At 38.6% G+C, this 137735-nt stretch overlaps 1 protein-coding gene across 1 annotated transcript; it reads right to left on the bottom strand.

The window, feature by feature from the left end:
* Window positions 1-39359: 39359 nt before the first annotated feature.
* Window positions 39360-110639, bottom strand: LOC134213141 (uncharacterized). Its single transcript, XM_062691782.1, has 10 exons — window positions 110472-110639; window positions 105641-106179; window positions 68145-68354; window positions 65711-66937; window positions 56947-57061; window positions 49521-49687; window positions 49133-49252; window positions 41121-41312; window positions 40919-41054; window positions 39360-40228 (listed from the first exon to the last, which is right to left on the bottom strand). Exons 2-10 carry the CDS (start codon window positions 105714-105716, stop codon window positions 40177-40179), a joined length of 2295 nt encoding a protein of 764 aa, XP_062547766.1. The 5' UTR covers window positions 105717-106179; window positions 110472-110639; the 3' UTR covers window positions 39360-40176.
* Between the last annotated feature and the right edge of the window lie 27096 nt (window positions 110640-137735).

Below are 137735 nucleotides of genomic sequence, written 5' to 3'. Positions count from 1 at the left end.
GCGTTGTGTTGGAGGTTAGTATGGTTTAAAAATCAGCCACTTGGCGGCGCTTAGTTTACATGAAATGAGATTTTGGAAGTGGTAACACATAACAAAGTTGTTCGGAAGATCGATAACGTTGTGTTGGAGATTAGTATGGTTTGGTAACCAGCCACTTGGCGGCGCTAGTTTACATGGAAATACCATTTGGGTAAAATATCTTGCAATTTATGACATTTTGAAAGTTAACATTTATAATCGATCGAATGTGGATCAATTTAAAGAAAAACCAAATTTAAAGCAAGTTGCTACATCTCCGGTGCTTTCTACATGCGAGTGAAAGTGTATTCCGGGTGGATCAGTTGAAAGTAAACCCAATCTTCGAGTAGGTTGGTACGATGCGGAACAATTGAAAACAAACCCAACTTTCGAGCGAGTTGGTACGTCCTCGGTGTTTTCTACATGCGAGCAGACGTTTGATCCGGTGGATCAGTTGAAAGTAAATCCAATCTTCGAGTGGGTTGGTACGTCTCTGATGTCTTCTACATGCGAGCAGACGTTTGATCCGGGTGGATCAGTTGAAAGTAAATCCAATCTTCGAGTGGGTTGGTACGTCTCTGATGTCTTCTACATTTGAGTAGACGTTCGATCCGGATGGATCAGTTGGAAGTAAACCCAATCTTCGAGTGGGTTGGTACGATGCGAAATAATTGAAAGCAAGCCCAACTTTCTAGCGAGTTGGTACGTCCTCGGTGTTTTCTACATGCGAGCAGACGTTTGATCCGGGTGGATCAGATGATAGTAAATCCAATCCTCGAGTGGGTTGGTACGTCTCTGATGTCTTCTACATGTGAGCAGACGTTTGATCCGGGTGGATCAGTTGATAGTAAATTCAATCCTCGAGTGGGTTGGTACGTCTCTAATGTCTTCTACATGCGAGCAGACGTTTGATTCGGGTGGATCAGTTGAAAGTAAATCCAATCTTCGAGTGGGTTGGTACGTCTCTGATGTCTTCTACATGCGAGCAGACGTTTGATCCGGGTGGATCAGTTGAAAGTAAATCCAATCTTCGAATGGGTTGGTACGATGCGAAACAATTGAAAGCAAACCCAACGTTCGAGCGAGTTGGTTCATCCTCGGTGTCTTCTACATGCGAGCAGACGTTTGATCTGGGTGAATCAGTTGGAAGTAAATCCAATCTTCGGGTAGGTTGGTACGATTCGGAACAATTAAAAACAAACACAACTTTCGAGCGACTTAGTACGTCCTCGGTGTGTATCAATTAAAAGTAAATTCAATCTTCGAGTGGGTTGGTATGTCTCTGATGTCTTATACATCTGTGTAGACCTTCGATCCAGTTGATTGCATGACAAAGATCAGTGGTTGTTTTAAGTTTAGAGTTAGAACATGTAAACCAGAGATGCGAAAAAGTTTGTTGATATTTTTTTTTAATTTTGATACAAGATTGATTTTTGAGAGCCTGGTAAGCACCATCCATGATTGCATAACAAAGATCAGTGGTTGTCTTGAGCACAGAGTTAGAACATGTAAACAAGAGATGCGGAGATGTTTGTAGATATTTTTCTGATTTTGATGCAAGATTGATTTTTCAGAGCCTGGTAAGCTCTATCCATGATTGCATGACAAAGATCAGTGGATGTCTTGAGCACAGAGTTAGAACATGTAAACAACAGATACGAAGATGTTTGTTGATATTTTTCTGATTTTGATGCAAGATTGATTTTTCAGAGCCTAGTAAGCTCTATCCATGATTGCATGACAAAGATCAGTAGCTGTCTTAAGTAAAGAGTTAGAACTTGTAAACAAAAGATGCGGAGAGTTTTTGTTAATATTTTTCTGATTTTAATGCAGGATTGATATTCTAGAGCCTGGTAAGCTCTATCCATGATTGCATGACAAAGATCAGCGGAAGTTTTGAGTATAGAATTAGAACTTGTAAACAAAAGATGCGGAGATGTTTGTTGATATTTTTCTGATTTTAATGCAGGATTGATTTTTTCAGAGCCTGGTAAGCTCTATCCATGATTGCATGACAAAGATCAGTGGTTGTCTTAAGTATAGAGTTAGAACATGTAAACAAGAGATGCGGAGATGTTTGTTGATATTTTTCTGATTTTGATGCAAGATTGATTTTTCAGAGCCTAGTAAGCTCTATCCATGATTGCATGGCAAAGATTAGTGGATGTCTTAATCTTAATCTTAGAACATGTAAACAAGAGATGCGGAGATGTTTGTTGATATTTTCCTGATTAGGATGCAAGATTGATTTTTCAGAGCCTGGTAAGCTCTATCCATGATTGCATGACAAAGATCAGTGGTTGTCTTAAGTATAGAGTTAGAACATGTAAACAAGAGATGCGGAGATGTTTGTTGATATTTTTTTGATTTTGATGCAAGATTGATTTTTCAGAGCCTAGTAAGCTCTATCCATGATTGCATGACAAAGATCAGTGGATGTTTTAATCTTAATCTTAGAACATGTAAACAAGAGATGCGGAGATGTTTGTTGATACTTTTTCTGATATTGATGCAGGATTGATTTTTCAGAGCCTGGTAAGCTCTATCCATGATTGCATAACAAAGATCAGTAGCTGTCTTAAGTAAAGAGTTAGAACATGTAAGCAAACGATGCGGAGATGTTTGATGATATTTTTCTAATTTTGATGCAAGATTGATTTTTTCAGAGCCTGGTAAGCTCTATCCATGATTGCATGACAAAGATCAGTGGTTGTCTTAAGTATAGAGTTAGAACATGTAAACCAGAGATGCAGAGATGTTTGTTGATATTTTTCTGATTTTGATGCAAGATTGATTTTTCAGAACCTGGTAAGCTCCATCCATTATTGCATGACAAAGATCAGTAGCTGTCTTAAGTAAAGAGTTAAAACATGTAAACAAGAGATACGAAGATGTTTGTTGATGTTTTTCTGATTTTGATGCAAGATTGATTTTCAGAGCCTGGTAAGCTCTATCCATGATTGCATGACAAAGATCAGTAGCTGTCTTAAGTAAAGAGTTAGAACATGTAAGCAAACGATGCGGAGATGTTTGATGATATTTTTCTGATTTTGATGCAAGATTGATTTTTTCAGAGCCTGGTAAGCTCTATCCATGATTGCATGACAAAGATCAGTGGTTGTCTTAAGTATAGAGTTAGAACATGTAAACAAGAGATTCGGAGATGTTTGTTGATATTTTTCTGATTTTGATGCAGGATTGATTTTTCAGAGTGTGGTAAGCTCTATCCATGATTGCATGACAAAGATCAGTAGCTGTCTTAAGTAAAGAGTTAGAACATGTAAACAAGAGATACGAAGATGTTTGTTGATGTTTTTCTGATTTTGATGCAAGATTGATTTTCAGAGCCTGGTAAGCTCTATCCATGATTGCATGACAAAGATCAGTAGCTGTCTTAAGTAAAGAGTTAGAACATGTAAACAAAAGATGCGGAGATGTTTGTTGATATTTTTCTGATTTTTATGCAGGATTGATATTCTAGAGCCTGGTAAGCTCTATCCATGATTGCATGACAAAGATCAGCGGAAGTTTTGAGTATAGAATTAGAACTTGTAAACAAAAGATGCGGAGATGTTTGTTGATATTTTTCTGATTTTTATGCAGGATTGATATTCTAGAGCCTGGTAAGCTCTATCCATGATTGCATGACAAAGATCAGTGGTTGTCTTGAGCACAGAGTTAGAAAATGTAAAGAATAGATACGAAGATGTTTGTTGATATTTTCCTGATTAGGATGCAAGATTGATTTTTCAGAGCCTGGTAAGCTCTATCCATGATTGCATAACAAAGATCAGTGGTTGTCTTAAGTATAGAGTTAGAACATGTAAACCAGAGATGCAGAGATGTTTGTTGATATTTTTCTGATTTTGATGCAAGATTGATTTTTCAGAACCTGGTAAGCTCCATCCATTATTGCATGACAAAGATCAGTAGCTGTCTTAAGTAAAGAGTTAGAACATGTAAACAAGAGATACGAAGATGTTTGTTGATGTTTTTCTGATTTTGATGCAAGATTGATTTTCAGAGCCTGGTAAGCTCTATCCATGATTGCATGACAAAGATCAGTAGCTGTCTTAAGTAAAGAGTTAGAACATGTAAACCAGAGATGCAGAGATGTTTGTTGATATTTTTCTGATTTTGATGCAAGATTGATTTTTCAGAACCTGGTAAGCTCCATCCATTATTGCATGACAAAGATCAGTAGCTGTCTTAAGTAAAGAGTTAGAACATGTAAACAAGAGATACGAAGATGTTTGTTGATGTTTTTCTGATTTTGATGCAAGATTGATTTTCAGAGCCTGGTAAGCTCTATCCATGATTGCATGACAAAGATCAGTAGCTGTCTTAAGTAAAGAGTTAGAACATGTAAGCAAACGATGCGGAGATGTTTGATGATATTTTTCTGATTTTGATGCAAGATTGATTTTTTCAGAGCCTGGTAAGCTCTATCCATGATTGCATGACAAAGATCAGTGGTTGTCTTAAGTATAGAGTTAGAACATGTAAACAAGAGATGCAGAGATGTTTGTTGATATTTTTCTGATTTTGATGCAAGATTGATTATTCAGAGCCTGGTAAGCTCTATCCATTATTGCATGACAAAGATCAGTAGCTGTCTTAAGTAAAGAGTTAGAACATGTAAACAAGAGATACGAAGATGTTTGTTGATATTTTTGTGATGTTGATGCAAGATTGATTTGCAGAGCCTGGAAAGCTCTATCCATGATTGCATGACAAAGATCAGTGGTTGTCTTAAGTATAGAATTAGAACATGTAAGCAAAAGATGTGAAGATGTTTGTTGATATTTTTTTCTGATATTGATGCAGGATTGATTTTTTCAGAGCCTGGTAAGCCTTATACATGATTACATAACGAAGATCAGTGGTTGACTTGAGCGCAGAGTTAGAACATGTAAACAAGAGATGCGGAGATGTTTGTTGATATTTTTCTGATTTTGATGCAAATGTGGAGATATTTGTTGACATTTTTCTGATTTTGAAGCAAGATTGATTTTTTCAGAGCATGGTAAGCTCTATCTATGATTGCATGACAAAGATCAGTGGTTGTCCTAATTATAGAATTAGAACATGTAAGCAAAAGATGTGAAGATGTTTGTTGATATTTTTTTTTCTGATATTGATGCAGGATTGATTTTTTCAGAGCCTGGTAAGCTCTATACATGATTACATAACGAAGAACAGTGGTTGTTTTGAGCGCAGAGTTGAAACATGTAAACAAGAGATGCGGAGATGTTTGTTGATATTTTTCTGATTTTGATGCAGGATCGATTTTTCAGAGACTGGTAAGCTCTTTCCATGATTGCATAACAAAGGTCAGTGGTTGTCTTGAGCACAGAATTAGAACATGTAAACAAGAGATACGAAGTTGTAAGTAAGATGTAAGTTGAATTGTTCTTGTCGTTGATGTTCAAATTGGTTGGTAAGTTACGTTTCAAATTACTATTGTTATAAGTGGGATATTAACCTTTTTATCTTTTCAGGGTTTCAAGTCCCATTGGCGTTTCATTGGAAATCCTAAACGGCAGAATCCAACATTTGATATTATTTTCATGATAAAAATCTAATAATTAGGAGTAGGAGAGAAGAAGGATGTAGGGTACAGCATAATTGTACAGAGATAAATATTAACTATTGGTTTTAATACATCCAGAAAAAAATATAAAGAATAACTTGTCGTAGCATGCGATTCAATTAGTATATTATATATAAAAATTGTTTGACAATTCGTTAGCGTGTCTAACTCCGAGAGGCATCATGTGAGAAAGAAAAATTATTGGATGAGAGAGCGGAGACTGGTGGAGAGACAGTAGAAGGTATTCAGTTTTGTGACAGAAGTGCTAGTGATCGGTTGAGAAAGTGTAAAAAGAAAAAAAAATAAGAAAAACAATTTGAAAAAAAATATAAGTATTTGAATGAAACATTGTTTGTATTTTAGTGACTTTGTAAGAAAACCCGACATTCTGGATTCCGGTTGGAGTACTTCGATGATTCTGAAAGGACTTCTTCAGAGATGCCAATCAAAATTCTTCACGGATTCTGATGAGAATCCTTCTCGGATGCTTATGGCGATTGCGGAGATGGTCATGCTGCTAGGCAAGCGGAAGTCTGCTGGAAAACTGTCACTCCAGCCCGTGATGCATGACTACATGACTTTGACTGCTGGCGAAGTACCACGATTGCTTTGATTGACATTTTGTGGACTCTCCGTTTTTGTTCATATGAAGGTTACTTCGATGCTTCCAAATCAATTGAATATTTGGCCTTTTCATAATTAACACCAGGTGCAATTTTCGTGCCACACAGGAATCTTCCTCGGAAATGAGAAACAAGCTAATTTTTCTTCCACTCATTTCATCATGATATGGTGAATATGGGAGATAACACTTTTGTCTTCAAACTTTTTCAATAATTTATTATGCTATATATTGAAAACTGATATGCAGCTATTTTTCTTATACAGTGACCGTCATAATAAAAAGCCCACTAGCCGTTTTTCATACAAAATGGCCAAGTTTGGAGATCTAGATCTCGATTGCGTGTGAACCAATTTTGCTGGAAATTTGACCAGAGCTCAGATATAACTTGAATTTTATCACACCTGATTTTCTACCATATTAAAAAATGGTAAAGAAAGGGTAAAACATTATTGCGTTAATACCAAAATGAGTTTTTGGGCAAAACATTATTTTTTTAATATTTTGAATTCTTTAGGTTGTAAACTGATGACTTATTCAGCAAAAACGCGTATTTTAGCAATACAAACAAGTTTGCGGAATATACTTGTACACTAAGAGTTGTAGTTTTCAAGTTATAATAAAATCAATTTTTTGCCAAAAAAATCGTTTTGGTATTACCGCGATAATTTTTTACCCTATGAATCAACTCAAGGTAGGGGGGTCTCGTGGCGTAGTTGGTCACACGTTCGCCTTATAAGCGGATGGTCATGCGTTCGATTCCCAACCCCCCCACCACAACCTTTCGTCATGCCGCTGGACGATGCGGTGGACGACGCTTTGGGGATCGCTCGTTCATCATGATCATCTAACGGCGACATTGACATTTGTATTTCTCTGAGGCATTCCTCTAACCAACCACGGATTAATGGCAACCAACCATGACACGACCAGGGCTGTCAGATGATTTTTTCGTAAATCTGTACTGGCATGCGTAAAAAATCTGTATTGTCTGTATTTTGGGGAAAATAGATTTTTTTTATAAACTATGCAAAATAGCGATTCTAATGATTTTAATGTGATGTACTTAGATAACATTTCCAATGAATTCTTCAAAACCAGTTGAGCAAAGTTGGAGATCCCAGAAATCCGTTGGAATCTATTAAGGGGACTGCTTGAAATCATGTAGAAGCATCTCATCACTTAAATTTTCTCGGTTGTTATGATTCACATTAAAAGTTCAATGTTTTCCAAAATTTATATTGTTTTTTGAATACCGCAGCTCATCTCAATTACTATTCTATTTCAGCAAAAAAAATTATTATGATTCTATAAGTGATGTTTTTCAGATATTTTGGCTAGCTTCTTCAATATTCTACCGAAATTCGGAAACAATGATTTTTGTCAAAGTCTATCTTAATTTACTTGGGTTGTTTAATAATTCTATAATTATTTATCAAAAATACTGAAATTGGTATATTGGTAGTCAATTCGATATACATGGTATGGTGGCAGAATATACTAAAGAAACATTTAACTAGCTTGAAAGCTTAAATATTCGAAATTCTTTAACACATAACACGTGTTTTTTTTGAGGCACAATCAATTTCATTAGAAATAACAGTACTTTATCTGAAACTCAACTGAGTTTGTCAAGTACGCAGAAAGCAGTCACAACTCAATTTATTAATATTATTATTAATTTATTAGTCTTGAGTATGGTTTATGTGTGATAGTGAAATGGTACTTGGTTTGAATTGTGGAAAGGCAATATCCAATAGATTTGAAAGCATCGGAGTAGATGGAGAGCCACCAAAATATTAATCAAAGCAATCGTGGCAATTCGCCGTCAGTCAAATACCTGTGGTGAACCATCGCAGACAATAAATATGATAGTTTTCCAGCGAACCTTGCTTGCCTATTCTCACAATAAGTTCCACAGTTTAGACTTTAGTATTTTATTTAGAATTAAAAAATATTTAATTAGATCTTGTATATGTGATTTTTATAGGGACGGTAACATTTAAAATAACAAAAAATCTGTACGAATCTGTACTCTATTTGAAAAATCTGTATAAAATCTGTAATCTGTATCATGTCTGTATTGACGTTTAAAAATCTGTAAAATACAGATAAATCTGTATATATGGCAGCCCTGGACACGACACACGGACTGAACTGGATGAAGGGATAGAAACCACACTACAAAAACAAACAACATACCATCACATGCTCATCGCTGCTACATCGATAATGCAGTAGCGGAAGCAGCAAAAAAAATACCAATAGGAACAATAAGGTAGAAAATCTAATTAGATAGATTGACTCTGTACAGTAAGTTAGACGGTTATAGATGTCACATGTAATACGCCTACGTTGTGCCTAATTGGACGAAAGAGCTGATAAAATAAGCAAAAAAAAAAAAAATGAATTTGAATTAACATATAATCAATTCAAGGTAAAATTCGAGTTATTTCTAAGCTCTGGTCAAATTTTCAGCAAAATTGGTTCACACGCAATCGAGATCTAGATCTCCAAAGTTGACCATTTTGTATGAAAAACGGCAAGTGGGCTTTTTAATTATGTAGGTCACTGTATATAGTCACGTGGTGAAATTAAGGTGCCTTAACTGCGTCTTGTTCAAGGTAGTTGTGAAATCAAATTAAATAATTTGTTAAGATCGAGAAAACATTAACGTATTGTGAAACAATAACGTAACAATGAGAAAACAGAACTGTGCAATAAAAATCCTATTCGACTAAATGCTGATGTCATATTAGAAATTTGGAGACAGTACTCGTCGATAGCAAATCCCTTCCGCACGCGATGGCATATGAGCAAGTCAAACCACCTTCCTTTTGCCAGTGGAGATATATCAGCTTCCACACTGATATTCTTCCCTCCCCCTTCATACGGGAGCTTGGCAGAAGGAAGGTCGTGCGATATGTGCCATCACAAATATTGCCCTCCGCTCGCTTTCAAATCGACTTCTATAAAACATTCTTCATGCCTGCCGTATCCTAACGGAACTATCAATTCTATACTTTCGCCTCTAATGCTATCATGAACATGTACGTCCAAGTTTGAAAGATGATATTAGCATTTCCATATCATTAACGTATTGGTTAGTATTTCTGTTACAAAGCATTGGAATATCTAATTAAGTGTTTGTTAAATCAGTTAGGTTAAAAGGGATAAGCCCCAATCGAAAAACACAAAAAGGAAAACCCCAATCGAAAAACACGGAAAAGGATCAAATTATAAAAAAGGTGTACGGTGAGAGATAACGGAAAGTGGTGTACTAATAACCTGATTAGGTCCAAATCGGGTCTTTTCTTTTACAACCCTCGTGCGAGGGACATCTTTCCTCCGCAGGGGTCCCTAGAGCCCGATCCAAGAGTCGAAAGTGGGCGACAGGGAACGCCGTGGGCACAGCAAGCCATCTACGCGGCCATTTTGGAATCAACTAAACCATTCTTCGGCGAAGACGAGCGCCATCTTCCTAAAAACGTGTACCTAAAAATAAAACGTGCATATTGGAGTTTCGCATTCCTGACATCCACTCCGCCGTTCGAATCGGCCTCGCTACGTCCATCGCCACCTCAGGGCGGAACTGCGCCGTTCGATTCGGCCTCGCTACGTGCATCGCCACCTCAGTGCGGCACTCCGCCGTTCGAATCGGCCTCGCTACGCCCCTCGCCACAGCAGTGCGACACTCCGCCGTTCGAATCGGCCTCGCTATTCCCATAGCCATCTTAGTGCGACACTCCATCGTTCGAATCAGCCTCGCTACTGCCATCGCCACCGCAGTGCGACACTCCGCCGTTCGAATCGGCCTCGTAACGCCCATAGCCATCTCAGAGCGACACTCCGCCGTTCGAATTGGCCTTGCTACGTCCATCGCCACCGCAGTGTGGCTCTCCGCCGTTCGAATCGGCTTTGATACGTCCATCGCCACCTCAGGGCGGAATTGCGCCGTTCGATTCGGCCCACTACGTCCCTCGCCACCACACAGTGCGAATCGGCCTCGCTAGGCCCCTCACCATCGCCACACTCCGCCGTTCGATTCGGCCCTGGTACATTTATCGCCCATCCCGGGCGGCCCTCCTTCGTCCGAATCGGCACAGTAACGACCGTCGTCCGCCCAGTGCCCACCACCATCGAAAAAAATCCAGCCAATCAACAATGCTAGCCAACGAGTCAACTAGTCTCCATAGAAAACGTATGTACACTCTTTAAAACTATTTCTCTCATTAGCCCTAACAGGGGCAAATAAAACAAACATGTAAAATGGTTCGTAAAGCTAAATTATTTGAACAGACGTATTCCTTAAGGTTTTTTAAATTCTCGCTTAACTTTTCAAAAGGTCCTAAGTAACATTTTTTCATGAATTAATTTGAATACTGCAATCAATAGCTCTCATGTTGTTCTGTTGATTGCGCGACTCAAATTATTTAATGAAAAAAATGTTACTTAGGTCGTTTTGAAAAGTTAAGCGAGAATTCACCTAATTCTTTTTGTGCTGCAGTTTCCACTTTGTCGAGTCCGCTGCTGTAAGAGTTGTCGTTTACCGTGGATAAGATACTGCTAGATGGTAGAAATTAGGTGGTATTACGCATTGCAAGAAAAAATTGGAATCCTGGAAAATTGAAAGCGCCTCTAATGAATATTTTCCTGCCTAGTGATCAAAGGCAGCGTATGCCAAATTTGCAATGTTTTGTTTTTATTCACATTCATGACATTTCTATATAAGGTTCTTACTGAAGAATCACTGCATTAGTGGGGATATTGAGACTTGAATTTTGAATAATGAAGATGAAGAGAAACAATAAATGAATTTATTGAACCGGAAAACTCATCCTTCCTCAAAGAATAAAATGGCAACCGAATTTCAAGGGAGGGGAAACAGAAGTTGAAATTAATATTTTCTCCGTTCCTAATCATGGCGGGGGAGTGAATGAAAAGTTCTGAATTGAAAACGTTCCGTTACAGTATGAAAGAAAAGATGCCTTAGCGTACAAAAATACACATTATATGAATTTCAAAGTTTTTGAGTTTTAGGGAGCGGCATGGACTATTTCAAAGAGCTTGCAGAGCTTTCACTTAGCTACTGCAAGTTTTGTGGTTTGCTTAGGACGTGATGTGGTTTCACAATGAGCTCTTTAGAACTTACATAAAAACTGCATGCATAAAACTCCAATAAGCATTATGTAGGTAAGACAAATATTTTCGAACAACATAAGAATTTTATGACAGAATTACCAAATTATACGGCACACGAGACGGCACATTCCTCTTAATCTAATTATGAAACATTTCTCGCTTAACTTTTCAAAAGGACCTAAGTAACATTTTTTTCATGAATTAATTGGAGTACTGCAATCGAAAGCTTCCATGTTTTTCTATTAATTGCGCTATTCAAATTAATTCATGAAAAAAATGTTACTTAGGTCCTTTTGAAAAGTTAAGCGAGATTTCCATGTCTACGTCGGTATGTACATGCCATTCAAATTAGTGTACTAGTGACATTTCATTTGTGTTAATGTTTGAACTCAATTCAACGCACACTATGCATGATTTGTTCTATGCGGGGATCTACCTCTGCGCGTTATTTCCGCGTAGCCATCCAAATTTTTCTTTTTCTCCGTAATACCTACCTCTAACGGTAAGTTTTTCAAAAATATGAGGCTCCCACTGATCATATCATATGCTGGCCCATGATGTGCACAACAAATGTGGTTCTTCCGATGATGTTGTGCTTTTTTACAATGGTTCAGTTAGTTTGAATTAAATTATCTGTGTACGTTCGATTTTATTTTGCTCTAATTTCCATTTCTCGTTTTTGTTGAGTGTTGGACAGTATTTATTTATTATTTATTCAGACTAAGGCCGAAGTGGCATGTGCGGTATATAAGAGTCTTCTCCATTCGGCTCGGTCCATGGCTACACGTCGCCAACCACGCAGTCTACGGAGGGTCCGCAAGTCATCTTCCACCTGATCGATCCACCTTGCCCGCTGCGCACCTCGCCTTCTTGTGCCCGTCGGATCGTTGTCGAGAACCATTTTCACCGGGTTACTGTCCGACATTCTGGCTACGTGCCCGGCCCATCGCAGTCGTCCGATTTTCGCGGTGTGAACGATGGATGGTTCTCCCAACAGCTGATGCAATTCGTGGTTCATTCGCCTCCTCCACGTACCGTCCGCCATCTGCACCCCACCATAGATGGTACGCAGCACTTTCCTTTCGAAAACTCCAAGTGCGCGTTGGTCCTCCACGAGCATCGTCCAGGTCTCGTGTCCGTAGAGGACTACCGGTCTAATTAGCGTTTTGTAGATTGTCAGTTTGGTACGGCGACGAACTCTATTCCATCGGAGCCGAGTCCAAAGTACGTACGATTTCCAGCCACTATGCGTCTCCGAATTTCTCTGCTGGTGTCATTTTCGGCAGTCACCAGTGAGCCCAAGTACACAAATTCTTCTACCACCTCGATTTCGTCACCACCGATGCAAACTCGCGGTGGGTGGCTCACATTGTCTTCTCTTGAACCTCTTCCTATCATGTACTTCGTCTTCGACGTGTTGATGACTAGTCCGATCCGCTTAGCTTCCCTCTTCAGTCTGATGTAGGCTTCCTCCATCTTCTCAAAGTTACGTGCCATAATATCTATGTCGTCGGCGAAACCAAATAGCTGGACGGACTTATTGAAAATTGTACCACTCGTGTTAATCCCTGCTCTTCGTATTACACCTTCCAAAGCGATGTTGAATAGCAAACACGAAAGACCATCACCTTGCCGTAACCCTCTGCGGGTTTCGAAGGGACTCGAGAATGCCCCTGAAACTCGAACTACGCACATCACCCGATCCATCGTCGCTTTGATCAACCGTGTCAGTTTATCCGGAAAACCGTGTTCGTGCATTAGCTGCCATAGCAGGTCCCGATCGATTGTATCGTATGCGGCTTTGAAGTCGATGAATAGATGATGTGTGGGCACGTTGTATTCGCGGCATTTCTGCAGTACTTGGCGAATGGCAAACACCTGGTCCGTGGTAGAGCGTTCGCTCATAAAACCCGCCTGGTACTGCCCCACGAACTCCCTTGCAGTTGGTGCTAGTCGACGGCATAAAATTTGGGAGAGTACCTTGTAGGCGGCGTTCAGCAATGTGATTGCGCGGTAGTTGCTACAATCCAGCTTATCGCCCTTTTTGTAGATGGGACACACGACACCTTCCATCAACTCCTACGGCAAAACTTCCTCCTCCCAAATCTTGGTAATGACCCAGTGCAGCGCTCTAGCCAGTGCCTCACCACCGTGTTTAAATAGCTCTCCTGGTAGTTGGTCAACCCCAGGGGCTTTGTTGTTCTTGAGCCGGCCAATCTTCTCCTGAATTTCCTGGAGATCCGGAGCCGGTAGAATTATGTCCTGCGCGCGTTCTCCCAGGTCCATCACCATACCGCCATCTTCGTCTGCCACATCGCCATTCAGGTGTTCTTCGTAGTGCTGCCGCCACCTTTGGATCACCTCACGCTCGTTCGTAAGAAGGTTCCGTTTATGTCCTTACACATATCGGGCTGTGGCACGTGGCCCTTACGTGAACGGTTTAACTTCTCATAGAACTTTCGTGTGTTATTAGCGCGGTACAGTTGCTCCGTTTCTTCACGGTCTCGATCTTCCTGCTGGCGCTTTTTCCTCCGGAAAATCGAGTTTTGTCTGTTCCGCGCCTGTTTATATCGTGCCTCGTTCGCCCTCGTGTGGTGTTGCAGCAATCTCGCCCATGCTGCATTCTTCTCTTCCACTAACTGCTCACATTCGCCGTCATACCAGTCGTTTCTCTGATCCGGGGACACCGTGCCAAGTGCAGCGGTTGCGGTGCTACCAATGGCGGATCGAATATCTCTCCAGCCATCTTCAAGAGATGCTGCGCCTAGCTGCTCTTCCGTTGGAAGTGCCACTTCCAGCTGCTGCGCGTATTCTTGGGCTAGTCTACCGTCTTGTAGCCGCCCAATGTTAAGCCGCGGCGTCCGAATTCGACGCGTGTTGTACACCGTCGAGAGTTTTGAGCGCAGGCATACTGCAACGAGGTAGTGGTCGGATTCAATATTCGCACTGCGGTAAGTGCGGACGTTCGTGATGTCGGAGAAGAATTTACCGTCGATTAGAACGTGGTCGATTTGGTTTTCCGTTTCTTGGTTAGGTGATCTCCATGTGGCCTTGTGGATATTTTTGCGGGGAAAGAAGGTGCTTCGGACTACCATTCCGCGGGAGGCTGCGAAGTTTATGCATCGTTGGCCGTTGTCATTCGATACGGTGTGCAGACTATCCGGTCCGATGACCGGTCTATACATTTCCTCCTTCCTACCTGTGCGTTCATGTCACCGATGACGATTTTAACGTCCCGCAGTGGGCATCCATCGTATGTCTGCTCCAGCTGTGCGTAGAACGCTTCTTTCTCGTCGTCGGGTCTCCCTTCGTGTGGGCAGTGCACGTTGATGATGCTATAGTTGAAGAAACGGCCTTTAATCCTCAGCTTGCACATCCTTGCGTTGATTGGCTGCCACCCAATCACGCGTTGGCGCATCTTACCCAGCACTATGAAGCCGGTTCCCAGCTCGTTGGTGGTGCCACAGCTTTGGTAGAAGGTAGCCGCTCGATGCCCGCTTTTCCACACTTTCTGTCCTGTCCAGCAAATCTCCTGCAGCGCCACGACGTCGAAGTTGCGGGGATGTAATTCATCGTAGATCATCCTGTCGCAACCTGCGAAACCTAGCGACTTGCAATTCCATGTTCCAAGCTTCCAATCGTGATCCTGTATTCGTCGCCTAGGTCTTTGCCGATTGTATCGAGTCGCATTATCTCTTATATTGTTCGTAATGATTGGTTTTCTAGGCGGCTTATTGGGCCTGCGCAAACCTCCTGTCTCGTCGGAGGGCCGTCGTGTCAGGGCTGTTTAGCGTCCCACCTAACACCAGGACTTGGGCTTGTGCGCTTTGAGCGGCACACGGTCGCTTTGGTGGAGCCTACTTGCGGATACATGCAGCTTTTTATAGAGGTTTAACAGGGCCCACTGTCAAACCCCACCACATCCTAGGCAAGCCCCACAACTCGCAGATGGCCTGGGGAGGGATCGTCAAGCCCTTGGACATAGTCCCTGCTGCCCGCAATGGACAGTAATGTAGACGAAATCAATAGAATTTATGCAGTTTAGTTTTCCGCGATTCCTAGGAAACATTTAAAAAATAGGCAACAGTTTCTTATATAAATTATTCAATATTGGAATGAAAAACAATCTCCCTTACTTCATTCTAATATTGTACCGCTCATAAAAAATGTACACCTCCGCCACAAAAATGTGCGCCAGACAATCGCCTGAAAGACATAAAGACATATGTACTGCATGTTGTATATGCATGTTGTACTCATAATTTGAAACAAGCAATAGGATCCACTTGATTGAGTGCCAAATTTGTAACGAGTTAGCTCAAACGGGACCCTGGTCCGTTTTACCCGTACCCTGTCCATTTTACCCCCACCTAATACTTCAACCTAAAGAGATTGGGCAAACAGAAGTGTTTTTTTTATGATTCTTCAACGATCTCAGGGCCTTCTTCGCCGGGATACGGAAGAACATCTTGAAACAAACAATTGAAATATCTTCAGTATCCTACAAAATTATCTAAAAGGATATTTTTTATACAGCTAACTATCATTGCACCCGCTCCAGATGCTGTGGAACTTGGTTTCTCCGAGTTACTCACCTCTCTAATTCATTACAATCTTTCTGTTAGCATTGAGCAATTCGCACAAATTCGTAGGTGGTACAAGCCAAGACTATTGTATGATAGTAGCATCACTTTCATCCGTTACCACAGATATTGATTTGGGACTAATCACTATTTCTTAGATGGAAGCAATGCATTCTCCAATAGTCGAGATCTGTCCTGGCCACGTCCTTGCGAATGCTGAGGATAGGGAAGGATAGTTAGTTGGACATCTACTTAAGAAAGATGCAGAGAACTTTACGACCGCTCATAGGTGCCACGGAAGGTTTGGGATCGTGTGGAAGGTTATAATAGTAGGAATCGTTTTGGTAGAACGTGAAACACAGAAATAACTAAGATAGAAATACAAAGTAGGAAATGGACGAGCCTGGAATTGATCCCTCGACCTCCTGCTTATAAGGCAGAAGCGGTAGCCATTAGACCACCGAGCTCGTCTTTCATTACAATCTTTCTGTTTGGCACAAAATCGCGATTTTGTCAATTTATGCGCATAATATTTGTCACAAATCTGTGTCTTTCGTGCAATAACACTCGTTCGAATTTCAAATTCAGGATTGTCGGAAACGATTACTCCAGTGAACATTTTATTTTCGAATAAAACTTGCTTCCGGACGGCGGCCATATTAGCTACCATTTTGATTTCTCACCTTTGAAACAAAATTGAGATTATAGAGCACAACTTAATGGACATTTTGCAAATAATTTAGATCTCTGACATCTATCAGGTCCGTAAAATAAAAATCCAAAATTGGGACAATGCTACCGGAACCTCTCCTCAAATGAAAATAAGATGTGTGAACTTTTTTCAATACTTACTCTGTACCGTGTTCGATATCATATCCATCGAGCTAGTACGCTGTCGCTCCGATGCAATAAATTAAGAGTCAAGCAGCAGTTTTCTTCATTCGTCGCCCGGAATCTAAAACAGTGAAACACAATGTAGTGTCGTCCCACCCTGGGCGAAACATTGAACAGGTTATTAGGTATTCAGACCTCAGAAACCTCTTCATCAAAAATACGATAAATTCAAAAGTGAATGCTGTTAAGCGTCAGGCACTGCTGTCGGTCGAATCGATTGGGATGGTATTACGCGGTTATCATCTTAATAAGGAAGCACTAATAGCCTATTTAGACATTAAGCTTTATTAATTGTTGAATAGTTTCATAATGTTTATACAACTATTTTTGTGTGAATACTTTAAAACACTTTTTTTTTCAAAATAGTTATAAAGTTCAAAGTCTATATAGAGTATAGGGAAGGTTTCGAAGGAATATTTCTTTCAGATCAAAGATTTTTCATTGTAGAGAAAATCAAGCTTTATTAATTATTTTATAACAATATTTGAAAATAGAGTGCTTTCAAGTTTTATTACTTATAGCTCATAGTTTAATTTTAGATGTGTTTTTAATTATCTACTGCTATAACATTTTTACGTCTGCCAATCTCGTTATGGCAACTTCGAGTAAGGTCCAATGCTATCAATTATGTTTTTTTTGGTTTATACAAAGTTGTTTAATTATGTTAAAAACCAGAGGCGTAAAAAAACTTGATGAATAAAAAAAGTTATTGTTTCTCATTTTTTTTTCAATAATACAAAATTAATAGAAGCTTATGATTTCATTAACTGCAAAAACTTACCTGTTCTTAAAATTAGTGTGGTCTTTAGAAGTGATTTATTGATATAAATTATTTCTGAGGAAACGTGCTCTATGTTTTGATGAATTAATGTTCAGTAGAAACATTCGAAACGAAATTGTTCTTAAATTATAAATTTCTAAGCAGATGGACGAAATTAATACAAACCCGCTCAATATTGGAAAGCCTTATGAATTTCATATATTTCGTAAATCGTTTAAAACGCCTGGCGGCAGCCAATCAAATCTTCTAGGGGTTGGGTCAGCGGTTGCGACAAGCCATTGCTGTGATTGACTTTAAGCTAGATCAAAATGCGAGACATATTTTCAAATAAAATCAATGTAAGGGATTTGTTGCTATACATCTGATTGTTGTCAGTTCACCGATTGGTACATGGAAACATGTGCGGGATAAATGGCAAACGAATTGAAGATGTGGAGTTTCATTTCATCAAGGCTAGCCGCAGAACGTGTTCGACATGCTTGTTTCGAATGTTGGCGTTTTGAATTGTTCATACTCTATTTACAAACGTGATGGCGCTGGATGTGGTTGGAGAGGATCACTTCTTCAGCTTTTCCCTGTAAAATAAATTGAAAAGTAAAGGTTAGTTTTAGTTTTTAGTTTAAGTAAGTTTAACTTAGTTAGCACTAGCTTAATAAGTTTAATAACGTTTGAGGTAATGATTTTCAGTCTATTGGGATTAAATACGATTTTTATTTTTCTTCCGACATTTCGACGTTTGAAGGGATTACCTTTCCCTTCTAATGATCATATTTACCATTAACGTATAGTAGTTAATCCGAGCGGAAAGGAAGTTTATAATTATAACATTATTTTAGTGTTGTCACTAGCTGTTAGTAGGTATCCGGCTTCGTTCAAGATTGAAGAGAAGATTTTGCAATTCAAATTTTCCATGCTGGACAAAGTTAGATAATCGATGTATCTCGGTGTGTTCTAAAACTATTTGTGAATTTGGCGACTGTTGGCTTTACGTCCTTTTGTGTTACTTTACCAAAGTTGCGATCGAAATACCAAAGTCACGAATGAATAACTAAGAAATTGGCATGCTGCAATTAAATTAAAATTTTATCTCTTTAACTAGATAAATATCCCCTCTTATTCAACACACTTAAAATAAATCGCCGAATTCGGTAAAATTTAACCGAAATCTCAACAGCAGAACTGCTCGGTAAATAATTTTACTGGTTTTCGGTGATTTTGACAGTTGAACAATGGAAAAAATTTCAAAAAAACTGTAAAATATTTACTAAACAGTTCTGCTGTTGAAATTTCGGTAAAATTTACCGAATACTGTGAAGTGAGTTAAGTGTGAACTATCTATTGAATATAGAGTAAAGGAAATTATTATTATTGTTTTTTTACAGACTTGCAGCCAAGCTGGCTCATCTATTTAGTAAGCAAAAGTTCACTACAAATAGAAGATTAGATCGATAGTTATAAGAAAGAAACAAATAAGAAAGAAGAAGAAAAAGAGGAAAGATATGAATGGAAGGTACCATAACGCGTATTTTTTTTTTTCAAAATAATAAAGATAGAAGAAGGAAGGAAGAAGAAGTAAGATGGAAGAAGCGAGAAGAAAGATGAAAGAAGAAAGAAGGAAGAAAGAACAAGGTAGAAGGGAGGAGGAAGAAGATAGATGGAAAAAGGAAGGAGGAAGAAGCAAGAAGGAAGGAAAAAGAACAAGGAAGGAAGACAGAAGAACTTTTAATCACTCACTTTTTGCTTCTTATTCAAATTCGGCCTAGTGACAATGACCTGATACCAAAAGTATTCAAAATACTTTTGTCATGAAATCCAGACAACAAAATAACATGAACAAAGGTTCCAACAAAATTGGACTTGTGGCTTAAATTAGTTAGCGAACATGCATACATAAACATATAAAAATTTAAATATAATCTACATAAAAGATATGATACAAATACCGGAAAAGACGTACTTATTATTATCTCAATAGACTGAAAGCCATAAACTCAAATGGAAATCTGGAGCTTAAAGAATCATACATATTTTAAATCAACTGTTCACTTTTTATTGGTCAAACATTATACATAATAACAATATCTGTCGTTTCTCATTTCCTCTTCTCAGCGTTTCATTTAAATATTCTATGATTTCTTACTTTCCCTTTGTCTTCTCTGAAGTTTAACTAATGTTTACGCCGCTTCGCTATCGGGTTCCATTTTTTCTGTTTACTTTGTATTGTTTATATTTTTGTTTTCCTTTTTGCATCGTTTTCTGGATAATTCTAGTTCGCCAAACACAAAAAAGAAGTCGAATTAACAACTGCATGAGTGTGTAATCAAACGACGCCGTCTCATAATGTACAATCACGCAGTGCAATTTAGACTTAAATTTAATGTAGGTATATCAATGTATAATGAACTGGTTGTTTTCTTTTTTAATTTTATTTTAAATTCGCAATAATGAAATTATGCAACGTTGGTGTTTTTTATTTCCAAACCAAGGAATTGAGGGATAGAAGAAGTGAATGTTTGCATGACAAAATTTGCATCTGCGTTGGCATTAACTATCAAGTCATATGATATCAATTATAATAAGTTAACAACTCTGGATTTACATTCAATAACTATCAAACAATCGGACCAAATAATCAATTTTTCTTTGTTAGTTTAATTTTATCTTTTTATTTCTGTTTTCTTGTTTGCTGCGGCAGCTACTGTTTTTTACTTGCATCGGCCTTTGCTGTGCACGTGTTTAGGTGATTGCTCATTTTTTCTTTAGTTTTTGTTAATAATCCATATTCGTTTGCTGTTTTTTAATTAGTCATCAACGGCGTGCTTCTAAAAAGGTGTGTTCTGGTTGCTTACGCTTGTCTTTTGTTTGTTGCTGTGGCTTTACAATTTGTGTATTAAACTATTTTTTATGCTACTTATGTTTGTGTTTTTGGAAAGTGAATTATTTTGTTTGTTATTTTTTGTATTGCAAATTTCTTTGCAACTTTTCGAATGTTGTATGTGTAGGGAGGGGGGAGGGTGGTGGGTTCGGGTAATTAGAATAAAATCTAGAGTACTTCGCAATGTGAACGTAATCAAATCGTGGAATGCACTTTCTAAGGAATTTAAGGAATTTCAGTATTAGATAGTGACCGAAAAAAATGTTTACATTCTTGGAAATCGTAAAAAAAACAAATGCGCAAAACGCCAAGTACTCCAGAAATATGAATTTCACATGTGATGCATTTTTGAGTATGAGTTTTTATCGTAGCGATGAAGTAAATGAAGTGATGGAAGTAAAACAATGCATCAACGTGGTGTGAAATGTTATAATTGATTATTTACATTTTTTTTATCAAGCGGTAGTTCTCGCACCAGTTTCCTATAGATGACCATTGATTTAGAAAAAAGATTCTATCAGTTTTTAAATGTATACAAAGGTTGACGAACATACAGAAAATTGTATCATTGAATTCAATACGTTTGGTACACATAGAGCAGAAACATTGATTTTATTTCCTTTAGTTTTCCTTAATTTATGAATGGCTCATGCTCAATTAACGTTTTTGAATTCTTCCCAATGTACGAATTGGTGTGTTTTATTAAGCCTTTTGTAAATGCAAACCTGAGTTTCGAAATACTGCCTATGATCGCATATTTGCTATCATCAACAAGAACAGGCATTGGGGGGAATGGATTCTTAGAAAAGAAAGTAAGAATCTCAAGTTTGTTCGAAATTTTAAGATCAAATTATGCTAGTGTCAAGTTAAATTCAGAAAAATAAATGAATTCAGATATACTTTTTTAAATTTAAATCTAGTGTAGTAACACTTACCTTAATTGGTGTTTGTATGCAGATTGATTGCGTAAAGTTATGCGTGAGTGTGACTGAGTTATCCGACCACATTTCGCAGTAATGCAATCAACTGGACAGCTTTTCCGAGTTTTGTAGAATAAAATTGCCCATTTTACTTGATGAGTAGTGAATAGTAAAGATTTGGAAACGATTCACAAACTTTACTCAAAATTGACAAACAAAATACAATTGTTGCAAATACATGATCTAGGCAGTAGATTAGTTCGAAAAACGACCGCATATGTTTTCGTCGATATAAGTTGTGAATATCTAGTTGAATTTAAATTTGATTGATTTAATGGAATTGAAAGTAAAGTAGTGAAAATAAAAAGAATATTCAAAACTTTTGAGTCCATTTTTTGAGTTTTTTAAATATCCATGCAATTTGTATCAAACAATATTCAAAACTGTTAAAGCCCGTTTTCTCGATACTAACACCACCTCGATGCTAGCACCGCTTTGCTCTCAACCTGCTAATTTTTTGCTAGAAGTCGTGGTTTCATTGATGGAAATAAGCAAAAAACAAAACAGGTAACATCTTTCGGACTAAAAACTATCAAGAACTTTGCTGAGAATTGTCTTAGCTTCGGCTGACAGTAGGCAGAAGATTTGTCAAATATTTGTGTGAAAATCTGTTCAGTACTACATTTGAAATTGAAAAATTTGAATTCTTTTGTGTTTGTTCTTAGTTAAAACCTACCGTTTAGTTATTCAATTATATTATAACTGTTTTGCGCTATTTTATTATTGAAAAGTGCCTTTTAAGTCCATTTAATGGAGACAGGCCATGAACTAAACTTTTAATAATAATTTTGAATACTCATTTGGCATTGTAATAAGAAAATGAAATGTTAAATTACAATATTTCAGGTGCATCCCTCGAAGAGCACGCCAGGTGCATTTCGGTGCAATATGGTCAAACTCGTCATTTGCAGTTCCTTGCATCATTACATCACTGAGAATGAATATCCGAGCATAAAAAAAAAATTCCAGAAGATATATAAAAATTCAGTACATTTAAGAATAAATTTTTTAATTTATTCGTCAAGTAGTGCCTTCCAAACCGATCGAAGCAAAACTCATAGTTAGCTATTTGACAACATTCTGCGTAGTACACTTCTAGAAAAACTACATGAAAAAGTGGCAAATGTTTTAGAATATACTAGATCTGTTCAATTTTCAAAAAAGGATTTGGAAATTCAACTGCCATAATCTTCATTCTTATCTGAGGGCGGTATGGTGATGTATCTGAGGGGCACACTGGCAGGAAATAAGATTTTCTGCTCCAGATATTCAGAAAATGGAGGAGCAGCTAGACCTTTTGAAAATCTACGAAGCTTCTGGCGTTGAGCAGCTATCATGCGAGCTGTGGTGTGGCGAGATTTGAGTGAAGCAGATTCTGTCAGAGGAGTGGATGTAAGGTTTCATGTGTCCTATCTTCAAAAAGAGCGATAAGCTTGATTAACGGCGCGATAACGTTTCTGATAGCCACTCACAAGGTAGAGTAACCAACTTGATTTGGACCACTACATATTTTGGACCCTACTGGTGACATTTTCTTGATTTCTGGACTTAAACCGATTTTACATTCTCAAAAATAAGTTTGTTTTGCATTTGTTTGACTAGTGTCAATGTTGATGCATGTCAAATGAAAGATAAGCTCAATTGACCAGCGTAAAAAGAAATTTTGGCTTTGGACAGACCAAATTATGGGTGCCCAAAACGTGCACATTTGAGGGTCCAAAACGAAGAATATTTCCATTTCAGATGCAATTCTCAGCGATTTGTCAACAACTTATGCACATGATGTATCATTTCACAGGTTTTCATATATAAAATGGTGTGATTTCCGCTTTTATCAAACGTGCTATTTGATAGATATAAGCAGATAATGGCGAGCACTTGCTCTAGAGGTCCAAAATCGGAAATTTACCATATCCTTTGTGGGCATACCAAACAAATTATAGTTTCTCTATTGTATTTTTTTGTTTCTGGGCAACCCGTTTGTGGGTACAAAACAAACGAAATAAATCGTTTCGGTTAGAATCCTCATGGCCTTTTTCATCCACTGATTTGACTTTGAAAAGTATTGAGAAAGCCATCTGGAGTTTAAAACACCTCTAGCTAACATTCGCATTCGAAACGGGAAGAGATCTCGGCCGTTGTTTTAAAGTTCATACCTAGAAAGACAATCAAAGGTGTGTACGTGTAGGTGTTCGTGGTCATTAACATTAAAATATCATCTATAGAAAGCGTACTTTTAGTTTACGTAACTTTTTTTGGTTGTTTCTCCACTTTTTCGCTTTTTTTCTTACGTTTTGAACGTAATCGTTTTGTTTAATTCCTAATTTTATCCTTAATCAATAATTTTACTTTAACTACCATCTTTTTCTTTTCCCTCAACTACTGATGTAACAATCAGTTATCAAATTTGACTGCATGAAGTCTATTTGGAACAAAATTTTCGCTATATGCTATTACTATAATCACTACAAGTTTGGATAAGTGACTCGGAAGCGAAAACAACCGAAGAACGATAAAAATACACAGAGAAAATTAAAACGCAAACGGCTTCAATCTGTCGCACTGTATACTATCCGATTTTTTTTAGTGAATTACTTATTATCTTACAATTATTTACAATTGCAGAGGATTTATTGAAATCTTCAGCGTGTACTACTGTTCCTTGTTTTTCTTATAGTTTTTCTTCGATCCGATCGATCATGAAACGGGTAGGTAAAATACCAAATTCATCATTTTCCTTTTACAGAAAAAATAACTCGTTTCAAGGTGACGTGTATTGTGTTCCAATAATTCAGATGTTGGTTATTAGACAAATCCAAATATTTTTTTCGGAAATAACACTGCGATCTCTACATCATTTTATCCGAAAACCCATTACCTAAGTAGTAGTTTCATAATTTTTTATTCAAACAGTTCCTAATTATAGCAAATCGAGTGCGGATTTAAATATTTGAAAGCAAACGGAAGGTATCGTCCTTTGTCCAGTTCCAAATATTTAAAACCGACTGGTGGTGGTTATCTTAATCTATCAACTTTTATTTTGTGTTAGTCCAGCGTGGAGCTCATTGCAAATATCTCCACACTCGTAGTTATCAGTAATATCTCTCGTAGGCTAGTATTCGCGTTTGTTGTATTTTATATGTAATATTTTGGTTAGTCTTTTTTCGCCTAGTTGCTTGAACTAGTTTTCTTCGCACGGTTGTTCTCAATATGATTTTATATAAAAGATTTTGTTGTGACGAATATCTGCACTTGTATGCTTCTCTAAGTGCGTCGTTAAGCAACTACTTAGGTTGTGAATCATGTTGCCGCTTTATTAGCACTAGATGATGACATATTCTTTATTCTATGCCGAGAGAATCGAAAATAATTGTTTTTTTTTTTGAAACAATAAATCAAATGATTCGAGCTCGATCGATCCCAGTCACCATTGATACCGGAGCGCCCAACACTGTGCCTGATTCTTAATTTCTTCACCTTCTATCATGGAGGATGAGTACTGTTTTGGAAGTTCATACTTTCCTCAAGCAATCGATGTTGATCACAGGAAGCGTGACTTAAATTATTTAAAGCTTTCAATTGTTTCGAACATCCAACCAGGCCATGAGCCACACGCGGTCACAATTAGTGATGGTTACGGGTTGAATCAGTCAAAAGTTGATTCAAAGTTGCATCTCTTTTCCGAGTGTTTAGCCATTTTTTTTTTCTGCAGATGAGAGATGCTGCGTGGTTTGTAACGTTTAGGTAATTTTATTTTTTCAAAAGGGGTTCTTTTTTGCTTATTTTTCCTGCTTCTTCCGGCGCGCTGTATGGCTAAGTTTGTTGAATGTGTGTCTGGGTGCGAGTGTAAATTGTCAAACAATCGATGAGGTTTACTATTGGAACCTGGAATCTCGTCGGTTCTCAATATTAAGGAGAGAAGTCTTAACGTTCTTTTTTATTAGGATTAATTCTCTGGTGGGCTGTAGTGGTTGTTTGACTGAATTTTTCTCGCCAGAAATTGTTTGTATTTCAATTTTATGTCACCGTATCCGAATCGTTTTATTTTTGTTTTTATCTTTTGAAACAGGGCTTGTTGTTATGATCAATTTTTTTCTCCTGTTTATTGGATAGCTTCTATTTCTTTGTTACCGGCATGTTCCATCGTATCCTAGGTTTAATAATAATCTCTGGTTTTGTTTTTTTCACTAACACTAGCATATAACTAATCTATTATTTAACAATTTCTTAAGAAGTGTTTCTTTAGCAGTACGGTAGAATTTATTATTAATTATAGTTTCGAGAACTTTTTCTCCGTCGCCTGTTTTGGGAGTGATGTAACAGAGAAAAGCGCAGCATAGTTAAAGAGAAGAGATAGAGAAAATTTATTGATGAGTGGTATTAAACATGTTTCTAAAAACCATTATGTTTAACTGATAAAAACTAAACTGAAACTATTTGAAAGCCTGTATTTCTTCACGATTATTATGGTTTTGAATCTAATGCAAGCAAAACTGTGATACTGTTTGCTTTGAGCAATAAATGGGTACGAAATGTTTGACCAACAAAATTTTTGTGGAATTGATTTGCGTTGCGAAACTTAAAATTTAAAATCTAATCTAATGATTATTTGAGTTAAATGGAATTCGAATGAATTTGTGTAATGATTGTTGTCATTTTATATTATTTCAATGTTTTTGATTGCTGTTCCTAAACCAATCAATCATACTCAATTTTATTGAGAGATGGAGCGCGATATTTCTACAAAGGTCTTGCTTACTTACTCTAACAACATAAGAAACTTTCATCGATTTATGCAACACGAAAGTGCATGAAAGTGTAATTTGGAAATCTGGGGACAATTTGATCACTTTATTGACAGTCATCGTTGTTTCCTCAAATCCCTTCAAATAATGTAGACAGTTTAGATTTCTAAATAAGCACAGATTCCAATCACGAGTACTTGTCATGCGATAAGGACCTTATCATGCGATGAAGCCCATGGCATTTTCGTTTGAAAATTGAATGACGATCACGACAATTACCAGAACAAGGGAGGCCATTTCATTCAATCATGAATCAAACGACAGAATCAACACAAATAGTATGATTCGTGAAGAATCACAAATAAAAATTATGCATTGGTATATTACCGGTTTATGTTAAAAACAAACAAATTTTTTTGGCAGAACAATTGATTCAATACAGTGTTGTGATAATAATTTAAGGAAAATTTCAAAGTTCTTAGTCAATAATCCTTTAATAATGTTGCTCTTATTACCCAGTAATCCGAAGACCTCTAACCCCCGTCTGCAGCAAAGCAAGGAACATCAGATGGACGTGGTCAGGTGACTAGGGACTAGGTGGTCATAACCTTTCTCGTTCCCCAGATCCTCAATTAAAACGCTTGTTCAATCCAAAACAAAACCATTGAACCGATCGATTTTCCAAATCAAAACGACATCGATATCGCAACCATCGCCGTGATACTACTCCTGAAGTGAGTGTCTACAATTTCAACAAATGAGGCTTGATTGATTCGGCCCTGTGGAAGGCATGTCCAACGCCCTGCGTCGAATCGTCGGTTGCTGTTTCAGCTGGATATAGTCGAAACCGTATTGATATTACTACTACTGTCGCTCCGATCTCCATATTCTTGGTGTACTACTTCGAACAAGAAAACCTGTGGGAGGGATTGGTTGTGGGCCTGAGACTAGACATAATGACGACACGATCGGTACGTCATAGCTTGTGTGACCTCAACGCGAACCATCAAGGCTGGGGGAACAATCGGCAGAATGGCTACATCCTTCAACGAGACCTGAGCAATGCTTTGACTGTTGATACACTAACCAAAGCACCGGTCTACCTTCTTTGAAGACGGACGCATGACCAAAATTATCAAGGCCAGAATGATGGACAGGACATTGGGCTTGGGCAGAACATTAACAGTCCGCATGAAGCAGCTGTCAACCAACATGCAAACAAACAATCGCCATCAGCTTCCTAACGATGATAACTGCTGACCCACTGTTCGAATGTCGAATCGAAAGTCCAACAACACCTGTAACTTGGAACTCCAGCACACGAATGAGTCATTTTTGTCAATTTTGCCATGATGTTCAATTAGCCCGGCTTAGCTAAACTCATTCTAATCAAGAAACGTGGGAAAGCTCCAACATCAAGCTTGCCATCTTCACTCGGAATTATCCAAAATTTTCAAAAAGGCTACTGAACAAAGCAACTTCTTGCTAGGAGATTAGTTGCTCGCTGTGGTAGATAAACAATCCAGAAAGTGAACCGGATTAAAAACGTCTTACGTCGGAACGAGTCTTTGTCCAAAATATCCGCCATGGTTCTGTTCGACGTAGAAAAAGCCTTTGAAAATGTTCGGCAGACAAGCGCCACAGGTAAAAATTTTCTAGTTTCCTGGTGAAAATCATAGAAAATTATATGACGTCTGTTGTGGACATTCTGAATCTGCATCGTTTGCAGGCGTCCCCGAGAGAGGTATCCACTGGTGCCTGCTATAAAATTTGTTCACCTCCGTCAAGGTGATATACGACAGAGCCACATATTGGTTTACATGGAAACCACGTGCTTTTGCAGCAGTTTTTCTACAGCACGAGTTGAGAGAACGTGCATATAGGGTGAAACAATGGCAAATCATCTGTCCACCTATGATGAACAATCGACCTCAATTTCAACGCTGTATGAAAACTATGACGGTAGATTGAAAGTGAATTTCCCCACGAGATCCTTTGTATAATCACCTCGAGGTAGCGCTTTCTCTGTTAACAGACAAAATTTGCAAAGACAGAGTGAACAGACCACTCACATGGAAGGCAGTTAATGTCCTAACATAATAGGTACTGAACCATCTGCATCGCTACGAAAACCCGTACCATTCTCTTTCTTTACTCACGATCCCCCCAGCTTGTTTGGGGTTGTAAAATTATTCCAAACGGAATACCTGAAAACTTTTCTGGAACGTTTTGGTGAGTCCCTGAAAAAAATATATGGCACCAAAATGAACGCGATTTGATAAACTACGTTTTTTAAATTCATGTTAAGTTAGTTTAATATTATACTAGCAGAACCGTCGAACTTCGTCTCGCCCAAAATTGATTAGTTAGCAGAAACATTTGTTTTCTATGCACAATTTAAACACTTCAGTTTTAATGTTTGTTCTGCGGTTCGATTTGATTTGGCAGAGCAAAAACCCTTTTTAATATTGGATTTCATTTGCTTGATTAGTTGCTGAATTATTTAGTAATTTGTGTTTCATTTGTTTCATTTTCAGAGGGGGAGGAGTCTTGAACCATCTTAAGAACCTTCCCCGGCACGAAAAACCTTTGTATACAAAATTTCACGCCTATCGGTTCAGTACTTTCCGAGTCTATAAGGGTCAGACAGCAATAAGGCTGCGGGGAAGGACCAGCTCCCGGCTGAACTTCTCAAACATGGCAGTGAGCAGCTTTATGAAGTTCTGCACCATATTATGTCGAAAATATGGGAAGACGAGGAAATGCCTGCTAGCTGGTTGGACGTCCTCATTTGCCCTCTCTTTAAGAAAGGGCACAGACTGGAGTGCGCCAATTACCGAGGAATAACCCTCCTTGATTCGGCGTACAAAATTATGTCCCGTATTCTGTTCAACAGATTGAGACCGCTTGAAGAGTCCTTCGTCGGCGAATACCAAGCAGGTTTTCGTGAGGGCCGATCAACGACGGATCAAATGTTTACCCTGAGACAAATCCTTGATAAATTCCGGGAGTACAACTTGCAGACACATCATCTGTTTATTGATTTCAAGGCGGCGTACGATTCAGTGAAACGGAATGAATTATGGCAAATTAGGCTTGAACATGGTTTTCCGGCGAAACTGATACGGCTGATTCGTATAACGTTGGACGGATCGAAATCAAGTGTAAGGGTTGCGGATGAAATATCGACGTCATTCGTTACCTTAGATGGATTAAAGCAGGGTGATGCACTCTCGAATCTACTGTTCAATATAGCGCTCGAGGGAGCGATTAGGAGAGCTGGTGTGCAAAGAAGCGGTACCATTATCACAAAATCGCATATGCTCCTGGGATTTGCGGACGATATTGATATTATCGGAATTGATCGCCGTGCCGTGGAAGAGGCTTTTGTGCCTTTTAAGAGGGAGACAGCGAGGATTGGACTCACGATCAATACCAGCAAAACGAAGTACATGGTCGCTGGCAATCAACGTGGGTTCATTAGTGGTGGTGGTAGCGAAATGGTGCTGGATGGTGAAAAATTTGAAGTGGTAGAAGAATTTGTGTATCTTGGAACATTAGTGACGTGCGATAATGATACTACCCGCGAGGTGAAAAGGCAGCAGCAGCTGCAAATAGGGCTTATTACGGACTTCGTAACCAGCTTAAGTTCCGTAGTCTGCAAACGAAAACAAAACTCGCGCTTTATACTACTCTGATTCTTCCGGTGGCTTTATACGGCCATGAGACATGGACGTTAAAGAGGCTGATCGGAGAGCTCTCGGAGTGTTTGAGCGTAAGGTGCTGCGGACAATACTCGGCGGTAAACAGGAGAACGATATCTGGCGGCGTCGCATGAATCACGAATTGTACCAGGTATATAAAGGGCTGGATATTATTAAGCTTATACAACACGACAGACTACGGTGGGCTGGTCACGTTGTTCGTATGCCGGAAGAACGTCAAGCGAAGATAATATTTAGTAGAGAACCCGGAAGAGGGCGCAGGTTTCGTGGAAGGCCGCGTACACGATGGCTTTTTGCAGTTGAAGAGGACCTGAGGGCGCTCAATGTTCAGGGCGACTGGAAGCGATTGGCCCAGGATCGAGTCCAGTGGAGAAGGATACTCCATTCGGCGTAGGTTTTTCGAAGAGCTATAGCCCATCAATTATCAAGTTAATAAGGGTCAGACAGACAGAAATTCATTTTTATGTATATAAGAAGATATAAGATACTAGCAGACCCGACGAACCTCGTTTCGCTTAAGCTTGATCGATAGCCCGTAGTTGCTACTCCATTATGACCAGATCAGCTGTTCTTGCACAGAGAACCAACAGATGTTTGCTTGGGACTAGCACCCATCTTCAATGTACAAGTACTGGTGATCTCATTTGTTAGGTCATACTGGCGCCTGCCACGTCAGAATGCAAGTCAATGTATGGAAGGGGAGGAAATGATGATGCAATCACTCGCCCCCTGCTTGTCGAATATACCTCTGCACTTGCCACGAGCTCATGCGGAATTTGTTGGAATATGTGGGTTAGGTTCGAGGGGCAGAGATTCGTCTTGGTTAACGAACTGCTATTGTGACAGATAGGAAAAAGCAACTGAAAGAATTTCTTATTGGATGTATGAAACGAGATTTTTCGTTCATTTCCAATTCTAGCAGTTACTAATAGAATAGTCAAGTTAAAGATATTACATAGAAATGGAAACGATATGAAGGCCATTTCCAGTTCTAGCGATTGCTAGAACATGAGAAATATAGAAATGAGAAAGATACAAAGTAGAAGAATAGAACGAATCTAAGATTGAACCCACGACCTCCTGTGTATGAGGCAGAAGCAGTAGCCATATGACTACCAAGCCCGTTCCCGACGAACCTCGTTTCGCTTAAATTGATTTATTCTCTGATTAGTTCTCGAGTTATGCAGCAGGGGGAGGGGTTTTGACCACCACTGAAACATATCTTCCCTTCCAAAACCTCCACATGCAAGATTCGGTTCCATTTGCTTTAATAATTCTCGAGTTATGAAGACATAGGTGTTTTTTTATGGGAGCTTTCTAAAAGGGGAAGCCCGGGCAGAAGCAATGAACAGAATAACAAAACATGATATGGACTGAGATAAAAGAACAGGCAACAAAATAAAAAATTTGCACCGAAATATCGTTTGAATATCAAGATATTATTATTATTATTTCCATCATGTCCATATCTCATTTTGCTATCTAATCAACATTTGATATTATTGAGCTATTTTCGTCTACTCGGGAGGGGTCTCGAACCATCTTAAAAACCTTCCCTGGTCTTAAAAACCTTTACACATAAATTTTCACGCCGATTGGTTCAGAAGTTTCCGAGTCTATAAGGTTCAGACAGACAGAAATTCATTTTTATGTATATAGAAGAAATTATTTATTATTAAAGTAGGAAATGACAAATAGGACAATGGATGAAAACGTTGTGAATACTTCTTATTGGCATTACATCCCCACACTGGGACAGAGCCGCCTCGTAGCTTAGTGTTCATTGAGCACTTCCACAGTTATTAACCGCGAGGTTTCTAAGCCAAGTTACCATTTCTGCATTCGTATATCATGAGGCTAACACGATGATACTTTTATGCCCAGGGAAGTCGAGACAATTTCCAATCCGAAAATTGTCTAGACCGGCACCGGGAATCGAACCCAGCCACCCTCAGCATGGTCTTGCTTTGTAACCGCGCGTTTTACCGCACGGCTAAGGAGGGCCCCTGGGGTTGTGAATACTATTCGCTTTCAATTTCCAGCAGCTAGATTGGGAACTTTTCAAAACAGTTGGACACCAACAAGACGGACATGGAAGTGTCTTGTTCGGTTTTCATAAAGTTCTTCTTTCTGGAAACAATGAGAAGGATTCGCTCATTACTCCAGCAGGGAATCAACGTAGGTATGGATGTCAATCGCAAGTAGCAATATGAGCTACATCCCTGTCTTCGACCGGCCACCTGAGACAAGCGATAAAAGCTTATCAATGGCACGTGGACGATATGGGACTGTTTGATAAGAGAAAAATACCGTGGCTTGGGTGTATTTTCTTTGTCGGGCTGCAGGTCATTGGAAGGATTTTTCACAACAACCCTTTGGAATTCGTAGGAAGGACAAACCTAAAGACAAATTCCATCCGAGTTAATATGCTTGGGTTGTATTTGGAATTGTTTTAGTTTGATAAAGGCTCAGAATGAGCGGATGAAGGCATTCCGATGGAAGAAAACTTTCTGGAACCAATGAATAATGCTGCTACGGAACACTTGAGCTCGGTCATCGGAAGAGAAGATCTTCAAAACGAAGCGAGCGAAGTGGAAGAAGAAGCAAAACGGGTATCGTTCGACTGACTCGGAAAATTATAAAGATGTGATTGGTTTTGTTCGGAATTTGTATGAGGGCCAGCCACTGTGCAGTGCTACTAGTGGAAGTGGGCTGTTCCCACAGTACTGTGTGTAGTTTCGAAGAGTGTCATCGTGGCAGAGCAGCTACAGGGTCTATGGGCTACGATCACCAGATCACCGATCACACACTACGATCATGGATGGCGAGATGCCAGCTTGGTGATCGAAAGGTTATGGCAGGCATTCTCACTGCATAGGTGCACCTACGTGGGCTAGTGTTGGGTCTGCCCAAAGCGCAACGCTCAATAGTTACCCCCTGATATATTGCCTAATTGCGTGCCGGAAAGATATGTCGTTGGAGAAGAAAGAGCTGGTTTTAGGGTGTTGGCCTTGTTGAACTATTGAAATCGCCTCTTCCAAGTATTTTTGTTGTTGCAAATTTCCTTCATCATCTATAATAAAAAAAAAAAAAACAACAAGGTACTGCCCTATGATTGGTTGTACGAGCTGTAGAAGCTGTAGAAGAACACAAAGCTACTACTATTTGTTGTCGAATTTGATAGAATATCTAAAGTGTTCGTACCTTCAAATGTTTGGAAGCATGTAACTGTTGCAACCTCGAGTCTTTCGGATCGGATCACCAAAACTAACATTTTTGTATAACAGCCAGTGAATGTAAAACTACAACATTGCCAATGACAACAACATTGTCCTCTCTGGTAAAAGTTGGGACAAACTCAACTTGGAACAAGCGTTTGTCCCAAACTGCAACAGAATAGTACAATGATCGTCCATTTAGAAAACTTGTCGGTTTTTCGATGATGTTTTTGGTTAAAAAAGTATCAGTTATCAATGTTCAGACATAAACGTAAAGTTAGAAAATAAAGTTAGAATCGCCATCAGAGGTAACAAAGGGTCAAAGGAGTCGAACAATTTATCTACTTGGAACGCCAGTTCAAAATTCTTAAGAATAAGTGTACCTCCAGGCTAATTCATGAACAGAATCCATTCTCACCCCCAGACCCAACCTCACTTCTGATTTCAGCAGTTCTAAGATTTATACATGCACTAGGAATGCAGAAAATCCATTCAGCCATTTTCGAGTTATGCGGATACAAACACAGACCATTTCATTTTTATTCTATAGATAATTTGGAAAATATTTAACATTATAAGGGAAATCTACTAATCTGATTGTTAAAATGTTTTATAAACACATCAAAGTGACATCATTTCAGATTGGCCATGAAACATTTCCTTAATTAGATACGTAGATACGTGACCTCTAGCACAGGGGCGAAAAGACGGACAAAACCTCAGAATTTTGTTCGTGATTTTCGTGAAGCCCGGGCGTCCATGAGTTAAGTAGAAATTTTAAACCATTCGGTGGAATTGGTAATTTCGTGGTATGTCAATCGGCATGAAACCATTTGGCAAAATCAGGGATTGAATCCAAAAGAGAATGAAAAAGTCTCTCACTTATCACCTCTGTATACATATACGATGTGTAGCGTACCGTGAGAGACTTTTTCCGCTAGCTGCCATGATTAAGCACTGATTCGGGAGGCTACCTCATGATAAATTTCTTTTAAACAGCTCCAAACGCGGGAAGCACTGCTTGTTCTACACAGCTGTGCACAACCTAAGCTAGAATCAAATTTTCTGTGAGAGCTGCCTATCAGATTTTGTCTTTTCGCATTTGTATACAAATTTGATAAATTTGTTATCATGGCTGCTTAAGATTCAGAACATTTTTTGCCTTTCTTTTATCGTAGTTCGTTATCTACTGAGAGCGATTTCTGCAAGCCCTGGGCATAATACATTTTGGCATAAAAGTTGTTTGTCTTAATGTCGTTAAAAAAACGACTGTTTGGTATAATGTTCGTTTGGCAGCTAAAGCAAAATATGCTCATTTCTCAATGATGGAAACGCGATTAGCATAAATGTAAGTAGCAAGAGTAAAAGCTTTTTATATCCTATGAAAAAGGCAATCAAATTCCATGAGAGTGGTTCTGTAGAGTCTGCATTGTCTCCCAAGTCAAGAGAGTATACATTTCTCGCTTAACTTTTCAAAAGGTCCTAAGTAACATTTTGTTCATGAATTAATTTGAAAAGCGTAATCAACAGAACAACATGAAAGCTTTTGATTGCAGTACTCAAATTAATTCATGAAAAAAATGTTACTTAGGACCTTTTGAAAAGTTAAGCGAGATTTCCTTCCTTCATTAAATGCTTTTGCTCCGCTTAGACAACCCTAGCAGCATCGATCGGTTGCAGCAACTCAAACGTGACTGGATTTGGTCGCATATGAGTCACAGTGAATGATATGTGACAAGTGTGCTACTGGGGAAAGGATATGATTCCTCTTTCGAAGAATGCAATTTACCGACATAAGATACATAAAATAGGATGTAGGGGAACTGTTTCGTTTTCCATCTCACTGAACATATATTCATCTCATCGCAAATCAGAAAAATACAGTACCAATCTCGAAGTTTCTTTTTGCTAACATGCGTGCTCAATGCTGAAAAAATCCCAAAAATAAAAAAAAATCCTTTTCATTGTTTTGTTTTGGATGGGATGGAAATAGGAGCTATGAGATGAAGTGCCGAACAGCTCCCTTAGTTACTGCTTTTAATTCATGCATGTGCACGGTATTAGGCAAAGAAAGATTTGATTCCTTCTTCTAAATGATGCATTTACTCGGGAGAAGGCATGAGCTGATGTGGTCCCTTCTTTCGATTCATGCATTTGATCGGTTTAAGGTAGGTGAAGTTCAAATTTCTTCTTTTTCTAAGATAAAAAGTTAGGGAGGGGTTAACTCTGCAGGAGAAATGACAATCTTTTTGAAAGCATGCTTTGTCCAGTGTAAGTAAAGAAAGTATACGCTTCCTTCTTTAATTAATGATATTGCTCGGTTAAGGCTAGGAAAGAAAATATTGTCCCTTTCAATGGATGTATTTGTCCCGTATAAGATAAGGATATGGTTCTTTCGTTCAATTCATACATTTGCTCTGTTTAGCAGAACAGAAGATATGATTTCTTCTTGCAAAGGATGTTTTTTCTCGGCCTAAGGCAAAAGCTGATATGTTTCATTTATTAAATTCGTGCATCTCTTCGGCACACAGCATGAGGGGAAACTATTTCCCTCTCTTGGATTCTTTAGTTCAAACAAATCCAAGTAACAATCTCAATGCTTCGAAGATTTATGCTAGTTTAATAGAGGTTTTATTACGGCATATAAAAATGCTTAAAGTTTTATTTTGGTTTTATTCAGTTGTCATTTAATTAGATCCGCAAGAGTACTTGAGAACTACGTTTTGAATTCCAATATAAAACCACAGCTCTTTAGGTTTTATAATGCTCCTGTGTTCCTCCTCAGAGCTAAAAATGGAACTGACATAAAGCCAGCAGTTAAGTTACAGGTTTTGATCAAGACTTATAAAAGCTGCCAAGCTTCGTAGAGTCCTGTATAAAACCCACATAAAACCTTTACTCCTGCAGAAGAAGACCTGCATAGGAATACGAAGCTTGAAACTACACAGCAAATAATTTTGAAAATTCAACGACGTGTAAAATTGCAGCTTATCCCATCAAACGAATTAAAATTCGATATTCAATAAAATTTAATTGAATTTTACAAGTAACCACCGATTAAATTTATTCTGATTTAAAAGAATAGTGATATCGATTGAATGTTACGTTTATTTGCATGCTCCAAATATGTGCATTAAAATACATTTAAAATCACAACATATTTTTATCTGTGTACTACTATGGATAGAAACCAAATTTTAAGCACAAATTGTTTGAACCACGGAAGTTTTTTCATTTCGCTTTTAGTCAAAAATGAAAAAAAAAAACATTAGCAGTTTTTTTTCTTCTTCTTCTTATTGGCATTACATCCCCACACTGGGACACAGCCGCCTCGCAGCTTAGTGTTCATTAAGCACTTCCCCAGTTATTAACTGCGAGGTTTCTTAGCCAGGTTACCATTTTTGCATTCGTATATCATGAGGCTAGCACGATGATACTTGTATGCCCAGGGAAGTCGAGACAATTTCCAATCCGAAAATTGCCTAGACCGGCACCGGGAATCGAACCCAGCCACCCTCAGCATGGTCTTGCTTTGTAGCCGCGCGTCTTACCGCACAGCTAAGGGGTCGTACACTTATTACGTAAGCAATTTTTCTGGGTTTTTCGATACCCCCTCCCCCCTTGTAAGATTTTTTCCATACAAAAGATTTTTTATTTATATGGAGCGTAAGATATTGACAGACCCCCCTCCCCCCATAAGTGCTTACGTAATATGTGTACGGCCCCTAAGGAGGGACCTTTTTTTCTATGTCATGAATAATGTAGGGGAACTGTCCCGATCTCCATCTCACTCACTGAAAATACATTCATCTTATCGGGAAGCAAAGAAATACGGCACCAATTTCTTCGCTTCTTTTTGTCAACATACGAACACCTGCTGAAAAAAGTCACAAATCACATACCTTTCCATTGCTCTGCTTTCAATGGGATGAACATCGGAGCCATGAGTTGAAATCCAGGAGCAGTTCCCTAATATATTCAAGTCGTTGCAAAAACTGTTCAAACAGCATACCCCTCATGTATGAAAATATGTATTTAATCCATACATGCTTTGCCAATTTAACACGAGTAAAACACTTTTATTGTACAAAATATACCATTTAACAATTGCCACTATATGCTTTTTAATTGAAATACAAATTTTTAAAAGTACTTGCATTCGATGCTGAGGGCAGAAAAAGTTTGTTTATGATTTTTTTATATCTGTCTACATTGTCATGTTGTCATTATATATATAACTACCAAGCTTTAGGTTTGGCCAAGATAAAACTTGCTAGTCGTAACATGGTCTTGAAAAAGGCCAAGATAAAACTTTTTTGAAATGCCCAGATAGGACCAGTTCAGGAGTGATGGTTATATAGAGGCATTTTTTATGCAATCAAAGTTTTATTCGAAAAATGTCGCCGATATGAAAAAATAATGAATTTCATAATCAAAATATCATGCAAATTTCTGTTTCACTTTTCATACGGTAAAATTGGATATTCTATTAAGTTTTAGGAACAATGCTTTGATTATTTGATTAACCAAAGTGGTTATTCATTGAAATTATTTTTAAAGTAATTAACTAAGGCAATAAATTAAACTTGAAAAATCATAAATAATAACAAATTATCGAAGCGCATTGTTAAAATACTGATTATTTATCATGGTTTCACCATAAAAAATCCCTGGCATGCCTTCAAACATGCATAGAACACTCAAAGCCAGATATGAACTTTTATTGAACTGGCTGATAATAATTCTTTTGTTTTTGTTGTTGACATGTAATCCATGTAATTGCAGGAAGACAAGAATATTTTTTTCGAGTACAAACAATAAACAAATAATCAACTTGAGAGTTGACAACTGTTTCATTATCGGCTTATTTGTTGTTGTATCATAGTCATGAAGTGGTTGTATCATGGTTATATAGTGGTTCTCAAAACCACCAAGTCTAGAGGAGGTTTTATGTTGCATGTTTTATGTGAGACTTGAAGTATATTATAAAACCGTTGGTTCTGAACTGGAACGCATATTAGGTTTTAATGATTGCAATAAAACTGGGCCAACTGGCTGTAACATGGTTTTATAGAAATCTACAGGAGATTGTGGAAACTGCGAGGACTGCATGGAAGGTTTTGAGATTAGGTTTTGAAGAACGCTATAAAACTCTGATACAACCTTAATTGTTACTTGGGAAGCAAACATCAGTGCTGTCAAAGAAGGGACCTAAATGCTACAAATTCAATGCAAAGTATTAACGTCTTTGAAGAGCGCTACAATATGTAGATAAGTTACTTTCCATAACGCATGGTATAAAAAGATTTTTTTTACTACAAAAGCAAAAGCCAATCGCCGAAAGATTTGCGCTTACTTGAGTATATTTATGGTTGTGCATTGAGCAAGTTTCCCTTAAATGGAAATTAAAACTAGCCACCAACAATAAAACTATTCAAATTAACTCAATGCTGATTTGCCTTTCTTAGGCCCTCCTTAGCCGTGCGGTAAAACGCGCGGCTGCAAAGCAAAACCATGCTGAGGGTGGCTGGGTTCGATTCCCGGTGCCGGCCTAGGCAATTTTCGGATTAGAAATTGTCTCGACTTCCTTGGGCATTAAAGTATCATCGTGTTAGCCTTATGATATACAAATGCAAAAATGGTACCCTGGCTTAGAAACCTCGCAGTTAATAACTGTGGAAGTGCTTAATGAACACTAAGCTGCGAGGCGGCTCTGTCCCAGTGTGGGGATGTTATGCCAATAAAAAGAAGAAGAAGAAGATGATTTGCCTTTCTAGTAGCTGGGTTAATATTTGAAATGTTCCATTTTTTGCTGGAACCCAAAATCAAGCCGTATCAGAGTTCATTCGATTTTTGTCTATTGAACTCTCAATAACTAGAATGAATTGTCAAATGAATATTACTGTACTGAAACACAATATCCAATATTTCGAAGTAATCTGTGCAACTTTATAACTTTGTAGCATTTGCATTTTAATAAAATTTGTTTGTTATACAGTAACAATAGAAAATCAGTGTAATTAGTCAATATTGAAAATCAGTTCTCCATTATATCTAAATTATTAACAAAATGAACGATATTTATTATTTTGTTTTTTTTTTCTGTATCTATTAGTGGGCCAGTAGTCTGGTGATGAGGAGGTTGCCAAATGAAGTACAAGGAAAAATAAAAACATGCAGAAATAAAACAAGGATTATTTTATTCACCTACATAACGCTTACCAATTGTTCAAAAGTTTATTAGTAACGAAATTTTAAACACTTATACATTATATCGGACTGTTATCAACTGAATTGAGAAATCTGGAACACGCGTATGCTAAACTGACCTTTCATAATACCTTGATGTATGCAGGATGAAATTTAAGTGACATTGGCTTACGTTTCTACACTGTCAGTTGGCAGTTGCTGGATTCTGTTACAAATGAGTGGATGTCCGGGTTTGGTTTCAATAATTTATTAGTTGACATTGTATCAACACTATAATTTCCTTGTTTTTAAATTGTAAAATAATCTTAATTGAGTATCAGAACATTTGCGATCAACAACTTCCAGCTCCAACAGAATTGTTCATCATGCATACGACTCCAAACCTATTCGACTAAATGTGCTGATGTTCAACAAGATACAGATTCTTTCCAATGTCTGTTAAGATGGTACCTGAAGGCACACGTTTCGTGTATGTAACACAATCTAGCTAAGCTAAGTTCTAATCAATTGATATTAGAATTAGAATTTTGAAAAGTCGCAAATTACTACAACATGTCCACCAATTACTCAATGGTCGTGGTAGTCATATCTACGAGTTGTAATTCATGGTAAAATATCCTTAGTATTTTTATTATCTGGGGATTAGTACAGGCTGTTCTGATTAATCGTAAGATTAGTTTAAGAAAAAAGACTGCTCCTAGCATCCTAATCAAATGTGTGTCTTTGATTTGCACGAGTGAATAAACTACATGGACAGGGGGACGTGAGGACAAGTGGCAACCCCATCGTATTAGTTTTTTCTATGGCGTAACTCGGAGTTTCCGTTGTGACCATTCTTGTGTCTGAAAAGTGAGAAACGAAGAGAGAAAAAAAAATCCTTCGGTAAAATTTCTTGAAGTTGACAGATGAGGTGGTACATTGGGGTCCTGAACACGAGCACTACACAAAGAGGGTGTAAAAATTGTGAAAGCGTGCTCTCCAGTGTCTAGTAGTTTACATGGCCGAGCTCGAGTAGGTGTTAGAGTATTTAAGTTAGTTGGCTCAAACTTTTATTTTGTTAGAAATGCCTTGTAACATACAAACATGCACGTTAGTAATTCGCTCGTTAGTGTATTGTTATTTTTCCCCATTGACGTAATAACCACAATGTCGATTAGGATGGCAACCTCAGTTGTATTATGACAGTGTCTGTTAGCAAGCTACAATATAGTACACGAGGAATCGTTGAAACATACAGAAGAGGTCGATGCCCAAAACAGAGATTCAAGTCCAGAGTAGGCAAAAGCAAACGGTAAGTATTGGCTGTATGGAGACTGCTTCTGAAGTCTCTCTGTTTAACTGAATGCCAACTTGGGCAAATGACAGAATTAAGTATGTGTGTATTGTGTATGTCATGGTGGGCGATTGTTGATAGCAAAATGGAACTGCACATGATAGAACGGAACATGGATCGAGCGAATGTTTGAATGTAACTCATCACAGCAATGTTGGATTGAAAAAAAAAAACACATTAACCACAATGAAATACTTACTGATCTGGACTCTGGTCGGTATCGCTTTCATCGATTTCTGTCTTGTTGCGTCGTTTCTCACATATTAAAATAATCGCACATAATACTACAACTTCGACGATGATACCCAAGAAAACGTAAAGCGCAGCATATTTTCCTAAAATGATAGAAACAATTGTTTGAAGGCGGTTTGAGCTCATCTGCACATGGACCTGTGGCATACCTCTAATCCTAACGGTTATCGTGACCTGTGCTGGTTTACCCGTGATATCTGTGGCGTTGTTGCGAGCCTCGCAGGTGTAGTCAGTGTAGTCACTGAGCAGGACGCTCTTGATCGTAAGTCGGGCATTCTCTACGCCTTTGTCGTCTTCTTGCAGCACGACATGGTCTGTACTCGTGCTGTAGGTAGTGTTTCCTAGATAATAATTAGGGAAAAAACGATAATGAGAACAATTTAACATTTTCAAATGGACGTGTTTGATTTTGATTTTGAATTTTTAGCGGTCCTGAAAAAATACATATTTGAACAGATATAAAATGAAATTTTGCTTCTATACAAGCTCTGTCAGATGCAATCGATATATTGATCTAAGGATTGAAATCGCTGTTCCAATAATTGAGGGAGTAACGGCTGTATTCGATAAAAATGCGACACACTTCTTAAAGTGTGGGTAAAAAAAGATGAAATTTTGACTGAAATTAGGTAAGAGTGTAATCTTTACATTGGCAGAAGATTATTACAATCTGTCAAGCGATCGTAGTGAAACACATGGGAATCCATCATTAGACGGTGTCACGATTGGTGAAATCATTCAAGGAGACCTAAATGACACAGCGTGCAGTGGTGGCCAGGCAGCGCCAATAAACCGAAGACAACTAATCCGGGAAAGTCATGGTATTGAATCTGTTTAAGTGTCGATCGAATCTTTCGATCCGCGATGTGGCGAAAAAAGCGGAGGTTTCAGTTCAGGAAGGCATCAAACCGGAACGACAAAAAAAGTTCTGTTCAAACTCATGAGATACGTGTGAAACAGAATGCAAATATGGCTGTGAATCTGTTGTAAATCTTACGGGGAAAAGTGGCATTATACGCTTTTCACTTAGTTTTTATAAAAAATGGAACTAGGGTATATGGCTCAAACCTTAGTCTATTATGCTAATGGGTACATTTATTGTATTATAAATTGTGTTAAAGCTCCAAGCAAAATTATGCCAATCTCTACATTCAGAAAACTACTTTATTTGCTTGTCATAAGACGAGTTTGTACAATCCCATTGAATTCCATCACTTAATTGTATCTTGACAGATATATATTTCGACCTCAACAGTAAGGCCGTCTTCAGTGTCTCGTACTTGACTCGACTTGGCAAACTTGACTTTATTTGGCAAAAGAAAAAACTCTTGCACAGCCTGCCTGCCTGAGTGGCTGCTATAAAACAGAGTCAATGTGATTTTTCACGCAGGTTAATTGCGTTCAAATTATGTGGAAACTTCTAGTCTTCCAACGATTTTTTTTTTGAATTCTAACTCTTGGAGGGCTGAGTGGACTTTTACATTCTGGTGGAATTTCATCAGTTCTAGAAAAATTGTATGAATGAGATTAACTTTTGGATTCCTCCTGCAACGTTTGAGATTGTTTAAAGCTTTGTTTAGGTTTTTTTTTTAAATTAAGTTCAACACCGAAACGTTTGAGATACAAATTGAAATTTCCAGAATTATGTCGTTATTAACTCGGTCTTCTTTCTTAGAAATGTAGAGCTCCATTGATATCATTTTTTTTTTCTATTCAGTTGATTGATATTTTCTGGTTTTTTTTCTGAACAAGCATTCATATTTAACAGTGACATCATTGGCATAACTAGCCCCGATGCCTAGGCGGGGCTATGGCCTATTCAGCTATTTTATTTATTTTGAGCTTACTTTCAAAAATTCTCGAACATTTATTAACCTCATTAAGTTATTAGGGTAATGTGATAAATACGGTCTAGCCACCTAAAACAATTGCTACTCAATCACACTTTTCTTATTATTCTTCTTCATTGGTATTAAATCCCCCACTGATACATTGCCGCCTAGTAGCTTGGTGTTTATTAAGCACTTCCATATTTATTAGCTGCGGGGTTTCTAAGCTAAGTTACTACTATTTCTGCACAAGATGATACTTTTATCATCATCAGGAAAGTCGAGAACCAAACCAAAAATTGCCGAGATCGGCACCGGGAATCGAACCCATCCACCCTCAGCATGGTCTTGTTTTGTAGCCGCGCATCTTACAGCATGGCTATGAAGGGCACCACAATTAATCACACTCATTCATATTTATTCGCTTTTATCAAGCACGTGCTTTCTGTTGTAGCCCACAGTATCGAAGTGTGTTTGTTTACCAACCGATAATTGCTACAACGACTCAAATTGATAACGTATGGCTATTGCGTCTAAGTGTAGTAGCGCTCGGCTTTGTCCCGCACTCTGAAAGGACAATATTTGACGGATCTCCGTCAATTTCCGGTAGGCTGTGAATATTTCATAAATATTCTATCTATCTCAAATGAAAAAAAAAATGCAACATTCCTCCAAGGATTCCAATGAGAATCCTTTAGTGATTCCGACGGAAATGTTCCAGGGATTCCGACGAGAATCTCCAGAGATTTCGACGGGAATCCTCCAAGCATACCGAAGGGGACCTCTAGGGATGCTGAAGAATCCAGGGATTCCGACAGGAATGTTTCAGGAAGTCCGAAGGAAATGTTCCAGGGATTCCAAATCCTCCCGGGATATCGACGCAAATCTTCCAGGGATTCCGACACTAATATGAAAAGAATTGCAACGGGAATACTGCAGGAATCCTAATGAGAATATTCCAGGAATTTGAACAGGAATGTTCTAGAGATTCCGACAATAATGTACCAGAAAATCCGATAGAAATGTTTCAGGGATTCCAAAGAGAATCTTCTAGAGATTCCGAATGGAATCTTCCAGGAATTCCGACGGGAATGTTCCAGGAGTTCCAACGGGAATGTTCCAGAGATTCCGTCGGAAATCCTCCATGAATTTCAACGAGAATGGTTCAGGGATTTCGTAGGAAATGTTCCAGGGATGTAGAAGCAGAATCGTAGAAGCCAAATCCAAAGCAATATGTTGAGCGATCTCGAAGCAATATGTCGAGCGATCCGAAGCAAATCATCGGGAGGGTCTTCCAATTAATCCTCCAGGGATTCCGAAAAGAATCATCCAGCGATTCCGAAGGGAATCCTCTAGGGATGTTGAAGCAATTCGCTGAGGGATTCCGAAGCAAACCATAGAAGGAATTCCGAAGCAAATCGTCGAATGATTCCGAAGCAATTCGTCGTGGGATTCCGAAGTTAATAGTCAAGGAATTCTGAAGCAAACCGTCGATGTATTCCGAAGCAATTCGCTGAGGAATTCCAAAGCAAATCGTCGAAGTATTCTGAAACAAATCGTCAAAGAATTCTGAACCAAATCACTGAACGATTCCGAAACAAATCTTCGAACTATTCTGGAGGAATTCTGAGGCAAATCAACGAGAGATTCTAAAGCAAATCCTCCATTGATTATGGATTATGGATCCCCCACAAATTCCCAAGGGTATCCCTCAACGAAATCGAAAGGATTCTTGGATTCTAGTTGGAATGCTACGATGATTCTGAAAGGAATTCTTCAGAGATTCCAATGAGAATTCTTCTTGGATTCTGTTGGGAATTCCTCTCGGATTTTGATGAGAATCCTCGGAAGCTGATGGCAATTGTGGTGACTATCATTCTGCTAGGCAAGTGGAAGTCTGCTGGATAACTGTCACTCCAGTTAGTGATGGATGACCACATGTCTTTGACTGCTGGCGAAGTACCATATCAAGCTTACTCTGATGCTTCCAAATCAATTAGATATTGTCTTTTATTAACAACAAGTACAATTTACACTGACATACACGAATCTTTCTCAGAAGTGAAAAACAAGCTAATTTGTCTTCCACTTATTATAAGGTGAATATGGGAGATAACACTTTTGTCTTCAATATTTTTAAGTAATTCAATATTCTATATGTTAAAAATTGATATCACTGCTTAGTAATTTTTCAGATCCTAGGAGGGGCTAATTTGTTCCTAGTGAGGGCTAAGCCCCCCCCCATCGCCCTCATCCTTATTTACGCCAATAAGTGACATTCGATAATATTATGAAAAAAATGACCATTACAGATTCTAGACAGAAAACAATGATAATTCGAATGGGACTGATATACGATTATAGACAGTTTAGGTGATTGGAAAAAATGGGAGTTCAAAAAACGATCGGAAAAGCTAAATAGGTATAATGTGAAAAATTTTGCAACCCATTCAACTATCAATTCACTCAAAGAGGTTTTTCCATCTTTCAAATTTTTTAGTTACAATACAAAGTTAAATTTTTTAGTTAAAATAAACAAAGCAATCCAACTATCATTTAATTGCCAAATATGTATCATTATAAAAATGATCCGTACACGTAAAGAAAAAACCTCATAAGTTATGGCAAAAACCTATTCCAAAATACTAATACACTTCATTATGCCACCTAATGGATGATCCCATACCAAAAAGCTAGTAATATTCAAAAGTTAATGAGAAGTATAATTTTTGGAATGTATGTGGCCAATGCAATGTATGAGTTTGTTCTGATACATATCATTGAGCGCCTATTTTGGCAAAAAAGTATTGGAAATCTTAATAATAAATAACATTAATTTTTTTTACGTATTGGTTTGTTGTAACAGCATTTAAAGAAGGAATAGAATTATTGCATAAATTCTATTCTAAACTGCTGTACTTCATGATACTGAAGCATAGTGAATCTTTCATGGTTTCTGAAAAACTAATCGATAGAAATTTCTTAACATCTTAATTTAGTCAAATTCATTCTCAATCTCTTATCTTCGTTTCCATTACGTTGTATTTTGAAACTTTTGAATTGGCAAACTGGAGGTTCAATTCAAGAATGTAAAGGATGACGAAGTCACAATTTTAAAGAAAGTTTGATATGGATAGTATGTTGAAAGTAACTCTTAATTTATGAAAAAAAGCCCCGTTCTACGGTAGTACCCTTTCCTATTGATCAGGAGATCGAGGCGGTCAATCACGAGTGACGAGTATCATTTATTTATCACTAGCAGACCCGACGAACTTCGTTTCGCTTAAAATTTATTTATTATCTGATTAATTTAAGAGTTATGAAAACATTGATGTTTCATTTATATGGGAGCCCCCCTTTCCAAAGGGGGGAGGGGTCTCGAAACATCCTAAGAACCTTCCCCGGCCCCAAGAACCTCTGCATACACATTTTCACGCCGATCGGTTCAGTATTTTCGGAGTCTATAAGGTTCAGACAGACAGAAATTCATTTTTATGTATATAGATTTTTGAGGTACAACTTCTGTCATAAGCTCATTTCATAAGGCAGGGCTACCCAACGTACGGCCCGCGGGCCGGATGCGGCCCTAGGCTCCAATTTGTGTGGCCCGCGCACCGTGGTAGAAAATTCTTCATAACCGGACCACCAGCTTATCTGTGTGACTCGAGGAAATTATTTTTTTTAATGTTAATAAATACTGTAGGATATAACTAAAAAAAAAAATAGTTTGGTAAACGAACCCTTCACATTATGTGTTCCAATATTTTTTTTTATTCGTATTTGGCTGCATTGGCTACATTGAGTTTGTTCGGAAAGTATTGCTGCTTTGAAGGAATACGATCTGAAACGACATTTCGATGACCGAAAACAAGCATCCTATACAAAATACGATATTTACACTGTGCTAGGAAGATAACAAATGTTAAGAGAGCTTCAAAGATAAGGTGCTCTTTCAATTTAAATTTCCATTTTTATTCAAATCATTGGTGGAACAGCAACAAACTCTCTTCGCTGTGACAAACATGAAGTCGGAAAATGCAGTGCGGGCCAGTTTTGCTGTTAGTGAAATTCTGGCAAAACGAATGAAACTGTTCTAGGACAAAGAACTTGTTAAGGAATGCGCATCGGCTATTGTCGGCATCATGTGGCCTAAGGAAAAAGCCTCCTTCAGTAGCATTAGTTTACCACCAGTTAGTTTGCAGAAGATTCTAAAACTACTTTACGAGGAAAATCCGCCCGCTTTAAATTATACGCTCTCGCAATCAATGACAATACTGATGTTGAAAACATGGTGCAGGTAGCTGTCTTCATAAGGGGAGTTGATGACCAGCTTTAAATAACAGACGAATCGGCAGCTCAGATCCCAATGAGTGGAACGACTACCGGAAAAGACCTGAGAGTAGCTGTTAAGACCTGTATAAAGGGGCTTGAACACTCCTCTAAAAAAATAAGTGGCCTTACACTGAAGGAGCCGGCAATGGTAATGACGGGAATGAACCCTGGCATTGTGACACTTCTATGAAAGTAAAAGCAATCACAGTGGTATGGTTATGCTTTCCCGCACATTGCATTATTCACCATGAGAATCTAAGAGCGAAAACTATTAATATTCTTGAAGTACGTGACGCAGAATACGGAAATTTTTGACTAAACCGTTGAATCAGGCCTGATAGATAGTATTCTCTTCGAAACGAAATCGCACTATTTTTACAAGATAAAGAAAACCCAATCCTCGAACTGAGTGATCCTAAATGGGCGAGTTACTTAGCTTTACTGGTAGATATTAGTTGAGTTGAACATAAAGCGGCAAGGTACAGATCAACTAGTCATCTTTTATCTTTTATCTTATAGTCAACTTTTATTATCCAACATCAAAGATTTTAAAACGAATTTGGCACGAAACATTTTGGCACAGTTTGTTGCTGAAAACTGGTACAATTTTAAACAAACAAAAATCGGTTACGTAAAAAAATTATTTTTGAACGAAATTCAATCGAGTTTAATTTTTCTCTGAGGATTTTTTTTGCGCTTCTGGAAATATAATGTTTGAATAATTTTAAAAATATTTTTTAAAAAAATTGCCGAATATTTGTTGGTTCGTCAGCAGATGTTAATTCTTTAAATTGGCCCGTGTCTTGAAAAGGTTGGGCAGGCCTGTCATAAGTTAATCAGTTTGTAAGCCGAGATAAAATAAAACCCAAAAGATTCTCTAAGCCGGACCGGGTGTACCGACTAGGCTATTTGAGATCTCAATATAATTATTATTACCGACGAACCGTCAAATCTCACTGTCGCGTCGCATCGCATGGTCGCGTTTATTCTACATATTCCTTATGAAGTCTTAGGAACAGTTTAAAATGGAAATGTATCGTTAGCATATGGAATATTTCTAATACACCTTTCTTCAATAATGAACGTTCCTTGCTTTCACTAATATTTGGCCTGGGAGTCGATCGGCTGGTAAAAAATCTGCTTGTGAATATTCTTTCCCAATATGTCAGATTTACTTAGCACTGCGTACCAATGTTCACTAATTGCTGTTCCAAAAACCATCGTTTGGACGTATTAATTGTGTTTAGTGCTGTCCAATGAGAGCTTGAAGTAGCTCCAAGTTTCCCCCAGTCTGCTCATGCCCATTTGTTGACAAAAAAGAACGAGCAGAACGGGAACAACTTCGAGCTACTTCGAGCTGCTCATTGGACAGCACTTTTGTGTGCACATAATCGTAACCATGATGGACCTAAAAATGCATGTCAAAATTGGTGTCCCAAGACTAATTGACTAATATTTATGATCTTAGTACTTTTACTTATAATACGATACTTATCGTCACGTAGAATTGGATAATCAAACATTAAGTACCGATCCAGTGCGGATGGACTAAGCACTAGAAAATTTAATTACAATTTCCCACTAGACATATGACGTATGAGGTTGGTCGCTGCTCAACATGTGCCCACCGCCACGGAATAAGCGGCATGACCTAAAAAATAGGATGGTAAAAACAGGTAAAAACCACCAAAAACCAGACGACCAGCCAGTCTTCTTCAAATGTGCGATTTGGCGCATAATTCTATTTTTGTAAATGGCATTAAATTTTGTTTGGTTTGCCGTAGACTACTGAGACGTAGTCTGTCCTAAAGCGTGCTATTTTCAAGTTTAATTTCCCCGATGTTATTACTTTATCGACAGATACTGAGTTATCATTGGGCACCATTCATCGACCGTTTCAGTCGATGGCAACGAAAAAAAAAGTCCTTGAAGGAGTTGATTAATTCGTGAACAAGATGAAACAAATCATAACTAATGGACTGGTGCTACCCAGTACTTACCAATCGTCCAGGTAATTTTGGGATTCGTTCCGAACGCTATACAGTGCAGGTTAAGTGGTTCGCCTTCCACCATGTTCGTTTTTCCTATTTCTGTGCTTTCAAATTTAACAATAACATTTGCTGTAATTAGGATGAGAGAGTTTGAGAAGACGGTAAAAATCGATTAGTCCAACTGTAAGTAAATAAAAGGTAAGTGAAGAAGCACAGACAAATAGCAGTTCGTTTATTTTTTTATGAATGGCTAAGTATTTACATTTCAAATATATTCCCACTGAAATAAATTTAGTGTCATCGTCTTTCACGTGTTTCAATGGGATTTTCCTCAGTATCGCTTCCATTCGTCTGTGTCTATCAGTAGTGGGGTGAACGATTTTCCTTGGACACTTACCTATTACATTAAATGTTTTAGCCTCATTCAGCTCCCGCACGCTACACGTGTACGAGCCGGCATCGGATTCGAGTGCCCTGCTGATGACGAACTTGCGTTCTGCCTTGATTATTTTGAAGCGATCCCGAAGCGACTCGATTTCGCTCACGTTTTGGCCGTCTTTTGACCTGGAAGAGAACAAGAATGGAAAGTCGTTGAAAATTATGTGTGTTTTTTTTCTATCCTGCTAAAGTATACGATGGACAGCGAAATAGGGAAACCAGCATAGTGTCGTTGGCCGGTTGACCTGGTTGAGCCTTGGCGAAGTGGGTGTGATGAAATGAAACAAAGGATAGGACTACTATTGAATGTCTAAAATTAGAACCATCATAGGAAGACTTAGGTTTTGGAACGATGATTATGGGTGACCTCACTATTGTTAGGTGGTTAGAAAACTTTTTCTGTTCTATGTGTTATTTGTGCTTAACGAGTAACTTTACGATTAGAATTTCAAAGTCAATAAAGAAATAGTATTGGTAAACATGATTTGGGGACAGATCGATGTCCTTCCTTCAATCTTCTCTGCACACATTCGTTGACACGCAATCAATTTCATTCTCTGGCTGGACCAATGACCTGGAAGGAAGATGCTACGTTGTCATATCGGCATGACAAAGAGTGCCCATGTGTTAATGAGATGCTAATTTTCCAAAGGAGGTGAAAATTATGCAAAGTTTGTTCGGTCACATCATGCATATGTCAGAAGCAATCAATGTGATTGAGAAGTTGCTCTCTTAGGAGCTTTCGCTTATTTAAATCATTAGTTTATGACGCTAATGTATCGAGCAAAATATTTTGGGTAAGAACATTTTCCCGTTGGGGATGTTTTTTATGCCTGCCTTTTCGTAGGTAAAGTAATTAGTGTTGTTAAAATCTAGGTTAAAATAGTATACATCTGACCTAGAAACAACCACAATGACGTTTGACCGCATTGGCACTTTTCAGAAATAAGCATGTTTTCGTATTACAAAAACTACATCTCTAGTGACCAAAAATGATGCAACAATGGGTCTGAACCTGATATTTTTTTGGATATTTCGGTGCAACTTTTTGTTATTTTCGCTTGTTATTTTTACTCTTATTTTAAACAAGTTTATATATCATGTTTTGTTATCAATATCACGACTTCTACCCGAGCAAAGTTTGAAATCAAAATTTGCTGTCATGATGTCAATTGAGGGGTCAAACCTAAAGGGGTGTAAGTGACAAAAAGTTAGTTTTGAGACAAATGGGTGCAAAGTGTTTCAATATTTTTTAGCTCCATACAAATTGTATGGAAGTTCAAAAAACTACTAATTATCTGTGAATTTTTACATTTTTTCTAGAATACGTACAAGCTATACCAACATATTGCCGCAAAGCGTTAAAACCAAAGCATTTTTTGCTGTAGTCAACTCAATTTTGACGAAAATGTTACTTATACCCCTCTGCTTCTGACCCCCTCAATTATTTGATTACTCCAGTTGATCTCATTTTGTATGGATTAACGGTTAACACAGCAGAAATGAGAGCATATTTTTACACTGTGAAATCATACTGAAAACAAATTTTGCTGTTAATGAAATCCACATGATTACTAAATTTGATATCATAAGATTTTTAATTTGATAACAAAATGAGTATTCAATTAGATTATTTTTATGAGCATTCATAACAACAACAGCATATTTTGTTTGCAGATTGCTTTTAATCTTGGTAAAACACACTTTAGATAATCGACAGCATAATTTGATGTAAACAAGGATGTAAAGCTTTTTTTTTTGTGTCTTTATTAAGGAGACTTTTAGCCCGAGGCTGGCTCGTCTACGAATAGGATGTAAAGCTCATTATGATAACTGAGGAATGCATATCGAAAACATGTTGCGATATCAATTTGTATTAACTAACAATTGACATCAAATTTTGCTTTCAATATAATCTCAACAGCAGAGCTTAATATTAATTTGCTCTCATTTTGTTACCCGCCTTTGCTCGCGTACCCGGGTCACCACATTTTTTTGTAAAACTGTAGATTTCTATATTGCAAGCTATGTTTTTTTCCACCTTGCTCGCTGCGCATCTCGCCTTCTTGTTACCATCGGATCGTTGTCGAGGACTATTTCCACCGAATTACTGTTCGACATACAGGCTACGTACCCGGCCCACCGCAGTCGTCCGATTTTCTCGGTGTGAACGATGGATTATTATTAATATTATTTATTCAGACTAAGGCCGAAGTGGCCTGTGCGGTATATAAGAGTCTCCTCCATTCGGCTCGGTCCATGGCTACACGTCGCCAACCACGCAGTCTACGGAGGGTCCGCAAGTCATCTTCCACCTGATCGATCCACCTTGCCCGCTGCGCACCTCGCCTTCTTGTGCCCGTCGGATCGTTGTCGAGAACCATTTTCACCGGGTTACTGTCCGACATTCTGGCTACGTACCCGGCCCACCGCAGTCGTCCGATTTTCTCGGTGTGAACGATGGATGCTTCTCCCAACAACTGATGCGACTCGCGGTTCATTCGCCTCCAAAGATGATACGCAACACTTTTTCGTTTCGAAAACTCCAAGTGTGCGTTGCGATCCACGGGGATCGTCCAGGTTTCGTGTCCGTCGAGAACTGCCGGTCTTATCAGCGTTTTGTAAATAGTCATTTTGGTATGGTGCCGAACTCTATTTATTCGGAGCGTCTTGCGGAGTCTAAAGTACGTACGATTTCCTGCCACGATGCGTATTCGAATTTCTCTGCTGGTATTGTTATCGGAGGTTCCCAGTGAGCCCGGAGATTTCCGTTAGGATACAGTAGGTATGAAGATTTTTGCGTAGAAGTGGACTGCAAAGCGAGCGGAGGGCAATTTTTGTGACGATATAATTTGCACAATCATGCGAAAGGGTATTTCTTAGTAAATCCGAAGTTTTATTTCAGTTGTGTTATTACGACTGGTGCTATCTGGCTTGCGTGAGTGTTGATCCAACCAGTGGATTTCCAAGATGTTTCTGCGGCAGCAAGATGTTGAAAAAACGAAAATTTTATGGAAAGGAATAAAAAACATGGGACAAGCCGATCCGAATAAAAACTCAGTTTGTATGTCGTGTTCATACGATTTTTTTACTGAATTTATTGAAATTGGATATACATAATAGAACTATCAAGCTTTCACCGTTCAATTTAACGTCAAGTTGAAGCTCAGAATTCAAAAGAGATATCGGGAATCAAATAAGCTATCAGCAATCGATGATTGTCATGAAAGGTATCTTTTCCTGCTGCACCCTTCGGAAACTTTCAGGATCCTTCCATCACTTGTTTGATATTTCCTGATTTGTGGTGGCGTTTCCTATAAACCCGTGATTCGAATAAAACGCGCTGGGAAAACCTCTGTTGGTAATATATACACGGACAGTAAGTCTAACAAAGACAACGAGAGTGAGTAATTTAGAAATAAGGTGTCATGAAAGGGGTTTGCGGCGATACGTTTTAAATTATATAAATTGTTCTGTTTTTTTCTCGTTTCAGAGCGAGTAATGAAACCAGGGTACAGTAAACTTGATATTCTGTATCTCTATGTTTTATCTTTTTCGATGAAATTCAAAGTCCTGGTATCTAGCATACTGCGTTCCCACCGTAAGTCGATACCTGCCTAATTCTACATTCTCTAACTCGGAATAATTTTCCAATGCATTTCCATCACGCTAACTTGATGCTGTCAGAAACAGTTCACATTCACGATATACACGATTGTAGGCCCATTTGGCCGAATGGCGATTGACCGAATAGTTGAAAAAAAAAAAAACTTAGATTGCCAGTAGTGAAAAGTAATGCGAAGTGAATATTGAAAAAGTAGTGATAAAGTGAAAAATGAGAAGTGAGTAGTGCAAAGTGAGAAACTAGAATTGAGAAGTGGAAAGTAATTAAGTAAGAAATGGAAAGCGAAAAGTGAGAAGTGAGAAAAGAAAGATGAGAAGTAAAAAATGAGTAGTGATAAGTGAAAAGTATGAAGTGAGTAATGAGCAATGAAAAATGGGAAGTGAGAAGTGAAAAGCAAAAAATGAAAAGCGAAAAGTGAGAAGCGAAAAGTTAAAAGTGGAAAGTTAGAAGTAAGAAGTGAGAAGTGAGAAATGAAGCATAAGAAATGGGAAGTAAGGAGAAATGAAGAGTGAAAAGTGAGGACAGAGGAGTGAGAAGTGAGAGTGAGATGTAAGAAATGAAAATTGTGAATGTATCCATATTTAATCCAACTTCCTTGATCCTTCTTTTTCTCTCTTCCTTTTTTTATTCTTGATTCTTCTTACTTTTATTTTTTTCCTTCTTTCTTCTTTCCTCTTCCTTCCTTCCTTTTTCCTTTTCCTTTACCTTTCCCATATTTCTTCTTCTTTCTCCATTGCTTCTACTTTCTTCTGCCTTCGTTCTTCTTTCTCCTTTTTTCTTACTTATTATGTACTTCTTACTAAACTTCCTTATTCTTTTTTTTTCTTCCTTCTTCTTTCTTTTGTATTCATTCTTCTATTTTCCCAGAGGCGTCGCGTGGATTAATTCAATAATCAAATAAAATTCTTATTAACCTTTCAGCACGTGCGCGGTTCTGAAACGCTCATGTAGGCTCGTTCGTACTGTGTACCGCGAGCGAGGTTTTTTCTTTAGTGTTGTACACTAATAGTGTTGTGGTTTAAGAGGTTGGGCACCACTCGTCGCAAGCCCTACCAAATAACTATGACTGGCGCCACCAGTAACCATCGGAAAACATCTTTTTAATGCTCACATTTCGTTGTTGTATGTAAAGGAAAAAGCATCATGCGACCAAGAAAGCATGATGATAATGAATAACGAGTTGATAATGATGAAGGAGTTGCAACAAAATGTGAGAAGGCGTCGATAGTATGCTCAGCAAGGATTGGTTCATAAGCAAAATTGAAGGTAAATGTTGCAAAAACTCTGTTTTCTGCCAACCAGTGCAACTTTGTTTTTGAACACAAATATAATCTTCATTAGTTTGCCTACATGTGCAACGAACAGATTGAAAAGGCCGACCAGACGCCACTGGATAGGTTGCCTGTAAGAGCTGGTGTTCCCCAAGGCCTATATTATATAACATTTTGACTTCTGACTTACCTGATTTACCACCAGGGTGTCAAAAATCTTTGTTTGCAGATGACACGGGCCCTCAGCCAAAGGGTGAAACATTCGTGTCATTTGTAGTAGATTGCAAACAAGTTAAGATATTTTCTCCACTTACTTACAAAAATGGAAATTTTCGCCGAATGCTTCCAGAACTCAGCTTATAATTTTCCCACATAAGCCGAGAGCTTCTTATTTGAAACCTTCTAGCAGACATATTGTCGCTATGAATGGCATTCCAATTAATTGGTCTTGCAAAGTCAAATATTGAGCGGAAGATTTTTTTGACACGACATGTTCTATTCTGCTGTAATCTGAAAACGAGACGCATACGCCATTTTCCAAAAATAGTGTTAACGAGTAGTAGTCGAAAAGCAGCTCTTTAACAGAAAAACGGAAAATATGCATATGCAACTCGGCGCTTACGTCACTTTCTCAGATAACGTCAGTATTGTCAATCACGTCATGTATGCAAGCTGACCTGTTAAGGTTGAATTACTATGACCATGAAACAGTTTATTAGGTATGATTCAGTGGACCTTGAAAGGTTTGTCCTCTTAAAATCATAAAGCTGATCTCATTTCTGATTTCATAAATTGTCCCATACTCCTCATTTCTGAATCGAATACTTTTTGTTCGATCATTACTTGTAATTCAGGTGTCATGTTCCATTTGGCCGTTTGGCCGAATGCCGATTGGCTGAACGGGTCGTTTGGCCGAATAGTTTAAAAAAATTGACTTCAGATTAATACGAGTAGTGATGAGTGAGAATTGATAAGTGAATAATGAGAAGTGAGAAGTAAAGTCCCTTCTTTCTTATTTCTTATTTTCTCCTTCTCCCTTCCTCCATCTTCTTTCTTCCTTCATCCTTCTTCCTTTCTTTATCTTGCTTCTTCCTTCTTTATTCTTCTTTCTTCCTTATTCCTTCTTTATTCTTCTTTCATTCTATTTCTTTCATCCTTCTTTCTTCTTCCTTCTTCTTACTTCTTTCTTTCTTCATCCGACTTTCTTTTTCCTTCTACCCTTTTCTTTCTTCCTTCTTCTTGCTTCCCTCTTCGTTCTTCCTTCTTTCTTCTTCATTTCTTGCTTCCCACTACACACTTCTAACTTCTAGCTACTCATCACTTACTTCGAACATCTAGTTTTTTACTTCTCCTTATTTCTAATTTTCGCTACTCTCTACTCACTGCTCACTTCACATAAGGAAATGTATTTCAACTATTCGGCCAAACTGCATTCAACCAAATGATCCTTAACCGTAATTCATTGTACTGTTTATTGAAGGTATGTGCTAGCTTAAAACCATAGTTATGTTAGAAACCGCATGGGATAAAAATGATGAGTAACTTGTGGTTGAGTTCCTCTTATTGGTAGGTATACTAGTGGAATAATTTAATTTACAGTCGAGTAACTAAGTAACATTTTTTCATGAATTAATTTGAGTACTGCAATCAAAAGCTTTTATGTTGTGCTGTTGATTGCGCTATTCAAATTAATTCATGGAAAAAATGTTACTTAGGTCCTTTTGAAAAGTTAAGCGAGATTTGGGCTTTCTACACCTCGATAACCTTCCTATCTGGATATCTCTCTATCTCGATGTGCTCTTGTCATATTTTGTTCAGGATTCTTTCTTCCTATGTCGATATATTTAAATTTCTGGGCTACTTGACCAACTTTGGACAATAACAAATACATCACTAACAAGAGATGACATTTGTTTTGTTGTCGTTTTTCATAGCAACAAGCTTTTTACGGTCTAGTACTCATTTAAATTTTCCTTCCATTCCTCGATCTCTCCTTATCTAGACCAACATTTGAAGAGGGCGTAACAGCCAAAATTTATTCTTTCTGTTTCTTCGTCCAGGAATAAATTTTCCCTTTTCAAATGTTCGTCTAGTTATCTCGACTGTATTTGAATAGTAGGGGAACTGTTCCGTTTTCCATCTCACTGAACATATATTCATCTCATCGCAAAACAAAGAAATACAGCACCAATCTCGTCGCTTCTTTTTGCTAACACGCGTGCTTACTGGTGAAAAAAATCACAAAAATAAGAAACAAACCAAATTCCTTTTCATTGATTTGTTTGGGATGGAAATAGGAGCTATGGGATAAAGTTCCGTATCGTTCTCCTATTTGTTGGATATTTGTATTTAATGCATCTTTTTTCTCAGGCGCAGATGGATGTTAACGATTCCTATGTGTTACGTCCAGGCAAAAACTATGTTATTCCGTAAAATGGAAGACGAATATGAACTTTAAAATGCATCTGGAAATATCGAACAATACTTACCAACTTAATTCATAATCTCCGTCTTTCGTAATATTACAACCGAGCGTCAGTGCTTTCGCGATGTCGTAATATTTTAATCTAGAGCTGGGGTCATCGTAATTGGGATGCAGAACATCTGAAATTCAAGAAAGAAAAGAAAAAAAAAACAATAAGTTTTTGTCCTTTTATTGGTTAAAGGTAATTGAAAATCAACTGTAACTTCGAATTTCATTAAACTAGCGTTAAAATCTAACGACGGTAACTAGTAAGAACTATCAAAGGTGGCGAATAAATTGTACAAGAAAAAGCATCCTTAGTAGGATTCAACGGCGAAATCAATTTCAAGCTATTGGTGGCTGAAAATAAGTATCGCTAACTGCACATTGGACAGACCTCGACGGCATGTGTCATCGATGTAACGAAGGACGTAGCGATTGAGCATGCGATAAATGATGAGAACCGGATAAATATTTGCATTGCGTGTAATCACATGGCCCCTGGTGATCATCTCGAAGTTATATCCAAGCCGCTATTTGTCATCCAACACATGTTCTATATGCCGTCATCGTTTGCGTTGAATCGCTATTCAATAACTTATTGGCATCGCATTAGCACATCAAAGTGAAGCGTGCGTAATTGAATTAATGCTTCGCGTACATGCGGTTGCAACCAGTGTTGTAAAATGTCATTTGCATTTATTTGCTAACTTTTTCTGTAACTTTGTATGAGTTGCTTGGAAGACTGAAATGTTTCTACAACCTTACGTCGCGATAAATCTGTTATCCGAGACCAGAGAGTCAATATTCATATCAAATGACATGTGACATTTTGGTGACATTCGATTGGTGGACAACCATATAGGACCGTAAAAACATTATTTGTTCATTTTAAATTATGTATGGAGCTATTCTTCGGGAGAAAGTATTCAACAAATTAGTCAAAAAGCATGCAAATAACGCTTTACAACATTAGTGACAACTATTGTGGTTGAATTGGGTGGATTATTATTTGCTAGTAATAGGAATATTTAATATACAGAAAAATCAGAACAAAGCTTCTACTATGCATAGTAGTATTTTTCGAAAAAAAATAAGTAGATGCATTTTCGATCTTTCGATCATGTCTTGCATAAAATAGAAATAAGACTCGGAAATAAATCATAGCACACTGATTTACTGATCCGTTTCGAATATCCATTAGATTGCCAAGCGACCACTTTTTAGGAAAATGAAACTGAAATTTTAAATTAAACAATTGGGGCTTTAAAATTTTCTGATGATCTTTTTAGAAGCATAGAAGATGAATAATGGTTGTAACAATACGTGGGGATCAGCCACAGAATTCGTTTTATTGACCAACACCAACACGATGCGCATCTTTAGATGAACATGTTTGGCGCTCACTCATTTTAAATCAAGGACACGCGTTGAGGGAGATAAGAGGATTGTTTCCAGTAAGAATTTTCTCAATATCACATAGATATGTGCCAACATAATGTAATATTTGTTCAGTTGCAATGCTACTACTTGTCTTACTCATCAGTTATTGTACTTTTTTTTAATTATGGTTTGCTTGAGTCGCGCGTTTATCATTCGTATCAAGCGTTTGAGTCACAAGCTTTAGGTGAAATAAGTAGAACGAAATTAAAATTTGTACGCCGAACTATGGTAAAGAAAAGTCAAAAAGGATTCAAAAATGTGAACTTTATTTCCGCAAAAATATACCATTACAATATACATATTGAATAAGCAATACATTCGATCTTACTGGCTAACGAAGGACATTTAGGACTGACCCAATTACTAGCAGCTTCGAGCAGCGAGCGATTTACATTTGTGTCAATATTAAATAAAAACGGATTTGTTAAACAAAATTAAAAAGAATTCGAATAATGAATTAACGAAGAGCGCATAGAAGCTAGCCGTTTGTTATTTTGCAACCATTTATCTGCGTAATTAAGCGTTTTCTTTGGCGTATGAGCATTGAACTTATTGTTTGAAAATTATTTTTGATCAACATTGAATAGATGCTCTTAAGAATGTTCAAAGCCGTGATACGTTAGTATGATGGGTATTTAGTAGAAGCTTCGCAAGCATGAAACAGAGATAGAAAAGTGATTGAAGAAAAAAACAAGAAATGTAGTAACAGTATATTAGATGGATGCCATAATATTCTCACCAAAGATTATTTCCAGTCTCGAATCAGATTTAGTTGTTTTTGCTCACTTGTACACAAACCTATTTTTTACTATTTCTGGACACAAAAAAAGCTCAACTGATTAAATACCTGATACAACAAATCAACAAACTATATACCTGCAATCAACATCTTGAACTATCTTTTTTTTTCCCTGAATTCCCTACTTTTGCGAGAAAATTAAATGTTACCGAGCTGTCGAGTATCGAACGTTAACCAATTTAAAAGACCTTTTTGATCACTTACAAATTTTGATAACTAAAGATGACAGACCAAATTTAAATTCAACTAACCTTAATTTTTGAACTATTTCGAGCGCAGTTTTGTTCAGCGTACATTATTTTTGAAGAAAACTAACAAACACACCTTTTCAATTGATTTGATTGGTTGCCTTCGTATTCCATTCTACCATTGGAATGAAATCAAGGACACAAACTGGAACGTGAAATGTTTTACCTGGGACTGCCTCCGTGGATAAAGTTTCGAAGTGTGACATCAAAATTTACATAGCGATTTCAATGCGAAGATTGGCTCCGGCAACAAGAGCTTTGAGCGTGTCATGAAGCGTCACGATCTTGGAGAAATAAGCTCTACGGCGAGCTGTTTGCAGAATTCTGTGGAAACAACGATATGCAGGGTGGTCTCCAGTAGCTTTGCGAGCAAAGGCGAAGCATTGCCAATCTGGAGATGGCGAGTTCAATTCTCGGTCCGGAAAATGGAAAACATTCTTGACTGCTTGGACATAGTGTATTCATTGTACTTGCCAAGCAAGATACATACTTATGCAATGGCGGGCGTAGAAAAGCTTTCTATTAGTAAGTGAGGAAATGCTGATTGAATACTAACTTGAAAAGCAGGTCAAGTTCCAATTGGACTGCAGTATCATTGATAAAGAAGACGAAATGAAAATCAAAGGATCGCTCTTTCCGCATCAACTAGTGCACTAAGTTATATGAATCGCTCGTCATAGATATACTGAAAATCAAATCGACCACATTCTTCTTCTTATTGGCATTACATCCCCCACTGGGACATTGCCTCCTCGCTAGACCGGCACCGGAAATCGAACCTAGCCACCCTCAGCATGGTCTTGCTTTACAGCCGCGCGTCTTATCACTAGGCTAAGGAGGGACCACATTTGCATCAGCTGATAATGGAGACGGAGTCTTCTTGATGTCCGGAATTAACACAGCGCTGACATCGTGACTGACCATCATCTTCTAATTGGCGAGATCCGATTATGTATTGTTCGGATTCAGCGGCGGAAGAACCTCGAACTCAGGCAGCGGAAATAGCCAAATACAAGTCCAGTGAATGATATTCGGATAAGTCCATCTATTTGGTATTCATTGACTTTCGATCGTCTGGACCACGAAGAACGGTGGAACTGTAAGGAAGTTCGGGACAAAACCGTCGAACTCTTCAAAGTGCCAAACAAAGATTTTACATGCAGAGTCCTGCACAACAGATCTTTATCTGACCCATCAGGGTGGTCGCAGAACTGAGGCATGAACGTATTCTATTTCCGCTGCTGTTCATTAATCAAGTTCAAAGCCGTAGGCTTGGATTTTGTTGATGATGTGGCTCTTCTAGCGCAATGGCGCTCTGATATGTAAAGAAAGCTGAACGAACTAGCCAAACGCTCATCTATAATCGATAGCATGTCACGCCATGTCAACGCCAATAAGCCCAAATCGTTCGTTGGATGTCAACACGGACAACCTCTTTTACTAAACAGTAGCCGGGTAAGAAGTGGAGAAGGTAGAACACTACCAATATCTTGGCAGACAGTTAACGTCGCATGGCGGACTCATGATTGACGTAGGAGTACATATCAACAAAGAAAGTAAAGTACAAGATAGCCCACTCTTGGGAATCCCATACGAGTCATTAGCGAATTATTTTTCCTGACTGTAGCGCTAACTAGTGAGAAAAAGTCTAACTATTTTAATAAAAACGATCAAGGTTACATTGCTTTTTCATTGGATAATGTCACAACAAACAAATTTTCAATTCAAAAACAATTCGGTATCATCATATGCTGCTCGTGATGTGTTCATTTCTGGTGGCGACACCGGTCCACAGCTGAGGCAGAGTGCAAGACTGAGTGTTTCAGTTCTTGGCTCCAGGCCAAGCATCAAACACCTGGAACCTTTCAAAAAATGGTAGGCTATTCCACAAGTGAAAGTTTTAAGCAGTTTCCCTGACGAATCGTTGAATCTGCGCCATTTACTAGGAACCGACATTATAACCCCACCGAGATACCACCGAGAGCTGTTCAAACTCAAATCCATGGAGCACGATGAGCAGCTTCCAACTGGATTACGCAGTCGTTGACTGCAATAGCACACACTAGGCCAGCTAGTTTAACCACTCACGCCAACGACATTTCCGGTGCATTGTCTTCCCAAAGACGGTACCAGTCGGGAGGTATCCTGTACATGCTGCTCCGAACGCCCCATTTTTTTTCTGTCTACGATATGTTTCTTCAAATAATACATTCAAAATGAATTTGACTACGTTTTTCATTATTTGGGGAATAAACTTCAGTCACAGCAGTGATTGTTCATGTATGGGGCTCTACGTTAAAACTTAATAGTATTTCTATCCGAAATTTTAAGTCAAATAAAATTGGAAATTCGTCATAAAGGTAACACTAAAGGTAACACAGGTATGACGTTTTGCATTTAATTTTGTTTTCATTGTTTTCTAAGCAACGATGAGCTTATACGCGTTGATATGGAAGCGACGATGTAACTCAACGCATCGATATGAAGGCAACGATGCGTTGCCACGCGTTGCTATGGTACAATAGATCGACCGCCATCCGTTGTAGCGCTCGAGTCGTGTTCGCCTGTTCTGAGCAAGAGTGGACTATATTGTTAATATATAGTATTTGATATCAAGAAAACTATGGCTGTTTTGCGAACGCTAGGAATATCGAATATTCAGTTCTAACGTGAATTCTGTTTTCATATAAGCCAGTGAGATTTTGTGTGTATCAGCAGAGTTCACTGAAGTCCACGTTAAATAATTCGAGCCTGGCGACCTCACAACTAGATCTCGAATGCTGCACTTTATCGACAATGCCATCAAAAACCGATATTAACCGATATTCGAGAGCGTAAATGAAGGTGTGGTGTTGGTCCTGAGGTAGTGCTTGGTGGGGATGTGTTTGAAGTTGTTGAAGGATTTGTTTACCTTGGAACGATTGTGACATGTGATAATGTTGTTTCCCGTGAAGTGAAAAGACGTATTTCTGCTGCGAATGGTGTCTTCTACGGATTACGTATCCTGCTTAGGTCCCGCGCAACATGCAGACGGAAACGAAATATGCTCTGTATATAACTCTGATTCTACCGGCAAGGATGTTAACGATCATTCAGTAATTTGCGTTCGATCATTTAGTAGTTTGTCAATAACACATTCCAGAAGCTGAATTTCAAAATATGTTGTATGGTGGACTTCTAGTGCGAAGGTTTTTCTACAACTTTGCCTAATGGTTCGTTATTAGAATTCAACTAATAACGGAGTTAGAGCGCTAGTTGCAGTAACTTAAACTAAATGATTGGAATTTTGTTATCATTTAGTCTAAGTTACTGAAACTATAGCTATAACTCCGTTACTAGTGGAATTCAAACAACGAACCATTAAGAAAAGTTGTAGAAAAACCTTCGCACTAGAAGTCCACCATACAACATAATTTGAAATTCAGCTTCTGGAATGTGTTATTGACAAACTACTAAATGATCGAACGCAAATTACTGAACGATCGTTAACATCCTTGTCTACCGGTGGCCCTTTACGGACATGAAGCGTAGACGTTAAAAAAGGCGGTCCGGAGGACTTTCGGAGTTTTCAAGGGAAAAGTGCTGCTTACAATACTCGGAGGAAAACTAAAAAATGGTAAGTGGCGCAGACGCAGAATAACAAGCTTCATCAAGTGCACAAAGAAAACAGTATTGTGAATCGTCTGTCATGAGACGAGTTTAGTACTATCTCATTTAATTCCATTATATTTTACAATCATTACAAATACGTATTTCGACCTCAATTGTGAAGCCGTCTTCAGCTGAATCTTATAATCTGAATCTTTATACTGAATCGTATGAAATACGGCAGACTTCAGTGGGCTGGTCACTTAGTGCGAATGTTGGAAGAAAGAATATCGAAAAAAATATGCAACAGAGAATCGGATGGAGGCCGCGACTTAGTGGAAGGCCACGAACACGCTGGCTGCACGCGGTGGAATCGGACCTGGAGAAACCGGAGGAACATCACCCAAGACCGACGATTGTGGAGCTCTGTATCGACGCTGTAGCCAACCAGGTATCGAGGTAGGTAAATGAAGGTGGGTCGGCCACACATTACGAAAGAGCAGAGACAGACCCAGGGGGTGACGAAGCAGCAACAAAAAAAAAAATAAAAGAAGCCGATAGGAATCTGCCCTGGGTAAATGTCAAAGCTAAAGCAAACAGCCACACAGGATGGAGATCTTTTACGTTAGGCGTATGGGACCAAGACGAGTCCCCAATGGTTAACTAACGCATTGCGTCCACGCCTACTGATAAATTTTAGCCTCCGGATGCATCGAAATAGGCCATTTTTTAAATGTCACAAACTATGGCAATATGAATATCAAACCTCAGCATTTTGCGAGACAAGTAGGATTATGACATCCGGCTATGTTTCTAGGGATATTGGCCATCCCGATGTCAGTTCCAAGGCCCTTATGCGAGCTTCCGGAAGTATCAAAATCGGCCATTTTCGAAGTGTCACAAACTATTGCAGTATGGGTATCAAACTTCAGAATTTTGGAAGACAAAAAGGATTATGACATCCGGATATGATTCTGGGGACATTGGCCACTGACATCCGAATATGATCATGGGGTCAGTTCCAAGACCCCTGGGTGAGCGTCCGGAGGCATCAAAACTAACTATTTTCAATATGTCACAAACTATGGCAATATGATTAAACTTCAGCATTTTGCAAGACAAGTAGAACAATGACATCCAGACATGCTCAGGTCCTCAGGTCAGTAGCGAGGTCCTTGAGGCATTCGGAAGCATAAAAATAAGCCATTTTCAAAATACCTCAAATTATTGCAATATGGGTATCAAACTTCGGCATTTTGCAAGACAATGTTATCCGGATATGATTCTGGGGATATTGACTAACATGAAGGCAGCTCCGTGGCCTTCGGGGAGATTCCGGAGGCATCAAAATTGGACATTTTCAAAATACTACAAACTTTAGCAGTATAGGTATCAAGCATCAGCGTTTTGCGAGATAAGTAGGATTGTAACATCCAAATATGTTTCTGAGGTTATTGGCCACACTAAGAGAGTCCGAAATGGGTATCAATCTGCCCACAGTGTGATATTTTGAAAATGGCCGATTTTGATGCTTCCTGAAGCGCCTTTTAAAGCCTCGGAACTGACTTCCGGATGGCCAGTATCTCCAGAAACATATCCGGATGTCATAACTCCACCTGTCTTGCAAAATGCTGAAGTTTGATACCCATATTGCTAATATGGAGCGAAAATATTGAACTGGCCATTTTGGGGCCGGTTCCCAAAGGGTCACTTCAAAGAAACCTGTTGTTGGCCATTTCTGGAACAGGTGTCACCATGATTTTTGGTTCTGATATAATCCCTAATAAATTTTCTTTGACTTCTATCGCCTGTGGTCTAATTTACTACATCTGATCCAGTGACCCACCGAAATAACTCCGGATATGAGGACCACATCACAAGTCCCAACATGTATTCTGAATTCTGGGATCCGTACAAGCAGAACAGTTATAACACCAGGCTAATACGGCAGCAATTTGAATTTGTTTCCTTCACTCAGGCCGACACTGGTCAAATATCATGATAAAGCGTAACTTGCCAATTTCCATTCATTAAAATTTCTTTCTCATATTTAACACAATAATTATAATAAATGGCGTACTCTGAATAGGCCATAAGCCTCCTCTAAAACAGTTCAGTTAAGTTTTTACTAACTGCACCATCAATTTTAGATTAAGCATAAAAGATCACGGTTTGGTATTTTGGGCTTTTTCGCTTCCTATTCTAAGCAATATTAATTTTCTCAATTTGTTACGGGTGTTTGAACTATTCTAAAAAGGATAACAACACTCACACACATGATGCATTCTAATCTGCTAAACAGAAGCAAATGATGATTTTTTGTTATTGACAGAAATGATAAGGAAACGCTGTTAAAGCTCCGTTCAGATGGTTGTTGCATTTGCTTTACACGCATAAGCTCGGTAATGGTTTTGTTTCAGGTGAATCAGCAGATGTTTAGATAAAAATGATTTAATGTAAAAAGCGGTACCAGAATGACTTTAAAAAATTTAATTTTTGTTTTTGCCAATCATTTTAGAAAGGTGATCTTACTACGAACAAAAATATTATTATAAATACTGAATTTGAAATTAAATCGAAAGAAATGCAACTGCGCTCGACGTTAACGCCTTTGGTTCGAGCTCTAGCTAGCTAGTAATGTAGTAGGTAAAATAATCGGTAGGTACGTGTTTGTGAACGGAACCAAAGATTTGCTTTTAAACGATCCTCACCCGCGACTGTCGCGTGTTGCTGCTCGTTATCACGGTGATGATGATGGTGATGTCCTTCGGCACCGTGCCCGTGTTGTTTGCTGGTCGTCTTTGTTGCGGCGGTGGTGGAGATTGTAGTTGAAGGAAAGACGATAGTGCTTATGGCAAAGACAGTGGTAGGAACAACCATCAGGGCCGTACTTGAGCTGGTCGGGATAGTATCCAGCGGAGCATGGATTAGCGCGTTTTCATTTCGCATACGATCCAACTTTCGATGTGTGTGATGCTTGGGTGGATCTTCGTCGCTGTCAACCCGAATAATGCCATCAATTTCACTTTTGTTTACTATTAATTTGTCGATACCATCTTCGATGGATACATCTTTTTCTATTACAATGGAATCTAGTTCTTGAGAGCTGGCATCTTCGGAAACGGTAGCGCCATCGTTTCCGGGCTTCATTTGGGGATTATCAACACTTGTGATTAACTCTTCGTCTACATCCGCGCCAGCATCGAGAGGACTGGTTACTCCCGACGGCGTATATCTGTCTTCACCGAGAACAACAATGCCATTACCAGAATTGTCCTCTTTATCGGAAATATCTTCATTACTGTTACCGTTTGTTCCCGTGGTATCTGTGTATTCATCGTCTTTGATGTCCTTATTAACGTTGCCTCCCAGCAGCGGGTCACTCATGTCATACCGTCTTTCGTCTGGCAGAGTTTGAATATCCTTTGGGGCAGATTGTTCTTCGTTTTTGTTTATGATTCGCTCAGAGTTTGTCTTGAAAGTGTGTTGAACCTGTTGTTTGCCATCTGGTTTACCAGATTTATCGTTCATACCGTGGTGGTGATGCGATTGCTGCTGATGATGGTGCGGCTGAGAATGTTGAGACTGCTGTTGTTGGTCGGATTCGATGGGAATGGGATGAGCATTGAGAGAAACCAACGTTCCTGGCGTTGTCAGTTGGTGATAGGAGCTAGCGATTGAGGTAATCAATGTTGGTTTAATCGTTGTCAGGAGAAGCGGTCCAACCAGGGGCTCATCTAGTTTGGCCAGAGACTGGTCACTGGAACGGTGACCTGAAGTTCTTTCGTGACTGCTAGCTCCACTGCCGCTGGATGAAACATTTCGATGAACATACAGCATGTGATAGTTTTTGTACAAAGAATTGCATTGATAGCGACCTTGGTGTTTCGGTAGGGCACGTTGTACGCTAATCGAGGCTTCGATTTTATCTCGCATGCCTTGGGATAGAAAGGGGATACATTTGCATCAGTATAGCACAATTGCCATTAAGATTGAACGTGCACCAACTATATATGAAAGCGCCTATTGGTGAGATTCGGATGCTATTTGATGCGAACCATTGACGTTTTCGGGAAATGGGACCACATAGGTTCTGGCGATCGGAATTCAGTGCCAATAGATTGGGGATTGCATTTTTATAATCGGTTGGCGGTCAATGGTTCTCTACTGTGGCACGCAAAAACGTAAACAAATGATGATTCATCTAATAAAGTGAATGTTTACTTGCTTCGGTGGTCGGTTTTTTGCGAAACGAAAAATTTTAAGCAAATAATATCGGGGAGAAAACTTAATTTCGAATAACATGCGTGTTGAATTTGCTGTTTCCAATCCAATATTTAGTCAATTACTCATCCATGGTACCAGTCTTAGAAAACCGAATTTTAATGCAGGAGGTCCATTATCTTCGTTCTTAGTATTCTCATATAGTGGCGGTTTGTTTTCCACTGAAGAATGATGTCTAATTTGGATTATCGGACGTGCAGGCATTTGTTATATAAAATAAAATAAACCAGTTTACAAAACTAAATGAAACTCATAAAATACTTGATTGATGAAATTTTCACAAAGCATTGTGTTCCGATTCCAGAAATGTGATAAATCTTTTTTGCACTTGAATATAACTTGTTTTTAACTTGTTTGTTTTATTTTCCACGATTATTCAGGCTTCTGTGGGAGTTCAAGTTTTGTGCGATAACACAAATCGGAAATTACATATCATTATTATCTGTTTGATGTGTTTATTATTAAAACTTTTCTATTTTTTTCCAATAAGAAATATTATAAACTCCAGTGCTACATTTATAAACAATAAATTATCAACATCAATACTTCAGTTCATATTGCTGGAATCAGTACACGTTCTGGCTTTCATAGTGAGTATCAGTTGAATATTATTTTGTAAACTAATCAAATTTTATTCTTCACCAACAGGTAATATCCTCTGTTTGGTTGGTCTCCTCGTTGATACCTTGCTGCCTTTTTCCAGGGTTAACTCAAAAAATGGACGTAATCAATAAGCAAGCGTTCCTATATACTCTGATAATATTATGCGCCTCTTCAGTGAGTTTTTCTAGCGTTTCTACGATGGTCTTTTTTTGTAGCAAGTGGTATGGATGATGCGTTACGTTGCCCCCAGTTCGTTACCTGCGATTCCCATCTCGCTTTCGATGTACGAGTGTTCGTCCTTGCCGTGCCGTATCTGGCTGTGCTTCCGGATCGGTTCGCCGTCCTTGAGCCACTCGATCGGATCGGTGATCGAGGCAATGCACGATATCAGAAATGGTTTCCCGACCTCGACCTGGGAGTCACCGTAGTAGATCACTTGGTAGAGATTGTTTATGTCGCGTTTGCGACCTGAAGTTCCCACAGCCCATACGGAAATCAGAATGTAGAATGTAAAATGATTAGTTTCAGCTTTTGGCGTTTGCAATGACGGCATATATGGATATCAGTAGATTCAATGTTATGTTGAGATCACAAGAATTATTTATAAATTAGTGCACATTGACCTATAACTTAAGAACACTTTTTTTATCTGAAAATTGTAACATTCATCCATTTGTAAACGCATACAATTGTTTTCAAACGTGTTAAATTTATCAACACAATTGAAATGGTATGACCGAGTCTTTTTCAACTGGTGTGAGGTGACGATGACGCACTAATTGTTTGTTGCATAGTTATCCATTGAAAACGTCTTTCAACAAATTATGTGATCAGGAGCTTTTTAATTAATTTGGAATGAGCACAACTTAGGTAAAATGTTATATCAAAGAATAAATCAATTTTTGTATGAAACATAAATACAAATTTTCCAAGAAGCATTGCTTTGCACAAAATATTCTCGGTTGCCACTGTCGTTTGCCTTAGTAATGACGGAGGAATGCACAATCGATTAACATCATGGCATATACAAGCAAGAAATGCACACCAACAAACGTACAGGTTGAATTGAGTCAATGAACGAACATAAACTGTCAATATAAGGTGATTCATAAAATATTCATAAGTTCATCGACGCCCTAATTATCGCATTTGAAACATCATACGCTAACGCCTTCCAATTGCGGTTGCCTAAAGGGGCCGTACACATATTACGTAAGCACTTATGGGGGAAGGGGGGGTCGATCAATATCTTACGCTCCATATAAATAAAAAATCATTTGTATGAAAAAAATCTTACATGGGGGAAGGGAGGGTCGAAAAACCCAGAAAAAGTGCTTACGTAATAAGTGTACGGCCCCAAATGTTTCCCATTCATTGAGAGCTTAGATTTGTTTCTGGGGGTGTCGAAAAGAAACGTCACTCCGCAAATTAATGCCATTCCGATTGATTTTATGTATTGATGTGGTATATACTAGGCTACATTGGCGTGCGTTCTTAGAAAGCAAGGAAATAATTATGCTGAGTGGCGGATGGTTGCGGGCGAACCGACGATGATATTCTTATGCTTATGTAAGCGGAATGATATCAGGAAGGGGAATATACGTTTTTTTTTGGATTAGATGAAGCATATATGAAACTGGATATTATGGAAATGTTTTTGCATTATATATCGAATGTTCATGATTCTACAAAGTTAAATATTTCACATGAGATCTAAGTAACTAGAGACTTATTGCACTCATAGATTGAGACGGAACCTAACAGAGTTGTCCTGTTAATTTATGCGCTGAACAAAGTTTGGGCCAAATGGGACTGAGAATGTCCACTATTTTAACAGCTTAGAATGTTTTTCATTACAACTAATGTGTCTAAGGACATGAAAACCAAAACTTAAGATCTTTTGGATTGATTTTGTTATCCGACCTACAGACTGTTAATGAGAGTGGTGGCAAAATCTTATCAACTAGGCCAATTGTCACCCTCGTTGGCGGCATTTAAAATTGAATGAATTCAAACTATGTACGCTTGAGCTGGAAACATTTCAACTTTATTTATTTAAATATAAATTGTTTGTATTCAAAAGAAAAGTCATCGCGTTTTTTATCGGCCACGTCTAATTTGAGGTCTTTAATGGAGAATTTTTGCCCAATCGAAAAAAAAAACCAGATTAATCCACCCAGCGGCGATGATACCTTTCTCGTGCATCGTAAAATGTACTGAAAAATCACATAAAAATGGTAAAAAAGCACTTTAGGGGAATGATATCGTATTTTTTCTATCATTTCGCATGTTTTTGCATTAATTACGAAATGCAATGTCTAATCGGGCCAATTTTCAATATCAAACAATGGGACCGCATTTTCCGTCGAATGCAACTTGTTGCAAGTAAATCGGGTAATGCTAAGTTCCAAAAAGTGTGACTACAAAATTTGTACACATACACACATACAGACATCACCTCGCTCGTCGAACTATCACAAATTGTTTTTTGAGTAATCCTATAGCCTTTCGGTACAACTTTGTTGTACGAGAAAGGCAAAACAACCAAATGTCAAAATGTGATGACATAGCCGCGTTGACGTTTTATATTAAGAGATGGACGAAAACCTTTGCAGACGATTTAACAACGCTGTTACTTTTGTAAACAAGCGCTGCCAGCTCTTACCGCAGTGCAAAATGTTGGAGCTCGTACATGACTTTGCATTTGATTCCTCCTTCTTCTTATTCTTCAATGGCTCTACATTCCAACTGGAACTTGGACCTTTTGTCTCTCTTTTATCGTTGTTCGTTATCTATTGAGAGCGATGTCTGCAAACCCTGGTTGTTAGTGTTGGTACGACGATGAATTTGATGAGTGAATGTTCAATGTGTTATGTCGGTTTGTCTGTGCTTTTCGATTATGTTGTCCCCTTTCCCTACATTGACTTGCATTCTGACGTGGCAGGCGCCAGTATGACCTAACAAATGAGATCACCAGTACTTGTACATTGAAGATGTGTGCTAGTCCCAAGCAAACATCTGTTGGTTCCCTGTGCAAGAACAGCTGATCTGGTCATAATGGAGTAGCAACTACGAGCAGTCAATCAAGCTCAAGCTCAAGCTTTTCGATTATGTTGTCTATCCTCCAGCAGTGCATTATCACCAGGGACAGAAAAAGTCATTTCAACTACACTCAAACAGCTGACATCCAACACACAATCAAGTTGCTAGTCCTTCCCGAATTTGAATGTGCGAATGAATAGGACGGCATGTGTACGAACAGCAGCAAGCGTCGACTCTCGGTATCAGCGTTGTTTTGTGCGGTGTCAAAATGAATCTTCAGCTTGGCACATTGATATTCAATTTGAAATCTCAAAATATGAATATCATTTCATACTGCGGTGCATGGATTCAATCTTTTGAAGTCAGATTCCTAAAATATATGCATCTGTTTAGTATATAAAGTAAAATAATCATCATTTATCGGTGCAAATCAACCGCAATTCAAAATATTCATTTCAGCCCCGCTAGATATTCATTTTTTACGCTCGATTATCAATCGGCTATTGAGGATCGGGCGGTAAATTTGGTATGGAAGTTTGACAGCATACTGCGAGATGTTCAGCCCGCATTGCCGAGCGGCTGATCAAAACAAACACGAATTAATGACGAAGCTGCCTACTGAGCATCGATGCAACTGATAGTAAAACGAAGATTTCCGTCCTTGATTATCACCAAAATAAAAGAACAATACAAATTAACAAAACACAATGCATAAACTGGCCACTTCTACTTGAAAAACTAAAACAATTGGGTTATTTGATAAAACTTTTCGTAAAATCTTTTTCATTAAAATCGCAATGCCTTTCAATCTGCAACAATAACAGATTTTGACAGTTCTCAATGCTCGATTGGCTCAAGATGGCTGCATTCGCATATCTCTGAATGTAGGATCCCTACTTTTAGCGGGATTGGTTAATTTTGACGCGTGACTGTTCAATGCAGAATTTAAACTATATTCACGATTGTTAAAACACCCCATTTAGCAAATAGCATTCGTTAATCGGGGAGAGGACGTGACCCAATTAACGAACGATCACTGTATTGAATTGGCTGCTTAACGAGCGCCTTTTGTCGACATAGTTGTACTTAACTTTATTTCTTTAAATTGCACGTGCGATGGTGGCAGAGCAATTGACTAAGGGTATGCGATACTTTATCTTGGCGAAACGAACCGAAACGATATTTGAAATGTTCATATTGCTTCCAAACAAAATATAAATTATTTCCATGAATTCGAAACGAAACGAAATTAAGGTCCAATTCGTTACAAAATTTGACAAAACAAAATTGCCACGGAATTTTTATTGGCTTTCCATTTTTAATATATATACAAATTTGATTTAATATTTTAAAGTCAAATGACTGTTTCCCGACGAATAGCATTATAGTAACAAGTGAATCAGACTACAGTGACCTGCATAATGAAAGGCCCACTTGCCCACTAGATATTTAAAAAATAAATTTTTGCCAAAAAAATCATTTTGGTATTACCGCAATAATTTTTTACCCTATGAATCACTATGGTCGAAATTCAGGTGTGGTAAAATTCAAGTTATATCTGAGCTCTGGTCAAATTTTCAGCTAAATTGGTTCACACGCAATCGAGATCTAGATCTCCAAAGTTGACAATTTTGTATGAAAAACGGCTAGCGGGCTTTTTATTATGCCGGTCACTGTATATAAAAAACTGATGAGTTTTATTAGTTCTTATATTATTTGTTTTTAACTTAATTCATTTGGACACTTTTTAATATGATATATAATCATAGCAATTCAAAGACCCAAATTAGATATATTAACATTCATATGTTTCAGTTTTTCCAAGAATTTCCTGGAGCTTGGGCTTTCAGGCTTTGTCGGCCTATTCGATAAATATTCTTAGCGATTCATGAATCAAATTGGACATGCCTTAAACATGTGATTAATTCCAGGTAATCCAAGCATTCCCTGGAGTATAGGCCTTAAGGTCAATACGCGCAACGAAAGATCTATTTGCTCCTTTCAGAAACGAAACATACTCTTAGTGATCATCAGTGTTGTCCTACACGCTGTGGGCAAAAATCTGCTCTTCGATTTTACTCCATCTAAACGATTTCATAATCTTTACTAAGTAAGTGCAACGAATAGAGGGATATTTGATTTTTTTAATGTCACCAGTGTTGATAATTTAATTCGGTTTAGAAACTTCGCAGCAAATAACTGTGGAAATGCATAATGAACACTGCGAGGCGGCAATATCCCTCAATTTATGAAATAATGAGTATAATTGGACTAAATTTTCACTAGTTTCGTCTTCCTGTGTAATTAGATTTTTGATTTTGTAGATTTGTTTTGGACATAAATGAGAATATATTAATAGAAGACGAGCTTGGTAGTCATATGGCTATCGCTTCTGCCTCATACGCAGGAGGTCGTGGGTTCAATCCTAGGCTCGTCCCATTCTTCCTACTTTGTATCTTTCTCTATATTTCTCATGTTCTAGCAATCGCTAGAACAGGAAATGGACTTCCATGCCGTTTCCACTTTCAATCCTATATCTTCAAATTGACATTCTAGCATAACTGCTAGAATTTGGAAATGAACGGAAAGGCTCGTTTCCTATATCCAATTAGAATTCCATCAATTGCTTTCTCCTATCACATTGGCAACTCGTTAAGGTCACTCCTTACGGAATCCAAGTTTCAAAGTGCTCGCATTTTCGGGGGCACAACACTCGATACGGAAGCAACGGACAACTGTCATTTTGATTATTTCACGCATGCTGCGACGCAGCAAAGCTAAATCAACAAAAATGACAGTTGTATGCCGCCTCCATATCGTGTGGTGTACCCCCGAAAACTCGAGCACTTTGAAACTTGGATTCCGTGAGGAGTGTCCTTAGCCAAGACGAACCTCTGCCCGTCAACCTCGATAACATTCCGCATAAACTTGTGGCAAGTGCAGAGGTATATTCGGCTTGCAGTGGGTGAAAGATTGCATCATCATTTCCTCCCATTCCCTACATTGACTTACGTTCTGTCGTGGCAGGCGCCAGTGTGACCTATCAAATGAGATCACCAGTACTTGTACATTGAAGATGAGTGCTAGTCCCAAGCAAACATCTGTTGGTTCTCTTCTCTGTGCAAGAACAGCTGATCTGGTCATAATGGAGTAGCAACTACGAACAGTCAATCGAGCTCAAGTTCAAGTTCAATAAATGAGAATATATGAATAGATTAGTTGTTTCCATTCAGAAGCAAAAAGAAAAGACAGATCTTTCAGATTAGCGTTGGTGACCATCAAAGCAGTGCAAATTGTGTGGATGACCCATAGTATTATATATCATCAAACTGATCAAATATCTGCACAATATAATTTTAAATCAACAAAAGCGTATTTCGTTTTTGCTTCAACCTTCAACAAAACACTGAAGAGGTTTTTAGAAGAAAACTAACCTACGTATCATTGATTCAGAATGGGATTCCGAGTGAAGGTGGATCGAGAATTTGTATATCATATAATCTTGAATACAAGCTATTAGGTTTTGTTCAGTGCCACAGCCGAATTTTTCTGGTTAGATGAAGTTTACAATTTGCTTCGTAATTCCACGGTATTCCGTTTCTATTCGTCAAAGATAGTTTCTGCAGGCGAAACTTTTTGAATTTGACGAAACGACACGAAATGAAAAAAATAGATTTCGGCATGCTCAAATTTCGCGAAGTTCAGCGAACGAAATTTTTCGAAATACCGCATATCCTTACAATTGACTGATATTTTTTCACTATTATTTTTGCTGTTACATTTGTTTGTCTGTGACAGTTACATCGGTCAAGACAAAAATTCTTCAATTGCAGAAGTGAATTTAACAGCTGCTCGAGTATGAGAGTAATGTCACTTTTTATTGCAAAATAATGGGAAGGAATATTTTTTCGGGAAGGAAAAGTAACAGCTCCATTTTGATTACATAACAGGTATTAGGAGCCATCCTTAGCCGGTCTAGGAAATTTTCTGGTTGGAAATTTTCTCGACCTTACTATCATCTTGTTAGCCTCATGATATACAAATAACAAATGCAAAAATGGAAACTTGGGCTAGAAACCGCGCATTTAATAACTGTGGAAGAGTTTAATAAACATTTTAGTTGCGAGGCGGCAATGTCCCAGTGAGGGATGAAATGCCAATGAAGAAGAAAAAGAAGAAGCAGAAAAAGAAGAACTATTTTTATCGGAAAAATGTAATATTCGATGGAATGTCATTTTTTGGGAAATATTATTTTTAGGATAATTTTTCTATTCGAGGAATTGATTTTCAGAGGATTGTACAATCTCAAAGAACCTCGAATGAACTAAAGAATGGGAAACTTAAATTATGCCTAACATATATCATGTGTAACGTCCTATCATTCTTATGCATAACCTTGCACTCTTACCTATCCCTTTACCAAATGACTACTCCGTTTATAATCGTCTGCTTAGCACAAAGAATGTGTGTTCCAAATTTGGTTGAAACTGACTTATGGGTTAAAAAGTTATGCAAAACTCAACTGTCCTAAGACGAGTGTATTACTTTCCATTTAATTCCACCACGTTTTGTAATCTTTGCAGAGCTTGAGCTTGAGCTTGATTGACTGCTCGTAGTTGCTACTCCATTATGACCAGATCAGCTGTTCTTGCACAGGGAACCAACAGATATTTGCTTGGGACTAGCACACATCTTCAATGTACAAGTACTGGTGATCTCATTTGTTAGGTCATACTGGCGCCTGCCACGTCAGAATGCAAGTCAATGTAGGGAAGGGGGAGGAAATGATGATGCAATCACTCGCCCACTGCAAGCCGAATATACATTTGCACTTGCCACGAGTTCATGCAGAATTTGATTGGAATTTTTGGGTTAGGTTCGAGAGGCAGAGGTCCGTCTTGGTTAACGAGCTGTTAATGTGATAGATAGGAGAAGGTAACTGATGGAATTTCTAATTGCATGTAGGAAACGAACTCTATAGTTCATTTCCAATTCTAGCAGATTACTGTTAGAATACTCAAGTTGAAGGTATAGGAATAGTAATGGAAACGGTATGGAAGTCCATTTCCAGTTCTAGTGATTGCTAGAACATGAGAAATAAAGAGAAAGATACAAAGTAGGAGAATGGAACGGACCTGGGATTGAACTCACGACCTCCTGCGTATGAGGCAGAAGCAGTAGCCATAAGACTACCAAGCCCGCCACCACGTTTTGTAATCTTTGCAGATACGTTTTTCGAACTCAACTGTGAGGCCATTTTCAGTGTTTCGTACTTGACTCGAGTCAAGTACTAGACACTAAAGACGGCCTCACAGTTGAGGTCGAAATACGTATCTGCAAAGGATACAACACGTGATGGAAATAAATTGAAAGTACATACTATACTCATCTTATGACAGTTGACGACATACCACTAACAGATCCTAAATAATTTTTCTATGGAAAACTGTTCGCTTCATAAAATGTCCTTTACCTTTCCCCTATGACCCTACCACCATTCTATAATCGTCTTCTTGGGACAGAGAATATGTGTTTCAAATTTGCTTGATTTGGTCAAGGGGTTCAGCAGTTACACTGAATTCATCAAAAACTAAACAATCCCCCTTTCTCCACACCCTCTTCATTTTCCAATGACCCTCCCACACTCAATTTTGATAAGAATCGGTCAAAGGGTTCAGAAGTTACACTGAATTGATCGATAACGCAACAATATTCCTCCTCCTTTTACAATGTCCCTCTCACCCGCTGTAATGTTTGTATGTATGTTCCAGTATAACTTCTCAACTGTATTGACCGATTCACACCAAAATTGGCATAAGGATAATAAGTACAGAGGTGCATGGGTGGAGTAAGGTGAGTGAGGTTAAGCATAAGTACGTCAGGCATAAAAACGTTGGCATACCAGCATCATTTAAATGTTCCATTCTTTAATAAGCTTCTTTGATGTTTTACAATTTCCTGGAAATCAATTTCCCAAAAATAACATTTCTCCAAAAGTATCATTTCCTCGAATAAAAAAAATGTATAATTTATGATCATCAATTTACTATTTCAGGTAGAGTTATCAAAAATAACATTTTTACAGGTTTTATTCACATTTACTGGTAAAGGGACCATACGGATATGATCCGCATACATTTTAATAGCAATTCTCCTCGCTATGCTTAAGCATGCAGCTCCCGATGAAGGCGCAACTAAATAAATTTTAGTTAGGAGATAATAAATTTAATTTCACTGTTGGGAGCCATCTGGTTTTCTCCAAAAAAGAAAAACCTGCTAATCCGCTTTGCACACTTTGCATGACTCGAGCTATCGTTCAGATGTTTTCGATTAACTGCTCCCGTCGTCGCGTGTGGTTCAGGTGTTCTTGCTTCGGTATGGCGGTTGGTTTTAAATTTTCCACCAACCGTGCTGGTTGGTTTGTTTGTTTGTTTTTCCCTGCATTGCTCTCGTCGGGGAACAGTAAATGCTAATCTCCAAGCTAATTTAGAGATTGGATCGATTGGCTGCCAATAAGTTCGTTCACGTTCGGTGCTACGATCTACCACGCTCGCACTCAATCAATTTCAAATTTGATGCCCCCAGAATAGTATTCAATATTTTAGCTCGCTTGCCATCCAGACTTGGCAGCTCAAAATGGAATTCAGCCGAAGCCCTTCGGAGAATGGCAAATTTAGGTTTGCTGCTGGGTTAAAAATAGCACTTGGTTGCACAATGAGCGGCGTTATGGCATTATTTTTAGCATCGTTTTTGTCACCGAGGTGGTCGTCGTCCTCGATGGGGTGACTGGTATTCAATGCTGGTCGCACCAACTGGATAAGTGACCAATTAATAATTCGTCAGCGGATGAGCTCGTGCTCGTATCTCTGGGAATATGCAGTACATATGTGCTTTTAATGATAATGCTGAATTAGGGGAAATGGAGGATTTGACAGGTTTTGTTCTATTATTGTCAGGTATTTTTTCTGCAGATAAATGAAATTTCGTTACAAGATGTTTTTATATGCATAGAATGGTGCGGTCTGATTTGAGCAGATTCGGCCACAAATAAAACCCTAACCGTAAAAGAACAAACCGCGGTATTGTTGACGATTAATTAGATCAATAAGATCTAATATTTTGTCAGTTTTCAAATTCATTTTCAAAAGTATTCGGTCAACATCAACAACATCAGCTTTAAAACAAATTTGTACAATTATTTTTTTAAACAAAAAGCGGTTGAATTACATCATGGCTAAATGCTACAGTCGTTCTTTGCACAGAACATCAACATCACACAAAACATCAAAAATATCGCTTTGAAAACTAAACTAATCAACCATCACTTGACCCTTATTAGACTAACAAAAATTCATTTTTCTACCAATTCATATTTCAGCAGATTTTTCAAATAAATGGCTCCATAAGGAACGATTTTCATTTCACATTTCAACGAAGCCGGATTTTCTTGCACCATAACCAAGCGCCCCTGCTTGTCTCACGCCAAGCAACTTCTATGTGGTCGGGCGGTGGGAAAATATATGGCAATACAGATGAAAACCCTGATGTGTGTAAATAAATTTTATTATCATTTTACGTTGTTTGCGCGCCATTTGCGATAATGTTCTTCTGTCGAATCACATCAGCCTAGCGCTAGACGGGCATCGTGCTCCAAGTGCGTGTACCAAATTTTGATCCGGTCAATAGATAGATACATGAACTATTTTTGCCTAAATGAATGGCTGGAATGTTTATTAAAATATACATGGGGAAATGTGAGGATAGAATATCTATAAAAGGATATTATGGAAATTCATTTTGAACTAAAATAGAGCTCGACGTCTATAAACCTAGTTTTCATTTATGTTTCCAGATCACAAGTAAAACCAGCCAACACGATGAACCATGGTGCCGTCTGAAGAAATCCGGATTTATTAATAACTGATATACCTAACAGATTAAGGACGTTTCCTGATATTCACAATGATGATTAGCTATTATCACAGTCTAGCAACGGGGCGAAACATGTCTGAGCAATAGAGCAGTATAAGAAAAGCGTTACCCTGTTGTCATGTTTATAAATAAAATCAAAGAAAATGTGCCAGCCACCGTGTAGTTTTGCGACAGCAGTTATTCAATGAATATTCTTGGAACCAGTCTATCGTCTGTCTAATGCACTGCCTCGACAGAACGACAGCGTCAATAGTACACCATATGACGATGGGGGAACGACATCAGCGTTTGGTCGGTTTGCTACGTAGCAGATACGTCTGATGTTTCCACTCTAGCTACTCCTGCGGTCACATGAAAGATAAATCTACCGAAAAAAAACATCTAGTTAGGGGAGGATAGTCCAAAATCACTCCCCTTAAGCTTTTTCGATATTTTAACCAATATAAACCGAGATATCGAATGATTTTAACGAGTAGACACAAAATTTACAAAACTAGCTCCCACATTAAAACAAAATGTTTTCTAGATTTTCTAAGACATTTAAAATTTGTATAAAAATATGCCTGGGTTAAAACGTGGTGAAAATGGCACACTTCCATCGCATGAGAAATAAAGAGTGAACGAAAATCTTACGCGTTAGTTGAACGAACCACATATTGTTGATTCTCGATAAAAATAAAAAAAAACAAAAATTCTTAATCTTTGCGCTACATTACTAGAATGAATATCTAATATTGGATTGTAAGGGTACCAATCACTCACAAATATAATGCAAAAGATAAATGAGTGATTTTACGAGGTAGGTTGTTTTGCCCCATGGGTGTGTTTTGCACTGTTCTCCCCTATATGCAAAAGCGCGATTAGAACGAGTCGATCGGTAATTGACACGTTTCCGCGCTAGTCAACCTTCGCCGTTCCGATAACAGAAACTATCCGGATGAAGTTCCAGAGATGTCCGTCATAACTGTTCGAACTGTTCGTCATAACTTCGAATTGCTACTTAATTGATGGACTTGAATGTCTTTAATTCGAATTGTGATTCACGGAACCAAGGGGGAGATGAATAAAGATTTTTTTTAGAGTAGAACACGCTTGGTTCTCACGGACTGTGAGCAGGATGAATACAGATGCACGATATGGTAAATAAATAAAACAATCCTGATGGGGACACGGTTAGAGGAGCACGATGAACGACAACAGGACTTGGAAACTGATTGAAGTCGAGTTCACTGGTATGGTGGTGTGATAGAAGGCTTGATTGTTTATCCCCTCGGTACGTATGATTTTCCCTACTATTACATCACAACATTCTTGGGGCCTCTCAGTTGGGTTTTCCACGGATGGGTACCCAGCTGGTGTTGGTGTACTGCGAGCAAGAGTGCTATCGTTTGCCTGCGCTTGCGTTTTTTGAAGATCTCAACTCAGGATTTGTTATTGCAGGTTGTGAGCACCGGTGTTGAGTGTCCCGCGAAGCGTGACATAGATACTGGATGCTTGGTAAATGACGTCACTGTTGTACACACAACCCTGAAGCCGAAGGGGCATTGACTAATCGGTATTTTTTTAAATGAATTGGTGAATTCAAGTTGAGTTTTGCAACATGACTGATAATATATTACATTCAATTTGATTTGCTTTCAAATAATTATCTTCCGTAGACTATTCGCAACATATTTGAAGTGTAGAGTTGAGATGTTTTATTCAATTCAATTCAAACATTTGCATATTGCCGGAATTTTTTAAACCTGCACCAATTGCTTTTTTGACTAACATGTGATAAGGGGGGCTGGTAATATGCCGTAGCTAAACTAGCTTTAGCTAGCTAGCTTTAATGTTTTAGTTGTATAGGTTTTGATAGGTATTTTGTCTCACACAACAGTTAAACAACATAGCTATCTGATACCATCTTAAAATTGTACAAAATCTCAATCATATTGAGCATTAGCATGAGTGCATGAACATGATTGATCGCCCACGGTTGCTACTCCGTTATTGCCAGGTCATCTGTAATTACACAGAGAACCAACAGATGAAGTTTGGGACTAAGATCATCTTCAATGTGTGGTGACCTGGTGACTGGTGACCCAAAAATAAGCAATACCAGCACCGGCCGTGTCCGAATGCAGGTCAATTGAGGGATAGGTAGAAAATTGCTGTCGTGAATTGTTAGAAGCCGACGAGTCATCTGCATTCCACGAGAGATTACTGGGATGTTGGATATATGGGATAGGGAGTGTGGCAGGGTTTGTTTTGGTAAACGGTCTGCCGTGTATACTTAGCGTGTAGTTTGATTTAAAAAAAAATCTAACGCTAACTATTTTAATTTTCGACCGCACTCACACGCTCAAAGCAAAACAAAATTACGGCGACCGGCCGATCTGTTTACTGGAGAAACAAGACTGGACAAGAAACAAACTTTCACTTCCACTACAAATCCTCAATCATATTGATAATATTTACATTTTAGCAAACTGGTAATATTCTGTTGCCGGAAAACTCATGAGGCAAAATGCATTTTAGCTGGCGGTTTTAAGGGAACAACGCACCAACCTGGAATCTCTGGGCAGACTTCGGCACACGACCGGTCACTCGCTGAAGTGAAAATGAATTGAAGATTGCAGAAGACAAATTAGATCTTAAGAGTAGTTTAGGCTACGCAACAGCCTTCCACGGAAGTGGGTCGTAGGTTTCGACAGGGAGTTCCCAAACTTCAAAAAAATTTGATTTTCAAACCCCCCTCCCCCCTTCATCTCGCTTTTAGTAATGAACGCTGCTCTGATCCCCCTCCACCTAGAGGCGTGACGTACTTTGTGGATGCCCCCTGGGATAGATCTGCCGCCGGGGACAATCTGAGTAGAGTGCGACCACATTGAGAGATAAATGGCTCGGAAAGGAAAAGGCTGTCAGGGGCCAGGGTGGCCGACGAGGGAAGAGTAACTGTGGCGGAAGTTGCGGAGATTGCACAGTCCCTTAGTGTAGGTAAGGCGCCAGGACCAGATGGTATTCCGAACCTGGCCATCAAAGCGGCCATTGCTGAGGCTCCCGAGATGTTCAGGTCTGTCATGCAGAGATGCCTGGACGAGGGAGTCTTCCCTGAAGCATGGAAAAGGCAGAGCTTGGTCCTATTGCCAAAGGCGGGAAAACCACCGGGGGATCCGTCGGCATATATAGACCAATATGCCTGCTTGATACGGCGGGGAAGGTGCTCGAGAAGATCATCCTCAACAGGTTGTTGATACGTACGGAGGGTGCGGATGGTCTATCGAGTAACCAGTTTGGCTTCCGAAAGGGTAAGTCGACCGTAGACGCTATCTTGTCGGTTACCAAATCCGCGGAGATAGATATCCAGCGTAAGAGGAGGGCAGTTCGCTATTGTGCAGTAATGACTCTCGACGTGAGGAATGCATTCAATAGTGCCAGTTGGGCAGCTATTGCAGATGCGCTCCTGCGTCTTGGAATTCCCGAGTACCTGTACAAGACTCTCGGAAGGTACTTCCAGAATCGAGTACTGGAGTTAGAACTGGCTCACCACAAGACTGAGGTGGTTGTTGTTAATAACCGAAAGTCGGAGCAATAAGCGGTGATAAGGGCAGGCAACTGCGCGGTCATCTCTGAACGCTCCATCAAACTCTTGGGGGTAATGATCGACGATAAGCTCACCACGTCAATTACGCCTGCAAGCGTGTCTCCACATGGCCCGGATGATGTCCAATAGCTCTCCGGTTTATGCCAGCAAGCGCAAGCTTCTGGCTAGTGTCGCTCTGTCCATACTGAGGTACGGGGGTCAGCTTGGGGCACGGCCCTGCGTATCAACTGCTACAGAACGAAGTTAGAAAGTACGTATAGGCTCATGTGCCTAAGAGTTGCGAGCGCGTACCGTACCGTGTCGCACGATGCACTTTGCGTCATCACCGGTATGAAGCATCCGTAGGACTGTCAGGTTGGCCTCAGTGGTCAAATGGCGGCGTGCGTGGAACAGTTCCACTAAAGCCCCAAACGCAATATAACGGAACGGCGACGGAAACGGCAAATTTGACAGAAAATATATGGGCTAACTGTCAAATTTTCCGTTTCCGTCGCCGTTCCGTTGTATTGCGTTTGGGGCTTAAGGGTAGATGGACACATAGGTTGATAAAAAGGAAGAAACAAAAACACCCACACACACACACACGCACGCACAAAAGGTTACTATTTATGTATCGTTTTTGATTGTCATGAAAAAAACCAACTTCGACCTTGTCATACGTATTTTGACAAGAGAGCTACAATTTTCGTTCTATCCACTATTTTTATAATTTGAATACAAGGCCGTTTGTTATCAAATTCGATAGCGATCATCTAGACTCTGTACTCTGTTGAATGTTGTCTTAAAATCGGTCAGGGATTGCTATATGAAAAGTTGGTACATGTTTTTGTATACTAACAAACACGGACAGACAGACATTTGCTCAGTTAGCCAAGCTGAGTCGATTGGTATGTAACACTATGGGTGCCTAAAGCTATTATGAAAAATTAAGTTTTGTTGTCAAATTAAAAAATAAATAAATGAATGTGCGAAAAAGGCACAAACGTTGGCCAGAGAAATAAGCTCGTAAAGAACAAATCAGCCATAGAAAGCAAACAGAAATACATTCATGGTCCCCGACGTCAATATGGGCAGTATCGGATCCACTGACTTTTCTTGTTTCTGCCCACCAAATCTGGCTGATTCCGGCTTTTTGCCAATGGAGTGTACTGCTCGTACGCAAAGCATTGTAAGCATGGAGGTGCACGGGTAAACCACGAAAACGGTTCGGCAAAGTTATTTTCATCAGCCTTGGGTACGAACATGAGAAAAACGCAAACTCGTCATCAACTTACTTTTCAACGTTGTGGGATATTTCGTCTTCCACCTTTCAGATAATTTAAGCAACTATAATTTGATGCTAGATTTGAAACGTTTATTAGAATTGAAGAATTGGAGAAAGACAAAAAGTCTCACTGTATTCAAAAAAAAAATACCAATATTCTTCTATGTTCATATTATATTACCACTATGATAACACATATAGTGGGTCGTATAATATGCTAGTATCTCCGACCACATCATCCTCTACCTATGAATAATAAGAAGCAAGGGCAGCATATATCCATCATACAAGTAGAAAAGAACGAATATTCGCATATAGCATTTAGCCATAAAAATAATCTCGTGAAGCACCAACCTAGTCGTTCACCCGCCAGCGAAAAAAAAAACAGAAATGACACAGACCTTGCCGCTCTTGTTACTACCAAACTGCACAGTTGCCGGAATCTGAATGAATTGTTTTCCATATTCTATGCATTGATCAATAGCGAACTCTTGAATATGCGTATCAGCCAAGATATCTATCGAGTAATGTAATTCAATGGCAAAAGGGGGTGAATACTGACAGCTTAATGATGCCGCATTGTGTAGACAAATTGACAAGTAATTTTCGGATAATCTAACAATCCTTTTCACAAGGATACCATCTACATACAAAAACATTAGAGCTTTTGCTTAGCAATTTTGTAGCGTGCCATCACTGTGCATCGTCGGCAGAGGTTAGGTTGAACATAAACAGGGCGTCTATTTAGACCTGTGAGTGGAGGAGATTATTTTTTTTACTTCTGTCCAGTCCCATCTAGTTGAAGCCAGTTCTTGTGCGTAGATACGCCTAATACGAGACGGGTGTTGTTAAGTTGAGTGGAATTATTTTCATCAGGCCTAGCCTGGCGACGAATTGGCGAAAACCATAGCGGTCCTTTGGCATGGAAATTTCTTCCCATATTGTAGGTTTGAGTGGTGGAGGAAATTTGAGAGATTGGCCTCACATTTCAATTGTGAATAGGTTTATGAAAAAAAAAAACAAATGCAACTTTTCCTCAAATGGAACAGAATTAGCAAAGCAAAGATGCAAAATTCTCTATTTATGTATTTTCTATGGAAAACCAGAAATTAATGTTAAAGAATTTTAATTAATATTAGATATCAAAAACATCTATAACTTCCGTAATTATGTTGACTGATACACAGTCTGCATTTGAACATGATCTCCCAGCTGGAGTTATCCGACTCAAAAAGATCTTCATCTATTACTTCATAGATCCAAAATGTTCACGTTTGTCAGATATTACATACTCTTTCCGTATTGCTGTGGAACCAACCATCCACGATACATCAAACCATCAGGTTAGGTTAAAATTTCTCGCATGTGAATGAACATTGATAGTTTTGAATACAGTATAACGCTTCAAGGAAATAGAACATAGTTTCCCGATCATATCTCGTTTATGAATTAATTAGAGCACATACCTTCTCAGTCATATCCAGTCCAGTAGAATCTTCAGATACAACATGAACTGTTCGTAACTACTGTAATAATCTGATTATATCGTACTGTACAGCATAATAACCGTAAACGGTGAAATTTTATGCTCTGAATCCCTTCAATTCATATCGGGACTCGCTTGCATATGCTACTATTATCTTCGTTCCGGGTAACTTTGCAGCTTTCATCTTTCCTTTTACTATCTGCTGCACAGGCATGGTTTACGGTTTCGTTGTCGGTTGTACTCTATTGAGGACGTACAGAGGATAACGATGGCAATATCTTCAATATTCTTTTATGATACCACCGCCCTAAATTCTCCCGAAGCTAATCAGTAAGATGCTTCAAAGCAAACAATTTTTGAGTTGACTGAACTTGTATTCCTGTTCAATCTAGGAATTTTTCTCAATTTTTTTATGCATAGAGTATTTTGTGGTCGCAACATGATGTATGAATGCATAAAAGGAACTTTGCAGTTAAAAACTACGGACATCAAACTATGGAAGTATTTAATGAAGATGGCAATGTTTCTGTTTGAGCGATTGTAATGCCAGTTTCGAGCTTCCATCGTTCTACACTTCAGGGTTAAACAACAGTCGAATCTAAGGTGGACTTATCCAGCTTGCGATTAAATTACAAGAAAAATGGATAAACTATGGATTGTTTCACTCTGACCAACTTTCTCTTCCATCCATCTTAATCAGCAAATAAATAGTTGACGGGGTGCAGCTTTGCTGACTTTTGCGGGCGGTTCACGAGGATTGCCAATTCCTGGAAAAAAGGATTCGAATTCCAGCCCAAAATGATAAGACTCGAACAAGCGGAAGATAAATTGTCTTCCGGACTCGAGCGGTGTTGCTGCCGTCATCGCCATGCGGTAGACGACGACGACGGTGCGCGACAGTGAGCGATGGTGGAAGATAGCGCTCGCAGTGCTATCCGCAATAATGGATACCGTGCGGGACCGAAATCCGTACAGCACCGAAATCCGTCCACCTCATGAGATATCAATAAGTTAAAGGAGGTTAAAGGTAATAAATGTAGGAATAATTAATCTTATCCTGTTCAGATACTTGACAGTAAGCTTTTAGGGCATAGAATTGGAAAGAAGGCTTTGAAGTTAAAACAACAAAAATCAAAAACAAATCTCCACCCATCAAACGCGGAGTTTGTGCCGCCATTTTGTTTTCGGGTAGAGCATAATTGCACCAAAAGTAACTGTGTTTTAATTGCTAATTGCAAATCATTACATAAGATAAGCGGAATACAAATCGATGGCATCGCTTCTCAAAGTGCGTATCGAACTATTTACAGTGATAGTTTAGTCAATCAGACTGTTTCAATTTAAATACTTAGTTAAGAAATATCTGTACGGATTTTGATCCTTTGATTCGAAATCCGTCCACGGTGGACGGATTTCGAGTCAGGAGTAATTGATTTAATTCATTATTTTATGATGTTTTTCGTAGTTTTTAATGAGTAAATGTGAAATACTTCAAAAGTAGAAGCCTTCATGCGCCTGTGTCAATGACAAACGTTTTATTTACATTCGATTCCTATTTTCTAATGACATTTTCATATACTAAGGTGCTTAAGTGTACGGATTTCGATGCCCCACGGTATAGCGAAAAAAAGTTGGAGAAAAAGTTGAGTGAAAATGTTAGTCCACCCGTATTATATGGCTGGGAGGACGAACATCGAATCTGAACTTGGTGCTTCCATCATGACGTCCTTGGGAACAAGAAGCGGAAACGGAAGGACGCATCTCTCTCTGCATGTATCGTCTTACTTGGTTCGTACACTTATTTGTGTAATGGTTAACGGTTCGTTGATTGATTTAATTCTGTGCTTATTGAGCGTTAAGAGTTTGATATACCAGCGGAGAACACAATGTTGGCAACAAGATAAAATTACAAAGTTACAAAACAAAACAAAGTTGTACCGAAAGGCTACATGATCACTCCAAAAACGGATTTTTGAGGCTCGGAGACCCATAGTGTTATATACCAATCGACTCAGCTCGACGACTGAGGCAATGTCTGTATGTGGCTGTGTGTTTATGTGTGTATCACCCAACCAACGGATGGCAGATTTTAATACAGTTCTGCATAAGAACCTTACAGAAACTGTATAATAATTGGGCATATACAATTTTTGGAAGATTTTAATACAATCGTTGTATTGAAATTATACAGATTTGTATTATTTTAATACAATTTCTGTATAAAAATCTTACAGATTTGTATATGCCACGTCTTTATACAATAATTGTAAGATCTGTTTTTGGGTGTACACATATATGTGTACAAATTTTGTAGGGGGCTGTCCATATACCACGTGGGCAGTTTAGGGAGGAGGGGATGTATGGCGAATGTCCACGGTTCATACAAAAATCGGCCGGATGGGTAGTAACCAAAATGTAAGTAATTTACTAAAAAAGTAAAATTCCAAAACTGTTTGACGAAATCAAATGTTTCAATAGTTGAATGCATTGAATCAGTTGTTTACAACAGTTGTATGAAATCTTAGAAAGTTTACTGGTCGATTAATACGAAGATCTCCAGAATCCGTTGAAAAACGGCTAATTGGCTATTGGCTTTTACTTCCCGACCTCTTTTCGTGACGGTCCAAAATTTGAAACATTCCAAAGTTCAAAGTTGGAAGTGATTCCAAAGACCGTAATTGTACGTCGAAAGCCGTTCAGTCTAACAATTTTGGCCGAATAGATCATTTGGAAAAGACGTTTGGCCGAAATGGTCGTTCGGCAGAAAGGGCCATTTGGCCGAACGATTCATACAGCCGAAAATGACATTTGCTGAACAAGTTATATGACCAAAAATGTCGACCAGTTCGGCCATGGCATTTTCGACCTAATTTCTGCCAAATGACCATTTCGACCAAACGACATTTTCGGTTAAACGACCTTTCGGTCAAATGGCTTTTCGACAAAATGACCAGTTCGGGGATACGAGTTGTACGGTCAAAAGTGTCATTTTCTGAACGCAATTTTCGGCCAGATGATTTTCAGCCTAATGGATTGTTCGGCCAAATGACATATTCAGCCAAACAAATGATTATCGGTTGAATGACTTTCAGCCAAATAACCCTTCCCGGCCCACCGAATCGGGAGAAAATGCCGTTTAGTCGAAATGTCCGTTTAGTAGTAAGGGTCATTGGGTCGAACAGATCATACTGTCGGAAATGTAATTTGCTAAACGGCGTATGGCCAAAAATGTTTACCAAGTTATCAATTTTATGCCAAATGACCTTTTCGACCAAACGACTTTTTCGGCAAAACGACACTCTCGGCCGAATATCCATTCTGGACTGAGCAAATGTCCGTGTGCAACGCGCGCGCATGTGTATGTGTGTGTGATTTAGCCAAACTTATGAAGAAAATAGTAGACAGAAAATCTATAGATACACTAATATCCTAATTTTATCACCCCCTGGTGAATTTTGGGGCAAAATTGGATTTTTTTTAAATTTTAAGTTTTATAATTCAGTTTAATGAACGGTACCCGTTATTTCTCGTCGAAAATGCTTACAGAATACTTCACATGTACTCAGAGGTCATTTATAATATACCACATGGGATGAAAGTTAGTTCATGAAAATCATTACCCACCAAAATTTTCAAAATTTCTTGGGGTGACAAAATCGGGTCGAAAACGTAATAAAATTGGGTCGAAAACGTTATGAAATGGGGAGTAGACAAAATCGGGGAGTGACAAAATAGGCTCAACACTGTATAGACAAAACAGATAGCTCGGAAGCAATGCTTGTAAATTGCAGTCTGAAGTACGTGTTAATATGTCAGTTTCTCAAACAAATGGTTCAAATGGAGTTTGGTAGAATAATTAATAAATCATTTCTGTTAGTCATGTGTCAAAATACGTTCACGTTTTTTTTAACAGTAAATGAGCTCTACCTCACGAACCTTGAATAGGAATTATGAATCAATGGTGTTACGAAGCTTGAATTGGTGCTGATATTGAAAACAACAATAATAGCATTTTCCCCGAGTCATAAAAGTAATATCCGATGGACGCTTTCTTCATCACTGTCTGAATTTCCACGGCCAAAGAAAATTTCAAGCGGCAATGATGACGATGCCGTTGACGATGGTAAAGCATAAAATTAGTATTGGGTGGCAAAATGGCAATAATATGCGGCGCGAAGTTTGCGTCATAAAAAAAAGAACCAGTAAAAACCAGTGGGAACCGGTAACAAACAGGAGACATAAAGTAATCAATTTTGAACGGCTGCTCGTAGGGGAGAAGTAAGGCAATATGTCCTAGCCCTCTTTCGACAGTTAGCAACCGAAGGTAGATGTTGATATTCATAATTAAAAAAAAAGTTTTTGGACATCAAATACAGATGCCCTGTAGTAATTTTTCAAATAAGGATACAGCTTGAAAATGTTCATCGTTGGGTATTGCTGCGAAACAGTTTCGTCTCGCGAAAGGGAACATCTAAAAAGCGGTTCGCCACCGTACAAAGACAACATTCCCGCATTTAAGCAACAGCAAAATGAATGCAGGCACCCGAACCAATACGGCGGAGTACAGTACATAATAATTAAGGATTCAAAACAAAGTGATCCTTTGATCGTGAATTCGTGATACAAATACATGCGTATTGTTTATATGGACACGTGGCAAACACAACATCACAATAATTATTCTTGTCAAGCTCGATAAAATTGTATGCAGTGACCTTACGCATTTAAAATTTGTAACAAGAAGCGATGTTTTACCAATAGTTCAGTGGTTCAGCAGGTTGGCAAGAATCAATACCTACCCCCGGTTACAATACTCAACCTTCCGCTAATCTCATTACAGCGGTTTCATGTCTTCTATCGAATTGTTGGAATTCCATTCTGTGCATACTTATACTCCTTAATCTGTAAATATTTCTATTGAAAGGCATTGAGCGAAAGTATCGACACCAACCTCATACCTTCAACGCGAAGGTTGTGGATATATTTTATTAAGCATTATCGACTTTTTTTTGTTGAGCCTGATGCCACTTCCTCTATCGTCAATCCAGATCCGTACGTACGCTCATCGTTCGTTACAGAATGTTGGCAGCACAATGATCAACACCACAAGCCGAATGATATACATTTATCGAACGGCGAAAATTGAAAGGAGCGGACAAGATTGGAAGAGTGACGGAAGTGCAATCCAGCCTGTGCTTCGAGGTATACATACTACGTTGTAGGTATGGCATGTTCGATTGAAAGGAAGAAGTATTCTCGTTTATTAAAAAAATAATGTTATTTTTAGTTTCCATTGGATTTTTTGTCTTTCAAAACTGTGCAGAAAGCCTCGCATTTCGTTTCCCAACATGTAGTAGACCAAACGTAAACTATTTGTTAAATATTGATCAACATTTAAAATTTTTGCCTTCAGTAACCAGTTACCCTTGCGAGTTCGGAAATGGCGATGAAAATATTCTATAATAAACGTCTGAATTATAAAAGCATCATTGTGCTCATAGTTGAAAGTCTGGCAAATTTACAGTAGGAACGTAGTGTCACACTGTTCACAAACATTTCGAAGAAAGGTGTTCGAGTGAGAATATATCCTCAGTTCGTAAATATTGCAACTGAGGTAATCGATTGGACCTCACTCGAAAGATGCGATGATAAAGTTTTACCACTCTAGTTGGATCAATCATGGTTTATGATTTTCTGTTTGACTGCCTGTCGACCATTGATGCGGGACGGCTTTTATCAGTGGATTCCAGACAAACGAGAATTCCTTTTAATTTGCCATTGTCTAAAAATACCATTAATAAACGAAAACATCGAAAACAGAAACCACAGTGTTGATAGGACCGCGTTCATACATTCGCTGGCAGGGAGGAGCGAAGATGCTACAACCGTTACAACCTTCTGCAGAGGAATCTTGTTTACTCGTCATTGTAGTGAGGGTATGACGAGCTGTTTACAAGAAAAATTAAGGTTATAGAATGGGACAGAGTTAAGCGTGTATATGAAATCATGTCTCGCAAATTGTTCAATACGAGATTGGTTGATATTGCAGGATTCTTTACTCAACAAAGCAGCTATTTTTGAACTGTAAATGAAAAAGTAATTGCTTTGCAACAAGTTTGTCAATCGTTAAATGATAGGCAGGCTGTTATTATACTTCATTTGAATTATAAAAATATTCAAGTTTTATTTATCGAGTTTCTTGTATTAGAATGTTTGAGAATGCATTACATTTCTTGAACAGCTTGTTCTGGTTGAGATATTTTTCATTATGACTCTGTGGTGAGCAAGACAACTAGGCATACGTGCGTTGTGTTAAGGGAGGGTGGCAGGACACCACATCATGTCAAGTAGTAGTGTTTCTGTTGCAATCATGTGGTCAGCATCTGTACTAGACTAAAATAAAAACCCTCCCTTTTAAAATTGGAAAATTTTATAAAAAAAATTCCAATAAAGAAGTCAGGGAATGAGCAATAAATAACTATAAAATTTTCCTAAGAAAATTATTTGGAGCTTTTTCGTGGAATGTCTTTACTTGACATAAGACGAGTTTTGTACAATCCCATTTAATTCCACCGTACCTTGACAGGTACGTATTTCGACCTCAACAGTAAGGTCGTCTTCAGTGTCTCGTACTTGACTCGCGTCGAGTCGAGTCAAGTAATTTTATATTTATTTATTGCTCATTCCCTGATTTCTTTATTGGCCATTTTTTATAAATTTTTTCAATTATATAAGGGACAGTTTTTATTTTAGTCTAGTACAGATGATAAAATATTATCAATTTTATCCATCCAGCCGTTTTTGAGTTATGCGGATTTCATTATGGAAAAAATATTTATTTTATGCTTATATTGATTTGTTTATGGAAAATTTGAATTTTTTCGTGATTTTTTGATTTTTCAATGAAAATTTTTATAATTGCAAGTTTTGCTTTTGAAAGTGCTAATTTATTTTTGTTTTGTGGAAAATTCTTAATTTCTTATGGACATTTTGCATTATGTATTTGTGGAAAGTTTATATTTATTTATTGCTCATATCCTGATTTCTTTAAAGGCAATTTCCTATTTTTTTATGGAAAATTTCTAATTCTTCATGGACATTTTATTTTGCTGCCTTTGTACTATCACGACAAATGTCGTACTCAATAGACATTTTTTTGCGACAATTCCAATGCTAAACTCTCGTGGAAAGACCGTTTTAAAGCGTCAATAACAAATATTATGAAGAGGACGCATAGAAGGCTATGAGTGTGTTTAAAGTTGCGCGACAATATTATAAGAGCCTGTGTTATAATTTGACTAATCCTTTGCCTTTTATAATTATTTTTCGAAATCTGCTTGGTCGAATTCATTTGGCTATGTGGTCGAACAAATGGTCGAAAATGTCGTTTTACTGAACAAAGATGTGACCACGAAAAACATTTGACCAAATTGGTCGAATTGAGCCAAATATGTTGTACGGTCGAAAAAATAATGCAGCCAATCAATTCCAACACGTTTAAAATCAAAGAGTAGATCTTTGTTCAAAATATTGTGTGAGACGTCTAACTCATCCTTTCTCATTTCTTACCTTTCACTTCTCACTACTCATTTCTTACTTCTCACTTCTTAATAATCGAAAGAGAAATAAGAAGCGAGAGATAAGATGCAAGAAGTGAGACGTCTTACTTCTCATTTCAACTGCTACTGTGAAAAGCGTGAAAAGCGTGAGATTAATCAGAAGTGAGAAGTTAGAAATGAGAAGTAAGATATGGGAAGTTAGCAGTGAGATGGGAGAAGTAAGGCGCCTCAATTTAAGAAGCGAAAAATAATGATATGTCAGAAGAGAGAAGTAAGAAAAAAGGATATATGTAATGACATAATACAAAGTGATCAATACGAAGTGCATAACACGGTGATCTAAGATCTACTTTCTGTTATTTTTGCATAACCAGTTTTGAAATGTGTTCGTTTTTTATCTGATCTAGATCTCATCGGCTGAATGATTTTTTCGGCGAAATAAAATGAATAGCTTGATCTTAAAACTGCTTTTATTTGAAAAAGTAGCGCACATGCCGGTGTTGACGAGTATTTCTTATCGAACTCTGAACCTGAAAATGGAAAACATGGAGGTTGTAATTTGGCTCATACGTTACTTTTCCAGATTAGGACATAAAAGGCCTAATCCGACCTGTTTGGACAACTTTTTTTTTTTTTAATTTCTGGTTACATGATCCGTTCGGCAGGCGACATTTATGGCCGTATAACCCGATCGGTCAAATAATATTTACGGCTATATGGCCGCACACTGGACCATATAGGTGTCTTCAGTAATTGTACTTTTTTAACACTTTTATCATTTGACATTTTTCAAAATCATGGATAATGGAAAATACACGATTCGTGGCAGTGATCCAGTTAAAAAAAATGATTTCTGGCGGGTAATTGCGGAAATAAGGCAGTTTTATAGCATTTTTCGCATATGTCGATTATGTGGAGGGGCAGCGTCGGGTAGATCAAGCAACGATACAGTAATTCAGCATTACGAATGCAGCGATGCATTACTTATGTTTTATTTCAACATGTCAAAGTAATGAAGCATTATTTCGGTCGTAAAGGGGCCTTTTTCCACTTTAAGTCAACTTTAATGGCTGTATTATTTGCAAGCATATATAGCTCCATGGTTACTTGGGTAGTTATGTAAATATTGTATGGATGACTTTTTGATCATGAGCTATTTCTATTAAAGAACCCTAGTAACATTTTGGTTTTATGCTGGTTTTATAACACTCTTGAAGTGTAAATTATGGTTTTCAATATCGTTATAAGACTTAAAATGTTACTTGGGAAGAAACTAGTGAATACTAGTATCTACATATTTACTTTTTGTCAGTAACGTGATATTTGCAAAAATGTCCTATATATATTTGCGTATTTTCTTATGTTTTTAAAGAAGTGCCTCCGAAAATATGAAAAATATAAACAATATCGCGTTATTCACTTGTAATAGTATAGAAAACTATATAAAATATAATCCATATGATATTTGGACAACTAACCTTTTTCTATTCTCTTTTAAGTTGAAACCAATATGTTTTATAAACTTTATTTTCCAAAGGTGCAAAAATAAAATTCTTTCAGTTTCTAATTAATTCTTTGACAAATACGCTGATTTTTTAAATGTTATTCTTCTTACCATGATGTTCAATTCTTTGCCCCCTAACTAAATGAAAATCATTAAGAGGATTTATTTTTATTGTCATTTATACTAAATTCAATTTAAAAAATATCAAAAAACATGTTTTTGAAGAAGTTTTCGTATGGAAGGGCATGATTTTTTCTGACCAAAACACCTGCCCGACCCCTTCGCTTAAACAATATATGTTAAAAATGCTATAAAATATCACTTTTTCCGCGATTGATCGCCAGAAATATTTTTTTGAACTGCATCACCGCCACGAATCATGTATTCTACCATTATCTATGATTTTGAATAATATCAAAAAGTAAAAGTGTTAAAAAAGTACAAACCGAACAAACTTTATTGTTTAGTGTTTCTTTTCAAAACTAGCAAATAAATCATCACAGCAGGCTCTGGATTTTTTTCTTTTTTTTAGCAAGGTTCATCGAAATTAACCTGTTGTCTGTGCTGTGGGGTCAATATGACCCCAGGCCACTTTGAGTGGCTGCCATTTTTTAGTTTTCAACCGATTCTTCTAATTTTTGGTAGTTTGGTAAAACTCGCCGAGATCTGTCTCCTAGGTGCAAATCCGCTTGAAAAATATAGATATACGCTACAGTGTACTTTTTTCAAAAAACTTACGTTGTCTGTGCTCTGGGGTCAGATTGACTCCAAATTGAAATTACTATAACTTTTTCATTGTTTGGCCAATTTTGAATTTTGGAGCTGTTTCGAAAGATAATTTAATCATCTTTCAGGTCGTATCCAAAGATTGACTACAGGTGGGCGGGTACATCGCGGGGAGGGGTTTTCGTGAAAAGTGTCCTATGTCCTGATGCTTATTCGAACTTATCTTAAATATGAGTGAGTGAAAAGTACACAAAATTAGACAAACTTGCCTCAATATTATAGAAAAATTTCTTGACTGATTGTGGATCGACTGTTGTATCATTTTCAAGGGGAAAATAACAGATATTTTCCCCTCGAAAAAGGCACAATTCTCATGTCAAAGTTTCGGGTAAATTTACTTTATTTTACTTTTTTTTAAACATATTATACAATCCAAAACTTGGTGGAGTACAATGGCTCCAATTTTCCGACAATCGAAGCCAAATCAATTCATTGCTTCATATTGAAAAAAGTGGCAACATACCTTCACGTATTTTGAACAAAATTGGTGTTGTCGGTTGCTTGCGAAAATAATTGATATACCCCACCCAGCTGAGCATTTCCAAACATTTTTATAGTCGTCGTTGCCGGTGTCATCGGCTTTGCTGTCGTTGCCGTCGTCATCGTCGCCTGAATGTCGCCTAGAGAGGAGCCAGAACCGACAAAAGAGTGCTATTTTTGTCGCCAATGTCTATGTCATCTTCGTGGGGGTTTTCATTTTTTTTTTCTAGAGAGAATCGAGTAATTTCCCTAGAGTATAAACGGGAAGGACTACTAACTCGAAACGGGTGACAGAGATTGATCACTATGTGGTCGATTAGTTCCACACCGTCCGAGCATAACATATTTTCAATTTACTGCTGTAATGTTCTTTGAACAAGGCAAAATAGAGACAGGTTATGATGCAGTGTACAGGTATAGTGTCAAAGTTATCAATCTCGTCCTCGTATCATAACTGTAACCTAACTGATTTGGAGGCACAAATTGCAAGCATCTGCATAGTGTCGAACGTGAAGGATAGATAGGAATTCAGTTTGGTTAATATTTCACTCTCTCTTTTACATTATAGCACTACAATTAGTGGTAAAACGTGATTGAGGTGTCTATAATGTCCATCAAAAAACTCTTAACTAACATGATAATACTTAGACTGTTTTGTCATTCAAACGCAAACTGTCGAACAGGAATTACGACCCTAAATTGCAAAATAAAAAATTACGGTACCTGTTTTAAACACTTCAGATGTTGACAAATTGTCACATTTTGAGATGCTGGCTGTTATCTTCAGTTCTTGACAATGCTTGACAGCTGGAAAAAAAGATAGAACGTTTCAATTTTGCACAGAATCAGCTGATTGAAAACCAAGACAACGTTGCACCACGTGATGGGGCTTGACATAATCGAAGGAAAATGGCTCTTTACCTAGGAATAAATTAACATCGAGTCCCCAGCGGGACATGACTGGTTACATAAACCACTTCACATACATATGCAACAATTGAAGTATCATTCAACCACGGTGCTCCACATGAAAGCTCACAAGGAAGAAGCAAATTGTAAAGAGGGCACAGGCCCAGAGAAGCACGTTACTCGGTGCCATTAAATCTTCGACGACAACGATACGAGACGACAAGGACAATGGTACTGATGACCATTAAAGTAAAATCAATATCACGTGGTCGGTTGAAGGCAGGTACATTTCCCTTGAAACTCGCCGTGTTGTGCTAGGACCAGACATGCCAATAATGCACTTTTGTTAGCTAGGCAGAGGGGAAAGGATAAGAACCGCCTGCCCATATAATATCCGATTGCACTCACGAATGGTATGTTGATAATTTAGATCGCACAGAAGTGGACAACAAAGGACACCATAAGTGCTGTACCACATCTTCATTCGAGATACAGGTGAAAGTGAAGAAAATAATAACATTCGAATAATAATGTTCATAATTTTCCACTTCAACTCCAGGCAGCGCGAAAGCAGAATAGCACAATCGTACGGAACCAGGCATCATAAGTCACCATTCACCAGTTAGTGAATGTCTTCGTTGTTATCGCATCCGTTCACTATTTAGCTCACGCGACCTTCCTTCTATCACCACCTTCCAGGCTTTCGGTGAGCTTTGTTACGTAAGTTTTACATGGCTGCGCTCTAGTGTTTGCCGTTGACCTGAGAAGGTCTCCTATTACATACCTTAATGGGTTTCTGAATAAATACTCAACACCTCAAGGGTTTGTATTTGAGCAGAATGGAGTGAGAAAAATTTTCTTTGCACTATTTTGAATGGTGTTACACTGCTGGGCTGACTAACGGCTTTTCCAACACGTAATGCTTATAGTGCTTTCCGTAGCGAGAACGAAAGCTGCTCTCAGAGTGTAACATCAAATTAATTGTTAAACATTTCCATCACAGCAGGGTTCAAATTTGTTCTCAAAATTCAATTAATGCAATATTTTTTGCCAAATTTTATGAAGGATTTGACAATATTTTGGTAATTGCGTGTCAATCCGTGGGCTATAGTGGCAGCCAACTAGCATGGTACCACAAAATGGTTGAAAATAGTGATTTTTTTTAAACTTTAATAATTGAATAAGAACTTTAATCATAAATTATGAGTCATTCTTAAAGTTTTATCGTTTGACATAATTGGGCAAATCACAATTAAGATTACATCATCAAACACATATCTTAATCACAGGCTCAAGAAACCGGATGCCGACAATCAACCAAAATTATACAAAAGGTAGGAAGGAGAACGTCCAACCGGAGGAGTAATAATGGAAGCTGTCAAATGCCCCATCTACAAAAAGAGCGATAACCCGGATTGTAGCTAACACCGACTAACACCAATTGGAATAAAGTTCGTGGGGAAGCATGGGATACATGTGCGAACGCTTGTGATCACCGTACGACAGATATTGCAGAAATGCCGCGAATAGAATAAGCCCGTAAATGGTATCAGTAGTTTGGGATTTCATCATTCATCGTTTACACCGTGAGAATTGAAAGACTGCGGTGGGCCAGGCACGAAACCGGAATGTCGGACAACATCTCGGTAAAAATAGTTCTTGTTAGTGATCCGACGGCCACAAGAAGGCGTGGTGCTCAGCGAGGAAGAAGAAGATTTGCGAATCTTTCATGTGGATCCTTGCGAAGTTGTACCCGAGTAGACGAAAATAGCTTAAAAATATCAAATGTTGATAAGATAGCAAAATGAGATATGGCAGATTTTAATACAGTTCTGCATAATAACCTTACTGAAACTGTATAATAATTGGGCATATACAATTTTTGGAAGATTTTAATACAATTTCTGTATAAAAACCTTACAGATTTGTATATGCCACTTTTTATACAATAATTGTGAGATCTGTTTTTTGGGTGTTTTTATACAGAATTGTTAGAAAACCTAACAATCACCGTTTGGGTGTAGGTAGAGCAAACTCTGGTAATGTAGCCTACTGAAGCTTCTACAGTTACCAAGAAAGGCATTGAACATTCATTGAACTTTTGTAGTATACCCGTGTCATTTGTTTAGTGCACGTCCTTCGTTCCATTTCTATTGAGACTAAATGAAGTAGTCATTTTTTATTCATATATTTCTCAAGTTTAATGTAAGGCCTCTTTAGATTAAGGTACCGCTATTTATACCCTTCGAAAAATGGCTTATACCAACTCTCGAAAGCGCGCCCCTCAATCAGTTTCGGCTCAACAATAAGTGGGATAATATTGATTTTGGCCATGCATCGGTACTGAAGTTCAAACATATTTTTGGTTCTTCTTATGAGTTCCGAATTCGTTTTTGAATAGAGATCTGATTTCATTGCGTTTGGCATGTCCAAATCTCACCTTTACACCGAGCTCTAATCAGTCAGAGGGTTCAGCACATCAACCAAATTCGTATTCACTTCTTTCATAATTAATCAGCGCTCTGGAGCTTGGAGATTCAAGTCGTTGGCTTCGAAACCAGCCTAAGATTGGGTTACTTTACTCCATTGACTTCATTCAAAAGGTGCAAAAGATGGGACATCTAAAAGCAAATTAAAGTAGTTTCATACTGTTCCGACCACCACTCATAAGTATTAACAAAAATAGTAAGAACTAGAGCACAGTGTGGTAGATCTTACTCCGTAATGTACCATGAAAAGGTGTCTATCCAGCATTACAGGCTCCGTTAACTGCCTGGCTAATTGTTTCACCCCCAGGCCATTCATCTCCTCAGCACGGGTCGCCTGACACCTTGGGATTCGGGGTTAGGGACGTCATATTGTCAGCTTCAGTATTGTACCGAGCCTGGCGATATGACCGGATTTACACCGTTACGCACTACTTCAGAGTATCCATATCCCAGCGTAACGGGACTTGTAGTTACATAAGATCGTTCGCGACTATCCAGCGTCACGAATTCACAAAATAACAGGACGCTCGGCAGTTGAAGTGGTTGCTGAACATCACCACTGAAGCTGGACGAGCAGCTAGGAGATTCCAATGGATCTGGCGACGTCAACAAATTGTGGAAGAATACAGAAGCGCTACAAGTTTTGGTTCGATGAGGAGTATCAGGCCAGTGAGTAGCCGATGAGAAACATGCTGCCAGGAGTACAATGCTAGTGGCTGATACTCGATACTTACATTATATTGCATTATTGTTATTAGTTACGGTTATTTTTGCCTTTCTCGTATACTAAGTATACGTAAAGGCTATATGATCGCTCCAAAAACAAACTTTTTATAGAAGGCTCGGAGACCCATAGTGTTTTACACCGATAGACTCAGTTCGACGAACTGAGGTGATGTCTGTGTGTATGTGTGTGTGTTTTTTTTTTTTCTTCCTAAGCAATGGAGGGGGAATCTGCTCAACAGACATCCTGGGTTGTCCAGGAAGTGCGGGGTTAGGGATCACCTCCAACAGCAAACGATGGAGGCAGGACTACATCCCCGACCCGCTAAACCGTTTCCATTGCCGCCAAGCCCATAGTCCCTTCGGTACAACCAGAAAGTAATGCTTCAAAGGGGGACCAGTGCACAACGCACCCTCGAGGTTAGCTGCGTGTCCTTGCAGCACCGAACATCATAACTCGCTTTTTTTAGAAGAACCCCATGGTATCGTGCCAGCGCGTTGCCGGCTTTCCACACCCTATGTCCTCGGAAGGTGGGAAGGGTCGACTTCGCGCCTGCTTCCCTCTGCACAACTGGTATCAAGAATGATGATGCCGCGTGCACCCCAAATTGACCTTTCTGCGATAGGGCCTATTCGCCAGCACACAGAGGGACTTGCCGACGCGGTGCCTACGCCTGCCCCAGCCTTGACGAGGACCCCTTTCCGTTCTCGGGCTCGGAACCCGCCCGGTTGACCGACGCCGCGAAAGCGACGATACCATGTTGTTCTTCGCGCGGCCACTTGTTCGATAAAAGGATCGAGTTCGACCACAGAGCATGACCACCGGTATGACCCATGAAGCCGACTCCGATCCCTTGGACCACCTCTTATTTGCGCCTGAACTAGCCATTCTTGAGTCCACGCGCCACCTTCTGTGTAGCTCCGAGACGATTTGGGCGATAGCCGATAAAACGGCGTTCCAGCCAACTTCATCTTTACACATCCTCCGAACTAGGTTGTCCGGGGTAGTGTCCAGACCACATGTGGCAAGCATGTGGTCACGCATTGCGCGAAAACGTGAGCACACGAACAACACGTGTTCCGCCGTTTCCTCTAAACCTGCGCACACCAAACACTCGGGCGAGGCCGAGCAAGCCAGCTGCGTTACCTGCACTGTGATTTTGCAGCACGCTTAAACGCCGGGCGCATCGAACCCCCCATGGGGTGCTTGCTGTTCACAGATTTGCTGGAACAAACTTCAGGTTGCTCGTATATGCCCACAGGGCATACCGACCATCCCACCTTGACGCTCCCTAACTTGACTACCTTGGAGGCGTCCGCTGCAGATGGCTTTGGGACAGTTCGTCGAATGACATTTCGCCGAATGACGTTCATCCGAATGCCATTTAGTCGAAAGAATGTTTGGTCGAAGGTTATTTAGTCGAATGGACATTTAGTCGAATGAACATTTGGTCGAATATACATTTGGTCGAATGGACATTTAGTCGAAAGGACATTTAGTCGAATGGAAATTTAGTCGAATGTTGAAAGTGTTTAGTCGGTAATAGGTAATTAGTTAAATGGATAATTCGTCAATAGATATTTGGTTGAATTTGAATAAATAATCCACAAGATTCATGGATTAACTGATAAGAGGAATTCAGTTGACGTGAGAAAGTTCAGCGGAAGTGCGGAAGAACGGAAGAAACGAATATGGATGTCAATGAGGATTTTTCAGCTGAGCTAAAGAAACTTTTGGAGACTCTGGTGTACACCCAGGTTTTTTTTACGCGGTTGGAATTCGTTAATTCCTCAGTTATCCCAAACTTTCACAGCGTTTTAAATACCACCTGAATTTTCTTTGATTTTTTGTGAATTTTTTCGTGGGGTCGACTCATTGTTTCATAGACGATTAACGCCTTAAACGACTAAAACCAAACCGTGTAAAAAAAACCTGGGTGTATTATAGGAAAATTGAAAACCTACAGAAATAGTAAAATATTAGGTACTGATGGTGAAATACCCTCTATTTTTTCGGTACATGATCAAAAACCAATGATATCAAAGTTACTTCTTCATCGTAGTCGGCTTCGGAACATTTCGTTGATTGACAGCTAGTCTAATGACATTTGGTCAAATGACATTTCGTCGAAAGGACGTTTAGTCGAAAGGACATTTGGTCGAATGAAAATGGTTTTCTTATTCTTTTCATTGAAACTCTTTCTTTCACTCAATATTTATACAATAATTAGTTCAGAATGAAATTGTCCTCCAACCATAATTCGTTTATTTTTGGCTGAAAATTTAATTCCGACCAAATGGTCATATGAATTTCTGGTGAAATGGTGACTGAATTTCTTTTGACCAGGTGGTATAGATTCATCGTAGTCGGTTAGAGGGGTTCGCCAAAATCAGTATCCAGTCGGAAATATTCTCGGGATATTCTCCGTTTTCGTATTATTTATTGTTTTTATGGACCCATCATTCTTTGGACAATATTGGAGCAATAATTATGTGACTTTTAGAAAGCCCGAATAAATCATTTATTTTTTTATTGTTATTGACTAAAGTTCTTTTCTTTCAAATAGCCATTCGACGGAACATTGTTAGACTAAATTTACCAAGATTTTTAATTCGAAAACTCGCTTTCGACCAAACGTCATTCGACCAAATGTACGAAGATTTTTCATACTTAAATCAGATTTCGACTAAATGTCAATTCGACCAAATGTCATTTCGACGTAGTGTCCTTTCGACCAAACGTCATTCGACCAAATGTCCTGCTTATCTAGTGGATTAAAAACATTTTCGACTAAATGTCCTTTCGACCAAATGTCCATTCGACGTAATGTCTTTTCGACCAAATGTCATTCGACTAAATGTCATTCGACGAAATGTCTTTCTACGAAATGGTATAGATTCCTGCAGATAGCCGAACCAATGCTACTTGCGTCCCTGCCGTAGCCTGCCGAACGGCTGCGGTGAGCGTCTCCACTTCACACTGTCGCCGCAGTGCCGTGACAAGCTCTTCGACTTCGGTGATCTCGTCCAGGTCTTCAACCATTAGATTCACCTCCGTTGTGAGTGCCCTCACCTTGACCGTCTCGCCTAGGACTTCTTCCGCCAACTTCTTGTAGGCCAACTTTTGCGAGACGCCCCGCTTCAGCTCGAGGATCATCTCGCCCATCCGGGTACGTCTTATTCGACGTACGTCGGCGCCGAGTTCATCGAGCTTGACGTCACTCCTCATCGCCTTCAAGACGTCCGAGTACTTAGCCTCGTCCGCCGTGATGACTAGGGCATCGCCCCTGGAGCGATTGGCGCCTACCCTAGACTTCTTGCTACCCTCATTCGCCTGGGCCTTCTTTTCGGCCCTTGACGTCTTCGGTTTCCTCTTGTTCTTGACCAGGGTCCAGGAGGCGTCATTTCCCTCTATTTCCCTGGTCTGGTGCGGCTGAGAACTCTCAGCCTGCCGTAACCCGTTACCACCGTCTTTCCTGTATGGACGGACCTTTCCAGGTCCTTCCTCCCCCGGTTTTGGAGGTACCTGGTCGGGCTTCAGCTTCCCAGACCCACTACCCTTGTTCGGGGTAGTAACCCTCCGGGTTTTAGAGCGGCCCCCAGGGAGCTCTTCCTCTGGAGACTGTCTCCCCCGTTTTTGTGTCTGCTCCGTTGGGCTTTCACATGAAATAAGCTTTCAGAAACTTTTTAAAGAGTTGGAAAATATTGACTTTGGCCGAAGATATTGGTTTTTCAAAAACTAAAATGTGTCTGGTTCTGATGCCAATAGCTTGATAACCGTATGGCTTACCGTGCCTATATTCTGGGGTTTAGTGCTGTAAAGCATTAGCTTTTAGGAGGTCAACTCGAATTACGAATTGGCGAAAGTCGATTTTTGATTTTCGGCCACCTGATTCCCCATAGTGCGAGTGATGGAAATGACAAAACAGACGACGCGCTGACGCAGTGATCAGAACATTCGCAATATAATGTAGAACTTGTTTTACTTTGATCTCTCTTTCTGAAGTGGAGATGGCTTGGTGGTAGTGTGAGTAGCGATCACGCTGTAAACCAATGTTCGATTCCCGTCTGAAACTTTTATTACTTTTGTTTCAATCATACGGTCGTGTAAAATTAAGATTGAACTGAGTCTTGCATTTGTCATGACACAATTTCACATCAATATAGTCATGCTCGTAGTTGTCGTTTATTTTTGCTTGTATATGGACTTTGGATGTAATGAAACATTAAGTTAACCCTACGGAAAAAATCATAAAAAATCGTAGAATAGGTGTGAAAATTAAGCCACAAACCAAATGGCATTTTCTAATTGTGTATCATTCAAACGATTAGACCAGTAAGTGCAACCAACAGAGGGATATTGGAATTTTCTCAACGATATTTAGGTTTTCAAAATACACCGGTCCCGCATGCAAAGCAAGCTACAGTGATGTGTCGTATTTTGACAGATTATATTAATAATATGCAGAAAATTCAAATATCTCTCTGTTAGTTGCACTTACTGTTTAAAGTGGTGCGAATCAAAGAGGAGATTTTTTGTCAACCAGGACAAATACTAACACTGTTTAAATAATTTTTACGGCTACACATTTTTTTATAGAGACGAGTTTATTCTTTACCCAATGTCTCGCCACGAGGATTATCTTCCTCAGGGGATTATTATTTTTATCGTTTCACGTTTAATGTTTTATCAAACTTTATTGGTAGACGAAACGATAAACGTGAAACGATACAAATTATACCCTCAGAGTAAGAAACAAGTCCCGTGTCAAAAATTCGAATTAATTCGAATATATGAACAAAGCTGCATAGTCGTAAAACTAAATATAAATTTAAATAAGAACGTTTTTTTTCATTATTTTAGATAAAGCATTGAACACCCTAGCAATTGTATTTTCCTTTAATGATAACATATGCTCCTATGTCATTACTCCTAACCAGCGGATGGCAGATTCTGCATATACAAATTCGGAAGATTATAATACAATCATTGTATTGGCATTTCACTATTTTGTATTATTTTAATACAATGTCTGTATAAAAAGCCAAAAAATTTTGTAATGAAATCTTGCAGAATTGTATGTGCCAAGGTTTTATATGAAAAGTGTTAGATTTTTTTTGGGTGTGAAATTCGAGCACAATTATACCCTTGGCCAGGAATAAAAAAGTGTATCCTTTCAAAATGCTAGATTAATATGACGCCTTTATTTGCAATACGAACTAAACCCTGATATTACTTATACAAAAGATGTTCCGCCAAATTTGATTTTGCGCTAAATAAATTCGACCCAAGCCGCCTGTTTTCTAATAATGTAAAACGAACATGATAAAATTAGTTGAATTAGTATTCTTTCCTTGATATTGGCTCCAAGTCTATTCTGAGTATGGTGAAATTCCATACAGCAGTTTGATGATTGTAAATATGACGATGACTCGTGGGGCATATGTGAAAAGCAATGCTTGCGATTAAAAAGAATATGGAAGCTGGAACTATTGATTTTGGTGATAACGAATGTGAATTGTAATGATAAAAAACACGTGAAGATACCGCCGTTTTTTAATGGACCCATCTAAAGACTATTTTCCATCTTCATCACTATCATTCTACAATACTTGTATTATGTTTTGAGACATCATATCATCAATTGATAATAATAGTCAGTTTACATCTGCGCTATCTTCTTCCGATAATACGTTATCCGACGTACTGGCATAGTGCATTATTGGCCAGCATTAGCAAGTAAGTTAAGCAGCGAGGCGGCAATGTCCCAGTGGGGGATGTAATGCCAATAAGAAAAAGAAGAAGATTAGCAACTATGTAAACCTACATTAATATTGCCGAACCATTAAGAATTTGACCTATAAAGCACGACGCTTTATTTTTTATGTATTCTCTAAAATCCCCCTCATTTGGATAATTGTTATTGATACTAAGTACTGTGTAGCTGAAAGAGAACGTTTGTCAGTGCATAAATAATGAATGGAGGAATGTACCTGTTTGTGCATTAACTAGTGATGCTAAGAATAGCACGAGTAGTGGCGAATATCTTGAAATCAATTTGCACTCCATCTTGACGATTATCGACCCGATTTCATGAAAAAGATGAGTAGCGATGTGGCGTCGTCTTCGGCGGCGTCGTTTGCTGAGTCGTCTGTCTGGATCCAGAAGGAAACGACCGGCGGCGGAATCTGGTGCTGGTCGCTAGTCTCGGAACAAATCCAAAGGCTAGCTTCTGCTGGCTGGTTGCTTCGTTTGCTGGCACTGCTCCACACAACGCTCTAAAAATGATCCACTTTGCTGCTCCACTTTTCCTTGATTTTTGTTATAGCTTCTGCTGCCGATAAATTCTTTTTCTCCTGCTCTCTGTGTCCGTTCACTCACTTTGGATATCCGACATAGAACTTTATTTCTTCCTCACAATCACTTTGCTTTCCGATTACGTCGTCGTTCTATTTTCCATAGAATTTTTTCTCGCTTTCCTCCGTGGACACTGATTTTCTATTGATATCTTTTAATTATTTAATTTATTCATCTATTTATCAAAGGCAATTAAAATAAACGATTTTATTTTATGTACATAAGGAACCGAAACGATGTAAAGAGAACAATATTTTCTCGCACTCGCAGTTTTCAATATATATTTATGTCGCTGTGCGATTTTTCATTTAGTACTGGAGAACAAAAATCCTCTAATTATCACCATAAAAAAAGAAATCGGTGACACTTTTCTGATAGTGAAGTTTCGTGCGGGTCTTCAATGTGAGCTGCTTATGCTGGCAGTGCTTGTGCTCCTACGCTGCTACTCCGAATCGCCCTCTGGCCCCTTCAACTCAAGCACTCAAATCCAATCTTCATTTAGAATCGATCAAAAATTAAACTACGGAAAAATCACACCACACAACTTTTCTCGGACAATGCTTATCCAACAATCGACTAGCAACCACCGTGTATGCGACCAATCACCATATCACTCCGGGCCATCCATCCTAATTGGATTTTGTCCACTTGAAATCAAAAGAAAAACATCGATCCGAATGCGAAAAAAGCGCAGCCAAACTAAACGTCGGAAAATCCACTCACAGACTGAAAAGTTCGATCCGGAGGAAAATGGTGTTCACTCATAACGTACGGCAGCCACGGTTTGTGGCACACTCTCATAGTACCGCGATGTTATAGGCAAACGCCAGTGTATGTGTATGAGTTATGTGGGAGTGAGAAAAACTCAAACGAGTTTCCATCATAGTGCATGTAGCTCGCTGCGTTGGATTTTCATTTTCACCCGCTGAACGTTCTATGGGGTTTTCATTTTGAGTGGTTGAAGATTGGTGTTGGCAGTTTTCCAACTAAGCAGAGCTGCAGGATTGTGGGTTTGAAGAATATAATTAAAATAAGTTTGTTATTAATTGGTAAATTACCATCGTTATTAGATGAATTGAAAAAACTTCATATTTTAACATAAAACTTGAAATTTGGTACGAGCTTAAGCCTTTTAAACAAAACACTGTATCATGCATGCTCCAAATAAATGTTAAGAAAATTATTTTGAGCTTTTTAGTGGAATGTCTTCATTTGTCATAAGACGAGTTTGTACAATCCCATTGAATTCCACCGCTTAATTGTATCTTGACAGATACGTATTTCGACCTCAACAGTAAGGCCGTCTTCAGTGTCTCGTACTTGACTCGACTTCCCATTTAATTCCACCACTTAATAGTACCTTGACAGATACGTATTTCGACCTCAACAGTAAGGTCGTCTTCAGTGTCTCGTACTTGACTCGACTTTCATCGATTTGCGTCAAGTCAAGTACGAGACACTGAAGACGACCTTACTGTTGAGGTCGAAATACGTATCTGTCAAGGTACAATTAAGTGGTGGAATTAAATGGGATCGTACAAACTCGTCTTATGACAAGTGTATTATCGTGTTTGCCTCATGACATGATATATGAAAAGAAAAATGACTTGGCTTAGAAAACTCGCAGTTGATAAGTGTGGAAGCTGGAAGGCTACAGTGTACCAGTGCGGGATTCTATGTCAATAAGAAGAAATCTTACATATCTTTTGAAAAAGAAAACATTAACTTCTGATTCTTTGGCAAAAGTAAACACAATATATTATATCTCGGGAACTTTTTCAAATCGGCGTGTGTAACATTTTTATCAAGCTGAGAAAATGAGCTTGGAAGTTTTCAGATTTCATTTTTATTCCTATTTAGAAACAAATCATTTTTATTGCAATTGAGTACACCTCAACGATACATTATGAAAAGGTTCATCGTCACTGACTCTGAAATCTGCACTGCGTGTGAACATTTCAGTTATTTTGATAAAAATATATGTTACAACGTTCTGCAACAGATAAATCACATTCGTCGTTTTGATACGTCAGCATGACCGAGGTCATGCTACTTTCGTCGAAATGTTACGCTGCTGCGTACGTTGCATTGTTGTTACGTCGAAATTTTGCATCAAGTTGAAACGTTTCACGCACATGCGACAAGAAAAAATGCAACACTTACAACACGACGTACCAACATTTGCTGCAGAAAAACAACGTAAATTTTTTTTCTAAACGAAAATCAGAATATTCAAGCAACATGCTTAATTTTGAAATCAGTGATGAAAAAGTACAAGCAGACGCACGTTTTAAACTATTAAGTTGTTCGAAAAAACTTTTTAAAGTACATTTTCTGCTAAGCGGTGTATGTGCAATATTTTCAATAATGATGTTACACCGTTTTTCAAAAAATTGATTTACATTTTTAAAAACACATTTTCATGTAGCTTTGAAGATATACACATTTTTAGATGAATTTGATGCCATATGCTGTTGAAAACGGATTTGTTTACAATTTGCGACATACGCCGTTTTGAAAAAGTACCCGAGATATGCTTTTGAACTTTGTATTAATTTTGAAAACCGGTGGCTGTAAACCTTGTGAAAATATTTTTTTTTTTTAATAAAAATCAATCCAAGTTGGCCAAGATTGCAAACAATTGCCAAATTTCCCCTACGTAAAAAGAGTAGAAGCATAAGCACCGACAATCGTGTCGGTGGCTAAAGTATTGTTGCATCAACTTTTTTCTTCTTTCCAGCGATATGTTGACAGGTAAGATAGATTGCAAAATATCTGAGTTACAGCAAATTTAGTGGGTCAAGATTGACAAAAATCGAGGAGTTTTTAAGAAGGATTTCATGCATAACACAGTACACAGTTAAAAATTGGCACTTCATAGAAAAAAAAAATCATTTTGTGCCTTGAAATGTAGGGGTTAGGGGATCATTATTGGACATTTTACCCTACTTCTTCAGCCGAGAAATCGCCTGTAACACAGCTGTATGTATTCATTGACAACATCGGCAATAAAATTCAAACAATTTTCCCCTGCACACAAACAAAGTCCTCTCAGTATTAAGAAATTATCGTTAACTAGCTTTCAAAGTCCCCAAACTCGCTCACTATGGCAGGCACAACATGTGTCTCGATGATTGTGGATAAAGTTGGGGGTGGGTGAAGATGGCAAAAATCAGCCTTGCCGTGCTCAGAACCGTTCATTCTACGCATATTCCCACTCACAGCACTCACAGAACCGCACCACCAGTCAGCATCAAAGAACCAAGAGCGAAACTTCACTATAAACTCCGATGAACACAAAATGGCGAACAATTATATATATTTTGATTATAAATTCTGCTTCGTTCAACTTTTATTATGATTGAACGAGATCAACAAATCGAAAGATATCGCTCTGATGTGAACGCGCGTATCAGAACACTGTCAATCATCCATTATTCAAAGCCATTCCACTTGAGCTCACTGCCTGCGTTCCCGATGAATGTCGGCGGAAAAAGGTCACTCGCGCAAAACAAAGATCGATGAGAGCAACACAATCCCCTGGTTGTCCCTGCTGTTCTTCGATATCGATTTGTAGAAACCTTCTTGACACTGGCACTAGCACTGGCAGCACTTTTACTTTTCCTGTCTTGGCGAGTACGAATTGCACTTATTATCCACAGCTAACTCGATTCCACTGGTTTCTCCCGGACAGATCAGCGACAACTACGATAAGAATGCGGCTATTCAAAAGTCGGGTTCGGTCACCTACAGGCACGCTAGAATCGCAGTTGGTGCCAGTCCAGATTGACATCATAGTCTGACTCGCAGATGAGGTTGCTCAAGGTTTTGCTAGCGTTGTAGTGTTTGCGGCATTACCGAGGATTATACAACACACTCTATTGCTGCCTGCTTTATTGTACACGGCAATGATAAACACCTATCACGGAGCGCCTTATCACTCAAGGATGTCAGCAGGGCTAATGAGGCTTCCCGACGATAGCTGCAAAGTTTGTATTCCGATAAGAGCAATCTACAGCATTGCAGTCATTTATACGGTTTATCTCTACACCTTCTTATTGCCAGTAGTGACGGAATTGAAATCACGTCCAAATTGAACACAAGTATGACTACAAAAGCTGAGATTGGACTAGGGATAAATTTGAAACTTGTGAGGAAAATCCCTGTAGGCAACGCAATGATTAACAATAACACTTCATTTCACCGAGAATTTCGTCTACTGCAAAAAGTGTTCCGATTATAATTAGCCTATTTTCTTTGTTTTGTTGACCATCGATAATTACGCACTGATCACAATCATGACTCACGAATCAATCAACCAATATAAAGAATAAAAACTTAGAATCAGGTCTTTTCTTCATCGATTGTTTGAGTTCAGCTCACAGTTGCTTAATTAATTCACCTATGCAAAAATATTTTTTCATCAGATCGATAGTTGCTGTTCTCGCAGCAATTCTAGTAAATAACCTGAATATTCTGTACGCGAACGCGATGACGATAACACTTTTATTTTTTTCCAAAATCACGGAACGCACCAGTAGCCACTACCGAGAGTTTTGCGAGGAGACGATTTCTGTGGTCTGGTTCACAAGAAGTGAAAAATTTTCAATAATCTTTTGACAGCTAGCCAAAAGTTGGGACCTGATGTCAGTATGTGGTACTAATACTAAATGAGTCACATGTTGGTGAGAGCACCCAACGTGGTATGACTAATATGTGTACGCGATTTGGGGTAGCAGAAATTGAATGGTCGATGTAGGTAGGCAGGCAGAGTGTACGGTCGTTGAACGTAGTTGTGTTGAGTGCTCAAATCACTACATATATAAGAAACGTCAGCCGAAATAGCAAAGCATGTGACAGGAAAACGATACGGGTTGAAGTATTTTTTGTCATGAACGTTTTACAGCAGGAACTTACTCCTTTTCGCGATAGAGTGTGCAGTAAGGTATACATTTATGGCTCATAGATGGCGTTCTAGTAATATTTCTTATTAGATTTGTATTAATTGATTTACGATATATAAGGCTAGATGCAAAAGATATTTTAGTTAGGGTAACCGTATACCCTTGGTGGAAGTAGCGCCAATAGTGGAGGTAGTGGGGTTTGAATGAGATGTTTCATAATTAAACACTTTACGATGGTTTCAGTTGATGCGTCGTGCTTTAAATATCTTGTAAATTACAACTTATCCTAAGATTTCGCTCGAAAAACCATTGAAAACAATAACTTAATAAAATTGACTCCCTTGCATCTACAGGGGTGCAACTTTACCAATTAGGCTTTCAGCGATCGTGTACGTACACGCACGTTTCACTCACACTTTTACTCGGTTTGTTTGCAACCACGAGCAGCTGTCACGGCAAAATCACATGGGCTTGTTTGCAACCATGAACCCGCGTTCGTGTTGGTGAGAAATGTCGGCGAGACCCTAATAGTGGCGAGTCTCATGATTATAAATTACACATTTTACTTGCATTAAAACTATTATCATGCACATGTTGGGGCAATTATCATTTCACCATTGGCACTTCTACTTCAACTAAATTTATGATTCAAACCCCTTCGATGTAAAAATCCACGGCACGACTTGGAAAGCTTAACAATTTGTGAGAACCATGATTGCGTTGATTTCCTGTGAGGGTGACTTTAGAATGAGCATGATGTCTTACATAATATGCCTTATGATTTCCTTCAAATTAGGCTTGCATGAAATATCAAAAGGAGTCTTATGAAATTCTTTACATGCAATGAATGAACATTGTACAACCTGAAATGAAATTTGAAGGGCCCGAGATGAAAAGCATGAGGGACTTATGTTTCAACCGATTTCAACAATCTTGTAGATTCATCATTTTTGCCTTATGTATTTCGTATGTTCATTTGCCTGACTGTAAGAAATCAATGGAGAGCACCCCTATGGGAACCAAAATTAATTTTTAGGGGAAGAGGCCCCAAAACGCCCCCCCCGATGCAAAACGCCTTTTGTGGTTTCCCTCATATTTACCGTCATTAATATGTCCGTAACAAAACTAGATCTAAAATTATGTAGGATAGGCGAAGAAAGTTTCAAAATAGTGCATGGGAAGGTCGGAAAAACCGAAAATTTCCACATTTTGAAGAAACATCTAACATTTTGGCGAGTCAAAACGCCCTAGTGGCAATAACCTACAAAGTACTTGCGTCTCCACGGATTATCCATACTAGAATGCTGATTCGCCGACGCGTGGTACTTTGTTCCCGAGGAGCCGCCAGCTGAAAGGCGTTTTGCCTCATGACTTTTCCGGCAACAAAATATCACCACATTTTGAAATGTGAATATTATCAATATGATTGAGATTTTTGACAATTTTTGAATGGCATCAACTAGCTATCTTGTTTAACTGATGCATAATGTAAAAATACCCATGAATAGCGTTACGAATAAGACAATAGAGCAGTGTTTGCTTAGCTAGGGCATATTGCCCCCCCTTCCCCTAGTAGTGCAAGCGATATTTGGTAGTTGTTGATGTTAAGGTGAAGGTGGGTTGAGTACCAAAAAGTGTTGGTAGCATGCCACACACTACACCTTATCTCCTTCACCATTGTAAAATTTAAATTATTGCGGCATTGTGAATAAACGTGTGCATTATATCACGTTCATGTCTTCTTCACACTTATTCTGTTATTTTATGATGACGATGCAAACACGTTTAGTGCACGATTCTGAGGTAGTTTACTTGCTGGCTATGGATGCACGATTGAGGAAGATCAATGCTCATCAGACTTTTGATGTTTTTTGCCTTGCTCGTATACTAAGTATACGTAAAGGCTACACGTAAAAAAAAAACCTTATATAATATGGCAAAAAACCATTCGAAAATACTTATACTCTTTATTATGCCACCTAATGGATGATCCCATATCAAAAAGCTAATATCATTCATAAGTTAATGAAAAGTATAAGTTTCCGAATGTATGTGACTAATGCGATGTATAAGTTTTTCCTTATACATGTCATTAAGCCCCTGCTTTGGCAAAAAAGTATTAGAAATATTAATAATAAACAACATTAATTTTTTTTACGTGTAGGTATATGAGCACTCCAAAACCTAACTTTTGATAGAAGGCTCGGAGACCCACAGTGTTATATACCAATCGACAAATTAAGATGATGTGTGTGTGCGATTTTTTACGAGGAGTAATGCATTATGCACTGACCCAGCACACGCGTAGTAGTTGCCAAGCTTCCACATGGCAGTGTACCGGAGTAAATAATAATATTAGAATTACCCAAAAAAATTAATATTTAGATTGTAACTTTTTGGTCAGTGTTTTCCTACACTCTGTGCAAAAAAATCTGCTCTTTGATTTAACTCCATTCTAACGATTTTATAGTCTTAATTAAGTAAGTTAAACTAATAGAGGGATACCAGAGCATTAATGAATAAAGATTCCAATGAATGATTAAATTTGTTATGATTAAATCATTCAACTCTATGATTAAAGATTATGAATAATGATTTATTAGTTTTTGACGATGATTAATGATTATGATTAACGATTAAATTATTTTTTGACAATGATTAACGATTATGATTAATGAATAAAACGTTTGGAGTGTGATTAACGATTACCAATCATGATTAAATGTTGACACAATATGTGTATGATTAATGATTAACGATCGATATGATTAATGATTAATGATTACGAAATAATCACATTGAATGATTTGCATAGTGATCAAAAAGCAAGTAACCTCTCTTCCAAATTGGGTATAAAAATTATATGATTATCATTAAAGATTAATGAATAAAAGCGATGTATGCAGTGATTAAAATTGATGATTTATGAATAAACCCAAAACAATTATGAATATGATTAGTGATTAATGATTAAATGTAAAATTCTATGATTAACGATTGATGATTAATGATTAAATCGTATTTTTTGTATGATTATGATTAATGAATAATGATTAAATAACCCATTATTCATTAATCATGATTAAATCTATGATTAATCACTAATGCTCTGAGGGATACATATTTGAATTTTCTGAATGTCATGTCAAAATGTCAAAAAAATGCACGCCAGAGTAACATGAGCGTGCGCTGAAAATACACTCCAGTGGAATCACAGTTTGACATGACATTTAGAAAAATCAAGTATGTATCCCTCTTTTAGTTGAACTTACTTAGTTAAGACTATAAATCCGTTTAGATGGAGCAAAATCAAAGAGCAGAATTTTTTGCCATGGGCAATGTTGGTAAAATCACTCATAATTCTCAATTAACGAGCACTCCCGTGCGAACGAAATCGTCTGCGATTTTAAAGGAATGCATCACGCTTAAATTTTTCATGCTAAAACGCATCATTTCACTCATTTGCCAAAAAATCATTTTAGGTGCTGAATTGGGTGCGTTTCAATTCATGCTTGATTTGAATCATCCATGAGTTTTGAGATTTTGAGTTTTTACCAACACTGGCATGAGTGTAGGACACAACTGTTTAAGTTTTAATTTTTATTGAAATAACATCTTTTACCAAGTTTCAGAGTATAAAAAAAATGCACGATTTGGTTACACAACCGAGTGAATACATTGGTGGATTACAGTGATTTCATTTATTTAGTCTACATCTAAACAGATAATACTGAATCAACAATTTGACGCCACAATAGACGGTTCGAGGCCGCATCTCTCCATTCTCGAATACGCCCCACGCTCGCCAAGTCGTTCTGCACCTGGTCTGCCCATCTCGCTCGCTGCGCTCCACGTCGTCTCGTCCCTGCCGGATCGGAAGCGAACACCATCTTTGCAGGGTTGCTGTCCAGCATTCTTGCAACATGCCCTGCCCATCGTACCCTTCCGGCTTTAGCTACCTTCTGGATACTGGGTTCGCCGTAGAGCTGGGCGAGCTCAAAGTTCATTCTTCGCCGCCACACACCGTCTTCTTGCACACCGCCAAAGATGGTCCTAAGCACCAGTCTCTCGAATACTCCGAGTGCTTGCAAGTCCTCCTCGAGCATTGTCCATGTTTCATGTTCGTAGAGGACTACCGGTCTTATTAACGTCTTGTACATGACACATTTGGTGCGGTGGCGAATCTTTTTTGACCGCAGTTTCTTCTGGAGCCCGTAGTAGGCCCGACTTCTACAGATGATGCGCCTTCGTATTTCACGACTGACATTGTTATCAGCCGTTAGCAAGGATCCGAGGTAGACAAATTCCTCGACCACCTCGAAGGTATCCCCGTGTATCGTAACACTGCTTCCCAGGCGGGCCCTGTTGCGCTTGGTTCAACCCACAAGCATGTACTTTGTCTTTGACGCATTCACCACCAGTCCAACTCTTGTTGCTTCACGTTTCAGGCGGGTGTACAGTTCTTCCACATTTGCAAATGTTCGGCCGACAACGTCCATGTCATCCGCGAAACAAATAAATTGACTAGATCTGTTGAAAATCGTACCCCGGCTGTTACACCCGGCTCTCCGCATGACACCTTGTCTTAGTCCCCGGCGCGATTCAAACGATCAGGAGTGTTCGCCCGAAATCTTCAGCACGCCATCCACCGTTACTTTGATCAGTCTGGTAAGCTTCCCAGGGAAGCTGTTCTCGTCCATAATTTTCCGATCAGCTAATTTTCCGTACAGTAAAGATCTGGTCCGTTGTCGAGCGGCCGTCAACGAAGCCGGCTTGATAACTTCCCACGAACTCATTCACTAATGGTGACAGACGACGGAAGATGATCTGGGATATCACTTTGTAGGCGGCATTAAGGATGGTGATCGCTCGAAAGTTCTCCCACTCCAGCTTGTCGCCTTTCTTGTAGATGGGGCATATAACCCCTTCCTTCCACTCTTCCGGAAGCTATTTAGTTTCGCAGATTCTGACTATCAATTTCCGGTGGACCATGGTGCACAGTTTCACTTAGAGTCCCTCGCTGGCACTCGGACGATGATCAGCCGCCCCTAACATGGAGAACAGACGCTGTTGTGAGCCGATCCTGACATGGAGAACAGACGCTCAGTAAGATTTGCACCTTCCCTGTCAGCATACGACCATAGTTCCCACCGGGGTTGGTTACCCGATCTTCCCTAAGGTTGCTCGTATCCCGGCTAGCACCACGGGGAGGTAGGGATAGGAGTTGCTGGGTAAGAGGCTAAGGACCGCGAGATGGGGTCTATTTTATTCCTTCAGGTACGCGAAGTACCAATGGTACGCTTTACCCAGCATTTGCCGTGCCTGGATTGCAGTGATATTACTGTTTTTTTAAACTTCTTCTTCTTCTTATTGGCATTACATCCTCACACTGGGACAGAGCCGCCTCGCAGCTTAGTGTTCATTAAGCACTTCCACAGTTATTAACTGCGAGGTTTCTAAGCCAGGTTACCATTTTTGCATTCGTATATCATGAGGCCAACACGATGATACTTTTATGCCCAGGGAAGTCGAGACAATTTCCAATCCGAAAATTGCCTAGACCGGCACCGGGAATCGAACCCAGCCACCCTCAGCATGGTCTTGCTTTGTAGCCGCGCGTCTTACCACACGACTAAGGAGGGCCCCTTTTTTAAACTATTGCGTTTATTCAACAGGCTCAGGCGTGTATAACACTTAACGGAGCCGAGACTCTTTATGATATTAATAAAGTATATCATTATCATCAACAGTCAGTAAGGGGAAGGACATAGACCAAAATACTCGTGGCGACTTAAGGTTAGATTACGTAATTTCAGGATGGAAGGTCTTGGGATTTGGGTTTAAGGTATTTCAGCTGCTCATCCGGGTATTTGACGTCATGTCTGGTTTGGCGTAGCGTCGTGCTTGAATTATGGTTCGTCAGGGAGCATCTTCCGGATGGCCAGAGTTTTATGATACACGAAACAACAAGACAGAGACAAGAAAAAAAAAACTGAGAAAGAAAAATAAAAAGCAGAATTAGATTTTGATGGCAGATGAGCAAAGGAAGACATAGGGAACTCTTCATTTGTAAGCATTGGAATTAGCTTTTTCATTTTCCTCCTTAGAAGTGTAGATACAATTTACATAAAATATAAATCTAAAATATAAATCGTACGGGCAGCAGGGACTATGTCCAAGGGCTTGACGATCCCTCCCCAGGCCATCTGCGAGTTGTGGGGCTTACCTAGGATGTGGTGGGGTTTGACAGTGGGCCCTGTTAAACCTCTATAAAAAGCTGCATGTATCCGCAAGTAGGCCCCACCAAAGCGACCGTGTGCCGCTCAAAGCGCACAAGCCCAAGTCCTGGTGTTAGGTGGGACGCTAAACAGCCCTGACACGACGGCCCTCCGACGAGACAGGAGGTTTGCGCAGGCCCAATAAGCCGCCTAGAAAACCAATCATTACGAACAATATAAGAGATATTGCGACTCGATATAATCGGCAAAGACCTAGGCGACGAATACAGGATCACGATTGGAAGCTTGGAACATGGAATTGCAAGTCGCTAGGTTTCGCAGGTTGCGACAGGATGATATACGATGAATTACATCCCCGCAACTTCGACGTCGTGGCGCTGCAGGAGATTTGCTGGACAGGACAGAAAGTGTGGAAAAGCGGGCATCGAGCGGCTACCTTCTACCAAAGCTGTGGCACCACCAACGAGCTGGGAACCGGCTTCATAGTGCTGGGTAAGATGCGCCAACGCGTGATGGGGTGGCAGCCAATCAACGCAAGGATGTGCAAGCTGAGGATTAAAGGCCGTTTCTTCAACTATAGCATCATCAACGTGCACTGCCCACACGAAGGGAGACCCGACGACGAGAAAGAAGCGTTCTACGCACAGCTGGAGCAGACATACGATGGATGCCCACTGCGGGACGTTAAAATCGTCATCGGTGACATGAACGCACAGGTAGGAAGGGAGGAAATGTATAGACCGGTCATCGGACCGGATAGTCTGCACACCGTATCGAATGACAACGGCCAACGATGCATAAACTTCGCAGCCTCCCGCGGAATGGTAGTCCGAAGCACCTTCTTTCCCCGCAAAAATATCCACAAGGCCACATGGAGATCACCTAACCAAGAAACGGAAAACCAAATCGACCACGTTCTAATCGACGGTAAATTCTTCTCCGACATCACGAACGTCCGCACTTACCGCAGTGCGAATATTGAATCCGACCACTACCTCGTTGCAGTATGCCTGCGCTCAAAACTCTCGACGGTGTACAACACGCGTCGAAGTCGGACGCCGCGGCTTAACATTGGGCGGCTACAAGACGGTAGACTAGCCCAAGAATACGCGCAGCAGCTGGAAGTGGCACTTCCAACGGAAGAGCAGCTAGGCGCAGCGTCTCTTGAAGATGGCTGGAGAGATATTCGATCCGCCATTGGTAGCACCGCAACCGCTGCACTTGGCACGGTGCCCTCGGATCAGAGAAACGACTGGTATGACGGCGAATGTGAGCAGTTAGTGGAAGAGAAGAATGCAGCATGGGCGAGATTGCTGCAACACCGCACGAGGGCGAACGAAGCACGATATAAACAGGCGCGGAACAGACAAAACTCGATTTTCCGGAGGAAAAAGCGCCAGCAGGAAGATCGAGACCGTGAAGAAACGGAGCAACTGTACCGCGCTAATAACACACGAAAGTTCTATGAGAAGTTAAACCGTTCACGTAAGGGCCACGTGCCACAGCCTGATATGTGTAAGGACATAAACGGAACCTTCTTACGAACGAGCGTGAGGTGATCCAAAGGTGGCGGCAGCACTACGAAGAACACCTGAATGGCGATGTGGCAGACGAAGATGGCGGTATGGTGATGGACCTGGGAGAACGCGCGCAGGACAGAATTCTACCGGCTCCGGATCTCAGGAAATCCAGGAGGAGATTGGCCGGCTGAAGAACAACAAAGCCCTGGGGTTGACCAACTACCAGGAGAGCTATTTAAACACGGTGGTGAGGCACTGGCTAGAGCGCTGCACTGGGTCATTACCAAGATTTGGGAGGAGGAAGTTTTGCCACAGGAGTGGATGGAAGGTGTCGTGTCCCATCTACAAAAGGGCGATAAGCTGGATTGTAGCAACTACCGCGCAATCACATTGCTGAACGCCGCCTACAAGGTACTCTCCCAAATTTTATGCCGTCGACTAGCACCAACTGCAAGGGAGTTCGTGGGGCAGTACCAGGCGGGTTTTATGGGCGAACGCTCCACCACGGACCAGGTGTTCGCCATTCGCCAAGTACTGCAGAAATGCCGCGAATACAACGTGCCCACACATCATCTATTCATCGACTTCAAAGCCGCATATGATACAATCGATCGGGACCAGCTATGGCAGCTAATGCACGAACACGGTTTTCCGGATAAACTGACACGGTTGATCAAAGCGACGATGGATCGGGTGATGTGCGTAGTTCGAGTTTCAGGGCATTCTCGAGTCCTTTCGAAACCCGCAGAGGGTTACGGCAAGGTGATGGTCTTTCGTGTTTGCTATTCAACATCGCTTTGGAAAAGGTAATACGAAGAGCAGGGATTAACACGAGTGGTACAATTTTCAATAAGTTCGTCCAGCTATTTGGTTTCGCCGACGACATAGATATTATGGCACGTAACTTTGAGAAGATGGAGGAAGCCTACATCAGACTGAAGAGGGAAGCTAAGCGGATCGGACTAGTCATCAACACGTCGAAGACGAAGTACATGATAGGAAGAGGTTCAAGAGAAGACAATGTGAGCCACCCACCGCGAGTTTGCATCGGTGGTGACGAAATCGAGGTGGTAGAAGAATTTGTGTACTTGGGCTCACTGGTGACTGCCGAAAATGACACCAGCAGAGAAATTCGGAGACGCATAGTGGCTGGAAATCGTACGTACTTTGGACTCCGCAAGACGCTCCGATCGAATAGAGTTCGCCGCCGTACCAAACTGACAATCTACAAAACGCTAATTAGACCGGTAGTCCTCTACGGACACGAGACCTGGACGATGCTCGTGGAGGACCAACGCGCACTTGGAGTTTTCGAAAGGAAAGTGCTGCGTACCATCTATGGTGGGGTGCAGATGGCGGACGGTACGTGGAGGAGGCGAATGAACCACGAATTGCATCAGCTGTTGGGAGAACCATCCATCGTTCACACCGCGAAAATCGGACGACTGCGATGGGCCGGGCACGTAGCCAGAATGTCGGACAGTAACCCGGTGAAAATGGTTCTCGACAACGATCCGACGGGCACAAGAAGGCGAGGTGCGCAGCGGGCAAGGTGGATCGATCAGGTGGAAGATGACTTGCGGACCCTCCGTAGACTGCGTGGTTGGCGACGTGTAGCCATGGACCGAGCCGAATGGAGAAGACTCTTATATACCGCACAGGCCACTTCGGCCTTAGTCTGAATAAATAAATAAATAATAAATCTTTTCAGTAGACCGTCGTGGAGAAGTGAAGATATTAACGACACAATCTCAACATTGAAAGATTTGATTTAGTTTATCATACTTTAAACGGCATGTCTTCAGTCATTTTTTTAACAAGGCTCATAAGATGAGCCTGAATAGATTGGTTCAGAAATCTTACGTTAGAAAGTTTTAATCAATAGCTCTTACAAGGTTGTTACTGACAGTACATACCTACTTTGTTCGTTGTTAGTTTATTGATGAACGTATCATCGAAAGCGTGACAAACGCACATGTTAGAGGCATGTAACAAGAGTAAGCACAAAAGTTTGCAATTGTTCTTTTAGATTCGCTTATGAAATATTGTCCACACTTAATTCAACTTTTATTAGCTCCAACCTTCAACTCTATCATTTCAACGAGATCTTACTACCTTCGCCTAATTGTCCTTTTATCGGTTACAAACAAGATAAAACTACAAAGTATGTGCAAACACAAACCGTTCCTCCCACAAAATGATACACTGTGGAACTATCACATACAAGTAGGTGCCCAAATGTTTTGATTTTAAAAATGAAAACTATTAGGTAAAATTATAGTTTATAAATTATATAAATTAGGAAACATGATTTATTGTCCTTAGTTTTTTTTATTTTACAATCTTGCTAAAAATTTGCATCTATTGACAAAGGGTGATGCCTTGGCTTACAACGGTAAAGGCACTAATGTATAAATTCATATGTTTGTTTTAATTGGTTGAACGTATCTAAGTACTAAGCGCCCAATGCTACTTAACTTCGTTGATCGGACGAGAACTGGAGTTTTCAGCATAGTATGATCGTTCACATTGTTCTGATTTTGCCATCAATTTAAAACTGACTAAAATTAAAACTTCTTTTGTAAAATGATAAATGTTAATTTGCCATCGAAACCATTCAAAAATTCCTTGCCCAGAAAGAGGTCAGACCGGATTGACTTGCCATCTCCAGACTGGTAGCCCTCCACCGGAACTCGCATAGCTTACTATTTTAGGTTCATTCTCCCCACTAATGGCCTCCTTTTTCCCCATAGTTCGATAGTGTTCCTCCGATGCTCTGAAGCAACGTGGTGCAGTACCTATGTATACTTAACGCGTTTCTGAAAAGCTTATTCAAACACTATCTACTGGCAACAACACCGTTGTCGTAGCTGTTTTCGAGATACAACCGTTACAGACTATGGATGTTGGTTGGGTTTAGCTGCATAGTTGCTAGCCATGTATGTACCACGTGCATCCTGAGCCGGGTAGGTGTGCGTGTTAAACTTTAGTTACCAACGAAGCTTTGTTCACCACGTGGAATGAAATGTAGGGCAACCATTTTCGGAAAGCCGCAGAGATGCGTTAATTTTTATCATTATACACTCACACCATTTTTATGGATCGATTTAAAAGATTCCTTTTTGGAAAAATTGAATTACAACTACTCCGAAGACTAACATTATGGTTTTGATTGTTTTCAAAGGACTTAGATATTAATATATAAGAAAACAATACCATAAAATACCATACAATACAATAAAAGAATGGCACGATCTTATCGCTTATCAGAGTGAACCCAGATCCAATGATGCCTATCAACTAACCGATAATCCTTCCTGTGGTTTTGTTGAGACGCAGAGATGAACACGGTCTTCAAAAAGCAAAAACCTCCTACTAATATTCCTTCCCTCTTCCTAACTGACTACAAGGACATGGCCGGCCCCGTTATTAATCCTTTGAACGTTTGAATCACTGAAACTTGCACACTGAAAATGCTTGAACAATCTCAGTCAATCATTCAGTTGATTCTTTGTGCATTTTACTGATTCTGGTCAATAACGGAGTAGCAACCATAGATATGTGTAGTCAGTCAAAGCTAAGCTAAGCTAATTGGAATTATTGAGTTTTATAAGTGTATGCCTTTGCTAATATACTAATAGGCGAGAATCAAATACGTTAAAATTAATATTTTTTACAAAATCGGAAAATACTGAAACCGTTGATTCGCCTTTATAAGTGTGACATATTAAGCATGATTGAGCTACATAACTCAATCAAAGCAAAACACATAAAATATACCTACTAGATGAAAATATAAATAATCTTGGAGCTATGTTTGGTTCAACATTAGGGGGAACAAAGATTGGCATCAAACCACTACATAAATCCGTATTTTCTGAATGAGTTTTGGTGGTATTTTTCTGTGTTGCCCTACCACAATCACATTTTTTCGAAGGTCGGAAAGAGACAGACAACACACCGCCGGTGGTAAATCATTCAGAAAGCTCTTTTTACGCCCAACTTTTCTCGAACCTTAACTTGGAGTTACCATATTAATCATATGTAGGGAGCATCTATAAATTACGTAACGCTTAGAGGGGGGAGGGGAGGGGTTGCTTAAAGTGTGGCGATCCATACACAATTTTCAGATGCTTCATTCAGAAGTGTGACAGTGAGGGGGGGGGGATGAAAATGATCAATTTTCGCGTTACGTAATTAATGAATCTTCCCTTAACGGAAAGTGTCTGTTCTTTGTAAAACTATGCGCAGAGTTTATAGATTTGTAAGTAGAATAATGCCGTTGCTTGCTCAAAAATGCCTGACAATCTCGATTGAAAAAGTTCAAAGTCCTTCGAAATAGGTGACTGGAAATATTGAATAATCTACCCTACATACACACCACATTCAATCTGTACTCGAATCTAGATCCCACATCATACTTCAAATTTGTTAGAATTTCAAACGTGTACAATTGTTTTTGATATTCAGACATGCCCATCAACTCGTGCGAATAAGATCACACTCTGTTCTTGATCAAAAGCGAATCACTATCAAAAGTTCTCAAGCTTTTAATTCTCTTCCTAGTAATTTAAGCTGCTGTGGAAATAAAAATATCTGCATTTTCTTGCATTTTTGAAAACCGTCTCACCTGAAACCATTTTAACATTAATATTCGTATTTTTGGTCTCCTCAAATGTAATCGAGTTTTAAAGAGTCGAAGATCTAAAAGGATAAATTGGATGCACACTTGTGAAAACATTGAAAGTACTCCAGTAGCTGCTAGATTGCAGAAAGTCCTTGCTAAAGATCACACAAATGGTCTTGGGACTATTAAAAAAGATGACGGGTCTTTTACCAAGACAACTTATGAAACATTAGAAGTAATGATGCAAACACACTTCCCGTGTTCTATCATCAATTCACATGAGGACCAGAATGCATCTGTTACGCAAACTGGTGTTAATGAAGCCAGGCGAGATATTCAACAAACGAATAAAGTCACTGGGATGAATTGCACCAGGAGCAATGCTGGCATTCTGGCCAATGAAATATTCACTGAACAGAAAGTTGAATGGGCGATTGATTCACTTGAACCCTTCAAATCTCCAGGTAGGGATGGAATTTTTCCTGTACTACTACAGAAGGGAAAAGCAATCTTAACACCCGTTCTGACTAAGATGTTCCAATCGAGCTTAATATTAGGCTATATTCCGACTGCATGGCGGGGAGTGCGTGTCACATTTATCCCAAAAGCTAATAAGAAGGATAAATCATCCCCAAAATCCTTCAGACCAATTAGCTTATCGTCCATTATACTAAAAATAATGGAAAAACTAATAGATGAGCACATAAAATCATCTTATTTAACGAATACTCCTCTGAGCAAAAATCAGTTTGCATATCAGGAGGGTAAATCTTCAGTAACAGCGCTTCACAAGTTAGTTACAAAGTTGGAAAGATCCTTTGCAGCAAAAGAAATTTCACTTGCAGCGTTCCTCGACATTGAAGGAGCATTCGATAACACATCGCACAGTTCAATGAAGAATGCTATGTTGAAACGAGGTTTCGATGTATGCATTGTTGACTGGATTGGCGAGATGTTATCAAAACGAGAAATATCGGCAAACCTTGGAAGCTCATCAATTAGTGTGAGAGCAGTAAAAGGGTGCCCTCAAGGAGGCGTACTATCACCTCTATTGTGGTCTTTAATCGTTGACGATCTTCTCAAACAACTGGAGGCTCGAGGCTTCGAGATAATTGGCTTCGCAGATGATATAGTTATATTGGTGAGAGGAAAATATGACTGTGTTATTTCTAATAGAATGCAAATTGCCCTAAATTTCATCACATTATGGTGTGAAAACGAAGGATTAAACATAAACCCTTCAAAGGCCACACTGGTGGCGTTTACAAGGAGAAGAAATTATTCTTTACCTAAATTAAAACTGATAGGAGCAGATTTGACACTTTAAAACTCAGTAAAGCATCTTGGCGTTCGACTTGAAAGTAAGCTGAATTGGAACTTACATCTTGAAGAAGCATTAAGCAAAGCTACAAATGCTTTATGGATAAGTAAGGCGACGTTCGGTAAAAAGTGGGGACTTAAGCCAAAAAATGATTCAATGGATTTATACGGCGATTGTGAAACCCAGAATATCATATGCCGCATTAGTATGGTGGCCAAAAACAAAAGAAAGGGTGGTACAGAAGAAGTTGGGAAAACTTCAAAGATTAGCTACTCTTTCAATAACTGGTGCGATAAGAAGCACGCCGAACACAGCACTAGACGCTTTGCTCCACGTGCTACCATTGGATCAATTTATTCAATTAGAAGCAGAGAAGAGTGCTTTGAAGATCAAAAGAGATTCAAACCTCTTCGAAGGTGACCTAACAGGACATCTTAGTATTCTAAACAAAATAAGTATCAACTCACTGATCACAAACAACGATGATTGGATGAGAAGAAGATACAACTTTTATCGATGTTTTGATGTAATTAATCTTGAGCGAAGCACATGGACAAATGGTGGACCAAATCTTCGTTCAGGATCGATTGTGTTTTACACCGATGGTTCAAAACTGAACAATCAAGTTGGAGCAGGCGTGACTGGCCCAGGGACGAATATTTCGATTCCCATGGGAAAGTGGCCATCTGTTTTCCAAGCTGAAGTTCAGGCTATTCTTGAATGCTCTAATTTATGCATACGTCGAAATTACAGGCATTCAAATATTTGCATAATGTCTGATAGTCAAGCAGCATTGAATGCTCTGAAATCAGCAAGATGCACATCTAAACTCGTTTGGGAATGTGTTCAGTCACTCCAAACCTTGGGTAGTCGTAACAAAGTGAACCTATATTGGGTTCCTGGTCATTGTGGCATTGAAGGCAATGAACAAGCTGATATGCTGGCAAGACTTGGTTCATCTCGACAATTCATAGGTCCAGAACCTTTTTGTGGTGTATCTGCGTGTTCTCTTAGAATGGAACTGAAATCTTGGGAACATTAAAAAATAGAGGACATTTGGAAGAACACCTTGATTGCGAGGCAGTCTAAACGTTTCATCACACCAAACGTATTTATCACTCGCAAAATCTTAGATCTTTCAAAAAAAGATCTTAACACATATACAGGTCTTGTAACAGGCCATTGCCCGAGCCGTTATCACTTGAAGCTGCTAGGAAAACTTCAAGATGATGTATGTCGCCTCTGCGGTATACATGTGGAAGACTCGGAACATCTGTTATAAAAACCGTCTAAGACGAATTAAGTACTGTCCATTTAATTCCACTAGTTAATTTCCGTTATCTTTGCAGATACGTATTTCGACCACAACTGTGTGGTCGTCTTCAGTGTCTTGTACTCGACTCGTAAGTCGAGTCGAGTACAAGACACTGAAGACGACCACACAGTTGTGGTCGAAATACGTATCTGCAAAGATAACGGAAATTAACTAGTGGAATTAAATGGACAGTACTTAATTCGTCTTAGACGGTTTAATACATTCCACTAAAAGAGCTTAATATATTTTTCTGACATCTGTTATGCCATTGTCCGGCAATTTTTAGAAAAAGATTACAGTTCTTCAACAGGGGCTGATAGAACCCTCTGAAGTTTGGAGAACAAGTCCCAATTTGGTAGTGCGATTCATCAGAACCATAATACCGTATTGGGAAGACGCTGGTAGTCAAGGTGATGCAATTGCTCTACATAGCAATGATGCGTCAACTTGACAAAGCTATATGAAATGGGGCATATATCACAATAGATCTAACAAATGGTCGCAGTGATTAAAATACCCAACAGGGGAAAAAAAAGAGTCGCTCAAACGAAACTGAATATTCATGTGCACCTCTGTTTAAAATTAAGCTAAATTAATCTAAAGATGGGTTGTACTTTTCTCACATACTTTGCAAATTGACACACTTCACGAGAAGGGCGCAGAAGGCAGATGAAACAAAACGGGGGAAGGTTGATTTGTGAATCCTTGTGAATATAACGTAAGATATAACACTCAGCATTATACACATTGAATTTAGCAATATATCCCAATGGAACGTTTTAGTTAAATTAAAAACAACATGAAATAAACTCACCGGATAATAAAATGATCTCCTATGCATCCAGCGTAACTCTTCCGTATATCTGAGGGCACGCCAATCGCGTTTGTTCTTAATATTGCTCACAAAATCCAATAACACATTCGAGTGGCATAATCGGGAATACCGAGAGCGGAAACAGTTGAACCGCGCACCGTCCATTTCCGATAGCTACCTGGTCTTCGCCTGAATGCGGTTGATGTTTGCGAAACGGCAACAATTGAGAGTGATAAAGCAGCCGAAAATCGCTTAGAAAACTAGAATTTTCATATTTTCCATTTGTTAATAACTGTGGAAGTGCTGCATGAACACAAGTTGCGAACCGTCAATGTCCCAGTGGGGGATGTGATGTCAATAAAAAGAAAAAGATGAAGAGTCTCATTTGTAGAACATAAATCTAGATTTTTCGAAAATGTTACCTTTCATTACTTGTCGGATCCAAACAAATAATCGAAAAGCATTTATGTTGAGTTCAATAGAGACGCATGACGACTTTCCAACACGTAAAGATCTTAATTAATTTTCGGAACAGCAACAAGCTGAAAGGGAAACCCCAAAACAAATAACCTATATTCAAATCAAACTGAGCCATAGGTACATACATCGTTGTCGTAGGGTGGTATAGCTGCCATGTGCCATGTCGCCAAAGTCATTTACAACTAGCCATTTCGCCACAGGAGAAGCCCATTGTTGATGAAAAGTAGGTGCACATGACGAGAGAATCATTCCTTCAAGCGATTGTTTGAGGTGAACCAGCGAATGCAGCGGGAAAAGAGTGAGGTAAGAGCCACAGGGAATGACAACAACGTTTGTGAAACAGCTTCTGTGTTCACGTTTGCAAATAGCTGCTAACCGTCATCGCGCGCCCGCCGTTTTGCCGTTGCATAGTGGCGGAAAGTTTTTCATTGATTTACATACTTTGATGAAGATTTTTAGAATAAATTGAAATAAAACCTTGACTTATATCACTACTACGACATATTTCATACCCAGAGAAATCGTGAAAATTTAAAACCCATACATATCTTAGGTTGGACCAAAAATCGAAACTTGTCTTTCTTGTACATTAACTAAGTGTACGTAAAGGTTATAGGATTACTCCAAAATCAAACTTTTTATAGGAGGTGTGGGGACCCATAGTATTATATACTTAGTTCGCCAGACTGATATGATGTCTGTATGTGTGTATATATGTATGTATGAGTACAATATTTTGAGGATAACTTATTTTTAAAACTTACTCGCAATTTACTCGCAACAGCTTCGACGAGCAATCCTGCCCCATTGAAAATTCCATAAATAACTACTATACTTACACCCAACCAGTGACTGTTAGATTTTCTAACAAATTTGTTTAAAAACCTTTTGAAACCTGGGCATATGCGAAATTGTTAGATTCTCAAGAGTCTTTCAACAATGATGTCACAGGTTTTAGGGAGGAGAGGGGTCTATGATTTTGTGACACTACATATATTAGGTATACAAAAAAGCGGGACAGAGGGGCAGGGGGGTCTATAAATCTCAGTAGTGGACGTGTGGTAAGACGCGCGGCTACAAAGCAAGACAATGCTGAGGGTGGCTGGGTTCGATTCCCGGTGCCGGTCTAGTCAATTTTCGGATTGGAAATTGTCTCGACTTCCCTGGGCATAAAAGTACCATCGTGTTAGCCTCATGATATACTAATGCAAAAATGGTAACCTGGCTTAGAAACCTCGCAGTAAATAACTGTGGAAGTGCTTAATGAACACTAAGCTGCAAGGCAGCGTGGGGCTGGGGATGTAATGTCAATGAGAAGAAGAAGAAGAAGAAGAAGTGGACGTCATATTTGAATCGCATACAAAAATGTAAGCTCTAAACAAATATTATATATTTTTAATGGTCGAGAAAGGTAGCAACTAGGTGGGTTAATTTGTTTTTCTTCAACAAAATTGTTTCTTAGATAGAAATATGTGTGAAAATTAAAGAAGTCGCAATTCAATATGATGTGTACAATGAATTTTCTTTTATCAACAATTGTTAGTGATACTGGGTCATGGCCAACAAGAATTCCCATTGCTTAAGAACAGATAGGGTAACGATGTTGGTATGAAATGAAGCATAGATCACTTCGCGATCTCCCAAATCACAAGGATATGCCATCAAAGTCCCCCGAAGGCAGGTTTATTTATCGCTTCATGGTTTGTCGCTAAGCAATATAGATCACATGATTTGTTGACAAGAATGATTGTTGTGATCGTGATTAGTACTTTTTTACAAGATAAATATAATTTTTCCGGAAATTATTCGGAGGCCCGCAACTGTCCGCGTCATCATTCAGTAGGTAGATTCAAACTGAACCATTATTGTGATGTTGTCGTGTACACATGGACAGACGTGGTCGGATGGATCCCGGAACAGAATAGACAACTCAATGGTACCCCATGCACTAAAACTCTTTCCCTTTGAGAGGGGACATGAAAGTTTAAGTTGGAATGAAATCAACATAACAATGTTATTGCTAAATAGAACGAAAAGAAAATAGTCACTCTCCTGTGGCAGCCCGGACGTTCCGCTCCGTGCAGTTTTGAATTGCCACTTGGTGCTGGGAACTGTTTGCACTTCTACCCCGCATTTTGCTTCGCTATTTCGAAGTGCACTGACTTGCCGGGCTGGGACTTCTTCCTGGAGTGGCTGCTGCCGACTGGTATGCATATGAGCTCGAGTATGAATTTATTGTGAGTGGCGTTGCTTCTGAGTTGGTGTCGATGCAGATCGTAGCTGCTGGAAGCAGCAAGTGCATTTTTGTTGCGCCATTTGTTGCTGGTTCTGTTTAGTAATGAATATTTACTAGAGAATTTTAAAATTAAATGGCATTTCTTGCATTAGTTTGTGTTGTGTTACAGCAGTGAAGAACTGCACTCAATTATAAATTCAAATTACAGTTCCTTAAAGTCACAAAGTTAAGGATGCTGGAATTTGATTTGCGTATAGCTTGGATTGAATTAAATTAGTTTGTGTTGCAAAATTCACAAGGACGTTCCATCAGCAAGAAACAATAAAAACCATCAAACCGATGGCTTTTGACGTCTTGTTGAAGAAGGTCATGATGGAACTTCTGAATGCTTAGCCAGTAATGGCACAGTGGTGGGATGCAATCAAAAACATTCGCTGCTACGCTTGTAGAAGAGTATGAATTTTTATGTTGCCAAAATCGAATGTATTGTGATAAGAATCATACAATGTCATTAAAATGAGTACATGTATGTAACTGCAAAATTGAGCATAACTTTTGAAAATCATTATTTTACATCTCTCTTTTAGTTGGAGCGTTGGATGAGTAGTAATAAGATTTTTTGTAGATGCTACTTATGGTGTTGTACAGAGCTAAACTATATAGGCTAGGTATTTGACTCGCAACTATGATTTATTTTTAGCAAAAAAGATACAGTCTTGCTGATTGAACTGGCTATCTTATAATCGTTTATAGTGTCCAACAGTGCCCGATCGGTTATCGACACGAATCAATTTCTTTTGTTGACAATTTGATAATAAATTTTAAATGATCATTGGACAGTGCTGCGAGACGTTTTTTGTTGACTAAAGTTACTCTTGTCGAAATTAATTCCATTAGAAATTGAAACTGAAATTTACTGAATAGATAGAATCATTTGATGACAAAGTATTGAATAATGCTAATTTACAATACTAAGTATTTCCATATGCTTTGGAAAAGTGTTCAGCATGTTTACGTATTTTGTATTTCTAACAATAAAATTCATGTGAAAAAAATCTAAAATTGATTGATTCTGGAATGTCAGGTTCTCCTGGAAGTTTTGGAAGTATTTTCAATAATTTCACTTAAAACAGCAATATAATATTCGAATAAAGGTATATAAATGATTACATCATGTTTTAATGTATTATATAATTCAATCGAACGTTTCAACTTTAATCTAATAATGAGAAAAAAGGCATTTTGTTTGAACAAAACGAACAAAAATACTTTGTCTGCTTCATACTAGAACTAGAGCTAGTTACAAAAATAGCTCATCGCAACTTTTTGCAAAACAAAATAGTGAAGAGAATATAAATAGAAAATTATTGATTAATTAATATTGAGCGTCTTAGGGGAAAATGATACAAAGTTCAAATACTTCACTATTCCATTTACTTCCACTATATTTACTTTGTATCAACAGATACGTTTTTAGTTTTCTACTTGAAAACTATTACTTTAAGCTTTGTAATGAGTATAGAATCATTACAGGCACTCATCGGCGCCTATACTTTCGAACCACTTCAATCTAAAAAATGTTCTGTCGCGTATATTTAATAAACATATACTATTTCAGACCCTGATGATGCAGTCTTGAAATAATATTGGGGCTAGCGATGTAACTGAAGCCGTAGGATGCTGATCTAAACGCTTTGTCAAACAGCGTTTTTAATTGAAAATCATCACTCATGTTCAACTAAAAATGATGTATCAAAGTCAAAACTCAACAGAACTTCTTCAAATTTTGAATTTTAATCACTTAAGGATTCTTTAAAATGAGAAAAATATAATCCAGACGGAAAAACGAATTTTTATTTTTGCGGTTGTTGGCTGCTTCCGAACCATTGTGCCCCACCAAGGGCGCCAGCCTTCAGGGGCGCCGTAGTCATTGAGTTACGAATTGAGAAAACAGAATATTTTTTTTAGTTAAAGAACCAAATCGACTAAAAACTCCAAATGTCTACGGTAGAGATATTTTAAGCTAGATCAAACAAAGGACACAATCCACGTACACTCCCGGCCAAAAGTTTGGGTTCACCCTCGAAAAATATAGGCAAAAGTTTTGGCTGTTTTTTTGTCATCTTACAATTTTGTTTTAGCCGAATTTTGTCTAAGGTAAAGTTATCCAAACAGAACACTCATTTTCTTCAATATTTATTTTGCCTGAATTTGAAATATTTACTTCAAAGAATAACCTTCTTGCAGTGCCCAAAGAACTTTCACTTTGGAGTTCGGGGCACATCAACTCGGATTTGATATTCGGATACTTGGTAATATTCCAGGCATTTGTTAGCCAAATTTACGTGTTTATATACCCAAAATAATCGTCAGCTCATCAATTTCTCGAAACTAACCTCAGATGATGAGCCACACCTACACTCTATAATCGATGGTGGATGTACATGCATTTCAAAACGCAAAAAAAGTGCAATTCAGCGTTAGTGTCGCGTTACGAAACGTAGCGCGTTATATTTATCATATTAAACTCAAAAAATCTGTAAATTAATTCTTCATGCATGCGGTATCCTAACAGAACTATCAAAGCTATACTTTCGTCTCTAATTCTATCATGAACATGTACGTTTAAGTTTGGAAGATGATATTAGCATTTTCATATCATTGTAAATTAATATTCAATTAGAAAGGAAATTTGGCGAGGAAAATTTTACATCTGTTTAATTATATGTTCCAGAAGCTAATTTCCGAATGCAGACCTAATTTCTCGCTGAAAGTCGGCTCCTTATGGTGTCGCGTTACGCTGAAATTTGTCAAAGAACATTTTTTCGTTTTCCTATATACCGTTTTGACTCAAATCCCGAACACTGAAAAGTAAACATTCCATCGGTTTTCAGTTCTGAGGATCAAAATTACAAATTAATTCAAAATCGTATGGAAGGAACTACACGAATAAAGCCAAAATGGCCATTTAAATGCGATTGTTCGGAATATGAGTTAAATAAGAAACAGAAAATAGGATTTTTTTCACAACTCTTCCGATTGAACAAACCAACTTCGTAGTTGGATTTTATTGAACTAATTCTACCTAAATGAGCCTCCAATCACCGGCAGACCTATTCCAGAGCTGATTTTTTATCCGTATAGGTCCAATGACTATTTCGGCCACCAACCAACCCTTATAGAATTTATCTTCCTTTTACTTCCACTATTTAACAAAATAGTGGAAGTAAAAGGAAGGTAAATTCTATTTATAAATATTTAACAAAATAGTGGAAGTAAAAGGAAGATAAATTCTTTCAAACCCTGTAACATTTTCCCCTAAGACCCTGAAAACTAATTATTACTTATAGAATTGTTTTTTTAATCTGGCTAGGCCATATAGAGATTATGACCATCGAGCAACTCATAATAGTTGTTTTTCATTAATCAAACTTAGTCCATTAATTCCAAACTACTAATTGACAAACCCGCATCAGATTCAGATTTTTCGTGATCTGACTAAGCCCGATAGTGATTCTCAACCCAATTCAGAGCTGGGTTTGATTGATCCAACAATCTCGGAGACCCATGATGCTATATATCAATCGTTTCAGCTCGTCAAGCTGAACAAATGTCTGTCTGTCCGTGTGTATGTGTGTGTGTAATAAATAAATGAATAAATAAATAAATAAATAAATAAATAAATAAATAAATAAATAAATAAATAAATAAATAAATAAATAAATAAATAAATAAACAAATAAATAAATAAATAAATAAATAAATAAATAAATAAATAAATAAATAGATAAATAAATAAATAAATAGATAAATAAATAAATAAATAAATAAATAAATAAATAAATAAATAAATAAATAAATAAATAAATAAATAAATAAATAAATAAATAAATAAATAAATAAATAAATAAATAAATAAATAAATAAATAAATAAATAAATAAATAAATAAATAAATAAATAAATAAATAAATAAATAAATAAATAAATAAATAAATAAATAAATAAATAAATAAATAAATAAATAAATAAATAAATAAATAAATAAATAAATAAATAAATAAATAAATAAATAAATAAATAAATAAATAAATAAATAAATAAATAAATAAATAAATAAATAAATAAATAAATAAATAAATAAATAAATAAATAAATAAATAAATAAATAAATAAATAAATAAATAAATAAATAAATAAATAAATAAATAAATAAATAAATAAATAAATAAATAAATAAATAAATAAATAAATAAATAAATAAATAAATAAATAAATAAATAAATAAATAAATAAATAAATAAATAAATAAATAAATAAATAAATAAATAAATAAATAAATAAATAAATAAATAAATAAATAAATAAATAAATAAATAAATAAATAAATAAATAAATAAATAAATAAATAAATAAATAAATAAATAAATAAATACATAAATAAATAAATAAAAAAAAAATAAATAAATAAATAAATAAATAAATAAATAAACAAATTAATAAATATGGCCGTTACAAATATTTAATTGACTTTTTGTCCTGCTGTTCTCCGAAAGGTCAAGGGGGGGGGGATAATAAAAAATAAATATTAAAATGAAAAGCCCAGATCAATCCACCTAGTGTTGGTGGTGCCTTTCTCGCGCATTAAAAAAATAAGAAAAAAACATAAGAGAGGTCGAAATAGCACTTTAGGGGGATAGATTTTACTTTTTCCATCAATTCATATGCATTTGCGGTCATTTGAATGCATTGCTGCAATCTTTGAAAAAAAAAATTTTTTCGTTTTTGAAAAAAAAATCCCAAGGGGGGACCCTTGGTAGAAAAACAATGTTTTTTCAATAACTTTGGAACGCAATGACCGATCAGGCCAATTTTCAATAGGAAACAACTAGACCACAATCCGCGTCGACTGCAACTTGTTGCGAGCAAATCGAGTAATGCTAAGTACCAAATAGTGTGTCTCACATTTTTGTACACACACACATACATACACACATACAGACATCACCTCAATTCGTCGAGCTGAGTCGATTAGTATATAACACTATGGGTCTCCAAGCCTTCTATCAAAAGTTCGGTTTTGGAGTGATCCTATAGCCTTTACGTATACTTTGTATACGAGAAAGGCAAAAAATCGAAAAACTTCTCGGATTTGTTAAAGAATGTTTTGAAAATCCTCAAAATTATCCGAATTTTATTTTGTTGCCCCCTCAAAATATTATTTTTTTGGCACAAAAATCCGAGGGGGGGAGACAAAATAGTTTTTAAATATTTGTACCAGCCTTAATAAGCAGAAGCAACCCCGTCTCAATACGACCAATAGAAGCACATGTTTGTGATTCAAACGTTACTACACCCGGTTCTTTTTTTACACGGGTGGGTTTTAGTTGATTACGACCTTTAGCGTTGATGAAACTATGAGTTAACCCCATGAAAAAAATCACAAAAAATCAAAGAAAATTCAGGTGGTATTTAAAAAGATGTGGAAAATCAGGTTAACCGGGAAATTGAAGAATACCAACCGTGTAAAAAAAAATTGGATGTATTAACGCATAGTTGGGTAGAGAGAAAAGGGTGTGAAATGTTACCAAAGCAGATTCGATGGATACGGGGAATTGACTGATATCCCATCGTTAATAGCTGGTTATGGAACAACTTCTCGCAAGGGCATGTATAATTGGCAATACGTCCGTGTATTTAATGGAATAGTGTGGGTTCAAGTCCCACCGGCAGCCGAATCTTTTTTCGCAATATCTCATAAAAACACATTAAAATGGCAAACTTAACAATTTGTATCAAAATTGAACATCTTTTCCAAAAATAAGATAAAAGTTACATCAACTATCGTTCGGCTTGATGTAAATTCTTCGCGTAGTACACAAGCCGTGGAGCTTGTTCAATTTAGACGTTCCGTATCGAACAGTAGCGGAGGATGGTCCAAGATGCCGAAAAATGAAAAAGCATTTTAAATACTTGTCGATAGAAACCCTTCTGCAAGCGATGGTATATGAGCAAATAAACCACCTTCCTTTTGCAAGTGGAGAGATATCAGCTTCCACACTGATACTCTTCCTTACATCTTCATACGGGAGCTTGGCAGAAGGAAGGTCGTGAGATTTATACTATTACAAATATTGAGGTGGTTCAGAGTGGCAAGGTGGTTCTCCAAATAGCACACTTGCATGAAAAGTAAGTGGTGAACGCATGGTTGTTTGTAAACCTTATCTGATTGAATGAAAATCCTATGGGTTATCATCTCACCCTATACATTGTTACCGCAGAATAAAGGATTTTTCTCAATATTTGCACTACATGTCTATATTGAATATCTAATATTGAATTGTAATTATAATAGTGAAATGTACTACAAACGATTATGCGAATGATTTAATGAGTTGGGCCTTTCTGCCCCATGAGTGCGTAATGCACCGTTCTCCCCAAAAGTAAATAAAAGTTTGTAAAATAACTAAAAAAAATCTATCAGCTATCAGCGTAGCTGAAGGTTAACATCGAATCAATTATGGGCGACGACGCAAGAACCAAATGCATGCGCAATAAACAAAAATGAACCTACGTACTAGAAAACAAAGATGGGTGAACTTTAACATGAAGATACTCTTTACCAAGTAATGAAGCTCGATATCTCGACAGGCAATAACGTTTCACAAGATCGATCAAAATGGAGAAGCAGCCCAAATCAACAGACTACGATAGAATATAGAACGTCAAATTATAGTTCATTTACCGTGTTTCCAATTTTAATAGTCATTGAGTGAGGATAGCCTTTTACTATACCATACCGATCCTGTTGTCATCGGGCAAAGTGACGCAAATGCCAAAATAATCATTTATGGCATTTTCTTTCTCATTTGCTTTTGCAAATATATGCTAGTACCCACGAGGTGTCTCTTTTCCATATAATTCCCCTTCAAAATTTCCCAACCATGCGCAGTAGGACAGTAGCTTTTTGCCTATTTCATTCATTATTTTCCTGTCAAAAGTGTTGGTGGTACTCGTCCTAATTAGAGATTTTCTCTCTGCTTCCTTCACACTCGGGCTCGACTTTTTTTTCTGTTATAACGGATGCATCCGGATGGTGCCAAGCCTCAGGAGCACCTTGTGTTGATTTCGCTTTTTGCAGTTCTACTCGTTTCATATCTTTCCACGTTCGCCTCTAGCCACAGGCTACCGCAGCACATCAACCATACGGTGTGTGAATGGAGTGTGTAGGTATCTCGTTGAGATGGATGCATCGTGGGGCCTTTTGGCTTCCCCATGCAATGTTCTAGTTTTCAGTCAACTGGTGTGTTTTTGCAAGCCATCGGACTTCCTTTTGCCAATCCGTACAAATTTGGCTGTGCCCTGGGTGGATGCCGTTTCTATCGTATGGTGGCAACCTTTGTTGCATGTATGAATGCGGTGGGCTCCACCACTGACCAACCACATGCAGAAGAGCACTGGGATGGTGGTGGCTGGCTGTAAGATAGCTACATATGCGAATACTGGGTCGTTATTTTGCACACGGTCTTGATTACTTATTTAAACGCTTGAGGTGACTATTCTGACTGGAAACGTATGTTACCTGTACTGGGGGGTTTTGTGTTGTGTGTTTCGGTTACAAGTTTCCCTGGTAGGGTAGAAGATACCTACCGCTACAAAGCGGGATGTGAAACTGAAATGAATAAATCCTTCCGGTGGTGTGTGTGGACATGTCCTCTGTACTGTCTTGGGAAGAGACCTATGCGGCATTAAATATTTGTCTAGCACATATATTTGTGCGATTTCAACGTTGAATTTTGATATTTATATTCGAAGGCAACAATCAATTTGTACTCGGCACGATTTCTTATGTGGGCGAACCAGAGTAACTGCTAATCGCGATGATGTTTTACTTTCGATTTGTTTTGATCGAGGCTCAGCCAAATCACACCAAGTGCCAAGAAAAAAATTCCAATTTTCTTGCACAATTTTTCGTATAGCAGATCCAACTGATCTCAAATCATATCAAATGAGGATATCCAACAACAAATTCTACGAACAAAATATCAAAAGTCAGTCAAAAAGGCACTTGGTGCGGTTTCGCTGAACTCCGACCTTATGTAATGTAGTCTATCAAGTAGGTACTGGCCAATTTGAATTGTTTGGCCACAAACATAGGTTAGCTGTACCCATTTTCATCCCACTGTACATATATTTATCTCACCGCGAAACGAAGAAATACAGAACCAATATTTTTACGACATGAGACATCCCTACTAGAGTAAAGTGGGGCAAGA

This window comes from Armigeres subalbatus, chromosome 2, assembly GCF_024139115.2.
Source record: "Armigeres subalbatus isolate Guangzhou_Male chromosome 2, GZ_Asu_2, whole genome shotgun sequence".
Classification (NCBI taxonomy): Eukaryota; Metazoa; Arthropoda; class Insecta; order Diptera; family Culicidae; genus Armigeres; species Armigeres subalbatus.
This window is presented reverse-complemented; position numbering and strand designations above follow the sequence as displayed.

Bases quoted from the DNA above. Each gene is read 5' to 3' on its own strand.
- LOC134213141 (XM_062691782.1), bottom strand. From the start codon at position 105,716: ATGGAGTGCAAATTGATTTCAAGATATTCGCCACTACTCGTGCTATTC. The intron at 66,938-68,144 runs GTAACGAACTGG...TTCTATCCCAAG, and splicing joins AAGCGAGATGGGAATCGCAG to GCATGCGAGATAAAATCGAA. The intron at 57,062-65,710 runs GTGAGGATCGTT...CTTGAATTTCAG, and splicing joins GCAACACGCGACAGTCGCGG to ATGTTCTGCATCCCAATTAC.